General features: G+C 38.4%; 1 long non-coding RNA gene across 1 annotated transcript; it reads left to right on the forward strand.

Annotated features, from left to right (window-relative positions):
* The first annotated feature begins 33,712 nt into the window (after window positions 1–33,712).
* Window positions 33,713–102,339, forward strand: LOC109025683 (uncharacterized). Its single transcript, XR_008677117.2, has 5 exons — window positions 33,713–33,871; window positions 35,083–35,201; window positions 90,855–90,918; window positions 100,055–100,177; window positions 102,262–102,339. It is a non-coding gene; the product is annotated as an uncharacterized lncRNA (long non-coding RNA).
* The last annotated feature ends 41,840 nt before the right edge of the window (window positions 102,340–144,179 follow it).

Genomic DNA, 144,179 nt, shown 5'->3' on the forward strand with positions numbered 1-144,179 from the left:
AGTTTTCACTCCTCTCATTTAGACCTCAGGAAGAAAAGAGAAAGGTGTTAAAATATATAGTGGATGACTTCAAGGAGAATAAAAGAAATCTGTATTCATTGGCTGTGGTGGCTGAATTGTTTTCTGTTCTCTAACATGTATTAACCTTCTGCCCCCTTCTGTGGCCTCATAACAGATTCATTATTACTTTTTTAATGATAAAAGTGTTTGGACAAAGTGTTTCATTAAAAGGACAAGCCTGAACAGGTCCTAAGCACGAAGCTCTATAAAGTAGAAAGTTAATATTCACAGAACTCTTACGTCCTTTGTATCCAACAGAAAGACAATAACACGTTAGTCATTTTTCAGCTCATTGGGGTATGGGGTGTACAGGAAATAGGAAGAAAATAAGAGAAGTGAGGACTGCCCTTTCAAGGCAATCTGTGGGGATCTTGGACCAAGTATTACATTCAGTCTAGCATTAATCAGTCTTCTCAAACACCTTACAATTAATTCTGCATAATAATAAAGGTGTCCAAAAAATCAAGGACTGGAAACACATTTGAATCAGAAACCGGAGCTCACAAAGAACTCAAGCTGTCTTCAGTAACTTAAGACCTACCTTCCCAACTGCCTCTTGGTCGTCCAAAAGGCTGTTACATTTATCATGACACAAAGGAAATTTATCATCTTCTCTCCAGATGCAATCCTCCTCATTTCTACCTCATTTCACCCAAGGGGAACAAATTAATCATCTCGTCCTCTGAACTGCTTCTATACTTTGTTTATTGCACTTATAATTTTTTGAATGCTTATCTTGTTACATGTAAGAAAGGCATAGTACAGATTACACTCTAGCCTCTCCCATGACAATGAGTAGACTGAGCCCTCTGAGAGAAGGATCTTTCATTTTACATCGACTATATCTTGCACAGCACTGACCTTTAGATAATATTTAAAAATATTCTGTTATCAATGGCATTTGCTAAGATATAGCAAAAATTATGTGTCAGACACCATTCCAAGCAAGTTATATGTACTACCTTGTGTTTGCATATATAACGGCCCTAGGGAACATATATAACTATTGTCTCAGACTCATAGGTGAAAAGACAAGAAAAGCACAGAAAGTTTAATTAACTTTCTTAAGACCACATACCCAGTAGCAGAAAGAGCCGAATTCAAATCCAAGTGCTCTTCCTGGCCTCTCCATTATCTTCTTAATATTCTGCATAATATTTTATTGTATCATGTAATGGTTTCCCTTTTTATTAAAAACTCTCATTCACTGCCCTCCCCAACCCTATATAGGGCAATACTAGATTCAATACCTCCAGGAATTACCACTGATTGGCTCACCACCAATTGGTCATGTTAGCAGACAGTCTCAGCTCTATTTCCAACTGAGTGCCGGCCTCATAAGTGATCATAAGATCATCTTTTACCTAAATTTTGGCAGATTATCCTGTCTGACAGCATCTGATTTCACTACCAATACTAGAGCCTTGCCATGCACCCTAATTCATTGTGTAAATAGTAACAATTAAAACAATAGAAACAGCTGTATAAATTCAAAACCAGGATGAGAAAACAAAAAACAACAATAAAATCTCAATCAAGCACTCCCAATAAAAAACAAAAATAGAAAAATTAAAAGCATAATAGTCAAATGGAAACCTAAGTCAAAAAAGATAAAAAATAATTCCAAATACATGAGAAATCACATTAAATATAAATGAGTAAATCCTCGATAAACAATAGTCATTGCCATTTTTAAAAAAAATCTCTAGTTACATGCTATACTGTTATACTATACTAATACAAAGAGATAAATGCTTACCACGGGAAACTTCAGGTGAAACAGATACCTTGACAGCAATAAGCATTATTAGGAAAAGAGAGGATAATTACAGATAAGAGGTAACTGTGGACTAAACTGTGTCCCTACAAAATTTCTATGTTGAAGTCCTTGGGCACAATGTGATAGTGTTGGGAGATGCTGCCTTTGGGAGGTAATTAGGTTAAGCTGAGGTACCGAGGGCAAGGCCCTCATGATGGGAATAGTAGCCCTATAAGAAGGGACACAGGAGAGCATTTTCTCCCACTTACCATGTGAAGACACAAGGAAATCATAGCCATTTGCAAGCCAGGAAGACAGCCCTTACCATAACCACGTAATCAGCCTATTCTGGCATCCTGATTCTGAACTTCCAGCTTCTCAAACTCTGAAAATGAATTTCTGTTGTTTAAGCTACTCAGCCTATGGTATTTTGTGATGGCAGCCCAAACGGACTAATACAGATGTCCAATATCTCTAGAAGATGTGAGTTCTTTGGAGCAAAATCTCAAAATAGATAAAATGTATAAAATATCACAGAAAATCTGAGGAAAATTTTAAAAAACTCACTACCTTTATGGAAGAGCTTTCAATTAGGCAAAAATGTCAGTGAGGATATAGAAGATGTGAAAAGAACAGTTAGCAACTAATAAACTCAAACAATTAGTGAAGACACATCTGATCATGCACAGAAGAAGCATTGTGATAACTGTGCACTAGCCATAAGGCAATCTCCACACACCAAAAAACCACAGCTCCTTCTCTTATCCAAAGTCACTGTTCTGTACTGTAGGTCATAATCGTCACAAAAAAATTTAAGAAGACAAAAAATCCAAAATGTATAAGGATTGGGAAAGAACAAACAAAACTATCATTATTCACAGATCTTGTTTTCTGTTAAAATAGCCGAGAGAACTTATAGGGGAAAAAAATAAATAATAAGGGAATTTGGAAACTTTGCTAGATACTTGATATATATATATATATATATATATATATATATCTCAAGATACTTGATACATATATATATATCTCAAGATACTTGATATATATATATATCTCAAGATACTTGATATATATATATATCTCAAGATACTTGATATATATATATCTCAAGATACTTGATATATATATATCTCAAGATACTTGATATATATCTCAAGATACTTGATATATATCTCAAGATACTTGATATATATATATATCTCAAGATACTTGACATATATATATATCTCAAGATACTTGATATATATATATATCTCAAGATACTTGATATATATATATATCTCAAGATACTTGATATATATATATATCTCAAGATACTTGATATATATATATATCTCAAGATACTTGATATATATATATATCTCAAGATACTTGATATATATATATCTCAAGATACTTGATATATATATATATCTCAAGATACTTGATATATATATATATCTCAAGATACTTGATATATATATATATCTCAAGATACTTGATATATATATATATCTCAAGATACTTGATATATATATATCTCAAGATACTTGATATATATATATCTCAAGATACTTGATATATATCAAGATACTTGATATATATATATTACATTTTATTCTGTTATCAATGGTATTTCTATACCTAACAACAAAATAAAATGTAATTTTTCTAGAAGATACCATTTATAATAGCAAAAAAGTATGTGTAAAAAAGAAGTATTTAAAAGAAGTGTATCACCTAGATAAATAAAATTTCAAGGCTTTATTCAAATATATTAAAGTGGCCAGGCGTGGTGGCTCATGCCTGCAATACCAGCACTTTGGGGGGCCAAGGTGGGTGGATCACCTGAGGTCAGGAGTTCAAGACCAGCCTGGCCAACATGGTGAAACCCTGGCTGTACTAAAAATACAAAAATTAGTAGGGCATGGTGGTGAGCACCTGTAATCCCAGCTACTTGGGAGGCTGAGGCAGGGAGAATTGCTTGAACCTGGGAGGTGGAGGTTGCAGTGAGCCAAGATCATGCCACTACTCCAGCCTGGGCAACAGAGTGAGATTCTGTCTCAAATTAAAAAAAAAAAAAATATATATATATATATATATATATGCCTAAATAATTGGAACTTGGTGCCATTTCCAGAGATAAAAAAGATGTCCTACAGTTATCAATTCTCCTTAAATTAGTGTGAAAAATCAATCAATCTAAATTCAATCAAAATTCCAACAGAGTTTTTCTTGAATTTTGTAAAACTGGACATATTCATTCTAAAATATATGTGGAAGAGTATACATTTTACTAAGAATAGCTAATAAAATTGTAAGGAAAAGCAATATGGTTAGAAGATGACCGTACAGATGGAGACTCTAACATGAAGCAACAGTAGGAAGACAAGAAAGTAGAGCTGAAAGGAATGGTGGGACACAGGAGCACAATGGAGAGACCAGAAACACACTAGACCTTTATAACACACGTCATATGCAGAGCAGGCACTACCTGTCAGACAGAAGATGGATCATTCAGTTAAAGGAATTCATTTGTTTGCCCATATGGCCAATCTGGGAATTGGATCCCTCATATACGAAACAAACTAAAAGGAATTTTATGTGAAGAGTCAAACTTCTAAACTTAAAAAGAAAATAAATGATCACACCGTTGTAATCTCAGGATCTGGTTTTGTAAACAAGTTATGAAACCATAGATTGATAAATCTGATCATTCACAAATGAAACCTCCTGTTTACCAAAAGCAGCATCAAGCGTGTGTGTGGTTGTGTGTGAGTGTGTGTGTGTGTGTGTGTGACAGAGGCAGATGGACAGACACAGAGATAGAAAGACAGAGACAGAAACAGAGAAGATAAAAAGACAGAAGCTATAGACTGCAGTACTTGGGTATCACATCTAATTGGCCAAGAATCAATATCTGGTATACGTAAGTTAAATCTACAAAAATTAGAGGAATACAAGTAATTCAATAGGAAACTGGTAAAATTAGCCAAAGAGGTAAAGTGAAATATCTTTTTGAAATTTTAAAAAGTGTCAGTCTCTCAACTTACCAGAGAAGTGAAACTAAAATCCAGGAAAGTATAATTTTACACTATCAGATGGGTAAAAATTAAGTTATATGATAATAACAACAGTTCGGAAAGCTGTGAAAGCATAGGAACTCTTACACACAGGTAGTGGCGGTAGAATTAGGCACAAAAATTTTGCAAGGGTGTTTGGTCTAAAAATATTAAAGTCAATAATAGTGTTGGAATGTACCAAAACTTCATTCATAAGTTTACAGAAAGATGTAGAGGAATTATAAAAGGAGCATTATATGCACTTTTAAAACAATGAAACATCCTAAATATAAATAAGAGGTAAACGTATAAATAGATTCTGAGATTTTTATAGAGACATCATATAGCATTGATAAAGGAGGCACAGATGTACACCTATCACTACGGAGAAATCGCACAAATAAATTGTGAAGGGAATAATGCAAGTTTAAAAACACAAACTATAAAGACATATGCACATGTATTTTTATTGTGGCACTGTTCACAATAGCAAAGACTTGGAACCAACCCAAATGCCCATCAGTGATAGACTGGATAAAGAAAATGTGGCACATATACACCATGGAATACTATGCAGCCATGAAAAAGGATGAGTTCATGTCCTTTACAGGGACATGGATGAAGCTGGAAAACATCATTCTCAGCAAACTAACACAAGAACAGAAAACAAACACCAAATGTTCTCACTCATAAGTGGGAGTCGAAGAATGAGAACACAAGGACACAGGGAGGGGAACATCACACACCAGGGCCTGTCAGGGGGTGGGGGGCTAGGGGAGGCATTAGGAGATGGGGCATTAAGAGAAATACCATGCAGACGATGGGGTGATGCGTGCAGCAAACCACCATGGCACATGTATATCTATGTAACAAACCTGCATGTTCTGCACATGTATCCCAGGACTTAAAGTATAATAATAAAAAAAACCCACAAAGTTTTAAAATACACAGAAGGTAAAGTGTATCTATGAAAACATATAGGTAACATTTAAATATTGAAGCTTTTCCCTTACAGTTAGGACAGGACAAGAATGATTACTTTTACTATTTGTATTTAAAATGTGCGGTAAGTTCTAATCAGCACAATTGGGAGAGAGAGAGAGAGGTGGAGTGGAGGAGAAATTAATCAACAAAAGGAAAGAGAGAAAAAGAAAGGGAGAGAAGGAGAGTGAAGAAGGAAGGGAGAAGAGAGAGAGAGAGAGAAGTATGTAGATAGATGAGAAGTCTGGAAAGTAAAATGTAAGGCATTCTTTATTTGCAGATTACATGATGGTGTTATAGAAAATCCGAAGGAAGAAGGAAGGTACAAACACTGGAACTAATAGGTAAATTTAGTAAGGTCACAGGCTAAAGGATCAGTATACAAGAGATTAATTGTATTTCTAGTAGCCATAAATGATTGAAAAATAAGGCTTTAAAAGTCAGAATTGTTATTAGCATTAAAAAGAAGCCCTAGCAATACAGTTAACAAAAGATGTGTAAGACTTAGAAAATAGTGCTGAAATAAAATTTTAAAAAGCCAAATAAATGGAAGTATGAACCATATTTTTATATTGAAAAACTCAATATTGTTGACTTTAAACCTCTTCCAAATTGATCTATAATGCAACTCCAATCAAAATTACATCAGTCTTTCGTAAAAATAGCATTTGGCAAGCTAATTGCAAAATGTATATGGAAATGCAAATGACCTAAAATAGCAAGGCAATCATGAAGAAGATAAACACAATTAGAGGACTTAACACTCCCTGATTTCAAGGCTTACTCTAAAGCCGCAGTAATAAAGATAGTGTGCTATTTGCAAAATTATATACAGATTGATTGGTGGAAATGAGAAGTCTAGAAATAGACCCACACATATGTCATAGGTTATTCTAAAAAAAAAAGGTGTTGAAGCAATTCAATGAGAACAAGAAAGTCTTCTCAATAAACAGTGCTGAAAAAACAAGATATCCATTAGGTACTATTTTTAAATTCTATTTATTAACTCATTTGAATCCTTGCACAACCATATAAAGAAAATACTGATGGTATTTTTATTTTTATAGAAAACAAACTGAGGCACAGAGGGGTTAAATAGCTTGCCTAATGTCACACAGCACACAAGTAGCAGAGCCAGAATTAGAACTGATGCAACAGAGAGGTCAACACAAGCTAGAATGAATAGAGGACAGCTGGCCAGAAGAAGCTGTTTTGATGTGAGAAAGATAAAAAGCATTTATTTGGGACAATTTTCTTTCATGGTTTTCTCTGGTTTCTTTTTCTGCTTTTTATTTTTCTGACTCAAGAAGTCCTTGCCCCAGTTATCCTCCACTCAAGAGGTCACTCTCCTGGCCTGGCTTTTCTGCCTCTTATATGGGAGGTTACCAAAGAGAGAACCACTTTGAGCCAGGAGAAGATAAGCCACTACTCACCCATTATGAAGTAGATAATGTGAATAGCTCTCTATTAAGGAAACTGGGTTTGTAATTTATGCCCAGAAAAGAAATCTCCAGGCCCAAATGGTTTCACTGGAGAAGGCTACCAAGAATTTAAAAAATTAACATGAAATTTGTATGATCTCTTCCAGAAAACAGAAGAGCACTCTGGTTTAACACATGCTGGAGGTCCTAGCCAGGGCACTAAAACAAGAAGAGAAAATAAAGGCATACAGATCAGAAATAAGTAAATAAAACTGTCTCTATTTGATGATGATATGATTGTCTTCACAGAAAATTTCAAAGAATTCTAAAAAAACTCTCAGAATTAATAAATGAGTACAGAAAGTTTACAGTGTACAAGATAAATATTTTAAAGTCAATTGTAATTATTTATAATATTATCTAGTTTATGTGATGCATTATATATTAATTATGTATGATAAAAGTTTTTAAAATATAATTTATAATCACTCAAAATAAATAAAATACATGTAAATCTAACAAACGTACATAAATTGTATGTATGCTGAAAACTATAAACCTTGATGAAAGAAATCAAAGAATAACAGTAAAGTATTTCAAGTATTGAAAAATTCAACATAGTAAAGAAGTCAATTCTCCCCAAATTGACATATAATTCTCATGAAAATCTCAAAAAGATTTTTATAGACATATAAAAGATTAGTCTAAATTGTACATGGAAAAGCAAAGAAACTAAAATAGTTAATATAATTTCAAAAAAAGAATAAAATAGAAGAGTTAAATATATTGGGCTTTTAATTTTTTTTTTTTAAGACATAATCTTGCTCTGTTGCCCAGGGTGGAGTGCAGTGGCATGATCTTGGCTCACTGCAACCTCAACCTCCCGGGTTCAAGTGACGTTCCTGACTCAGCTTCCTGAGTAGCTGGGATTACAGACGCCTACCACCATGCCCAGCTAATTTTTACTAGAGGCGGAGTTTCTCCATGTTGGCCAAGCTGGTCTCAAATTCCTGACCTCAAATGATCCACCCACCTCGGCCTCCTAAAGTGCTGAGATTACAGACATGAACCACTGTGCGTTACTGTATGGCTACAATGAACAAAATTCTGTGGAATTGTCAGAGGTACAGACACAGAGATCAATGAAACAGTACAGAGTATCCAGAAATAGACCCACAGAAATTTACTCAAAAGATTCTTGAAAAAAGAAAGGTGCAAAAGCAACTTAAAAAGGAATATAGACTATTCGACAGTTCAACAAATGGTGCTGGAGCAATTGGACATCTATTGGCACAAAAGGGATCAAAAAAGGACCCCGATCTAAGATGCAAACTTCATTCAATTAATCTGAAATGAAAACATGGATCATGGACTTAATGTGAAATAGACATTATAAAACTTTTAGAAGACAACATAGGAAAAAACATTCTATCTCAGGAAAGGTGAAATATTGTTAGACTTGACATCAAAAGTACCATCAATCAAATGAAAATTTGATAAAAATGGACCTTATCAAAATTAAAAATTATGCTCTGTGAAAACTACACTGAAGATAAAGATAAAAGCTACAGAGTGGAAGAAAATATTTGCAAACCACATATCCAACAAAGAAATAGAATTTATAATATATTTTTTAAAAACTCACAAAACCTAACAGTCAAGAAAAAAAACAATTAATTTGGGACACAAACAACAGACATGAAGAAACACTTCACTGAAAAGGCTATATGGATGATACATAAGCCCATGAAATGTTTAACATCACTCGCCACTAGACAAATGTAATGAGCTAACACTAAACATCAATCAGAATGGCTACTTTAAAAAAAAAAAAGAACACCAAATGCTCATGAGGACGTGAAGTAACTGGATTGCTCATATTTGCTGATGGGAATATAAAATGGTAGATTGAAAAACCATTTGGCAGTTTCTTCAAAAACCAAACATGCAACCATCATGTGACCTGGCAACTGCACTTTTAAGCATTTACACCAAAGAAACAAAGGCTTAATTAAGTTAACACAAAAGCTGCACATGAATAGTTATAGCAGCTTTATTCATAATAGTCAAACACTGGGCACAACTCTGACTCCCTCCTGTGGGTGAATGGTCAAACGGTTCATGGTAAGCACACTTACCATAGAATACTGCTCAGCAACAAACATACAGAAACTGTTGATGCATGCAAGAATCTGAATTAATCTCCAGAGCATTATTCTGAGTGAAACGCCAGCCTAACAAGGTTGCCCAGTGTATTATGATTCTACTCATATAACATTCTTGAAATAGCAAAATATTGAAAACAGAATAGTGGTTGCCAGGGATTAACGAAAGAAAGGAACTGAAGAAAAGTTGGTGTGTCGATAAAAAGGGTGATATGAGGGGATCCTTGTGGGGATGGAGATGTTCTCTGTGTCGACTATATCAATGGCAGAATCCTGGTTGTGGTATTTTACTACAGTTTTGAAGGGTGCTACCATTGGGGAAAACTACATAAAGGGTACTCACAATCTCCCTGTTTCTTATAATTGAATATGAACCTATAGTTATTCCAAAATAAAAAAGGAAAGGGCTCAACAATCTCTTTTTTTTTTTTTTTTTTTTTTGAGATGGAGTTTCGCTCTTGTTGCCCAGGCTGGAGTGCGATGGCGTGATCTCGGCTCACCGCAACCTCCGCCTCCCAGGTTCAAGCAATTCTCCTGCCTCAGCCTCCCGAGTTGCTGGGATTACAGGCATGCACCACCACACCTGGCTAGTTTTGTACTTTTTTTTATTTTTATTTTTATTTTTATTTTTATTTTTATTTTTATTTTGTTTTGTACTTTTTTTAGTAGAGAAAAGGTTTCTCCATGTTGAGGCTGGTCTTGAACTCCTGACCTCAGGTGATCCGCCCACCTTGGCCTCCCAAAGTGCTGGGATTACAGGCGTGAGCCACAACAATCTCTTTCCATAGACCAAAGTTCCATGAAGGACTGTCCCCCTTTATATTATCATACTAGCATAGTTCTGGGAATAGTAGTTGCTAAGTAAGAATTTTCCAAATGAATGAATAGCTTATATGACCATTATTTTGTTTGCTTAAAAACATCAGAGAAAAAAGTTAAGGGGCACAAGTACCAAAATCCTGAGCAAAAAAAGCACACACATGCACACATACACACACACAGAGATATACAAAAATGGCTTTAAGCGTGTGGAAAATATTCAAAATTATTCACAATGAGATAAATACAAATTAATAAAACCCAGTGACACCTTGAAATGATGATTGAAGAAAATGACAAATTATGACAACACATCCTGTTCATGTGGCTTTGAAGAATTAGTCACTTCCACACATTGCTGGCAGAAATGCAAACAATCATTGTGTAGAGGAATTTGGCAGTATCTAACAAAACTGTAAATGAACTTACATTTTAACCTGGCAATGACCTGTAGGAATCCACACTAGATATACACCTTGGACAATATGAAAATACACATATACAAAGTTATTCATCGTAGCATTGTTCTGACTTCCAGAGTATTTGCAACAGACTAAACCTTCACATATAGAAGAATGGTTACATAACCTATGGTAAATCCACAAAATGCAACAAATGGGAGAACATCTCTATGTACTGATAGAGTGATTGTAAAAGATATTTTTAAATGAGAAAAGTTCTCCACCTTTCATGTTAGAAAGAAAGGGATATACAAAAATATAACTGTGTTGCTATTTTGTACAAAATAATTACAAGAAGGGTAAAATGGATACATCACACTAGTGAGATTGATTACATGGAGAAGGTGAGTAGCAATGGGGTAGAAACAAGAAGAAAATAGAATGTGGTCACAGGAATGAGGTGGTAGTGACATCTCACCATAGATAGATGATAGATAGATAGATAGATAGATAGATAGATAGATAGATAGATAGATAGATAGATAGATATAGAGATTATATATACATAATATACATTTACAGAACAGAAATGGAGATATGTGATATATATTTGCTAGAAAATATACTTATATTTCCTAGTTCTGTCTGTTGGCAAGATCTACAAGCAATGAGACTCCTCCAATAGGAAGGAATATACCTAGTACTCAAATCTTAGTCTCTAAATATGTTCTCTAATCAAAGAAACAGCTGCTTGGAGAAATATCTAGCTCTACTGCCAGGATAAGGAAAACACAAGATGAACCCAAACATTGTATGGTAAGTAAGTAAATGCTCAAAATTACTGGAAGTAAGTAAATGCTCAAAAAATAACAATAGCATGTTACAAACAACAACAATAACAACATAAAAACCAACTGGAATGAGCTCTGGATTGCCAAAGCTAAAACAATCTGAGCAACATACTAGTGAGATTATTGAATTGCAACTCGTAGATAGAATAAATATCTAAAACTGTATACTGAATAAATTACTGAATAAAGACTCGGAGAAGGACAATGACTCCTCAAAGTAGAATACAACTTAACACATCCCTTCATTGAAGAGATAAAGAAAATGAGAAAACCATCCTGAGGCTGATACCACAGTGATAATTATTGCAGACAAAAGTTATCAATGAATACTAAAATTTATGGGTGTAAGTGTGATGAGAAACACAGTATTTCCTGGGTTTTATAATATCTCTTCCAAAATATTAATTCATCACCAACAAGAGGAATTTTACAGTGGAGAAACCCTGAAGATATTACCTTAAGAAAATGTTCAAGATAAACATCATTAGTAATAAAATATATCTGCACCACATATACCTTGGTATGGTGCATTGGGAAGAGAATATCATTTCTGTAGTATCATTGCCAAATAAATTTGTAATCTGAATCTTATCATGAGAATATATCAGACATATCCAGACTGAGTAACATTCTACGAAAGAGCTGACCAGTACTCTTTAAAAGTAGAAGTCATAAAAGACAAAGCTTGAGGAATGGTCACCAATTGGTGCAGACTAAGGAAACAAAAAAATACACACATTATCACAACCTGGACTGGATTCTGGCCCAGAAAAAGGACAATAGTTGAACAACTAATGAACTTCATATAAGGTTCTACAGATCAGTTAAGAATACCAATGCTAATTCGTGGTTTCCAAGTTTGTATTATGGTTACATAGTATGTTAATATTGAGGGAATCTAAGTGAAGGTTATGTGTAAATTTCCCACTATTTTCACAACTTTTCTTTAAGTTTAAAATTATTTTAAAGGGTTTATTAAAAAACAAATACTTCCAGTGAAAATGGCTCAGTAAACCATCGCAACTGGATAAAGCAATCCAGGACAAGTATTAGATTAGGCCTGTAGCCTTCCCATTGAAGTTCATAGTCTTAAGAGAGTCTTCACAAAGAATTTAAAGTTAGGGATGTGAGAGCAGAAAAATAATTTTTAAAAATGTATCTATAAGGAAATTTGGATCTGGTTATTGGCATACAGAAATGCCTTGAAGCAAATATCACATATCTTCTAACTTTTGTAGAGAAATGGATTACGAGGTAGTATGGACTGAATGTTTGTGCCCTCCCTAAAATTCATATGTGAAACCCTAACCCTCAATGTGGTGATAGCAGGAGGTGAGGCCTTTGTCGGGTGATTAGGTCCAGAAGAGGTCATAAGGGGATTAGTGGCCTTATTTTTATTGTATTTTATTTTATTATTATTATTATTATTATTTGAGATAGTCTTGCTCTGTCACCCAGGCTGGAGTGCAATGGCACGATCTTGGCTCACTGCAACTTCCACCTCCTGGGTTCAAACGATTCTCATGCCTCAGCCCCTGGAGTAGCTGGGACTACAGGCACAAGCCATCACGCCTGGCTAATTTTTGTATTTTTAGTAGAGATGGGGTTTCACCATGTTGGCTAGGCTGGTCTTGAACTCCTGACCTCAGGTGATTAGCCCACTTTGTCCTCCCAAAGTGCTGGGATTACAGGCATGAGCCACCGTGCCCAGCTGGATTAGTGCTCTTATAAGAAAAAGGAAGAGACACCAGAGCTCCCCCTCTCCACAGGAGCACAAACAAGTGTCATATGAGCATGTACAGAGATGGTGGCTGCCTACAAGCCAAAAGAAGAGGCCTCAGGATGAAACCTGCCATAGATGGGATGACTTAAACAGTGAAAGTTTATTTCTCACTGTTCTGGAGGTTGGCAACTTCAAGACCAAGGCTGCAGCACTTTCGGTGTCTGGCAAAGGTCTGGTTTTTTTGTTCCTAGATGGTATCTTCTCTCTGTGTCCTCACATGGTTGAAGACACAAGGCAGGTCTCTGGCATCCCCCATCTATGGTGTTTTGGATGGCAGCTCAAGTAAAGTAGGTCCAGGGAAACTGAGTCTGGATTCAGAGCCTAAGATTACTGAAAACTCTGCTCCCAATTTTTCACTAGAAGGAGGGCTGCTAATACTATGGTGGGCCTAGGGAAGGCATGAACACACTTCCGATGTAGCCATGGAGGATAATAGAAAACAAAAGGAAGAGCAGATCCAGGAACCATGAGAAACATGACCAGATGTAGCTTCTCCCAGAGGAAGAGTCAGGGCTCCTCTCTCCTCAGTTTTCCTGCTCTTCCCCTCCAGATTGTTCACTGATGCCCAAGACATCATGGTGGCTGCTAGACAAGTGACTCATGAACAGCTTTATTGTACACACACTGTGTATGGTGAGAGAAGCTACAATCACAAAGCATCAGTGGCTGAACTCAGTGAAGGTGTGTTTCTTGTCCGTATCATAGAACAGTGTGTGTTATTGGAGGGCCCCTACTTCACCCATTCATTGTCTCCACCATACCCTGGAACCTCCACTGGGTCCATTGCCGCTGCCCAGGAGGACAGTGAGCAGCATGTGTGGACAATCCTGGAGAGGTTTGAATGGGTCAGGCCTGTAAATGACACTGACCACTTGTCTCTCCAACAGGTCACTGACCAGAGCTCGGTCATGTGGACTCACCCAACAGGAGTGTTATCCAAGTGCCCTGTTTGCTGAGCATCTACCTGTTTCTCTCCCACACACACATCCTGGGAGAAGGATGGGGATCCTGACATACTCACTTAAAAGTTCGAAAGCAACTTTTTAAATTAAAAAATATATTTTTGAAATATATTTATAGTAATACACATAAATCTGGTTCATTTACTTACACTTCTCTAAAATATCTCAGGGTATGAATAAAAAACAGTTTAATTCTTTATAGGTGAGAAAATTGGTTATTTTTCAATTTCTAGCTATTGTAAGCAAGGCTGCAATAAACATCCTTTATATATCCTTGTGGCCATATGGGAGCATTTTGTTTCTATAAATGAATTTGCACACAAAAAATACTGCAATACTGTGTCACATGGATGATAGCATACATATAGACTAAAGATATTCTACAATGCATAATAATCTCACATACTGATTTCTTAATAGCACTCCAAGTAGAAAAGTAGGAACAAAGGAAGAGGTGGTGAAAAACTAAGCTAGAATTTTAACATTGTATTTTTAAATTTAAAAATAACGAAATATGACAAATGGTTAACATATGTTTAAGCTGAGTGATGGATATCTGAGTCTCAGTTATTTCCGGCATGTTTAAAGCATTCAGTAATTAGAAAAATGTACTGCCAGCTGAATTTTAGCCATTTTAACAATTGACCCTGTGTGGTCTCATCAGATGAGTTCTCAGCCCTACACACCAAATCTCTCTTCACCAAACTTTAGGACCCATTTTTCACATTTCATTTGCAAATTCTCATTGCAGCCCCTTGCTTGACCTTCAAAACCACCATGACAGGCTTAGGCATCCAGGGACCTATTAACTAACCATGTCTTTAATTTCTGTGCCAGGAAACAAGCTTACAGGAGACATTTCTTAGCCCTAATGTTCGATTTCTAATGCACACAGCTGGAACACACAAATTGAAATGTGCCAGGATTTGGCTAATTGGGGGCACAACAGGTATAATTCAATTGTGTGCTCAGTTTTATAGCCTCTATTTTTGGAAGGCAATGAATAAATAAATAAATAAATAAAGGCATAAATGCAGTGTAAAAACCCTGTGATAATTTTATCCCGTCATTTAATTATGAACCTTTCAATACAGCTTCCTCTCTGTGAGCCTTGAAACCCTGAATTTCATTACGGCATCAACAAGAGTTTTCCCTTTTCTATTTAATTAAGTTTACTTTTCGATTTAGAGCCGATCACACGGACAAATGCTGTAATTCACTTGGAGGTCCACATTTCACTTTGCATTTGTCCCCTTCTTGCTTTTGGGAATTTGTTGTAAGAAAATTGTCCAAGGGTGGATAGGCCATGCAAAAAACTGCTTAGGGGAATATCAATGAGTCAAACTTGACTGGGAAATATTTCCCTGCAGACACCAGCCTCCATTTCCCCATAGGGCACCAGTGGATTATTCTGAGAAGCTAACTCAGCACGGTCACTTTCCTCTAGTCCCATATATTATATTAGAATGTCTATGTACATTATGCAAAATCCTTATAACAATCCTGCCTAACAGATATCAGTATCCTCATTTTATAGACAAGAACATTGAGGCTAACAGAGGTAGCAGACATAGAAAGGAAACACAGGTTTGTTTGACTCCAAAGCTGCTGAGCCTACCCCTACCCCACACACCATCTAGCTCGTTTTAGGGGATGTAGAAACAAATTTATTGTGGAACCAAAGCAAGGCAACCAAGAAATACACCATTAAATTTCTTTTAATATAATAGATGTTGAATTTCCGCTAAATTAACATGTAATTAACTTTAGGCTAGGAGAATACAAGATACCAGTTAAAAAGTGTTTTTTTAAAGGGTCTGATGGTAGGATAAAAGACATTTTACCAGTTCAACCACCCCACACAAGGCCAATGTCCTACACTGTCAAACTTGCACAGTAGAATTTCAGGGGCCCAAGGCAAATCACTCACATCTTTCAAGATCCCCTTTATTCCAGTAAAGAACAAAGTCCTTCATTCTACTGAGGAAGACAAACTCAAATGCAAATAATTTGGAGAGCAACAATACATATTCTGTAATAGTTTACCCCTTAACCAAGCTTTAATGTAGACAGTTAGAAGAGCAAAAGAATACTCTTCTCTCTTTTGGGGGAAAGGAGAGGAAACATGACATCCTCATGTTCTCATCCTGCCACTGCCTAGAAGGATTTTTGGATTCTTCTTTTACATTGAAGTAGACGTCTCTGAGATTAGCACAAATTTATCCTTAAATGTTTCCAAATGTCACAGCAAAAGTCCATCCAAAGAGTTAAAAAAAGCTTTGGCATCTGATGAAAGTACAAGAGGGGTGTGTGTGTGTGTGTGTGTGTGTGTGTGTACATGCACAGACTCTTTATTACACTTTTGAAATCAGGAGATAGTAATAGTTTCACCCTCTGTCAGTGGGTGAGGAAAGGGCTGAAGACCCCAGGTGTCTCTCTTTGCTGGCTGATGACGCCAGCCACTGGTGCTGAAAGAATATAAGAATATACAGGGGCAGAGTGGAGGCTCTAAATTACAGAGAAGACACCAGGACATCCTCTTTCCGAAGAAACAGATAATGAGATACTTACACCTGGTTCAGTCTGATTCTATTATCAAAACATTAAAAAAACCCGCAGTGTATAAAAATGCAAGTACAGAGAATCTTCCCACGATATATCCCACGTAACTTTTGCACTCCATCAGACAGCACCTTAGTCTGCTGTTTTACCCCAGCCATTGCTCTGCCAAAAAGCTATACTGGTGCACCCCGATAGCACCTCCACTTGGGCGTACTAAGTCTACCACCTTTCACTCAGGGATTTCTATGCCTCTACATGAGATTTCTTCACGAACTCACTTGGCCATTATGAAAAAAAAAAAAAAAACTCAAAGTAGAAGGACAAGGGTATTATCAATCCATGGGCTGACTTTTCACCAAAGGAAAATGAAAGCTAGTATATAAGTGTTCACCTTTTCTACCTCTGGTTGGACAATTACAGACTTATTAATCACAGCTTTCCAGAAAGACCCCAAAAGAATCAAATCCTAGTTGTTGACAGACAGTGGTGATCAGCTCTGTCATGTCTTCTTGGACTGGCTTTCCTTCTTCCCCTATCTTACTTGTCCCAGTCCTCCATTCCTGTGTTTTGGGACCAATTCCCAAAATAAACCAAAGGCATGTATATATGCTCTGCTTTTCCCAGAACACCAGGCTAAGGCACATGACATGTCAAACATACCATAGCTTCTCATTGCACATTGAATTTTGTTTTTAAAATTGGTGGTGTTTTTCTTACAGTGTGGAGCAATTTTCATATCTAGCCAAACTCCACTCAGCTGGAAAGTTGATAGTTGCAATTATTTGAAATATCTTGCCTCCCATCCTGAAGGTAAGCATAAACATTGAACAATTCCCAGTAGAGCTTTGCCATATGTCTAATGTCAGAAGAAAGCTTTCCCAAGTGAATTCCTCCTGTAAATGTGCCCACACTTGCAACTCTAATACTGTATCACCAGGGCTTTCTCTCCATTATAATTTTTAAAATGATGTAGCTATATGCCCATTCAGCCTTCTGAATACACAGCTTCAAGTTGAAAACTTGGCCTGGCTCTGTATTTTCTTTTTTTTGTGTCAGGCCATCAGCAAGCCCATCCCCCTGGTAGCACTAGAAGGGTGATTAATATATGTTATTTCTACAATTAGGACTTAATGTTCCGTGATTTGCTCTGTTAGTTCTGGATGGGTTACTTTTGTTTTTATACTTTCTCACGACTGATTTGTATTTTTACCAGTCTTCTTTAAGACAGTGTAAAACAGAGCTGGCAGGAAGAAAATTACTGCAAGATAATATTCAAATTACATCCTGATGTGTATACTTTAATTTACAAACGGGAGGACAATATTCATGAGGTGCTTTTCATGTTAACGGCAGAAAGGTCCCTGCATATTTGCAAAGCCAAAATCTTTTACTTGCCCAGAGAGCCCTCAAATAGAAGGGGCTTTGACACCCAACTATGCATGCCCTCTGAGATTCTCTGGGAACCTCTAAATTTTTAAGTGGTTTATCATGGTGTTCCTGCAGGAGGCATTATTTCTAATAATGAAATTGATGCATTATCACCTGGTTCCATAATGCCTCACCACTAAGTTGAAAAACTTGATTGAGAGGCTCAATATGGTCTTCTTTGTTCTTGGAGCCATCATTTCTTCTCTTTTTCTTTTTCTTTTTTTTTCTTTTCTTTTTTTTTTTTTTTTTTTTTTTTGAGATGGAGTCTCCCTCTGTCGCCCATACTGGAGTGCAGTGGCATGATCTCAGCTCACTGCAAGCTCCACCTCCCGGGTTCAGGCCATTCTCCTTCCTCAGCCTCCCGAGTAGCTGGGACTACAGGCACCTGCCACCACGCCTGGCTAATTTTCTGTATTTTTAGTAGAGACCGGGTTTTACCATGTTAGCCAGGATGGTCTCAATCTCCTGACCTCATGATCCGCCCGCCTTGGCCTCCCAAAGTGCTGGGATTACAGGCGTGAGCCACCGTGCCCTGCCCGGAGCCATCATATCTAACATAAAAATTTGCACTTGCATCAGTGTACTTTTTAAAAATGAAAGAAGTAAACTTTAAAATAAATATACTATCTGTAACAGGTAGGTAGAAATTTTTATTTGCCAACCTGGAAATGTGCCACTTTCTGTGTTTGCAGAATGATTTAACAAGTCATATTAGTCAGGCTTCTCCAGAGAAACAGATCCAATGGGACATGGAGATAGATAGAGATAGAGATAGAGATAGTTGGAGATAGAGCTAGAGGTAGAGACAGACAGTGACAGAAACAGAGACAGAGATAGAGGTAGAGACAGACAGACAGAAAGAGAGATAGAGATAGAGATAAAAATAGAGACAAAGATGGAAATAGAGACAGATAGAGATTTATGATAAGGAATTAGCTTACATGGTTGTGGAGGAGGCTGGCAAGTCCAAAATCTGCAGAGCTCATGCCCCACTTCGAGTAGTAGTTCACCAACTACCACAGAACTGGGAAGATCTAAGGTTCCCACTTGGAGGCCCTCAGCAGGAAGATCTCACTTACTTGGAGTGGGGGAGGGTTTGCATTTTGTTCTATTCAAGGCTTCAACTGATTGAATGGAGCCCACCAACATTATGAGAGCAATCTGCTGTATTCACTCTACCAATTTAAACATTAGTGTCCTCCAAAAACACCCATGTAGAAACACCCAGGGTAATGTTTGTGAAAATATTTGGGCACTCTGTGGCCCAGCCAAGTTGGCAGATAAAATTAACCGTCATGCAAGTCAACCTCTGCTCTGCAGTGGAGGATCATACCAATTCTCTGCTTCTCAAATTTCATAAGATGAAAAACAACTGGAGAAAAGTATGCCAATCTCAAATTCATGATAATATGACTCAAAAATTATCACAGCTTTTCTTATTGTCTAGCACTAAGTGTTCTCGATTATACATGGCAGGGAAACTAAGGTGTGTTATCATAAAAGACATATCCAAGATGAACTATGTTAAAAGGCTGTGCTATTTATATGAAACTTCATTAATGGTTGTGGTATGAAGATGGAACTTCTGGTCACTAATCTCTGGGCTTTACCTCAAGGCAAGCTCAACCTTACTACAAGATCGGAGAGGGGTGAGAAGTATGAATTAGGTTGGGTCCTACCCAGGATGTGGTTTTAACAGTAGGGCTTGATTTCTAGCCAAAAGCCCATATCACACTGCACAAAGCAGATGAGGTGAACTAGGACTCTTAATCTGAGCCAGCATTTGTAACCAGAGGATTAATATCTGACGTGTTAGGAGATTGTAGAAAGAATTAATACAAACTGCCATCTTCAATGTCAGTGTTGTGGTCCAGGCCAGTGGTTCCCATATGAAATAAGAGGAAAGAGTAAAGCTGATGGAATAATTGGAGATGCAAAAGCCAAGAACAACGTCTAGATCCTAGACAAGTAAATTGAGTCAACCCCAGAGGTAAATAAGAGATTAATCATAAAACCAGAAAAGAAGCCAAGTAACACAAAGCAGGGCCACTGGAAGGCTGCAGTATATTTGGCATAAACACACCAGAATGTCACAGATTGTAAGTGTAGAGTAACCCAACTAAGTTCAGAGCCCACACATGCATAGGTCCAAGTCTGCTAAAACACTTCCAGACTTGGCAAATTCTGTGTGAAGACAAGTTTAAGTCTGAGTTTGCTTGGAAAACATTTCCACAGGACCCTAGAAGTAGCCTTACAAAGTCAATGAAGTGCAAGCTTCAGGGCTGCTCAGTCGCATGGGCTACTTCCAAGGCCCTGTACCTATTTTCAAATGTATTATGCTATATTTTTTCTTTACACAAAGGATCCCAAACTTAACAAACTCTGGATCTCACAAAACTTGGATTCACTCCTGCTGAGACCCTATCAAAGCTCTTGAGTATAATCTGCAGTTTTCAGCTTTATCAGACCATGCACAACCCTTCCTGGGATCTGTTTGTGTATGGATCCTTCATAGGGAAGGTTTAACTTTTTGCAGCATAAAGGGAATCCCAAAGCCTCATGGAAGAAGATCTCATTCATAGCTCTCATATTCACAGCTTTAGACATTTATCTCAACTGAAAAATCCAACAGAAATAAGTTGTAAAATTTTACAAGTATTTTCCAAAATAAGGCAACTTTAAAAAAGGAGCCAATGCAATTCTATTTGTAGATAAGTATTGAAACAAGTCAGTAGAAACATAGAAAGAAACCAACTACTGTAGTTGACAAACACTAAAAATTCCTGAGCATCTCATCAAGTAAATGGTCCTGGGACTGGACACATATACCTACAGTGTAAGTCAAGGGTAGCAGCCTACTAAATACTAACAGGCAAATAATATGATGAGGTAACCCTGAAGTGCAAATTATTTCCTAATATCTAATGTCATAAACATTAATAAGAGGGCAAAAGCTGAGTGTGCATCTATAGTACCAGTTACTCCAGAGGCTGAGGTGGTAGGATAACTTGAGCCCAGGAGTTCAAGTCCAGCCTGGGCAACATAGCAGGATCCAATTTATTACTAATAATAGTAATAAGAGGGAAAAAGTAACGCAGTAAAAGTGCCAGCAAAAACATACTCATTAGTGACAACAGGCAAGAAAATTAGATATAATGTTATCACTTTTAAAAGTTAGAGCCACAGAAACAAACATAAAATTATTGCATGATTGCACAGCCTAGAAATTCCTCCACACTCCTCTGTCACCTTCTCCCAGAATAAGAATGAGGAAAGAAGCTGATATAACAAAATCCTGAGAAATTGTGCTAATATTTCTCAAACCAGAGAGAATTGGACTAACGTGGAAAACTAGGCTTATAGGTAAATAGTTTTGATGTTAATTAATACAAAATATATAAGGAGGTGATGAAGAGGAGATGCAAAAAAAATGGATCCAAGAGGTATAGAAAAAATAAATACAGAAAATAATTGTCTGCAAAGTAACAGTGCTGGAAAACATTGGAAAATTGTAACATTCTGAGGAAAAGACAATGTAAATTTGGAGATAAGAATCACGGTTCTAGGCCGGTGGTTTTCAAAGTGTGGTCCCTACATTTTCTGGGGGATCCCCAAGACCATTTCCATGTGTCCTTAAGGCCTAACCCCTTTTCATCTTAGTACTTAAACATAATTTTCCTTTTTAACTGAGTTAACATTTGAATTGATGGTACAAAAGCAATAGTGGTCAACTGTAGGTGACCCCAGCCATATCAAGACAGTCACATAAAACTGTGCTAGTACTTATTGTACTCCTTATCACATGTTCACAGGAAACAAAATTAGAAAAGTCTGGTTTCAGGCCAGGTGCACTGGCTATCCGTGTAATCCCAGCACTCTGGGAGGCTGAGGTGGAAAGATTTCTTGAACCCAGGAGTTAAGAGACCAGCATGGGCAAGATAAGGAGACCTCACTTCTACAAATATCAGAATAAAATAAAAAGGTTTGGCATGGTGGTGCATGCCTGTAGTCCCAGCTGAGGTGGAGACTGAGGTGGGACGATCCTTAGAGCCCAGGAGTTGGAGCCTGCAGTGAGCTATGATCACACCACTGCACTCTAGCCTGGGTGACTAAGGACTCTGTCTTTATTTAAATAAAATAAGTCCAGTTTTATTCATATCTTGAGTGAGGCAATAAATATTAATTATATTAAGTTTCAGCCTTTACATAGAATTTTGTCATTATTCTGTCTGATGAAGTGGGAGGTATGAAAGTAGGAAGAGTATCCTGAGAAAACAATCAAAAAGCTGTGATTGTTTGAATTGCAAGCTGAACTAGCTGAATTTTTCATGAAACACCACTTTCACTTGAAAAATTATGAACACAGAAACTGGTTTTTCAAACTTGGGTATTTGGCCAACACTTTCTTACAAATAACCAAAGTAAAACCGTTGCTTTAAAGAAAATAGCTGGCAATCTTTGTTGCAAGTGATATAATGCAAACTTTTATGTGAAAATTAAAATTTAGGAAAATTTGCGTTTGCCACCATGAGCTTGTCACATTTTCAATATTAAAAGACTTTTCTGTTTAAATCAGTGGTGATAATAACAAATATGATTTGATGGCTGTTATGGTTTGGCTGGGTCCCCACCCAAATCTTATTCGGAATTGTAGCTCTCATAATTCCCACGTGTTGTGGGAGGGACACGGTGGGAGGTAATTGAGTCACGGGGGCACGTCTTTCTCATGCTGTTCTTGTAATAGTGAGTAAGTCTCACAAGGTCTGATGGTTTTATAAAGGGGAGTTCCCCTGCATATGCTCTTTCTCTTGCCTACCGCCAGGTAAGAGGTGCCTTTGCTCCTGCTTCGCCTTCCACCATGATTGTGAGGCCTCCCCAGCCATGTAGAACTGTGAGTCAATTACATCTCTCTTCTTTATAAATTACCCTGTCTTGGATATGTCTTTATTAGCAGCATGATAACAGACTAATACAATGACATTATATAGTGAAATGTGTCGACATTGAGAAGATGCGATATAATTCAGTGAACAATCTTTCCAAATAAGCCCTGCTTGATAACACAAAATAAAGCATGAGAAAAGATCCATTCAAAGTGCAAGATAGACCTACTTTTAATGTCACAGGAGAAAAAGTTCATTGTTTTTAGATTCCACACTGCAACCTCCTTTAAGAAATTCCCACTTGTCACACTTTTGTATGGTATCAAAGAGGAATGCTAATTATCTGAAAAGGTATTATAATACAGCTCTTTTGCAAGTACATATCTGGGGAAAGATGGATTTTCTTCCTATACTTCCACCAGAACAACACATTGAAACAGACTGAATTCAGAGATGAGAGAATCCAGCTCCATTTTATTGAGGCAGCATTAAAGAGATTTGAAAAAATGTAAAGCAATGCCATTCTTTAAATTAATTTTCTTTTTGTTTTGAAAAATATAGGTTTAAAAAATAAAATATTTACGCTAACATGTTATAGGCTTTACTGTCATTAGTCCATGTATATATAAATATATAAATATAAATATAAATACATAAATATAAATATATATAAATATAAATATATCTAAATATATAAATATATATGTAAATATATGTAAATATATAAATATATGTAAATATAATGTAAATATATAAATATATGTAAATATATGTAAATATATAAATATATGTAAATATATGTAAATATATGTAAATATATAAAAATATATAAACATATATAAATATAAATATATAAATATATAAAAATATAAATATATATAAATATATAAATATAAATATATAAATATATAAATGTATATGTATAAATATATATAAATGTATATGTATAAATATATATTATATATAACATATATAATATATAATATATAAAAATATATATAATATATAAATATATATAAAAATATATATATATAAAGTGTTCTGTGTAAGCTTCTGATATGGTAAATATAGTCAGATATAAGCAGTATAAACAAAAGCTCTCTCTCGTTCTCAATAATTTTCAAGAGTGTAAAGGGGTGCAAAGACCAAAAAGTTTGAGAAACGCTATTCTAGGTCGTAGATTAAAAACATGAGCAAGACATAACTTACATTAGTTGAGGGTGTCAGACAAATGTGAAATATGGTTTTATAATATCTTTTCATTAAACTATATTGCACCTTAGATTGCTTAAAAATAAATACCCTTTTTGAAAAATAAGTATTTATCTGAAGTTTAGTGTTGTTTGTAATGCCCTGTCAATTTATTTTTCTTCTATAAATATCAAGCACTATTTTTTCTGCCAGTTTCAAGTAAAATTAAATGCAACAGATTTTTACTAAAAGAAATATATATAGTCCAATAAAATTTAATTATTTTCTATTTATTTATCTATCAAGCTAGCTATGCTTCCACTTTTAAATATGCACAGATGCACAGATAGGTGATGTAGACATGTGTTTATGCAATACCACCAGTGACTATTCTGAGTTGTGGGACTTGAGATGATTTTCTCTTTTTGCTCTCTTCTTGGTACTTTTTCTGAATAACTTAGGTTCCAAAAAATGAACGTCAACATTTCAGTAACAACTAATTTAAACGCACACACATACACACTATAAAGACTGGCAAAATAAGATTCCCAGCAACAGGCGTCTCTTTGAAATACCTTCCATATCCAACACCTTCCTCTTCTTCCTAAGAGGAAGTTCTTGGCTAAACTTGACCTCGTCCAAACTTATAATAATTAATCATTGAGCATTTCCAAGTAAGCACCTAATATGGAACCACATTCCCAATCAAATCCCCATTTTTTTCTTAGGGTTCCTTAGTGCATCTATGACTGCTGTCTTGGTTCTCTGATTATGATCATATTCTAGTTGGGAGGCAAGTGGAAATACTTGTGTGATATTACTCAATTCTACACTATTTCCATGGCCTAGACTCCCAACTGAAAAACCCTAGAATTAAAAATCCTATTGTCCTTTCCTTGGGTTTCACATCAATTAGTACTGTAGGTACTCACTCTGCTAATTCTAGATATATCTATTATGCAGAGAAACCAATGACTGCATGTGTTTCTGAGGCCATTTCATTTCTGTTATGTTTTTCTTTCACAAGGCCAAATATTCATTTATTTTAAAAAAGAAAAAACTGTTCATATGTTAAAGAGGTCAAAATGCAATTTAAGAGCATAATTCTCCCCAAAGAGAAGGGATACTAATAAATGCTAGGACATTTTCTACTGCTAAGTACCTTGTTGCTTTTGGTTAAGTAAACACAACAAATGGAGAAGAGCTTGGAGCCTCATGGGTGATCAGGGAAGGAATGTGAAAGGAAGATCAACAGATCAGCGTCTACCTGAACCACGGCTATTAAGAAGGAGCGATACAAGAGAGCACGGAAGACAATTTTGTTAAAGAAAAATAGTCATTTATCTATGTTTCCATACATCAGGGAATATATATTTTAGCTTTGTTTCTCAGCAGAAATGTATTATTTCTACCTTAAATGATTAGAATGTTCTTCCCATTCTCCCACTGCTCAGAAATACTGACCTCACAAAGAGAACATCACTGCACTTCTGGTTAAAAGATTGCTCTAAATAGTTATTTCTCAAAAGAAGACATACAAATCGCTAATAGGTATATAAAAAGACGCTCAACATCACTATCATCAGAGAAATGCAAATTAAAACTAAAATGTGATGTCACCTCATACTTGCTGGAAAGGCTATCACCAAAAAGACAAAGGGTAACAAGTGTTAGGGTGTGGAAAAAGGGAAACTTTTATACACTGTTGGTGAGAATGTAAATTTGCACAGCCATTATGGAAAACAGTATGCAGGTTCCTCCAAAAACTAAAAATAGAATTACCTTATGAACACAAATCCCACTGCTGGGTATACATCCAAAGGAAATGAAATCAGAATCTTGAAGAGACACCTGCGCTCCTGTGTCCAGAATTGGTGGGTTCTTGGTCTCACTGACTTCAAGAACGAAGCCGCGGACCCTCGCGGTGAGTGTTACAGCTCTTAAGGTGGCGCGTCTGGAGTTTGTTCCTTCTGATGTTCGGATGTGTTTGGAGTTTCTTCCTTCTGGTGGGTTCCCGCTCTCGCTGGCTCAGGCAGGAGTGAAGCTGCAGACCTTCATGGTGAGTGTTACAGCTCATAAAGGCAATGTGGACCCAAAGAGTGAGCAGCAGCAGGATTTATTGCAAAGAGCGAAAGAACAAAGCTTCCACAGTGTGGAAAGGGACTCCAGCGGGTTCCCACTGCTGGCTAGGGCAGCCTGCTTTTAGTCTCTTATCTGGCCCTACCCACATCCTGCTGATTGGTAGAGCCCAGTGGTCTGTTTTGACAGGGCGCTGATTGGTGCGTTTACAATCCCTGAGCTAGATACAAAGGTTCTACACTTCCCCACCAGATTAGCTAGATACAGAGTGTCCACACAAAGGTTCTCCAAGGCCCCACCAGAGTAGCTAGATACAGAGTGTCGATTGGTGCATTCACAAACCCTGAGCTAGACACAGGGGGCTGATTGGTGTGTTTACAAACCTTGAGCTAGATACAGAGTGCTGACTGATGTATCTACAATCCCTGAGCTAGACATAAAGGTTCTCCACGTCTCCACCAGACTCAGGAACCCAGCTGACTTCACCCAGTGGATCCCGCACCGGGGCTGTAGGTGGAGCTGCCTGCCAGCCCCGCCCCGTGCGCCCGCACTCCTCAGCCCTTAGGTGGTCGATGGGACTGGGCCCTGGAGCAGGGGGCGGCGCTCGTCGGGGAAGCTCCGGAGGCACCAGAGCCCACGGAGGGGGTGGGAGGCTCAGGCATGGCGGGCTGCAGGTCCTGAGCCCTGCCAGGCGGGAAGGCAGCTAAGGCCCGGCGAGAAATCGAGCGCAGCGCCAGTGGGCCGGCACTGCTGGGGGACCCAGTACACCCTCTGCAGCCGCTGGCCCGGGTGCTAAGCCCCTCATTGCCCGGGGCCGGCAGGGCCGGCCGGCTGCTCCGAGTGCGGGCCCTCCAAGCCCACGCCCACCCGGAACTCCAGCTGGCCCGCAAGCGCCGCGCGCAGCCCGGGTTCCCGCTCGCGCGTCTCCCTCCACACCTCCCTGAAAGCTGAGGGAACCGGCTCAGGCCTTGGCCAGCCCAGAAAGGGGCTCCCAGTGCAGCAGTGGGCTGAAGAGCTCCTCAAGTGCCGCCAAACTGGGAGCCCAGGCAGAGGAGGCACTGAGAGCGAGCAAGGGCTGTGAGGACAGCCAGCACGCTGTCACCTCTCACTCTCATGCTCACTGTAGCACTATTCACAATAGCCAAGACAGGGAATCAACCGGTGTCCATCAAGGATGAGTGGATAAAGGTATATCCATTCACACACATACACACACACACACACACACACACACACACACACCATGCCCACCACAAATGATTCCTTTTTAAAATAATGAAACTGAACATTTCCATCATCAAATCTACAGCCTTGATGTCATAATCCTTAGTACTCACATGTATTTTGGAGCTCTCCCTTCTGTAATTAAGCTCGTCAAGCTCATCAATTAAATTCTATCACTCCATGGAAAAACTGAGTTTTTTTGTTGTTGTTTTTTTTGTTGTTGTTATCGTTGTTTTTTGAGACGGAGTCTTGCTCTGTAGCCCAGGCTGGAATGCAGTGGCGTGATCTCGGCTCTCTGCAAGCTCCGCCTCCCGGGTTACGGCATTCTCCTGCGTCAGCCTCCGGAGTAGCTGGGACCACAGGCGCCAGCCACCATGCCCGGCTGATTTTTTTTGTATTTTGTATTTTTAGTAGAGACAGGGTTTCACCCTGTTTGCCAGGTTGGTCCCAATCTCCTGACCTCGTGATCCGCCTGCGTTGGCCTCCCAAAGTGCTAGGATTACAGGCATGAGCCACCGCGCCCAGCCCTGGGTTCTTACATTTAATGGCAAAATAAAAACTTTCCTGGAATTCAAGGGAGCAATGTGAAATGCTCATATTTGAGATTGTTTGTCTCTTCAAATTGCCCACTGGAAATATTGATGTAGAAGAACTCCCTGATCTTCTTCAGATAATCAAATTAAATTGTATGGATTTTCACTGATTTGTGTATTGTGTTGTTTGTAGACGAGGTATCCAACATTTCATTCAAGCCACCCAAACGTCAACAGTGCCTATCCACAAATAGAGTGCCTTGATTTATTTTTAAAGTGCTAGTATTTTATTTTTTATTTTTTAATTTTTGAGATGGAGTCTCACTCTGCCGCCCAGTCTGGAGAGCAGTGGCGTGATCTCAGCTCACTGCAACTCCACCTCCTGGGTTCAGGTTATTCTCCTGCCTCAGCCTCCCAAGTAGTATTACAGGCACCCAACACCATGCCCAGCTAATTTTTGTATTTTTAGTAGCGACTGTGTTTCACCATGTTGGCCAGACTGGTCTCCAACTCCTGACCTCAAGTGATTCGCCCACCTTGGCCTCCCAAAGTGCTGGGATTACAGACATGAGCCACTGTACCCCATCCAAAAATGCTATTATTCTAGAAAGTAGTTATCATGTAATTCTGCCCATAATGATTCATGATGGAATTCCTTCCATAAGTTTCCTGGGTACTAAAAATGTTGGTGGGTTAAAATAAATTTCCTAATTGAAAAGCATATAAAAAATTGTACCACATGCTGACTTAATTGGCATATTCTGCCATCATTTCTATCAAGATAAATAATCAGAAAACCTAGCCAAGACACCATATTCATTTTCTTAGGATTCTTTCAGAGGAGGAACATCTCTACCTTTGATAGACTCTTCCACAAAGAGTTACTCAGTCCACCAGTGGCGGCAATTGAAATAAAAGCCTCACCATTATCCCTTATTTCCAGTAGTGGGACTTTATTTACTTTAGCTCATTTTAAGGAACCTGTAGCTAAATCCCATTGCCATCCTGCCCTATCACCGTCAAGCAAATAGCCAAAATGGAAGGATGGTGCAGAATTCTCAGAACTGCCTTAAGCACATTGTCAGAAGAGATGGACCAGTCAGCTTTTATAGGTTCCTCATTACTCAAGATGTCACTAAACCTTTGTCAACAAGATAGTTCTACTGACTTATTAAGGGAGTGATTTCTAAAGACTTGCCTTTAAACCTCTAAACCAACTAAACTCTATAGGAAAATAGAAACATATTCTTATAGTTTGTCTGCATCTACTCACTCACCTTTTAAACATAAGATTCAGCACTTTCTAAAATTGGCTTATCACTCATTTGCCTGCAAATGTTTAGATTGACAGTGCACTAGAGTGGTCCTGTGGTGGTTGTTTACAGAGTTATTTCTCCCCCAGGGGAACCCAAACAGAAGTAATTCACAGACTCTCCCAGCCATCAGCATAAAGTAGCTCTCTAAACTTCCTGAGGAATCGTCAAAGCTACAAAATAAGAGAAGCAACGACCTTTTGGTATGGAGACCACATCGTTTAAGATAAGTGTATTTGTCAGGGCCCTAGCAAGATACAGATAACATACTCTAGGGTAATTTGAGGTAGGTTTAGTAAGGCACTGTTTACAATAGTGTGAGCAGGAAGAAGGTATACTTCAAGAGATAGTGCAGTAGCTTGAAACTAGTGTTGGTGGAAATGTAACCACTCTTAGTCTCAAGGGGCTGAGAGAAGGGAGCAGTTATTGGAAAGGTTATGAAGAGAGTTTATAAAGAGGACCATGTTGAGAAGAGCAATCACCTTCATCAAAGGGCTCATCAGCCCAAGGCAACTCTTCAGGGATGGACCTAAGGAAATATTGATCCTAGCCTCACTCATTTTCTTCCCTCTGACCTTCTCCCCTTAGTTAGTCTTCTACTAACTTCCCATAGGTTGGACCACCTAGAAACCAGAAGGCAAGGGATCTCAATGATGCAGTCTGTCCAGTGAGCCTTCCTGAATAAACAGAGGGTTGGAAGGGTAGACGGTGGATGCAGAGAGAATAAAAGAAGTGACTTCACTAGTACAACCCAGGGAGAGCCTTGCAAATGAACCGTTTGTAAGGATTGAGCAGGAGGCAAGAAAAATGTGTGGGAATAATACCAGGGCTTAGTCCTTTGGAATTCCTGCCATCGTCTGTCTTTTGGATGGAATTACCCTCAGATAGTAGCATAACAGGTAAGTGTCTTGACAAAAGCCTGTTCTATGTCTCTCTTTATTATTCACTAAGATCTCATAAAGAAAATCCAGGTAGGCGTTTGGAAGTTAAAATTTATTGCCATCTTCAGCCATTATCGAAACACTGGGATCAGAACCTGAAGAATGATGCTCTGAGTATAGGGGGTGGAGAGGAGAGTAAAAAAATTCAGGCCCAGGACTAGGTCAATAGAAGCTCACAAAGAAGATGGCAATAATCATAAGTTTGTGTTTACCTTTCTATGTGTTTATAATACATCCACAGCTAGATACCTTAAATATTATGTTTCCCTTTAATCTCTCTTTATGATATAAACAGAATAGCTCATTTTCTTTAAGAAAAATATTATTACCACTCACATACATTCATTTACATAGGTTGTGTATGCAGGTGCACGTGTGTGTGTGTGTGTGTGTGTGCATGCCTTTTTGCTCTTTGGCTCTCAAATTGGTATAACAAACATTGTTGTGGTGGTTCTTTATATTCCAATCTCCTGAAAGACAGGAACTGTTGCAAACCTCTCCTATCTCCATCTCCAGTACAGAGTTGTGCACTTATTGCACTGGCCACCCTTTTCATGGCTACACAATACATTTCTACAGACTGACTTGTTTACCAGAATTCTCAGTACATGTTTCAGATATCCTGTCTGTTCTGGTTCCCAAATCCATCACTTACTTGATCTGTGACTTCTGTTTGAGATGGGTGAGACAAAATGTGGCAACCTGTTTACTTTTTACTCTAAATACAGTTCATAGGAAATGAAAAGATCAAAGTATGTGCTCTGAATACAAAAAAAAAAAAAACCTACCAGAGGTTTGCTATCCACATTTTTGTCTTGTTGTTTGCACTTTTAAAGGAATAAATGCAGGTATAATAAAACTCTAAAATAAGTGAAAAAATGTTCTATATCAGAGAATTGTCTTTATCCTGGTCTGGGACATAGAAAGACTAGGTTCTAGCACTAGGTTTTCCAATAATTTGCTGTTTTATCTTGGGAAAGTCATTTAACTAGTCTGATGCTGGGTTTCTCTGATGATAACTGAAGAGGGTAAATGGGCAGATTTGCATATGAGATTTAATGCTATTTTCAGCTCCAAAGTTTTGCTTGTAACATAAACTAAATAGCAGTAGGAGAAATGCATGCACAAAGAAAAAATAAAAAAGCATTAAGAAATAGCAACAAATTATTGATAATCAGATGTTGATAATTATACGATGCCATCCAAAGTCCTAGAAGAATGAGGCCATAATGGCGAAAGCTTAGGAAATAACTGCCTAGAAAAGTGAATGAATAAGGTCCCTCCTGACAGATGTCAAAAATCGAGAAGCAAAGAAAGCATTGAGTGATGGATGAGACTGAAATTAAACCTAAGGTGATGCTGGAAGAGATGACTAATGATGTGAATTTCTTCAGCTTTTGTCAGCTAAATGTCATGGCATTCCTGCTAAATCGGTACTGCAAGCTTGGCATTTAAAGCCCATGAACTACCCTGGAATAGAGCAGATCCACTGCACCATCATATGCTTCATTTGGAAAGGGTTATGATAAGGACATGTAAGTTGCTACAGCCACAACAAATATAGAATCTTTTCTTTGAGGACTTCTGGATAGAGAGTTGATGAGGGAGGGGCTTTGAGGAACCTAATTTTATTCAGAAAAATCTTTGCTTCTATAGAGGGAGAAAGATGTCATTATCCCAAACGAAACCCTTATATATTCAGAACCCATGTAATATAAGCATGGTTCAAAAAAGAAACAAATCAACAACATAAATAAGCGAAAACTCGTGTGGTTTTCTAAAAATTCATGTAGAGTGTCTAGCTTCAGAGTCTACAAAAAGCCTTAAAAACATTCCTTTCTTTGCCCACTCACTCCTACCATACCCTGTACTGTTTCAAAGTATTTTGCTTCACAAGTCAAACTGCAAACCAGCAATTTTCTTCCCTCCCTAACTTATTCCCTTTCTCTCTCCTCTTTCATCACATAGCTAGGAGTAACTTTGCTTAAGCATGAAAGAATATCTTCCTTTTAGGAGTTAGGGAAGAAGGAACATTGTTGTGGGAATTCCAAAGTTCTCTTTGCTGGGCTACTTGAGGATGGAGACTGAATAGTATCCCTTGATCCATGAGATCATCTGTGCCTAGCGGTACATAGAATTCATCCTAGAGGGCTAAAATGAAAAGAAGCTAATGAAACCTCTAGTTATAGAAGTGTGTGTAGGTTCAGGAAGAAACAAAGGATGTTGAGGAACCGGAGGCCAGCAATTAATGTCCGTTGGGCTGAAGCACTGGGAGGTGAGGACAGTGCCCCTGGAGCCCAGTGGGAACTGGAGCTCAGAGTAAGTTCTGCCCAGCAGCGGCTGTAGTCAAGGAAGGCCCAGCTCCAGGAAGAGACAGAATCAATGCAGAGGACTTGCGGGGAAGGCGCCCCCTGCTTCTCATGCCCACTTTTCTCCTGCCCCCTGATCCCCAGTCACCAATTAGCAGGAGAGCCTGGGTGACAGGGTAGAGCGGGCTCAGCCTCACAGGGCACAGAGCAGGGAGAACAGAGTCAAGAACAGAAAGGCAGGAAAACAAACAGAACAACCAGTACAGCTACCTCCTACTTACATAAACATCACTGCTTAGCCAGCAGTCCGGGTTACTTCCTAATCACTAATTTTATTCTGTCGAGTAGAATCCCTTATTCTTTTCCTTACTTCTTAGACTATATGCAAGCCAGGATCTCAGTCTGAGCTGGAAGAAAAATACTCTAGGAACTCCTGTGAAGGAAAATGCGGAATGCACTTCATACCCACCCCAGGCTGAGAACAGTCTGATAGCCGTGGTGTGTCCAGAATTGGTTCCTTCCAGTGGGTTCTTGGTCTTGCTGACTTCAAGAATGAAGCCGCAGACCCTAGCAGTGAGTGTTACAGTTCTTAAAGATGGTGTGTCCAGAGTTTGTTCCTTCAGATGTTCAGACGTGTCCAGAGTTTCTTCCTTCCAGTGGGTTCGTGATCTCTCTTATTTTAGGAGCAAAACCACAGACCATCGTGGTAAATGTTCCAGCTCATAAAGGTAGTGCAGACCCAAGGAGCGAGCAGCAGCAAGATTTACTGTGAAGAGTGAAAGAAGAAAGCTTCCACAGCATGGAAACGGACCCAAGGGGTTGCCGCTGCTGGCTCAGATGGCAAACTTTTATTCCCTTATTTGGCCCCACCCACATCTGGCTGATTGGTCCATTTTACAGAGCACTGATTGGTCCTTTTTACAGAGTGCTGATTGGTACGTTTTTACAGAGTGCTGATTGGTGCGTTTACAATCCTTTAGCTAAACACAGAGTGCTGATTGGTGCGTTTACAATCCTTTAGCTAGACAGAAAAGTTATCCAAGTCCCCACTCGAACCAGAAAGTCCAGCTGGCTTCACCTCTCAATAGCCTGCCCATCAGCTGTTCTGTTGCCCTGTAGCCTGCTCCAGATTATCAGTGAAATCACCGCAGTCAGAGACCCTGTGAGTTCCCACATATTTGATACATTTATTACAAGATTTTCTCTCAGAACTTGACATTTTGCAGTGGGTGTTTTGCATGGTTCTGAATCAACTCCTTTATCCTCTAAGGTCTAGAGGTGGACTGAGCCTAGAGCTTATAGAGTTTCTGTCAAGGATCAGAGAGATTTAAGTTTAGGGCTCAGTGCTCACAGGAACCCAGCCATGAGCTAACACCAATGTTGTTTCATCTTATAATATCTATTCTGAGATTTGGGATGCCAGTTTGGGTACCCTAACCATCATCATAGTAATATGTTCACAGATTAAAAAAACACAAATTCCTTGTTTAAAACAAATTACATATATATGTCATTTTTGGATTACCTTTAGCTAGATATAAAGTTGGCTGTTGCACATTCCAAAAATTTATAGAGTGAAAAATTTAACCTGGGACAGTTAGGGAATAAATAAGGAAAAACATTTAGGGGTACTGAATCTGTTTCATTTTACAAATTCCACTTTTATAAACACACTGAAAGTGAGCTCAGATTCACTAAATATTGATTGCCAGCATAGCAAGAATTTTACTTAAAAATTTCTCTTCTTGTGTTGATGAATCTGTATCAAGCGTTCTGATATTTGGCAGCTAAAAGGAGCAGAGTGCTCTGTAGCCCTTTGAGGCTGTTGCTCACATCCAGGCAGTAGTGATTGGGCATTGGTTCTTCCCAAAAGTGGAGATGGTCTCACTAGCTTTAGCTATTAGGAAGGGTACTGTGTTACCTCTCCTAGGAATGTACACTGCTCCATTTTCCCTGTCTGGAATTCTTTAAAAGTTTTTCTGTTTTTTTCCTTTGTTTTGTTTTTAAACCTTGATAATCTCACCCTTCATTAAAATCTCACCTTCCTCTTGTCTTTTCCTCTTGTCTCCAACATCTACTTCTTGTCTCCTTTGCTGGGCTCTCTTTTGTATTCTGCTGATCCCTAATGTGGACAGCATGTAAAGCTTTTTCTTTTTTTCTTCTCTCCTCTCTTTATTCCTGCAGGCCACTTGCCACAGCTCTCTCCAACTCCACACCTTCCACTGTTTCTTTAACCTCAGCTTCTCTTCTCGGCTCCAGCTCCACATTTCCAGCATTCTGGGGATGTTTTATAGTGTTCATTTCCTAGGACTCCTGAAAAAATTACCAGTAATTTGGTAGCTTAAAAAAAATTGCAAATGTATTCTGTTGCAGTTCTAGAGTCCAGAAGCCTGGTCTGCTTCTCTGGGCCAAGCCTCCTTCTGAAGACACCGGAGGAAAATCCCTAGCTTTGGCTTTTCCAGCGTCAAGAGCAGCCTTGCATTCCTGTTCCGGTGAGCAGTGGCCGCCTGTATTTTGGTCTCATGGCCCCTTCTTCCATCTTCTTGGCCAGCAGTAAAGGATCTTTAAATGGCTCTCTGTCTGCTGAGGGGGTCTCCCCCACTCCTCTCTTCTGTTTGTGTGCCATCTGCCTCTGCCTCTGTCTTATAAGGATACATAAGGGCCCATGCCGATCATCCAGGATAAGCTTCTGGATCAAAATTTTTAACTTAATCACATTCGCAAACATTTTCTTTTCTTTTTTTCTTTTCTTTTTCTTTTTTTTTTTTTTTCCACATAAGCTAACACCCACGTTCACATTAAGATGTGAATATCTTTTGGGAGGGGGGCATTTTTTTAACCTAATAGCCTTCCCTCTGGGTAGTTTTGAGCATCCTAATTTCAATACATAGTGGACCTTCTGTTTCCATGGGTTCTGTGTTCGTGAATTCAACCAACTATGGATCGAAATTTTTTTTAAAATGGATGGTTGTGTTTGTACTGAGCCTGTTCAGACTTTTTTTTCCTGTTATCATTTCCTAAACAATGTAGCACAACAACTATTTACTTAGCATGAATGCTGTACTAGGTTTTATAAGTAATCTAAAGATAAAGTATACGAAAGGACATGTGTACATCATATACAAATACCATACCATTTCATATCAGGCACTTGAGCGTCCTTGGATTTTGGTATTAGCAGGGGGCTCCTGAAACCAATGCCCTAGGGATACCGAGGGATGACTATACATGACTGATTTGAAGACTTTTGTATTTCTAGTATTGGTGTTTCAATCTCCTGGCTTGAAACCTCAGCCACCTCTCTCTCAGTGCTTGCATTTACACACAGTCACATTTTCCTCGCACAGTCCTTCTCACCTGCGCTTGTTTCCTCTCTTCCTATTGTTACCAACTTAGTCCGGGTCCCTATTTATTTATTCTTAGTCCACTGAAGTAAACTCCTAACAATCTTGCTGCCAGTAGTCTTCTTCATTATAAATGCCACTACTAGGTACAATTTTCCTAAGTCAATCTTTGATTGTGGCATAAAACAAGCCTCCCAAAGCCACCTACCTGCCTGGAGTCACAGTCTCACTTAGCCACATGAGGCTCAAATCTCCTAGCCTGGTATTCAAACATCCCACTCTATCTTTTAATTTGCTTATAAGCCTGTTCTTCTAGGTACACCCATTACTCAAAGAGAAACTTCCATTTTCCAATTTTTGCCCCCCCTTTTTTATTATTTGTTTTTTATGGAAAGGAGCCAAGGTTTTCTTTAAAAGAATAAAATATGTTCTATGCCATAAATTCGATACATGTCAAACAGTTATGAAAAGCATTTTATTCAAGATTGGTGGCTGGGCCTGGTGGCTCGTTTCTGTAATCCCACCACTTTTTCGGAGGCAAAGGCAGGCAGATCCTTCAAGCCCAGGAGTCTGAGACCAGGCTTGGCAATATGGCAAAACCCTGTCTCTACCAAAAAAAAAAGTTGGGTGTAGTGCACACCTGTGATCCCAGCTACTCAGGAAGCTAAGGTGGGAGAATCACCCGAGCCTGGGAAGGTTGAGGCTACAGTGAGCCATGATCAGGCCACTGAACTCCATCCTGGGTGACAGTGAGAGCCTGTCTCAAAAAAAAAAAAAAAAAATAACAACAAAAGAGTGTTAAGACTTCCTGAAAATTAGAATAGTTGAAACCTCTCCTCCAACTCTTCCTCACGTTCAATTTCCCATATCGTTCTTCCTCCTCTTCACTTCTGCTGTTCTTAAACAACCCATTTCACATGGCCCCTCCTTTTTGAAGTCCCCTCTGGTTATGACGTCACGCAGTGATCTTTTCTTCCTCTGAACAACCTAGTTCTTATTGACACGGTTCTTGTAGTGCTTTGCACTGTAGTTATTTGTGTCAATTCTTTTTAACCTTATGAGATTTTAGGTTCCATGAACAATGTTACTACACCATATTTTCTAACTTCCATTTTCCCTTTGTGGAATGCTGGCTTACATATAGTAAATACCTATCAAAACACCTGGTAAGTGAACCAGTGAATTAGGAAATGGCTGGTTTCCCTTTGGTTCTTTCCGGTTAAGTCCTAGCACCATGTTTACTACCTTTGTCCCCTTAGTTCCAAATCATGAATAAAGCTAAAAAAAAATCCTATACTTAGGTATCCTTTGGCTATGGCCTTGAACTCTTTAAGAAAGCTCAGAAACAATGAGGACACTGTCAGCTACCTCATTTCAATTATCAAGGCCTGGGGGAAAGTTCTTTTTATTGATAGTTTCTGCACTGTCCTAATGTTGCATCATTCTCCAGAAACAGTTCTTTGCTAAAAGTGGACATGCAAAGATTACTTTTCTATTTGATGAACTTCAACACCCCCATCAACAGTTACTAGAGTCACTTATGTGTGATGGTACAGATATTGCATAGCTGTTTTTTGTAACTGAAAGCATATGATCAGAAAAAGAGGCCATTACCAAGAATTATTCTCTAGGCTGCATGTTAAATCTAAAATCAAATTACAGTTTAATCGACTATTTCATAGTAATTGCAGCATTTTTAAAAAGGAGTGACACAATTATTTAGGCAAGTGATGTAGAGGATTAAGTCCAATATGTAATTTAGAGAAGAAAGAAAAGGAGAGAAATGTGTCTCTCTTTCCTTATAACTCAGAAGTGATAAAAACAACAGTAATATTTGAATATAGTCCCTTATCGTCCCTCATGATAGGACAAACAATTAGTAATATTCTGTGAAATTTGGAACCACATTTATATCTTATTTTGCCTAAATGACAGGTGGGGTACACTGGTGCAGAGTAAGGGACAATGGGATTTTCCACTGGAATAGCCCACACCTAACCATTGGCCAATACAGGAGCCAACAGCCACATGTAGCTATTGAGCATATGAAATGAGGCTCCTCCAAATTAAGATCTGCTGTAAATAAAAATAAGCACTGTATTTTGTGGAGATCTTATAAAAAATGATGTAAATTATCTCTTCAATACCATCTTATATTATTAGCTTTGAATTGATAATATTTTGGAGACATTGGGTTAAGTAAGCTATATTGTTATAACTAATTTCAGCAGTTTCTTTTCACTTTTTAAATGTAGCTCTCATTATATTTCTGTTGTACAGTGTTGGCCTAGACCATGACTCTATTTATTTAAACAATTGCCCAATATACATTTATTGAATTATAAATCCATAAAGTGCCTCAAAAACCTATTGGAATGACCCAACATGAACATCATGAAATGAGAATTAGATACCAATGTTCAAGTAAGGTGAAACAGGTAGTTTTCCTGAACTTAACTGCATTCATTAAGAGCACTTCTCAGGTTACTTAGCATATCTTTTCAATTTGCTCCATAGAATCATACTAGTCATACATTTACATCTTCAATGTTCAGATGAGAACACATCTGGGGCACAGTAAGGAGGACCGATTGAGGGTCACACGGTCAGTATTGGCAAAACTGGGCCCGAAACACAAATCTTTGTCTCCAGATCTTTTATCTTGAGTTCATTGGCATTAGGACTAAAGTTTAATCATGTGTTGCATTAGTCAAGGGCCTACAGAAAAATAGAACCAAAGGGATCAAAGAAAGTGCATGGGGTCCTTTAAGGACACTGAGGATCTCCTTCCAAGTGTAGCTGTTACAGCCCTGGGAAAGGGTGTGCCCTGCCGCCTCTCCTAGGGTGGGTGAGCAGGTCTCACACAATAAATCCTCTCTCTAACATTCCAGTCTCCCTAAGCCTTTGGGTACCTTCCTCTATGGTATACCAAGGCCTCTCTGGCATTCAGCTTTATTTAATGCAGGCCACCTTTTCGTTTGTGTTTCAGCCAACTAATCAAACAGTTGGAACCTTTTCTAACCCCATGAGCAACAAGGTTGAATCTAAAATTTCTGCTTGGTAGGCCCATGTCAATGCATTAGGCCTGATCTAATTTATGTTTCTTCCATTATACCACACCCTTATATCCATGCTTACATATATTCTATGGATTTTTGTTTGTATAAACTGAACGATCATGTAGTTCTTTTGGAGTGTTGCATATCTATTCATAGTTCATACTTTCTACTTGAGTCTAGTTATGGGTCTAGAAGTAAAGAAGGGAAGCAGAAGTAGGGTTGTGAAAAGAATCGGTAGTATTTTGAAAGGCAAATACCTCAGGGGAAACCATTACAGTTTTCTTGGGTAAAGCAGGGTGAGCATCTCCAGACAGGGTGGAAGGGCTGCTTCTACCAGGAAAAAACTTTCACTCGAATTTTAGGGGTTCAGTGTCCTCACCTTAATCAGAATCTTCTCATATGTCTCTATTCCAAATTTCAGGGTCTTGTTCCTTCCCAATTAATGCCTTCACTTTAAAGCAGACACCCGACATGGTTGGGAAATTCATTTAGTGTTGTAAGTCAACTACTTGGAGGAAAAGACTCTGGTTTGGTTTTCAGCAGCAATTTCAGCTCTGCTGCTACAGAACATAAAAGTTTTTTTAAGGGCAAACATGGAGACTTTCAAATCTTTTATGCAGCTCTTGATCTGAGAATTTATGTCCCTGAGCTTATCCTTTTGTTTCTCCACTTTGTCCATTGACATTAGGGCAACCAGCCAATCTCACTCATCACGCTTATTAGTTTGACAAAAATGTTCTGAGATATCAAATACATGATCACCAATCACTAAGACCTCGGTTTTTTGTTTTTTTGGTTTTTGGTTTTTTTGTGTGTTTTTTTTTGAGACAGAGTCTCACTCTGTCATCCAGGCTGGAGTGCAGTGGTGTGATCTTGGCTCACTGCAAGCTCCATCTCCTGAGTTCATGCCATTCTTCTGCCTCAGCCTTCCAAGTAGCTGGGACTACAGATGCCTGCAACCACGCCTGGCTAATTTTTTGTATTTTTAGTAGAGACACGGTTTCACTGTGTTAGCCAGGATGGTCTCGATTTCCTGACCTCGTGATCTGCCTGCCTCGGCCTCCCAAAGTGCTGGGATTACAGGTGTGAGCCACCACACCAGGCCAGACCTGGGTTCTTATAAGTGTTTAATTAGGAGCATCCAATGGTGATATTTTGTGTATATTTGCTGCCACGTCATGCTATGGATTATCAATGCTTTTTTTACTACTAATTCCTAAAACCCTGAAAGTAATTTAGAGAAATCGCCTTTAAGTTTCCATTCTCCCAGAATAACTTTCAGTACCAAAATCTGATTAGTCAGCATTCTCCAGAAAACTAGACCCAATACAATGAATATACGTATATACACACACACATGTATTCCTATATCTGCATATATATAATATAACATATATGAGCATTTGCATATTGGTTCATGTGTGGCTTATGTGATTTGAGGGCCTTGTAAATGCTAAATCTATAGGGCAAACTGGCAGGCTGGAAATTTAGATGAGAGTTTATGTTGCAGTGTTGATTCTGAAATTCACATGGAAAGCCAGACAGACTGGAGACTCAGACAGGGTTACAATCATTAGGCAGAGTGGTTTCTTCTTTGAGAAACCTTAGTCATTGATCTTAAGGCCTTCAAGTGATTGGATGAAATTCATCCATATTATGGAGAGTAATCTGCTTTACTGAAAGTCTGCTGATTTAAAAAGAATCACATTCAACACATTCCTTCATAGAACATCCAGACTGGTATATGACCAAACAACTCGGCACCACAGTCCAGCCAAGTTGATACATAAAATTAACTGTATCACATGCCTTTAATGATAGAGGTTAAAAAGCTTATAACTGAGTATTTGTGTATTGGCTTCAGCAAATTACTTCATAGAACATCCAGACTGGTCTGTGACCAAACAACTCGGCACCCAGCCAAGTTAACACATAAAATTAGCTATCACATGCCTTTAATGATACAGGTTAAAAGGCTTATAACTGAGTATTTGTGTACTGACTTCAGTCATTAGAAACAGAGGATACCGTAAGTAGTAGTCGCAATATGATTGTCAATTTTTACCGAAAAACCCACCTCCCTGGATTATGGTGATGAGAATTTAGAAGTCTCAGAATAGTCAGAAAACAACAGCTAATATTGAGTGTTTACTAGGTATCAGGGGTTATATTAAATATCGTGTATTCGTTAATTGATTTTAATTCCCACAAAAGCCCTATAATAGTTGCTGCTATCTTATTTTTAAAAAGATGCACAAAATGGCTGAAGAAATTATCCAAAGTTTTGAAGCTAGGAACTGGTAGAGCAGGAATCAAACCCAAGCAGTTTGATTCCTGAGTTGATGATCTCAGGGAAACAAAGAAGAAAGCGTGTCAGCCCCCAAAATACTTGTGAGTCTAGTGGAAAAGGAAATTATCAGTATTTGCAGATTAACCTTGATAAAACATAAGATTCAGGTGCTCTCAATTATAAAGCCAAATCATAATTTCAGCTTTGCAAAGCACTTAAGGAAAAATGAACATACTATTTATGAGCTACAGGCTGAAATATAGACATGTCTTATTAAAATTAGAGATGTAATACTTACATACTATATATAGCATATATGCATATACTATGTGTAGATGTTTAACAGTAAATGGTTAAGATGATGGTTAAGGGTGTGAACTATATCTCCAGAATGGAAAAACATAAACTTTAAAGAGTAAAAACAAAAAGAAAACAAAACAAAAGCCCCAATGCAAAAAAGCTAGGAGGTCTAATATTCCCTTTGATAAAAAGAAGTGCTTTTAGAAAATAAAGGTCAACAGTGCTCATTCTTGGATTTTGTTTGAGCAACTAGAGAGGAAAGATGAAAAGAGAGAGAAAAAAAAACCTCTAGTTTTGAAGAAAATCCGTTTATATAAGTTGTATTGAGTTGTTTTCTGCGATACAGCCTAACCTAGCTGTTACACCAGCAGACTTCCAGAAACCATCGCTCAACTGTGTTGTTATTTGGCTTGCGGAAAATAGGTTGGAGTCTAAAGCAGGGCCTTTAATGTCATTCTATTGGATTTTGGAATTCTGCTCTCCAGTTATTGTTCTTTGTTGCCAGTCCAGAGGTATAAAGTGACTGGGCGTCTGTAGCTCTACCTAGTGGCAACTTCATTCTGCTGAGAAGTGACATTCTTTCAGCATCCAGTTGGAGGGAGACATGTTTAGAAGCTGCTGAGAGAGAATATTCAGAAGTGCTAAAATGAGGCCTCGCTAGTGTCACAGAGGCTTTTTTTCTGGGAGTCTGACTAGGGATCACATGTGTTTTAGAGCCTAGGTTGTTAAGCAGCTCGTTATATATGATATTTTGAAATCCCTTCACTAATTATCAAGAGATAATTTTAAGCATCTACTACAAGCAGAGCGTGCTACTCTACTGAGAGCTGTAGGAATTCAAACGTCTTTTTCTCTTTTATTTCTCTGCCTGGCAAGACTTTTCATCCATCTGAATACTACTCAAATGTCACCTCCTTTGTAAAGTCAATCAACCCAGAAAAGCAATGTTCTCCCCCCAGTCCTATCCACCTACAGTCCTTTGCACATACATTAAATATAGGACCATCATTTTGTGGCATGGTTATCAGACAATGTCAAGCTCCCCATTTAGGACTATGTATCACTTAGAGAAAAAACATGTATTCTTCATGTAGGCATTCCCAGAGCCCAGAGATACTGGATTTTGCCTTCTCAATATTTAGATACAGTAGAGTTCTCTGTTTTGTCTTTTATTTCATTTTAATTGGGGAATAAATAAAGTAAAAAGAGGCAGGTGTAGTGGCTTACACCTGTAATCCCAGCATTTTGGGAGGCTGAGGCAGGATTGCTTGAGGCCAGAAGTTGGAGCTAGTCTGGGAAAGACAGTGAGACACCCATATCTACCAAAAAAAAAAAAAAAAAGAAAGAAAGAAAAGAAAAAGCCAGTCATGATAGCATGTGCCTGTAGTCGCCTGTAGTCTCAGCTATTTGGGAGGCTGAAGCAGGAAGATCATAGGAGCCAAGAATTTTGAGGCTGCCATGAGCCATGATCATACCCCTGCACTCCAGCCTGGGTGACAGACTAAGATCCCATCTTTAAAATAATAATAAAGTAAAAAGAGAGAAGGATCAGAATATGTGAAGAAAAATTTGGAAAACTGCAGCATCTAGAAAATATGTGATTTTTAAAAGTATATTAATGCCTAACAGAGAAATAGAGGAAGAAGCTGTCCATTTTTGAGAAACTACAATCAGTAACAACAATAATGGGAAATTAATAGCTGCAATTTGTTGAATAGCTGCCAGTTCAGTATGTGACTTCTGTAACAGCAATTCCTTACAAGAACCCCATGAGGTTGGTGTCATTATCCCAATTTAACAGATAATAAACAAGGGCACATTAGTTCACACAACTGAATATCTGAATCATTTTGGAAGATTTTAAAAATAAATTATGGTTGGGCCTTATACCAGAGCAACTGTGATCAAGCCTGCTCTGCTAGTTGTGCAAAAAGTTCCCTCCTGCTCTATTTCCAGAGTCGTTATAGTGGAGATATGGATGAACAGCCAGGAAAAATATTTCCCAGCCTCCTTTGCAACTTGGTGAGCCAAGCGAGTTAGTGGAACCTGAGCAGAAGTGATGTGTGTCAGCTCTCAAACTGCACATGCCCGATGACTCCACGAAGCAATCTACCTCTTACCTTATTAGAACCTAGACATGGCAATCGAGCCTTGACCATGCTGGTGATTTAAAGGCCTTAGATCCATGCTGTCCAAAACAGTAACTACTGGCCACATGTGGCTGTGTAAATTTAAGTGAATTAAATTTAAATCAAAGGACAAATTTGGTTCCTCAATCACACTAGCCATTCTTCAATCACTCAAGTGTCATCTGTGATGAGTGGCTATTGTATTGGACAGCATGGATATAGACTTTCCATAACTGCAGAAAGTTCTCTTGGGCAGCACTGCCCCAGAGGGTGAAGTAGCCCCCAGGATGATACAGGAAAGAGCCTGCATCTGCTTGAATCTCCATGTGTAGAGATCCACCTTCTGATCTAGACCCTTGGACTGTTATATGACTAAGAAAGATTTTCCTTTAATAAATCATAAAATTTAGGGGCCCTATTTGTTGTAACACTTAAGACCACCTTAACTTTCAAACCAACAGAATCTAATTTTCTGAAGATGGTATCTATACCTCAGTATGTAAAAAAAATATAACCCAGGGACAGGAGTGAAAGGAATGGCATCAGCAAATTGTCAGACAGGCAGCTCCAAGCTCCTGTCCACCCACGGAAACATCAAACATCAAATAGCAAACAGAACTGGTCAGGAAAAGCTTTCAAAGAACTCTAGAAAACATACAAAGGCTTATAGCAACCAAGGGGATGCTGAGCCAACAAAAAGACCACTTAAAAATGGTAGGAAAGCTCTATGACATTTTTACTTGTCCTTGTTCCACTCCCTTTCTTGACTTGGCAGCATTCAGGAAAACAGAAGCCCAGGTTCCCAGTGAGGGCCATTGGTGCCTGATTCTAGAAAGAGTAGAGCAGAGCAGAGTTTATTAGCAAATTATTGTGTATGCCTGTTCTAACTTGCCCAGGAGCTACCTGAAGGACAGATGCAAGGTGCTCCTCTGTGTGTCACATAATCTGGAATTTACTGAGGCCTGAAAAGCTGTAGGCATTGCTCAAAAAACACTAGCAACCCACAGATGCATGGAGCAAAAGATTAGGCGGAGACATGCAATAGGCCATGTAAGGTCCTGAAGGAACAGTGAGGTAGACTTTCTTTGAAAAATTTGTGCATTCAAAAGCAGGTTGTATAAGAGAAACTTTAGAAAGCCATGCACATGCTCAGAGATGCCCTGAGAAGAACCTCAGCTTTCAGATCACACTCATCCCTCAGCTCAATGCACAACTCCTAAGTGTTGAAAGAATTCTCTAGCACAGGGATGATCTGCAAAGATTGAGAGTGATGTTTGTTTGTTTGTTTCTTGTGTGTGTGTTCTGTTTTGTGCTTTCTCCGTCTCTCTCTCTCTCTCTCTCTATTTCTCTCTCTGTCTCTCTCCTGTTGAAGGAAATCTGCTAAAACTACCTGAACAGCAGTTAGGGAACAGAGATTACAGTGACCACACATGATAAAGAACACAATCTTTCAAAAATAATTTTTAAAAGTTACTAAACGTGTGACCTACTACTGTTGTCGACAATCAGAAAAAAAATAGCAAAACCAAAGGAAGGGAGAGTATATGATTTACAAGGTTACTACATTATAATATTCAAAAGTCCAGCTTTCAACAAAATATCAGGAAACATACAAAGAAACAAAGCCATAGTTCCTTCAAAGGAACACAATAAATTGTTATTTATTATTCCAATAAATTACAGAAACCATCCCTGAGGAAGCCCAGACATGAGACTTACTAAATATCATTAAAGAACTAATTGAAAACATGGACAAATAAGAAAAGATCAGGAAATTATATATGAAAAATGACATTGTTAGTAAAAAGATAGAAATTTTCATGTAATGTATACAGAGATTTTGTTGGAGATGATGAAAAAGTTTTGGGAATAGTGGTAATGGATGTACAACATTATAAATGTCATTAATGCTCCTGAATTTTCCACTTAAAATGGCTAAAATGACAAATTGTACATGAATTTTACCATCATATATCATTAAATACCAAAATGCATTTGAAGGTTCACAAAGGTTCCTTTGGAAATTTATTTTACACACATGCGAAGTTGTTCCCTGTTACTAAGCAGTGATAGGATTTAAATGATTATATCAAGGAGTGCCTAATAGAGTTCTTAGCATATACATAGTCTGTTCTCAATAAATAATTCTTAAATTGTGTATAAATGCAAAAATTTTAACTAAACCACAGACATACACATCTGGAGTCTCTAAGGAATGGCCAACATTGGCCAAATTAGATCACACTGACATTAGTTTCCACTCTGTCACACACTTGCACAGATACACACACACATGCACACATTTTATTTCTTGCCTAATTCTTCCAATTCCATTTCAAGCATGACAGCAGTAGAAGTATAGGAACAATTAGAAGAGGATAATTGGACATGGAATCAAGTTGTAAAGCAACAAAGTTGTCAAAAAAGGAGTGTTTTAGAAGTTCCAAACAGAAGATGATTAATGGTCAAAGACCAAAGTTCACATGCAGGTAAAAATGAGAGAAAATGATATTTTGAATGTGGCCGGAAAACAAAAGAGAATGGGGAATATCTGTAATAGCAACAACTGCACATGTAGAAAGAAAAACTTAGAAGATTTAGAAAGCTGTAAAGCTTAGAGTTAAGGGTGAAGTGTATACCACTATATTTTAGTATATAACCTATAAAATTGTAGGCGCTTTTAATATGCAAAAATAACAAATAGCACCAGGAGGTAGAAAAGTAAATAGAATAGGGAAGACAAAATATTGTTATGCACTTGTAACATTCTAGCAAAGTACTGAGCTCAAAAATAAAATTTAATAAATATTTGACCACTGAATGATATATTAGTTCATGAATTCTTAACAAGTGATAAAACTATTCATTTAGGGCTAAAGCAGTGGAAAATAAAAATATCTCCAAGAGAAGCCATGATTTATGTCATCACTGGCTTCAGTAATACATGGCATGGAAATGGCAATGGAACACTGGAGGCCAGGAAAGAGGGGAACAGAGAACCACCACAGGATACCCAGGAGCATGAAATTGGGATGAGATGGAAGTGACAGTGGCTTCCTGGAGAAAAAGGATAGAAGTTGATGATTAGAAAACATATTGAATAAGGATAAAGCTGGACTTTTTTGAAACAAAAGAAGCATAGTTAAAATTATAGTATGCATGAGGCCAGGCACGGTGGCTCACGCCTGTAATGCTAGCACTTTGGGAGGCCGAGGTGGGCGGACCACCTGAGGTCAGGGGTTCAAGAACAGCCTGGCCAACATGGTGAAACCCTGCCTCTACTAAAAATACAAAAATTAGCTGGGCATTGTGGCGCACGCCTGTAATTCCAGCTACTTGGTAGGCTGAGGTGGGAGAGTAGCTTGAACCCAGGAGACAGAGGTTGCACTGAGCCAAGATCACACCATTGCACTACAGACTGGGTGACAGAGTGAGACTCTGTCTCATTAAAAAATATATATATATAATACACATGATCTTAATTACCAGTAATTTTTCGAATTTTAGGATTGTAAGCTGATGCACACTGGTAAATGATAGTATCATATCTTCCACTTCGTTTCCGGAGACTTGGAAATATATGAATTGATATTCCTCAAAGGGAAGAAGATAAGGATTGAGAATAAATCAGGAATGACTTTTAGTTGTTTTGTTAAATAAATAATTCATCTATGCAATTACATCTTTCCATCCACAGAGTCAGAGACAGTGCTGAATATAGATTATAACAAATTGGTGTGGGGAACACAGACATATCAGCGTAATTAATAGTAGTAACAAAAACATGGCATGAGAGACTTTTTCAGAAAATATACAACACAGGTTATTAATATAGGAATTCCAAGGGTTTCTATTTCTTCCCCCACCCCACCTATTTTAGAATATTATACCTTAAGACAGCATGCCTGGTTTAAAACTGAAAGAATGTGAAACCCTTGGGAATAGCGATACACTTCAATGACAGGACTCAGGCTGATGCTGGGCAGAACCAAAATGTCTTTGAAATATCCAAATAATAATATTTCTGGTAAAAATATATTTTATATGCCTTACTGTCAAAAGCTATAAATACAGAGTTATTCTACAGTTATTAATGCCATCATGAATATATTTTTGCTTTTTTCCAGTTCCTTAAGAAAGTGTTGTCAACAGCAATTAAAGAGCCTTGTGCTTATTTCACTTGGGAGAGCAAATGCACAAAACCTGAGCTAATCTCAAGTCTGGATTTAACAGTAAGATTAATTTACTTGCTCCTGAGCCACATGGAAGGTTTTATTATGAAGCAAGCTCTGAAAGAATTTCAGCTCAGTATGTCATGCAAAATGTTTAGACTTTTGTTTATATACGCTTTCATAATTTACATAACAAACAGGAATATAATAAACTAGTCCAAAATTCCAAGGAATCAAAAATCCAGCTCTGTGGCTATTGGAGGATAATCCATGAATTTATACAACACTGGAAATGTTCAGTAAATATTATTTTGGAGGAACATGATAATTAAATATCAATAAAATTTCTGACAGCAAAATGGAGGGTGACATGGAGATTTATTACAGGTCATTTTTTCAGTAGTGTTCTGCATTTGCACAAACTCCAATCTTTCTTAAATAAGGGTGTTAAAAGGCTGTAAGGCACCTAAGGGAATGGGAGCAATCTCACTGAACCTAGAATATTCTTTTATGAAGTCTTTTGTGTCTTGTTACATGATTTGTTTTCTTTAGGGGAACTAGTCAAACTCATATCATATCTCCATGTCTTCTGCTCAGAATTTCTGTGTACAGCTTCTTATCTTAAAACACTTGAAATTGCATCTCTATTTTGTGAGAAAGGAAAATCATATGTTCGTGAGGGTTTAAGGTTCTGTATTTTCTGAAGAGATGAGACAGTACAGTTTGAGCATCCCTAATCAGAAAACCCAAAATTCCAAATGCTCCCGAATCCAAACATTTTGAGTGCTGTCATGATAACGCAAGTAGAAAATTTTACACTTTTCCTCAGGTGATGGGTCACAGTCAGCACACAGACACACAACATACCATTTATCCGGCATCCTCATGAGGAAGGTGCCTCCTCATCCCTAGAAGACCCATTTCCTGGGTCCCTCCACCACTTCCAATGTTTCTTCTTACTTAAAAAAATTCAGTGTACAGTAACCTTTTAATCAAAACACAGCACCATAGGTGGAGACTGAAAGCTGCCATGGTTTGCTGTTGCTGTTGCTTAAGAGCTGATACAGGTGTCCGATGAGGCTACTGTGCTTCCTAGTTACCTTGGACACGTTAGTTTTTACTGTTTTATTTTCTGGCATATTATTTACTGTTAAGTACTTACATGTGAATAAGTATAAGAACATGATTGCTTATTGGTAGCATGTAAATCCAGAGCCAAGAAGGATGGTGGTGATAAACAACCACAGATGGTCCACATGCATGGCTGAGACAGTGACACCTTTGCTTTCTGATGGCTCAGTGTACAAGAACTTGGCTTTATGCACAAAATTATTTTGAAAATTATATAAAATTACCTTCAGGCTATGCATATAAAGTGTATTTAAAACACAAACAAATTTCATGTTTAGACTTGGGTCCCATCCCCAAAATATCTCATGATTTACATGCAAATATTCTCAAATCCCCCCAAAAAAAAACTTCCCAAATTGGAAACACTTCTGGTCCAAAGCATTTTGGATGAGAGATACGCAACTTGAGGTAACTCAAGGTGAGGCCTTGAAATTTCTGCTACTCCCTCCCACAGGCCTAGAGAATATCTCTCTTGAAGGTTCCATAATATGCCACCCAAATTCATCAAGAAAAAGTTCTATTTTCCAACTTACAATACAGGAGCTCAAGTGGCATTTTTCACCAGTCCCACGCAAATTTTCATTTTTCATGTTATAGCTGTTGAATTTACTCATAAAATAGCAGGATATGTCAAAGAACTGACTCTGCATATCTCATACCATCAAAATAAGCCATTCATTAAAGGCCTTCTCTATGAATGCAGAATGTAGCCAAAGAATCAAAAAGGGCATCAATGCAAAGAAGGCTGCTGGAGGTTAAATGACACAGCCAGGACTTGAAAACATCCTTGCCTAGCATTGTTGTAAAAATCAAGGCTGATCACAGAACAGAGAGATAGGTTAGCAGAAAGAGTCCAAAATATTAACAGAGACTCAGTCCGAGGTGATTTGGAAAAATATTTTCTTTGAAAAAATCCTTTGCTGTCAGAATTGAAATTCATTTCTTCATGTTGATAAGATCATCAGGTTTTTAGTCCAGCTGTAGCACCCAATGGGGCTTTTTGAGTTTAACAAACCCTTGGGACTCCCAAGACTATTATTGGCAACAATTGTCCCCTCTCCACTCTGAGGGATACAGGACAGGAACCTGAGCTCATTCATGAGGACATCAGTCCTGAGGCCCCCTCTTCTGTGGGAGTTGTCATCATGAGAGTCTTCTCAGCCATCTGGACCCTGTTTTCTCTGGCTCGCCAGGCGAGGGCTCACATGTGAAGGAAAAGACTCACATGGACAAAGTGCAAAGACTTCCCAAGCTTAGAAGATTCATGAGCCACAAGAACCGAAACCTTTGGTAACAATTCTATGGGCCTAACTAACAGCGTCTCTGCAAGAGACATGCCCAGTGGAAGCAGTCACCAGCGGCAGGGAAGCGCAAAGCTGTGATTTCCCATGAGGTGTTCATTGTTCAACTGCAATTTGCCAACCAGGGGTCATTTTTACCACAAGAAATATTGCATGTAGCATAGTGGAAGATCCACCTTTTCTCAGGATGCTGGGAGAAGAGTCAGAAAGTTAATTAATTGTTACATTTTCCTAGAGAAGGGGTAACACTTCTCAACCCTTTCACTTGAGTTGGCATTTCCTCACTTGAGTTCTGTGAAATAATATAATGGATGCAGTGCCAAAAAGAAAAATGGAAAAAGAAAAAAAAATGTGGGAGGAAAACAGGAAGGCAGGGAGGGAGGGATGGAGGGAGGAAGCAAGGGAAGGGAAAAAAAGAGACAACGTTTGTTGCAAACACCTGCTAAGCTCCATATATTAATGTGAACTTTGAAACTCCTAGAGGAAAATACGGCACATATGATTTCCCCTACACATCATATAGCACACTGTGTGCCACTAATCTCCAAGATGCCTCACGTTCTTACGAACAAAAAGAGTCCTTCCCTTCCCAAGCTGTTTTACCAAAACTGTTGTATAATGCTATTGCAAAAAAAGCTAGAGTTACATTGCATTGTTAAATAGAAGAGGGTTTCCTTAATTCTTTTTCATTAGTACAGGTCTTATCACTGATCCTTACTCACCTTTGGAATTTTCTTGGATTCAAGGCTCTACTCTGATTTAAATTCCAAATAGCAAAATGGGAATTCAAATGAGCTAATCAGGAGAGCAACATAACCAAACTAAATTATTTTAGTTTGCATTTCGGCAAACTGGGATTGTGCTGAAACAGAATTTAATACACATTAAATTAGAGTGACTGGCAAGGACCTGGAATAATTTAAAATTCTACAAAATCAAAAATCTAAATTACAGTAAGTGAACAATTCTGCATGTATCAGAATATAAGATGGTGACAATAAATGCAACCCTGCTCGGCCCAGTTACTTCTGTCCTCTATAATACAGCATTTAGTTTTTCTTAATAATTTTCTACCTATGGCTATATAGAGAAATTTTAAATTTTTGGTTGTTTGATTTTTAAATCTGTAAGCTCATAAGGATATGTGCATAAGAAAACGAGTTTATGAAGAAAATAAATTTTCATGCATTAACGATGATACGAAATTTAAAAGTGTTCAATTTCTTTATAAATGCCTGTTACATTTTTAACTAGAAATACAATTAACAAATAAACTATACAGAAAAGTCTTCTTGTAGCATATTAAATTGAATGACTGATTCCAGGGAGGTTAATGCTGGTACTGCTTTTAGACATGATCACCGTTAGCTATGAATATGAACATCACAAAGAGCGGTGCTGGGAAAAACATGATACGTTCCTCCTCATATTGTGGACCAATACAAAAATAGGGTTTATGGCCACATATTTCAAACCTTGATCAGTAAGAAAGCCTGAGTCCTGGCACAAATGCAAACACGGGCCATAAATTAGCCATAAAAAGGGCACTACACTGTTCAGGATGCGAGGCCCTGTCTAAATTTACAAGCTGTTTGCAGAGCCTCTGAGACTAATGGATGAATAAAATATTCCAGCCAACTAGTAAAGTAAGTACTATGCATGATTGAAAAGTACTGTAGCTGACTGCTCTGATTAATGAGGGGTAAATTACCATTAATGTTTGTAATAAATGTGACAGACTATATTTCACTGACAAGAAGCCAGGGCGCTATACCGGCTCTACTGGTTTAAGAGCTGTGGATGAAATGATGACTAATTAATCACTGGGATGTTTTAGAATTCTGTAACACTTTCTGTCTAAAAGCAGAACAGCCCTTATGTGCTGCCTAAGTGGGGAGCTGTTCTGCCCTTACCTAACCTCTTCTGGACCAGGGGTGGAGTTTTACTGACTTTTCAGATCTGATTTTATTTTGAGGCCACATATAATATCACGTTTAAAGAAATCCAAGTCTCTGAGAAAAGGATGAATTTGAGCTATAGTTGTCCTCATCCATTACAAGTTTACAAGTCATCCTTGACACCCACTGCCTAGGGAGGTGGAATAAATCTACCCTGATGAAGCCTAAGTCCAGGACTCAGCTATGAGTGGGACCTCCGTGCAGGTGGGCTCGGGATACATAAAGGAGGCATGTGCAGAAGGCCAAGTAATCCAATTCAAGGAGCCAGGTGGAGCTTTGCTCAGGTAAAGAGTGGTGGGCAAGAGCTCATTGCTAATTCTTCATCAAGAGAGCCTGGCTGACTTAGGAAAGCTCAGAGCTGGACGGGCAGGCAGAGGCCTGTCCAACAAGCCAAAATCAGGGCCAGGATCAGGGGAAGTCAGAGGCTGCATCAACACTGACAGACAAATGCATTTACTGAACTGTGTTATTAATATCCAGGTTACACAGATCCTGACAATCCCAAATTGGGGTCCAGGCATATCAAAGCCTGTCCTCAAAGAGCCTATGGTGACTGGAGGAAAAACGAACATGCTCAAATTCCTATGGAGCTATCCCTGTGTGAATCATTTCTGGCACCAGGGTTCTAGGCCTGTGTGCCTGCTAAGCCTCAACAGTATCACCAGAACGCACCTGGAAAACGGATTTGAATTTGTGACTGAGATCAGCTGTGTGGTGATGCTGCATAATCACCATCATCATCATCCTCCCTTGTTTTTGAGAACTATTTCATTTTCCAAAGTATTTTCATACATATTTAGTTTCTCACTTAATTTTCACAATCAACTTGTAAGATAAATAGATGGTAGTTTCCTCACTTTAAAGTATCTGATGCTCAGAGAGGTTAAGGATTTGACCAAGATCATACACTTAGTGTAAGAGTTTCAAATATAACTCAGATATGTTGATCTCTAGTTCAAGGCTGTCCATCCCCACAAACACGTAAATAATGCATGAATTAATATATAATTCAAATATCCATATATTCATTCATTTACCAATGCACCTTTATACCTATTTATCTACTCATTTACCCATTCATCACCTCCTTCCCTCCGTCCATCCACCTGTCAATCCATATTTCAGGGTTTTTATTCCACCAAGTACTGCGTGATTTGGCTCCCATATTCCTCTCCAGTGTTATTATGAATACAACATTGCCAATGTGCAAGCCCACGTGTATCTAATTCTACAGCTCTTCCGTTTTCTGAACTACCGTTTTTCTCTATCGATCAATCGATCAATCGATCTATCAAGTATCTCTAGCTCTGTGTCTCTCCTGTCTCCATTTTAGTGAGGTTCTGGTTAAGTGGAATCTTCCTCACAATGAATTTCCAGACACACATAGGCCAAAGTGGCTCATTTCTGTGCCCCACTGGCATCTGGCACACCTCCAAAGAATCCCGATACACTTTGCAGAATCAGTCATCTGACTACTTTGTTTTCCTCTATGGTTTCCAGGAAAGGGCAAAGACTCTGTCTTCTGTGTCCATTTATTCCCTATTTCTAAGCGCAGTGTTTTATTCATGGTAGAAATTCAAGAGTTGCATTAAATGAGTAATTAATTTATTAGTAATAGTAAGTAGATACTTAAAATAATTTATTCTCTAAAATATGCTAAACATATAATGATAATGGTTAAAAGCGTGGACATTAGATCCAGGTAGCTTCCACTTCCATTGGCCACTGTCTTACTCTGTGACATTCAGGAAAAAGAAATAACTACTCAAAATTTCTGTTTCTTTAGATGCAAAGTGGGTATATATTATCTGCCTTATTAGAGTGCTGGTGGATTGAAACAATGAGTGTAAAACACTTAGTATGGTTTTTGGAACATAGTAAACACTAAAAAAAAATCAGATGTTATGATTAACCTTGATTTTTTTCTCATGAATTTTTGGCGTTAAACTTTTTCTTTTTTTTTTCTTTTTTTTTTCTTTTTTTTTCCCCCCAGAAAAATGCTGTACTAAGAACAATGGCCCAGACACAAGCACTGTGGAGTCTGTTACTTTAGTGGAAAGTATCCCTGCCAGGCTAACACAGAGGGCTAGGCTGGTGGGAACCTGCTAGACAAGAATCCTAGACCGTGGCTGGGTCAGGATGCATTCTGGATTTCATACTAGAATCCCCTATAACTGGTGGAAAATTACCAAAGGCTTTGGGAGTGCAACTAGATGACCAGTCAGAAAGTCAGTGAGTCTGTACTCACTGCCTACTATGGGCCGGATAACCTTGGCCTGGAGGTGTATTGTCGATCAGGACAAAATCAACAGCGTCAGAGATTTCTCTTCCAGTGACAGATAGTGAGGGAAAATAAAATAAATAAATGTGATGATTCCAGACAAGGATCAATGCTAACAATCAAATAAAACTGGGAATTGTGATAGAAAGCAACAGGGGCTGCATTTGCTAGGTTGCCAAGACAGTCCCACTGAGAAAATGACCTTTGAGTTGGGACCTGAAAGATGAGAAGGGCCCGGGGAAAGTGTAAGCAGCAAGGACATGGTGGGTTGGGATTTCCAGCTGAAGAAATAACAACTGCAAAGGCCATTGTCAGTGAGCTCATGGGAAACCAATGTGATGGTAAGCCAAAGGACAAACAGGAATTGGAGGCGAAAGAGAGGCTGCTGCACATCTCAGGGTCCGTTTGCAATGCTTCAAGGGAGCGGCAGCAATGAGCAGTTAGACCCACAGTGGAAGATGAGACAACAGGGGAGAAGATTTCATTTTCCTTCCTCTCATCTTCTCAAGACCCCAAATAAGAGGCATGAGGAGTGGAGGAAAAAGAATAGCAGGCAAAAAAAAAAAAAGGGATATTCAGTATCTTTTGATTCTGGTCAAGACTTCAGTGGCAAATTAAACAGTATGTTAATTTCTATATCATTTTTCCCATAAATAATTTTTAAAACTTTCAGTAATGTGATATAATTTGAGATTAGATCATGCCACTGAGTTAAATAGCACATGCCCAGCAGAGAAACGGTATGATGACTTTAGTTTTGGAATGCTGTTTGCTTCCTCCTCTCTCTCCCTCCTATCTCTTTAGAGACACACACATATTCAGCAACCTGCACTGGCAGCTTCTGCCAAGTAATCCAGCCAGTACATATCCATAGTCCCTAGAAACATATTCTTGTTTACTCATCAGGTGAATTTCCTATTTCTTGAAATTTATCCTGGACACCTTCCAAGTTGATGACATAAAATTACCATTCATGCCAAGGCGGAAATGGAAATAGAACTAGTGTTGTTAGAAAGCAAGTCCTATGGACTTATGCTTTGCCTTGGAGAGAGGCTATTCTTTCCAATATTTATATTATTTGTTTCCATTCAACTAGTAAACCTAATAAATATACACTCGTTCAGTTCTCCGTAATTACACTTATTAAGCCCAATCTTCCCCTTGCCATACTTGAGAGCCCTAGCTGATCACTCTGGCTTGTAGACATTTGTAAGGCGAGAGCATCAGTAGCCAAACACAGAGGACCATATAAAAGAATATCTGGAATGGATCTGAGATGTTAATCTCAATTCATCCTCTAATTTTACAAAAATGAAACATGGAATCCAAAGAAGCAAGTGATTTTCTGAATGTTTTACCGTGAGGTTGTGGCAGGACAAAGTCTAAGCCATCACAGACTCCAAATGCAATGATATTTCCTCCTCAGCAGAAATGAAGGACAGCTTGTTATCAAATAGACAGTCTGAGCAGGCTGGTAGTGTGGGAGACAAAAGGACTAAATGACAAGGTAGCAGTCTGCTCACACACTGAGAACAGGGCTTTGCTTTGAGTTCCTTTGGCCAGACAGCAGACATTGGAGAGGCCAGGAGGTAGATGTAAATGTAAGGAGTAATTTCTTGCACTTTGTAAAACATATTGTTCTGTATACTAGTCTGCTATTCACACTCTTTTCTGTTTATTATCTAGGGTATGCACACTTCTGTACTACTCAGCTATGTGCTGGCAGCAAAGGGCTGCCAAACATGAAACTACACGAGAAATCTGACTTATTATGAAAGTCAAAATTTTATTTAGTGGCAAGTATTTTAAATAATTACTACTATGAGAAACATGGAGTATGGGAAAACACTATTATATTCAACTCAATTTTTAAGGTGAAAAATGAGATTTCAAAATAATTTCTTATTTTAAAAAAAAGTCTTTTTGAGTTACTCCCTTTATACTCCCAAAGGGTATGAATTCTTTTAGCCTAAAGAATTCCTAAGGGTTTGAAGGCAGAAGAATATTCAGGAGAATTTTAAATTAAAAATTTAATCAGTCTATTAGTTATTTAATTTTTAGAAACAACATTGGTATGAAATATTCTGACCAAATAATATTCTAAATAATATTTCATAATGAACCATTTTAATCTCGAAATTGCAAAACAGTATACATTCAAGAACTCATGAATTTTTAAAACTGTATGGCTGAAAAATAGCTTTCTGCATTTGCTTCAAAATTTTCTCTGCAGATGTGTCAATTCTGACATTTTATAACAGCCTAGAGGGAGACCTTCCAACCTCAAGTCTGACAGCAAATCTGTCAGCCCACCATCAGCTCTGTGACCAAGAAATGTCACATGTGTGCAGAAGAAGGTCCTTGAGGAGTCACGAGAAGGAGAAATATGACTCTTTTTAGTTATGGGTCCTCTTTTTTCTATTTTAAAGACATATTTATCCCTGCAGAGAATAAGCAGCTGTATTTTGAGAGAGAGTTTTTCATTGAAGCTAAGCGATTGCATCTTCATATGTATGGTTCTAAAATACTATTACATCCCTACTGTGTCCCAGACGCTGGGTTAGGAAGCTGCATTGCTTTATTTTTTGCCTGAGGCTTTTAAGTCTTTTAACTGCACAGAGTGTTCCTTATGCAAGTTTTTGAGTTCATGTAACAATTCTGCCTATTAGAATGTTCCTTATCATAATGAACATGCTCTCTCGAACAGAAGACTAAAATACTTTGACCATGGATAGTAAGAGAAGAATAAGAAAGCATATTCTCATAAGACAATTGTCATTAAGAAAAGATGACAAAATCACCTATGCTAGGGTTTCCTGAAAGAATGATAGGTTAACAACATATAGTAGAGAAATGCATAGAGACATACCATAAAGAGCAAAACACAGTTTGGCGTCCTCCAATAGGATGATATGTTATGGATTGTTTCAATGGATGTATATTTCAGGTATTTCCCTGCATATAAAGCTTTTAAAGGAAAATAATGAAAGTAAAAAGGAAACAGGCATGAAATGTCTTACTTCTTCAAAGGGGTGGTTCAGAGAGGCAGGCATCATAAATGTGATGAGCTATGGTAATCGGTATGGATGAGCAAATCCAGGCAGGGCTCTCATGACTCAGGTCCAGGTGACAGTAATCAAAAGATCTTCCACTGATCATGGAAAGGCCAGGAGTGAAGTCTATATTCCTTTAATTAAAGCCCTGACTTCTGGTAACGCTAAGAAAGCAGGAAGAATATCCAATTCTGTAACCCATTCCCACCCAAGATTTAGTAGATTTACTCAATATCATCATAGAGAATGATGTAAATGGATGATGCCAAATACCCTTATATTTATAAACACACACGAGACTTATCTGGCAATACAGTAATTTATTCTAAGTCACAATTCAATACATTTTGTTTATGCGTGAGAACTTGACTCCCTCATCAAAACAGGCACAGCCTAACTCAGCCAAAAGATCAAATTTGTTATCCTAACCCATGCGGCACTCATTTGTTCATGACTTACTAATTTTTCAACATTTATTAGCATCTACTGTGTGTCTGGACATTATACTAGGTGCTGAAGCTACAGAAATAAATAATCAGACCCAGTCTCTACCCACAAGGAGCTCACAAACTTCTGGGGGATAAAAACATATGAAGAATAAATTGTACACTGAGACATGCTGTAATTAATAAACAAGAGGGCATGAAAAGGTACTGCAATGGGCTGAATATGTCCCTCACACCCCCAGGTTCACATATTAAAAATCTTCATACTCAAGGTGATAGTATTAGAAGGTGGGGCCTTTGGAAGGTGATTAGATTGCAAGCCCTCATGAATCGGGTTAGTGCTGTTATAAAACAGGTGTCAGAGAGCTGCCTCATTCCTTCCAGCATGTGAGCACTCAGTGAGAAGACAGCTGTCTATGAACTAGGAAGCAGGCCCTCATCAGACACTGAATCTGCTGTGGCCTTGATCTTAAACTTCCTGGTGAGAATGAAAATTAACTTTGGTTGCTTATAAGCTACCCAGCTTATGGAATTTTGTCGTGGTAGCCTAAATGGACTGAGAGGGACACGTACCTCTAAATGAGGGAAAACAGTCAATAGTCAGTGAAAACGTCACTAAAGGGATAACCTTAGACCTGAGACTTCAGGTCAAACTTGAAATTCTCCAGAAAAAGAAGAAGTACTGTGCAAAAATAGATAAATGTGAAGGCATGGACTTTATTTCCGGGACCAGCAATTGATTTTACCCAACTAAAATATAGTGACTTTATAGAGGTCAGTGACAAAAAAAAAAATAGTAATCAAGTCTGATGATGAAGAGCGGGAGCCTAAATAGCGAGAAGCTTTGTATAGAATGCACAGGCACTTTCTTGCGGCAAGGTGGAAACCATGATGCCTTTTAGGCAGCTGAGTACATGATCAAATTTATATTTTTATAAGGCTCACCATGGATGGTGATGCATGGGTGATGAATTGGAGAAGACAAAACTGGACAATTGGAGGCCGGGTGGGCTTTATGAGACCAGTGAGATACTGCAGGGAAAAAGATGCTGCAAGCAGGAAGGAAAGCAATGGCCTTGAGGGGGTAGTGAGGAGGAAGCTATGAGAGGTCTGTGGGAGATGGAACCAGCCAGGCTTGCTCTTCAATTGACTTGTGCAGTGAAGAGGAGAAAGTGTAATGGGAGATGAGGAGGAAACAAACCTCAGTACAGACTTTTTAGACCTGAAAGATAATCACATCACAATGCATAAAAAATTGCTATATAGCCGAGTGACACTTAAAGAAAAAGATAGAATCTTCAGTGGATTCATTAGGAAACAGGTCAGGTTGATGAATTTAACAAAAGTTTAAATTTAACAATTTAGTAGGAAAAAATACTATAATTTAAAAAGAAAAAAAGATTAATTTTAGCTGGGTGCTATGGTGTGCACCTGTAGTCCTAGCTGCTCCGCTGGGGGCAGGGGGCCAGGGTAGGTGAGAGGCCCCTGAGCCTAGGAGTTCCAGTCCAGCCTGGGCAACATAACAAGGTCCCTGTCTCTAAAAATAAATTAATTAAACACAATTAAAATAATTTAAAAAGAGAAAATCAGGCAGTTAAATAGAAATTTTTCCCCAAAGTAGAAATAGTTATTCAAAGCAAAATGTGACCATTTTTAATGTTTATGGGCACATAATAGTTGTTCATACTTATGGGTTTGAAATACACAATAAAATATTGTTAACCATAATCACCATATTGTGCTACCACTCACTAGATCTTATTTCTCCTACTGAACTTTGTTTTTTACCCATTAATCATGTCCTCTTTATCCCCTTGCCCTCCCCATTACCCTTCCCAGCCTCTGCTAACCATCATTCCACTCTACTTCTGTGAGATCAATTTTCTTAGCTCCCACATATGAGTGAGAACATGCAGCATTTGTCTTTCTGTGTCTGGCTTATTTCATTTAACTGAATGTCCTCCAGTTCCATCTACGTTGTTGCAAAATGTGATTCCTTAAAACAGTAACCATTGTTACCATTTATATAGGGCTTACTATTTTCCCAGGTACTGTTCCAAGCATTATATATTAATCTTTTAATTGTTCTACAAAATATGCACAAAACGGATACATTATTATACCGATTTTTAAATGAGAAAACTGTGGCATGTAGAATTTAAGTGAGTCTCCCAAGATCATATGGCTAGTAAAAAGATTAATATATTCGAAATGCTTTGGCAAGTGTGATCAGAAAATAAAACATATATAGAATCTATAAATGAAGAAAAAAAATCAGGAAGTTGGGCAACAGCTACCGATATAATAGAGACTTAAGAATTGATTAGAAATGTCTATGTTCAACTTAATACCAATAAATTTAAAATATTAAATTAAACTGTAAAATGTTAGGTAGTGAGAAAACTAAATAGATCAATAACATAGGGGAAATTAAAATGCTAATCAAAGACTTACCATTACCATCCTAAAGGAACTATTCCAAAGAATTCTAAGAGATATTTCTACAAAATTTTCAAATAATTGATTGTTCTCACCTTATAAAAATTGTTTTAGAAGAAGGCAAGGCACATCTTCTCATTTAAAAGGTAGGTATAGCCAGATACAGCCTGATAAAAAACCAATGCAGCACAAGAAAAGAAAAAACAAAACGTACTGGCTAATATAAGAACATAGAAAGGAAGAAATGCAGGGAGAGAAGGGGGGAGGAAAGGAGGGAAGAAAAACAATATCAAAACAAATCAAGCTGTGCTTTAAAATGATAGAACACTATGACTGTATCCGTCAGTTTTTATAGCAAATGAGAGACTTAAGCCAATTAATTAAGGCTGAAAAGAAATTTAATAAAGAATGCTTGGCCAGGCATGGTGCCTCAAGACTGTAATCCCAGCACTTTGGGAGGGCAAGGCGGGCCGATCACAAGGTCAAGAGATCGAGACCTTCCTGGCCAACATGGTAAAACCCCGTCTCTAGTAAAAATACAAAAATTAGCTGGGCGTGGTGGCGGGCGCCTGTAATCCCAGCTACTCAGGAGGCTGAGGCAGGAGAATCACTTGAACCCGGGAGGCAGAGGTTGCAGTAAGCCGAGATCACACCACTGTACTCCAGCCTGGTGACAGAGCGAGACTCTGTCTGAAAAAAAAAAAAAAATGCTCAGTAGCCCCCACAATCAAATTTGGTGTCCATACCATCAGGAACAGTTTTTAAGTTAACAGCCTGGAATGTTCCCCCGGAATTCTTCCACCACTCCTGAACATGCAAACTGCCACCAACACCAACAACCCAGGGAATAAGTCTCTGCTCTAGGAAGGCCCCTACTGTCCCTAAAAGCTGGCTGTTTCTGCTTTGCCATGTGCTGCAGAGTGGACTCTCCCATAGCCCTTCCTGTTACCACTCTCTTGTGACTGTGTCTTCCTTGGGTCCCGTGATCAGCTGAGTGTAGCTCATAGGCCTGTGTCCTAGCTGCCACAAGGTGAAGAAGGTGAGTTTCTGGATTCAACTTAAAATAGGCACAGGCCACAGAGTGAAACGTGACCCAGACAGGAATAGTGATAAAAGGTTTTGGAAAGCCAGAAAGTTTATCCTAGTGATGGAAGAATATTTCAACTTTTAAAATCTATTATGTTAATTTACTTATTATAGGATTAAAGGACATAAATCACAAATCTAAATAGATGATAAACTAAAAGATGATACAGATTGATAGAACATACTTGTATAATATATAACAAAGGAGTAATATCAACAATATAAAACAACTTTACAAATTCACAAAGAAAGACAAAAATCCCAGTAGAGAAGTGAGCAAGGCAGGAATGTGTAAGTCACAAAAGAGAATATTAAAATGCTTTTTTCTAAGCATATGAAAGATATTAAACCTCATTATAATCAAGAAAAATATTAAGAACAATAGGACAATGCTGTTGACTGGTTACACTGGTAAAATTTAAAATTGTGGTATTCTCAGGAGTGGTGAGGATATACACAAACAGATTGCCTTATAAACTATGGTGGTTGTAAGTTTGTTGCAGCCACACCACATGGCAATTCAGCTTCTGAATCTCTTGAAGTACATACACTATGACTCAGAAGTTTCTCTACTTGTTACCTCTCCCAAAGAAACAGTCTCATGTATGTAAAAATAAGTATGTTCCGGATGTTCATGGCAGAATTGCAGAATAAATTAGTGATTCAAATACCTATCATTGGTGAAATAACTAAACAAATGGTGGTCTATTCCAACTATTAAATCTCACGCTATGGTTAAAATGAAACAAATATACCTATATGTGCAAAGATAGAAAGTGATAGGATATGATATTGTTCATGTAAAATGTAGATTCATACACACAGGCATGCACATAAAGCATCATATTTATTCCGTGGGTCCCTGCATATGAGAAGCGATAACTCAGAGAAAGAGGTCTGGAGTAGCCCACACAGAACTAATCACGCCACCCAGCTTTGTGGGAGCTGTAGTGGGAATAAACTTGCAGACTTGGGGGTTGTAGTCAAAGAACAGTAGTATTAACATTGATTTTATAATGTTGATAAGAAGACCAGTAGAAAAGGAGAATGTAAAGACACGGGAAAGTGGAGGGATTGGTAGTTTGAGGTTCTTCAGAGTCCAGGAAGTGATGGGAGCTGGAAGACAACTCGATGAGTCAGGTTTACACAGGTAAAGTGAGAGCTCTTTTGTCACCCAGAAGGGAAAAAATAGATGAGTTCAGCAATGGTTCATCCATAGGTTGGTAGCTGAGTTTCCATTTAGTGCTTCAGTTTTCTCAGGAAGCAGTAAAGTTAAAGAAAGTCTAGAAAAAATAAAAAATGAGCTATGGAGAAGGGGAAATGTGTAAGCAGCACCAGCCTCCAATGGGATTGGTGGAAACTGTGGGTCATTAATAGCCTCGACTGGGCAATTCTGTGATGTCCTCTAGCAGCTCTCAGCCTTCCAAGCACAGGCAGAGTGATTCCAAGCAGCAGGACTCATCTAGACAGGGATGTTCAAGACCAGTAAGATGAAAGCACTACCAGGCAAGGGAATTAAAAATATTGATGCAAGAGAGTGGGAGTGAAGGGCCATAAAATGCTACAGAGTCAGAGAAGGAGGTAAAGATCAAATTGAGCTGCTGTGAATGGAGAGACAATGGGAGACAGGTCACAGGGCCCAGAGGCTCTAGAGGAGTAAAGGAGTTGAAAAATAAACACATGCAACTGTAGGGTGGCGTCAGAGACTAAGATTCCTAGATGAGGTATTCCAGAAGTGGGGCAGTTCCAGGCAAAGTCAAGGTCCAATCTGCGGATAACCAAGGAAGGGTAGAGGTGTAGGCCACTTGGGACAGAAAGCAGAGGAAATGGGGAGGCTGGATTCTCAGATGGGGCATTCACAAGGGTGGTGTGACACAGGGTTAGGAGACACTCACTCAATGCCAGCAAACAACTAAGGAAGGGGTGGCGAGGACGAGCACAGCCTCAGGAGTCAGGTAGATGAGGGTTCAAATGCCTTTTTTCTCCAAAAAGAGATACCAGTCAGGCACCTTTCCAAGCACCAATCTCGGTTTGCAAAAGAAAGTAAATAGTACTTTGTTGACGTTAAGAGAAATAATGTATATAAAGCGACTACTTCAGTGCTGGCAAATGGTAAGTATGCAATCAGTGGAAAGGATTGTATTTTTAAGTCAAGACCTGATAGCTATCAATCCCCTCTTCTGTGGCATTCTAGTCTTCTTCAGCATGAGTCTTCTATCTTCCCTTTTCTACATTATGTTTCACCCTCAGTGATACATCCTCTCACAGTTACTGCATTGCCAGAATCAACATTATCTCACAAATTAACACCTTGCAAATTTTCCCAATATGCATGATTATCTATCTATCTATCTATCTATCTATCTATCTATCTATCATCTATCTATCTATTTGAGTCTTTAGGTGACATCACTAATAATCTTCTTTAGGAAAAGAAGATAATTCCACCAGTTGGGATTAGCAGACATCTGTACTCCACACAGCTATCGAGAATCGAGAAAGATGTTTGGCCAGTGCTGATCACAGATCTCCAGCTATTATTATTGCTAGTTACCTACAAAAACTATCCACAATTCATTCAAATTGGTCCTGATTGTAAAATTGCTTTAAATTAAGGGTTGGACATCTTTCTCATAAGCCTGTATTAAGAACTATTCTGATTAGAATGATATTTCCTCTCTGAGGACATCTTACATCCTCAGATAAGGACCTATGCTAATACAATGTTACATACACAGTGCATGATGTAAAAAATTTGGGGGAAATATATTAGTGAGGTTGATGACAAATGTCCTTCATTGAAAAGCAAAGAATTAACGGTCCACTGAAAAGTTAATATACAAAACCAAGGGCATATAGCAGTGCTTGTGCAGTGAATCCTCTGTCCTTCCCATACCCTTCATAAAAGCTTTGTCTGAACTCTAGCACAAAGTAGACGATAAACTGGAAGGAAGTTCACAAAGCTTAACTAGCTGCACAACCTTGACCAAGTCAGCAAGTCAGTTTACCTCCTTTGATCTCAGTCCCCTAAACAGAGAGAAAAAACAACACTGTCAAAATGATAATCTATAAGCTTCCTTCATCCTTAATATGGTTCTTATTTCAAAGTGATTCTATTTCAGATAGCATTTATTTTAAGTTTTTAAAAATTGTGAAGAGCTTGTACCACTTGGAGGGGCAATATTTCAGTGCCTTTAAGTCAACGTTGACACCATTGCTATGAGGATTAACGTTAAATTAATACATAAGAAAGCATTTTCAAATGTGTAAAGTTTGTACAAATACTAAGGAATTTTTGCCCAAATTTTGCCTGTTTCTAATTAGATAAATTTCTTAAAGAATCATAAAGTAGAGAAAAGTCCAAGAAATGTACATTCTGGAGTATGTTTTTCATCTAATTCATAGATATTTTATGTTATAGATCTGAATGCAATATGACCCAAGATGTAAGTACAGTGTCAAAAATTTCTCAGTCACACACCTCACAATATTACAATTAAATAAATATACCAGTTACTCATTAAATTCATCTCAAGTAACAGATTAAATATATATTGCAGAAAATCATAAAAATACCACAATTTTCAACTTTGACATTTTCTGCTTACTATTGCTTTGACACAGATGAAACCAAGAGAAGTCGAAAAAATGGACAAGGAAGGTCAAAAGTACTATGAGGATGGACTCTAAATATAAAGTGTTGACAGTGGGATAGTTTAGACAAGGAAAGACAATGATATCTACTACTTAAGCTTTTTGAAGTTTGGTTTTGTAGAGGGAATTTTAAACTCTATCCTCTCTTCCCAGGGTATACTGCCTAGTCAACTTCCTTTGCCCTTTCATTGCTGTGGAATAACATGGAGGCACCATTTATTGCCGCTTACTTGCCAGAGCACAGGAACTATTATCTTCCATGTATGCAATTTCCGTTGGAAGATGAGTCAGTAGAAGTTGGTATTAGAGAATTTCCGTGATGCCTTGAATTTCTCACCACAGGCTCAGGAAATCACAGTCTTAAAGTTAACTGTAAAACTTATGTTAGAGGCAACACTATAGCTGTCTATAGGAAAGTGTTTCACCTTTAAAAGAATAATTTCCTCATTCTTGATTTACTTGTATAATACATAATAAAAGCCCAAGCTTACTTATTATAATTCATTTTGCTTTGAGTATCCTATAATCATTACCTAGAAGCATCTCCACAGTATCGCAGAAAAAGTTCTGGAAGTTACAGGTCTTGGAAAATAAGCACAAAACTTAAAATATTTATGGAACCAAGTGGGAAGGAACCTTTGAGCATCATTATATTCTATATTTCTTAATATATACCTGTGCCTTTGCTAAAATAAATTAGAAGTATTCTGAGGCACAGTAGTCTTTCCTCATTTATTTACAAACCCCTTTTGCTGATTTATAGTGAGAAAGCATCTAACATGTACTCTTTCATATGGTGTACAAGGAGATACAGAGGAGTTGGGGCCACATGTCAAATGAGTATCTAATGCCTAAATTTCCTTCAAATATTGACGCATTTGATTCGTCTCAATACAGAGGCATAGTTACTTTGCAAGGAATTATAAAGTATCTCAAAGCTTCAAGATTTGTAATCTAATTAAAAATACAAGAGATTGTTTCCAATGTCAGGCAAGAGAGTGCTTTCTTGTCTTTTGTGAAAAGACAATTGGAGACAGAAAATTGATGCAAATATCCTCCAAGACATAATCCCTGCATATAGGATCTTTTATGGACTCGACCCTCATACAAGTTCCTTGATGAAAGTGAGGGTGAAAGTTACTTGGTAAGATATATGTTTTAAGGAGGCCATTTCTAGCTGCTTCACGGAGAATGGATTCAGAACTGGGCATGGAGTGGAGGTAAGAAAATCTACTAGGAGGAAATCATACTTGACTGATAAGGGTCCATCCATGATGACTTTGATTAGGGTAGTGGCAATAGAGATGAAGAAAATTGTTAGAATTAAGAGATATTTTAGAGGTAGAAATAGTAGAACTTGTGTATGTAATATACAAAATGATAAAAGGGGAAGGATTCTCAGATTTAGGGTTTGAGAAACTTGGAAGATGATGATCTATTTTATTGTCTGAGTAGTAGTACTAGGAGATGATGGGTGAGTTTATGGAGACAAGGCATGAGCTTGAGAGGCTTGCTATAACATCCAGATCTCAGAAGGGAAGCCTGAGATGAAGACACACATCAGGGAATGGCCAGCATACGTGGGCACACTTTGAGCCTAGGAATAAATACAGAGTACATGTAGAGATGAGAACAAGGAAAGCAGCAAACCATGGGAACTCCTGCATGTAGGTGCTGGGTACAGGAAAAGGATCTGGCAAAGGAGGCTTCAAAGGAGAATCTTGCGAGTTAGAAAGAAAACCAGGAATGTGATGAAAGGAGAAGTGAGTAGTCAACCATATTCAAGGTATTACTCAGTGAGGAAAGTCTGGGTGATAAATACCTATAACCGATGTACCTTGCCAGTAAAGGGTTGCATCACATACTTCCATAGACAAGAAAGAATGAATAGAAGCAAAATGACATCTGTCCTGCCATGAACACATGACTTTAGGGGTCATTTCTGTAGGGTCACTTTGGAAGTGGGAAGAAATGAAATTAATTTACTAGCAGCTTTTATGAACCTAACCTATTTTTCAGTGTGTTAGCATTTCTAAATTGCATAGTACTTTCATATGTTAAAAGTTACCTTATTAGTATTTTTAAGAGCAGAATTTTCTAATTTCTTGGGCACTTTTAAAATGTTTATTTTCTCATCAAACCATAGCTTAGACTTCAAGTTCTACCAAGATGGAGTAACCCTATTTCTTTTAGGTCCTTCCTCTACTAAAAATTGTGGACATATGGCCAGTGCAGTGACTCATGCCTATAATTCCAGCACTTTGGGAGGCCAAGGAGGGCAGATCACTTGAGGACAGAAGTTCAAGACCAGCCTGGCAAACATGGCAAAACCCTGTTTTCTACTAAAACCAAAAAAAAATTAGCTGGGCATGGTGGTACATGCCTGTAATCCCAACTACTTGTGAGGCTGAGACACAAGAATCTCTTGAACCCGGGAGGCGGAGGTTGCAGTGTGCTGAGATCGTGTCACTGCACTCCAGCCTGGGCAACAGAGTGAGACATTGTCTCCAAAAAAAAAAAAAATTGTGGACATATGCAACAAATAAGCATAGAAGGACTGAAAAATGGGGGGTAAAAAAAAAGGATAGACATCCTAGGGACCTGAGAACTTCAGGAGTAACACAAAGATGAGTTCCCCGAGACAAAGCTCTGCAGAACCACCAACACAAAATGCCAGTTGTATTTTCTGAACAGAACAAAAGGCTCCAAGAAAAAAAGACTGGAAAAGGGTGGCCTAACAACAGAAACCCCTTTTGGCAATATCTGCCCTACTGCAGCCGAAAACCCAAAGAAAAACCATACCCTTCCCCCCTGGTTTTAGCAGGACTCAGCAGGAAGTAATCTTCCTCCCTATCCACTGGACAAAGTAGGGCACTGAATCCCAGTGCCCAGTGGTCGTGTGGGTCTGTGTGTGGAGCTGCTCTATCCTGGTTTTAAGAAAGAATAGTGCACTGATTCCCCCAGAAAAGATAGTATCAGCAGAGTATAGTAATGAGCTGAATATCTGCTTCCACCCAGTAGCAGGATTTAATCAGGTGAATTACCACTGGTTTCACTCCCCATCCTCCGCTGTCAGCCAGCTTCAGTGGGAGTTGAGCTTCTGCCCCAAACCTACACCAGCAAAGTGGTGTGGGTAATGATAGCTTCCCGATTCTTGGTAGAAGCAAGACCCAGGGAGAGTTGTTCTTATATCTCCTTTTGGAGCAAACAGTGTAGCTATTTAGTAGCCTGCATTTACCAGGAAGATGTCAGCAAAGATGAGTAAGGAGCTGAATGCCCACCCTGTCCATCTAAAGGAAGGCAGTGGAAATCAGTTCTCCAATGGTGCTGGAGTGGTGCTGGCAAGGCAGGGTGGGAAGCTGAGCATACACACCTGCTGACCACCACACCACACTTCAACAGGGGAGTGCCTGACGAAAAAAGAGTATTAAGTAAGGTCTGGATTCATATAATATAATATTAAATATCTACAGTGTCCAAATCACTTATATATGATAAAGACTAGTATTTAGATTATATAAAAATCTCTCAAACCTCAACAGTAAAAAAATACTATTATCTTGGGAATTCACTCATACTAAGAATCATAAAAATTAAAATATGAATGAGATAAGACAATCAGCTGAATCAGATGTTGGGATTATGACAAGGATGTTAATGCAGCCATGATAAAAAAGCTTCAGTAAGAACCAAAGCCCTGTGTGCTACTGAAGTACTCCTCCCATCCACGAGAACAGAGTGCACATTCTTCTCCAGTACACATGGAACATTCTCTAATAGAGATCATAAAACCAGTCTCAAAAAATGTTAAAAGATTGCAGCCATAAAAAAATCTCCAAAGATAATGGAATAAAGATAGAAATAATAACAGTGAGAAAATTGGGAAATTCACAAAAATATGGGAAATATACAACAGAATATTAAACAACCAATACATCACAGAAGAAATCACAAGGGAAATTATAAAATACTTTGAGATGAGTGAAAGAAAGAGAATATACTGAAATTAATAAGACGCAGGGAAAGCATTGCTCAGAAGGTAATTTATAAATGTAAATGGTTGCATTTAAAAAGATGATACAACTGATTTTACAGAAATAGAAAGACTATAAGGAATACTATAAGCAAGTATATGCCAGCAAATTTGATAATCTTCGTGAAATGGGTACATTCCCAGAAACATACAACCTACCAAGACTGAAATAGAAAATATGAACAGACTTATAAATAAAGTAAGGAGATTGAATCACTCATCAAAACCTCCCAACAAAGAAAAGCCCAGGACCAGATGGCTTCACTGGTGAATTCTACCAAACACTTAAAAAAGAACTAACAACAATCATCTTCAAACTCTTTCAAAAAATTTATCAAAGAGAGAGCACTGCCAAACCTATTCTATGAGGACATCATTACTGCAATACTAAAGCCAGACAAAAACATTACAAGAAAAGAAAACTATAGATCAATCTCCCTGATAAATATTGAAGCAAATATTCTCAACAAAATACTCACAAATAGAATTCAACAGCACATTGAAAGGATACACCATAAACAAGTGTGATTCATTCCTGAAATGCAATATTTCAACATATAAATATCAATCAATACAGCACACCAAATTAACAGAATTGGGAGAAAAAAACCACATGATTATCTGAATAGATGCAGGAAGGTCATTAGATAATAATCAACATACGTTCATGATAAAATCACTCAACAAACTAGGAATATCAGGAAACTACCTAAATATAACAAAGGTCATATGTAAATGGCCCTATATTAGTCTGTTCTCACATTGGTATGAAGACATACCTGAGACTGGGTAATTTATAAAGAAAAGAGATTTGATTGACTCACAGTTCCACATGGCTGGTGAGGCCTCTGGAAACTGACAATTATGGCGGAAGGCAAGGGGGAAGCAAAGTATATCTTACGGGGTGGCAGGTGAGAGAAAAAGTGTGAAGGGGGAACTGCCAAACACATAAAACCATCAGATCTCGTGAGAACTCACCATCAGGAGAACAGCATGGGGAAAACCACCCCCAGGATAAAATCACTTCCCACCAGGTCCCTTCCTTGACATGTGAAGATTACAATTCAAGATGAGATTTGGGTGAGGAACAGAGCCAAACCATATCAAGCTCACAACTAACATTATACTAAGTGGTATAAGACTAAAATTATCTAAGATCAGGAAAAAGACAAGGATGCCTGTTTTTACTAGTTCTCATGTGGAGGTTTTACTTAGAGTATTTAGACAAGAAAAAAGACATCCCAATTGGAAAGGGATGAGTAAAATTATCTCTGTTTGCAGATGACATTACCTTATATGTACAAAACCATAAAGAATTCACACACACACACACACACACACACACACACACACACCTATTAGAACTAATAAACACATTCAGCAAAGTTTTGGGGTAGAAAATCAACATGCAAAAATCAGTTGTGTTTTCCATACAATCAATAGCCAACCAAAAAAGGAAATTAAGAAATTTTAACTTACTTCAATTTAAAATAACATCAGCATAAATGAAATACCCAGGAATAAACTTAACCAAGGAGATAAAAGACTTGTAAACAGAAAACAACAAAGTGTTGCTGAAAGAACTTAAAGATGCTACAAACAAATGAAAATACACGCCCTGTTATAGGCTAGAAGACTTAATATTATTGAAATGTCAATATTATCCAAAGCAATCTACAGATGTAATGCAATCTCTATCAATATTCCAACAGCAGTTTTTGCAAAAATAGAAAAATCTGCCCTAAGATTTGTATGGAATCCCAAGGGACCCTAAATAGCCAAAACTATCTTTAAAAATGAAAGGAACTAAGTTGGAGGTTTCACATTTCCTGATTTCAAAACTTATTATGAAGGTATGGTCGTCAAAACAGTATGGTGCTGGCAGAGGCACATAATTATACACATAAAGAAATACACCTTCACATATATAGCCAAATGATTTGCAACAGGTGTGCCAAGACCATCCTGCTGAGAAAGGACAGTGCCTTTAAGAAATGGGGTTGGGAAGACTGGATATCCACAAAAGAATGAAGGTGAATTCCTCCTACCTTATACCACACTATATCATATACACAAATTAACTCAAAATGGATCAAAGGCCTAAATTAAAGACCCAAAACTGTAAAACTCCTAAAAGAAAACATAGGGGAAAAGCTTTATGACATTGTACATTACAATAATTTATTGTATATGACACCAAAAGAACAGAGAACAAAAGTAAAAATAGAAAAGTTGGACTACATCAAAATTAATAACCTCAGTGCAGCAAAGGAAATAATCAACAGAGTGAAGAGGCAACCTACAAAATGGGAGAAAATATTTGCAAATATATATTTGACAAGGGATTAATATCCAGAATATATTAATAACTACTACAATTCAACAACAACAAAACAAATAATCTTATTTTAAAATGAGCAAAAAACTTGAATAGATATTACTACAAAGAGAATATACTATGGCCAATAAGCATGTAAAAAGATGCTTAATATCACTGATCATTAGGAAACTGCAAATAGCAACCAGAATGAGAAACAAGCTCACACTAATTAGAATGGCCACTACCAAAAAGTGACAATGAAGAGAAAATAACAAATGTTGACTAAAATGTGGGGAAATAGAAAAACGTGTACACTGTTAGTGGACATATAAAATGGTGCCACCACATCACTCTAGAAAATAGGATGGTAGTTACTAAAAAAATTAAAAATAGAATAACTATAAGATCCATCAACCCTACTTCTGGGTATATTCCAAAATAATTTAAAGCAGGCTCTGGAAAAAACATTTGCACAGCCATGTTCACTGCAGCGTTATTCAAAATAGCCAAAGGTGAATGTCCATCAATGGATGAATGGGTAAGTAAAATATAGTATATACACACAATGGAATATTCTGCAGTCTTAAAAAAGAAAGAATGAAATTCTGACACATGCTATGGCATCAGTGAACTCCAAGGTCATTATGCTAAGTGAAATAAACCAGTCACAGAAAGACAAATACTGTGTAATTCCACTTATATAGGGTACCTAGAGGAGTTAAATTTATAGAAACAGAAAGTAGAATGGAGGTGGCCAGACACTGAGGGGAGAAAATAGAGTTGTTTAATGGATATGGAGTTTCAGTTTTTCAAGATGAACATACTCTGGGGATTGGTCACACAACAGTGTGAATAAACTTGAAACTACTGAACTATACACTTAGAATAATTAGCATGGGCCAGGCGCGGTGGCTTATGTCTGTAATCCCAGCATTTTGGGAGGCTGAGGCAGGTGGATCACCTGAGGTCAGGAGTTCGAGACTAGCCTGGTCAACAAGGAGAAACCCCATCTCTGTTAAAAACACAAAAATTAGCCGGGCATGGTGGCACCCGCCTGTAGTCCCAGCTACTCAAGAGGCTGAGGCAGGAGAATCGGATGAACCCGGGAGGCGGAGGTTGCAGTGAGCCAAGATCGCGACATTGCACTCCAGCCTGGGTGAGAAGAGCAAAACTCTGTCTCAAAAAAAAAAAAAAAAAGAAAGAAAGAAAGAAAGAAAGAAAGTAAAAAGAAATATTTAGCATGGTAAATTTGTTATATGTTTTATTTTTATCACAATTAAAAATGAAATTAAACTGCTTGGGGAAAAGACAACATATTTCAAATTATAACCAAGCTTTAAACCTTAAGAAACTAGATTGTACTTAATGGCAAATTTTGTGTTGCATGTTTCCACCATAATAATAAAATAAACCAAATGTAAATTTTAAAACTAAAACGTGTAATTTGAAAAACTGAAAAGGCAATAGCTCACTGGATGGGCTCAATAGTAGAGCAGAGATGAGAAAGAACGGAGTCAGTAAACTTGAGGAGAGATCAATAGAATTTACTCAGTCTGAACAACAGAGAGAAATACAGTGAAAATCACGAACCTATGACAATAGCAGGAGAGCTAACTTCCATATCATTGGAGATCTAGGAGAAGAAATAGAGCAAGACACAACAGAGAGTGAAAAACAGTTCTTAAAAAATTACGTAGAAAGGCACAGGCTTTAGAATAGCCAGAACAATCTTAAAAGTAAGAGTAAAATGGAAGGAATCACTCTCCTCAATACTAATGTCTATTATGTAGTTATCATAAACAAAACAATGTGATATTAGCGGACACGTAGACACATAAATCAATGGAACAGAGTAGAAAGCTAAGAAGTACACCCACAAAAATATGCCCAGCTCTTTTTTTTGACAAAAGTACTAAAACAGTCCCAAGGGTAAGGAGCTAGAATAATTGGACATCCATAAGCAGGAAAAAATAATGAAACTCAACCAAAACTTTATACAAATAAACTTTACATCTTATAAAAATAAAAATTTTCATATATATATGAAAATCCTTGGGAGCTAGGGCAAGACAAAGAGTTGATAAACTTGGCACTAAAAGCACAGTCCTTAATAGAAAATATTAATAAATTGAACCTTATCAAAAGTTAAAACTTTGCTCTGCAAAGACTGTGGGGAAGATGAAAAGACAAGCTACAGATGTAGGGGAAATATTTATAGACCACATATTTGAGAAAGACTTGTATGGAGATTATCTAACAAACACAAACTCAGCAACAATAAACAAACAATATGATTAGAAAATGGGCAAAAGACATGGGTACGCATTTCACCAAAGAAGATATGCAGAGGGTACATAAGTACATGAAAAAATGTTCAACATCACTGGCCACTAAGTAAATAAAATGACATATCACTACACACTGCTATCAGAATGGCTAAAATAAAAAATAATAATAAAACAGTGAAAACACCAAAGTCTGGTGAGAATGTGGAAAAGTTGAATCATTTACACAATCACTGGTGGGATTACAAAATGGTAGAGCCACTCTGAAAAATGTTTATCAGTTTCTTATAAAACTAAACATCCAATTACCACATGTCCCAGAAATTACAATTTTGGGCAGATATCCTAGAGAAATGAAAATTTATATTTACACAAAATCATTATATGCATGTTCATTATAGCTTTAGTTTTAACAGCAAAAGAAGGTAAACAACCCAGATGTTCTTCAATAGGTAAAAGGTTAAAAAACCTATGGGACATCCATACCATGAAATGCTACTCAGCAATAACAGGAAACACAATGGTGTTGCCAATGGTGGGATAGTGGGATGAGGAGGGAGTGGGTTTAGCTATAAAATAATAACATCAGAGGAGATTGGGCATGTTCAGGGTGGTATGTCCTGTAGTCCCAGCACTCTGGGAGGCCAAAGCAGGTGGATCATCTGAGATCAGGAGCTTGAGACTAGCCTGGCCAATGTGATTTAACTCTGTCTCTACTAAAAATAGAAAAATCATCCGGGTGTGGTGTCATGGGCCTGTAATCTCCGCAGTAATCCCAGCTACTCGGGAAGCTGAGGCAGAAAAATCACTTGAACCTGGGAGGTTGCAGTGAGTCAAGATTATGGAAAAAAAAAAAAGAATAACGTGAGTGATCCTTGCCATAATAGAATGTTCTGGTTGTGATGTTTTACTATAATTGTGCAATATATTTGCATAAGAAATAAAGGGGGCAGAGGTTCTCTTATTTCTTCCAACTTTATGTGAATCTATAATCTCAAAGGAAAGTTTTAAATAAAAAAGGAAAGCTTACATTAATGGGTCCCACATTTTTAAAATTATGGTAAAAGATACATAATATAAAGTGTATCATTTTCCCGTTTTTAAGTGTATGACTCAGTGGCATTAAGTACATTCACGTTGCTGTGCGACAATCACACCCTCCATCTCCAGAACTCTTTCATCATCCCAAACTAAAACTGTCCTCATTAAACAACACTCTCAATTTCCCCCACCTCCCAGCCCCTGGAACCAACACTTCACTTTCTATTTCTATGAATCTGACTACTCTAGGCACCTCATGTAAGTGGAATATACAATATTTGTCCTTTTGTGACGGGCTTACTCCTCTTAGCACAATGTATACAAGGTCCATCCATGTTGTAGCATGTGTCAGCATTTCCTTCCTTTTTTACTTTGGAATATTATTCTATTGTATGTTTATCCATAATAGGTCCTATGTGTTTGAGTGTTTAAGTCTTCATCCCAAAAAACAGCTTTAAAAACTGATTCATAAACAGTGCAATTTACCCTGGTAGGAAGAGATGAAATACTGTCAGACACCAGAGAGGGGCAATAACTCACTGGCTTTAGTTTATTTGCTTTCTGGTAGATCCCCAGAAACTGCCTGAAAAGCATGAAAGCCAGTGCCTAACATGCCAGCAGGTGCTTGGAAGCCTAAAAGAAATAGGCAGTAAGTAGAAAACCCAGGAGCCATGAGAGTCAAATAAAACAGGGGCTCAGGGTTCCAAACGGAAGCTCAAGTTTAGTAGCCAAATAGTATCAGATATCTGGCAGTGACATAAATACTGCAAACTTAGTCTTATGGCCGGGCGCGGTGGCTCACACCTGTAATTCCAGCACTTTGGGAGGCCGAGGTGGGCAGATCACGAGGTCAGGAGTTCAAGACCAGCCTGGCCAACATGGTGAAACCCTGTCTCTACTAAAAATACAAAAATTAGCTGGGCATGGTGGCACGTTCCTGTAATCCCCAGCTACTCAGGAGGTTGAGGCAGGAGAATTGCTTGAACCGGGATCTGGGAAGCGGTGGTTGCAATGAGCCAAGATCGCGCCACTGCACTCCAGCCTGGGCTACAGAGTGAGACTCCGTCTCAAAAAAAGTAAAAAATAAAAATAAATAAATAAATAAAACACCAGCAAGAAAAATTAAAATGATGCATAAAATATAGAACTAAATACAAAAATTCCATATTAATTCTAGCTCTTCACAAGCAGAAGGGAAGATTGCAGAAAAATGGTCTGTGATATAAAGATTAACATGATGTTCAGGAAGAGAAACTTCAATACCTGCTGATGACTTTTTATGTAGCAACCAGGGGTACTGTGAAGCTTCCTCAGGCCTGGAGTAAGCATTGTTTAATAAGCAAAAGTTGGCCAAGCCCAGCGGCTCCACCTGTAATCCCAGCACTTTAGGAGGCTGAGGCAGGTGGATCACTTGAGGTCAGGAGTTTCAGACCAGCCTGGCCAACATGGGGAAACCCCATTTCTATTGAAAATACAAAAATTAGCTTGGCATGGTGGTGCTTGCCTGTAATCTCAGCTACTTGGGAGGCTGAGGCATGAGAATCGCTTGAACCCAGGAGACGGTGAGCTGAGATTGCACCACGGCACTCCAGCCTGAGCAACAGAACAGACTCTGTCTCAGAAAAAACTACAAAACTAAAAGTGGCTTCCTGTGGCTGACTCTTCACACATTAGACCTCATTTGATCCTTTTTTTTTTTTATTTTTTATTTTTTTTTTTATCTTTTTTTTTTTTTAATTATACTTTAAATGGATCCTTTTTTAAAACACAATTATGTCAATTTTCTTCCCATTTTAAAAATGGGACATTCAGACATAGAAAATTGAATAACTTGTTAAGAGTTATCTGACATTTTCTTAGCGTTAAAATGTAACCATGATTAGGAGATCCAAGAATATAAAATCCTAGTTTAGCCCACAATTCCACCTCATGGTGAGTTCCTGAGGGAGATGTATGTGTCCAAAAAGGATAACAGGCAGGAAGCAAAGGCATCAGAGGGCCCTGGCCCTGTCCCTCAGTGCAGGGGATCCTCCAGCCCATGAGGGAGGCAGGACATCAGGGCCACTCTTCACAAGCCTTAAACAGCACCCACACAACTGGGCCCTACCCTGAATATAGGAATCTAATAAATGTCCTGAGCAGGCAGAAGTCGAATTACGGGAGAGTTCAGGGATGTGTGCAAATAAGGAAAAAAAATGGCCTCCTTCCAGTGAGGAAAATAATCTGGGTCAGCTTTGGCCTTGACCTCCTGGGTGGCAGAAGACAAAGGATGAGCATGGACAATGTGGTGGAATCCTCAACAAATGGGGACTGTACCCATGGTTAAGTGAAGCCCAAACAGTGTCCTAGCATCATTGCAAGCATCAGGCTTCCCAGGTGATGAGGCGAGTGAGAGAGATGGGGAGGATGAAGGAAGCTGGTAGGCAGTGTTCCCTCCCTGGACCTTGAAGACATGGATGCATGATGAAGACATGACAGGCGCTGGCGGGCTGGCCTCAGCTGGGGGACAGCAAAGCCCACACACCAAGCATCTCTGTCAGTTTCAGTCTTTTTGAGTTAACTCCCTCAGGCCCTGGACAGTGGCCAGGAGCAAGATCTCAGGAGTTACAGATGGAAACCCTCCTTGGCTTTATGCAAGACAGAGAGGGAGTAATGTATCTCCTTGGCCCAGGAGCCTACTTTCTATGGATCATTAAAGGGATCTGTTTGGGCTAAGGGCAAGTCTCACCCTTCATACACCTGACCTGCTCAGCCTGCAGGTGGGCTTGTGAGATGGACCAAGATCTGACCATGCACAGGGAATGGGAGTGGGCTGCCAGGGAAGGAGGCAGCACAGAGGCCTTCTCCCTCCTGGAGTAAAACAGTCTAAACCCTAGTAACGTCATCCATGGCTCAGGGGGAGGGCATGGCCCCTAGGTCCAGAACACTTGCAACATGTTATGGCTTTCATGGAAAGGTAGTAGAATGAGCTGTGATTCTCAATGCACCTCTACTGTGAATAGTGTTTGGTGGTCATGAATTATAAGAAGCAATCCATAGGGCTTCATTGAAGAAAAGATGCTCTGATGATATTTTCCATCTAAAACCCCCATGCCCCAGACCTGAAAGTAGCTATACATGAGTGGCTCTTCACACATTTTATCTTCTTACTTTTTATAAAAACCCAGTGAAAATAGCATTATCTCATCTTTAAAATGAGGAAATCAGGGTTACAGTGTGAGGCTGACGTTAGTTGGCCCACTCAGAAAGGCAGGCTGGACCATTTGCTCCCAGCTGGCAGACCAGAAGCAGAGCTCACACTCCCTTCTCCTCGGTGGAAGGAGTTTGTGATCAGTTGCTACGGGAGAAGGAAAGAAAAGATGCTGCCATGGCTTTGCTTGTCTAGAACCCTGAGGTTCCCAAGGGAAGTATTATGCACCATTTCACTTTATCCTCACAAGAGGATAGCCTCACCTGTAAGATAACTGAGTATATGTTGTTTCTAGTTTAACAGCTAATTACCTTGGGGCATAGGGAACTTCAGTAACTTCCTGAAGGCTGGTTTCCTGTGGAGCATGTAGAAGTAGAATCTCCAGCTGGGCATGACCACCATGGTAGTACCTCAAGCTGCAGGGGCAGAAGGAGGCACAGGCTATGAAAACTCATCACCATTAAAGAGAGCACAGGGCCACTGAGTTAACAAAGCAACATTCTAAGAACAAAGCTAGATAAGTGGGAAAGGACTTTGTTAAATCTGCTAGAGTAGTTTGTTATGCAGACCACCAAGTGTCTTCATTCAGCAGGTTGAGATCAGCCAGCTTGAGGACCACTGGCACCCACCCTCATTGCAACTTTCCTCAAAGGCAAAGACCGAGACTTCTTTTCTGTACTCACAGAATTGATATTACTGATTACTGTTTAAGAGTTTGATGTTCAATAAATATTGAACAATATCAATAATTATAAACCTAATTCACACAGGTGTAGAAGTATGAATACTAGCACAAGAATCTTTGTTGTTATTGAAACTTGGTGTCTTGTCTGAGTAATGGTAAGATATGCTGAAGGCTGCATAAAATTCAAAGTTAAGAAGTATAACTGGGTTTATTAGCCAGGCTTGGTGGCAGGTGCCTATAGTCCCAGCTACTCAGAAGGCTGAGGCAGGAGAATGACGTGAACCTGGGAGGTGGAGGTTGCAGTGAGCCGAGATCATGCCACTGCTGCCACTGCACTTCAGCCTGGGCAATAGAGCGAGACTCTGTCTCAAAAAAAAAAAAAAAAGTATGACTGGGTTTAAAGAGTTATGCAACATCTTAAAAAAATAGCAACACTCTCCCAAGCAGTTTCCAATGACATCTATACAAACAAAGAATAAGAAAAAAATTTTCTCACCTTATCCTCTGTGTTCTTTCATAATACACTTTTATTTTGAGCTTAGCTAATGCAAATCAGAAATTCACTGTTGAAAATCCCACAACGAATACCCTTTATAAAATACCACATTCATCGCCAAGTCAATCCTAAGCCAAAAGAACAAAGCTGGAGGCATCACACTACCTGACTTCAAACTATACTACAAGGCTACAGTAACAAAAACAGCATGGTACTGGTACCAAAACAGAGACATAGATCAATGGAACAGAACAGAGCCCTCAGAAATAATGCCGCATATCTACAACTATCTGATCTTTGACAAACCTGAGAAAAACAAGCAATGGGGAAAGGATTCCCTATTTAATAAATGGTGCTGGGAAAACTGGCTAGCCATATGTAGAAAGCTGAAACTGGATCCCTTCCTTACACCTTATACAAAAATCAATTCAAGATGGATTAAAGACTTAAACATTAGACCTAAAACCATAAAAACCCTAGAAGAAAACCTAGGCATTACCATTCAGGACACAGGCATGGGCAAGGACTTCATGTCTAAAACACCAAAAGCAATGGCAACAAAAGCCAAAATTGACAAATGGGGTCTAATTAAACTAAAGAGCTTCTGCACAGCAAAAGAAACTACCATCAGAGTGAACAGGCAACCTACAAAATGGGAGAAAATTTCACAACCTACTCATCTGACAAAGGGCTAATATCCAGAATCTACAATGAACTCAAACAAATTTACAATAAAAAAACAAACAACCCCATCAAAAAGTGAGCAAAGGACATGAACAGACACTTCTCAAAAGAAGACATTTATGCAGCCAAAAAACACATGAAAAAATGCTCACCATCACTGGCCATCAGAGAAATGCAAATCAAAACCACAATGAGATACCATCTCACACCAGTTAGAATGGCAATCATTAAAAAGTCAGGAAACAACAGGTGCTGGAGAGGATGTGGAGAAATAGGAACACTTTTACACTGTTGGTGGGACTGTAAACTAGTTCAACCATTGTGGAAGTCAGTGTGGCGATTCCTCAGGGATCTAGAACTAGAAATACCATTTGACCCAGCCATCCCATTACTGGGTATATACCCAAAGGACTATAAATCATGCTGCTATAAAGACACATGCACACGTATGTTTATTGTGGCATTATTCACAATAGCAAAGACTTGGAACCAACCCAAATGTCCATCAATGATAGACTGGATTAAGAAAATGTGGCACATATACACCATGGAATACTATGCAGCCATAAAAAATGATGAGTTCATGTCCTTTGTAGGGACATGGATGAAACTGGAAACCATCATTCTCAGTAAACTATCGCAAGAACAAAAAACCAAACACCTCATATTCTCACTCATAGATGGGAATTGAACAATGAGATCACATGGACACAGGAAGGGGAACATCACACTCTGGGGACTGTTGTCCCCAGACAGAGGGGGGAGGGATAGCATTGGGAGATATACCTAATGCTAGATGACGAGTTAGTGGGTGCAGCACACCAGCATGGCACATGTATACGTATGTAACTAACCTGCACAATGTGCACAGGTACCCTAAAACTTAAAGTATAATAATAAAAAAAATAAATAAATAAAAATTTAAAAAATATATAAAATACCACATTGACTTAGGTAGAATCCTCTTGGCCCCATCTCCTCTCATCAGACTGAGGCTATTAAAAGTTGTTCAGACTGACCTCTTACAAAGACAGCAATTGCTAGGGAAGTAACTCCCTGTGACAATTCATGTCTTTGCACATTTCTGGGAGGTGTCATTTTCTCAGGCAAGAAAAAGGTATTCTGTCATCTAACATGAGCTTCCTATCTGAGAAGTGATTTAACAGCCTTTCTTTCAAATCTACTAATAGCAGCTGCTCCCCATGCACATTTTATTATAAATACTTTAATTACAGACAGATAGTGAAAGGACATGATTTTCTTGTTTCTTTTTACCAGAATGATTAGTACAGTAAAAGGTCTGGAATTAAGTGGACGTCTACAGGGTTACTGCAGGTTAATTTCTACCCCTATGAAAATTGCTTGGATTTGCTTTGGTTTCAGCACTTCCTTTAGAGAGAAATTCCTGGATGTAAGCATCTGCGGACATAGCATGGTCTACATATCTGCAAGTGTCATAATTTTGTCTGCTTGTGAACTGTGCCTATCACTTATACCTGCCCCCACTTTGACTCTCACCTGCACTGAAGTTAATGGTTAATGATAAAGAGAGTTCAATTCCTTAATTGTGTTAATTTTTAATTATATATGTATAACAAACAACTCTAACCTATACAAATGAAATCTGCATTCTGAAAGTGGAAATATTTGTGTAACAAAGGATAATGAACAAGTAAGCGAAGTGTGAGCTTGCTGGCCTTGGCCCGTGGTTGTTATCACCCCAGCTAGGATTCCCAGTAACCCATCAAACTGCAAGCTGGTGTTGATCAAAGGGATGAATCAGACAGTTGTCTCCATCTTCACCTGGCTTCCGCTGCTGCCAGCCCCACAGCTGCCTTCTTTGTCAATTCTTTCTGTGAGAGAGGCAGGTACCAAACACAGTGGTATCATTGGCCTTGTCAGAGTATTAAGAATGTGATATGATAGTTTCTGCCTGGAGACAGGAAAACCAAGAGGGTAAAGATCAGATCTTAGGATCAGTCTGTTTATACAGAAACAGATTAAATAACTTAGCTAAAGACACCGCTATTACTAAATCTCAGAGGAATCCCAAAAACCAAGCTGTCTTCCTCTTTACAATTTTATCCTCAATTATGCCTAGGCTTGGATAGTATCTGATTCATTTCTCATAATGTTATTTATTTTTATTTCTTGTTATTTTGAAATATACTTGTTTTATATTTGATGTTCATATTATTTTTATCATCGAAAGCCCCTGGGGTGACCTGTTGTTTGTTGTTTGTGTTCATTCTTGCTCATTGTGGCCTGTATCCTCATCTGTTTTATAATTTTGGATTGTAAGCATATGTTCAGTAGGGTTGTAAAATGGGAATATATACCACCTGGCTCCAAATACATTGTGCATTTGCTTGTGTAAACATCTCAGTGGGGTTTTCAGCCTTTTATGTTACTTTTACATTTGGAGGGTTTGGGATCATTAAAACAATGTAAATTCAAACTTTTAATCCATCTCTGTGGAAGATTTGTGAATCCAAATTTTCTGGGAGGTTATTGATTTTTTTTTTCCCCACCAAGCTTACCATGATAGGTAAGCTTCCACATTCTCTCCCTTTATCAATGCACAGTTTCTTTTTATTTAAGGCTTCCTTTGAGGGTTATCCCTTCCCTCACTTCTGGTTCTAATCTTTCATCTTGATTGGGTACGTGATTTACCTTTTTATGTTCCTTAAATGTGTGCATCTTGGCTATTGAGCTTGGAAGAATTCCCAGAGCAGCTGTTGTTTGGTGCCCACTGACCACTGTTGTTTGTAATTTTCTCTTTGCTTTTGGCCCTTGGGAATTTCCCTTACTTTCTTACAAGCTTAAGTCTGGATTTAAAAATATATTTGTTACATTTTGCCTGACATTTCTAGGTGTCAGTAGCAAAAAGGTTTCAGATCACCTAATGGGCCAACTTGCTGTATACAATAGCCCTACCATCTCTGACCTCACTACCCTCACCCACCCCATCAACACACACACACACACACACACACACACTACCCCTACTGCCTCATTTTTACTCAGTGATTTCTGATGGTAAAGTATCCCAGACATAATTCTCATTTATTCAATGACCGACCAGACAGTTCCTTTTTCTGTATCCACTCCCATTTTATAGCTCATTTGTACCTCCCCTGGTGAAGAGCAGGGGAGAGAATTAGATAAGCATTGACAAGTTCCATTTTAACAGGACTAGTAAAAAGGTTTCACAGTAGCAAAACTCTAACAGGAGCTTTGTGAACTATCTGAAGATCAAGTCATCTGTTTTCCTATTTTTATCTGTGAATTATTTAGAACTCACTAAGTTTCAAGTTTAGATAAGCCTCTCAGTGTGTGTGTGTGTGTGTGTGTGTGTGCGTGTGTGTCTGTGTGTGTCTATATACATTTTGTTCACTGCACCTGTCCAAGGGGGAAAGAAATTCTCATTACCAGACCCATGAGAATAGCAGCAGATTATCTTTGCTTTTTTATGCATTGAAGAGAGGGAGAGCAATTTTTATCTCTGGATTGTACAGACATACCTGGCCTTTAGGAGACTTGTAGAAACAAGGGAATTTCTTTGTACTCTATTTCTAAAGCAACTCGGGGGAAAATGGCAGGCAGGGCACATGGCATGTGCTTGCACTGAGAACAGATCATTAAAAGATGAATATTACCCTCAAGAGTGGTGATCTGGGATCCTGATGGGCCTGCTCTGCACAGATATACTCAGAGGGTTATCGAGGTTTGTGCTGCAGAAGGACAGACAAAAGTCAACTTGTCTCAGCCACAAGAGCTGAAACTGTTTTGGTATGTAATTTGGTTCACAAAAGGCAGCCTGTGTCACCTCCAGAATGGCTGGTCCAGGCTTGATAGACTCTTTTTTTTTTTGAGACGGAGTCTGGCTCTGTTGCCCAGGCTGGAGTGCAGTGGCGCAATCTCGGCTCACTGCAAACTCCGCCTCCCAGGTTCACTCCATTCTCCTGCCTCAGCCTCCCTAGTAGCTGGGACTATAGGTGCCTGCAACCACACCCAGCTAATTTTTTGTATTTTTAGTAGAGACGGAGTTTCACCGTGTTAACCAGGATGGACTCGATCTCCCGACCTTGTGATCCGCCCGCCTCGGCCTCCCAGAATGCTGAGATTACAGTCGTGAGCCACCGCACCCGGCCGATAGACTCTTTAATGCGTTTCCATTCCACTTCATCCTAGTTCTCATGTCTCTCTTCTGAATCAATGTCAGAGGAGGAACCAAGGCCCAGAGAAGTTAAGCAGTCTGCCCAAGGTTACAGCGACAATAAATGGTGGGACAGTCATTGTTCAACATAATTCTTTCTAGTCTTGAAACACCTTTTGGAGTCTTATTTTTATGTTTTGTTTTGTTTTCTAATATCCTAATATCCTGTTATTTCTAAAACAATGGTTCTCAAACTTCAGCATGCATGCTCGAGGTTTTCATTCATGTAAACTGATAAATTGTTTTGTTTTGTTTTTTTGTTTTTAACCATAGGAAACCCAGGGGATTTTAACGCAGATGTATCCATGGAACAGTCTTTGAGATACACTACATTTGTACATGCAAAAAAATAATAAAATAAAAATAAATTTTCATTGACAAATATCAGTAAATTAGCCAGAGCACTTCTTGTCTTAATCATAAAATGTCACAAACAGTTCAATAAATGGTGATTAAAGTAGAAACAAATATGTTTCTTCATCTTGAACAGCCAGCTGAGTTTTGATGAGGAACAAATTTCAGTTTTCTTCTCAGTAGTAGCTTGAAGTCAGTACCCATGAGGGTATTTCTGCCATAATTGCTAATATCTAATGTAATTACACACTTAGTAATATATTATAGAGATCCCCTTGGCTTGGCAAGGAGTCAGGAATGGGACTGTTCTTCTCATGAAAATTCCAAGCAGCTTGATCATAAGTAACCTCTACTTGCTTTTCAGGAAAACAATTATATTTGCTATGTGCCTAAAATGAGTTGAAGTCGTAGATACTAAAACCAGTGATCATTAACGGATCATGCAATATGCACCAGGAAGTATATTATATATGCTATCCCATTTCATCTTCACCACAGGACAAGTAGCAGCATTCCTGTTTCATAGATGATGACAGCGAACACTTGCAAAGCCCTCATGTTCCAGGTCTTACTCAAAATGCTTTGTATGTACTAAGTCATTTATCCCTCACAAGACCCCCATGGCAGATGGGGAGAGAGGTATTCTATTAACATTACCATCTCCATCTTTGCAGAAGAGAAACCAAGGCCCCGGGCGGTTAAGCAACTTGTTCAAGATTACTGAGATAACGCGTGGTGACACAGTCATTCAAACACAGGCTGCCCAGCTCTGGATTCTCTCTCTAACTGGAGAGTTGTTCAGTTAGAGAGAGGAGTGTTGTTCTCAAACCAAAGAGTGCAGCTGGACCACCTGGAGGGTTTGTGAAAGCACAAAGTGCCAGGCCCAGGCCCACAGTTTCTGATGTAGGAACTCTGGCTGGCACTCAGATTTTGTTTCTAATCAGTTCCCAGGCAGCTTAGACGCCACTCCTCCAGCAATCCCACTTTGGGAACCGTTGCCTTAGAGTACAGGGCTTATCAGATTTTTTTGATGTTTTTTGAATTCTAGTCTGAAATGACTGCTAATACTGATAATACCTGGACTTGGGCCAGTTTTTTTTTTTTTTTTTTTTTTTTTTTTTTTTTTGAGACGGAGTCTCGCTCAGTCACCCAGGCTGGAGTGCAGTGGCACAATCTCTGCCCGCTGCAAGCTCCGCCTCCCGAGTTCACGCCATTCTCCTGCCTCAGCCTCCTGAGTGGCTGGGACTACAGGTGCCTGCCACCACGCCTGGCTAATTTTTTATATTTTCAGTACAGACGGGGTTTCACCGTGTTAGCCAGGATGTTCTCAATCTCTTCACCTCGTGATCTGCCCGCCTTGGCCTCCCAAAGTGCTGGGATTACAGCCACCGTGCCCTGCTAATTGGGCCAAATTTTACAGGTTGAGTTCAGAGTCTCCCACAAGGTCACCCTCACTTCATACACCTGCTGCAAGCTTGGGGGTTCCCAGGGCCACCTTTACTTCCTAACGAACTGGATACAAATGGTTCCTGCACCCTCTCTTGTTTAATTATTCACTAAACTGATACGTGGAACACAGGAAAGTGCCATACTATGTTTACAGTTTTATTATGGGAAAAAGGATGCAGATCAAGACACCCAAAAGAAGGGTCACATAAGGTGAGGTCTGGTGGATCCCAAATATGAGGCTTCTGGTGTTCTTTCCCCAAGTGGTCAGGATGCATCACCCTGCCAGCACATCGATGTGTAACAATACACACAGAGTACTGTGAATACTCACCTGGGAAGCTCACCCAGCCTCAGTGTCCTGTGTTTTTATTGGGATTTCAATATGTAGTCATGAATGGTTGAATCACTGGCCACATGAATGAACTCTGTCACTCTACAGCCTCCTTGCCTCCCCTGAGTTTAGGCCAATATCATTTGGCACAAAACCCTGATTCTCTAATTCCATGATTGATCTTTCCAGCAGGGGAAGCCATATCCTAAGTCATCTTCCATCTCCTTAGCATAAATTCTCAGGTCCCACATGAGTAACAAAGGCATTCTTCCCATTCATGAAATCTCAAGGGTTTAGAGGGTACCTAACTTGAATAGGAGACAAAGGCCAGCCAGATTCTTTATCACAGGGAATTAGCCAATGTGAAATCTTTAGCAGCAAGCTAATAAGTGTCAGATTAACTTGCCCAAAGTTAAAACATGGTACGGGGCAGGAGCAAGACTTGAACTTATGTCTTCCAGATGCAAAGGGTTGCACTCCTAATTGTTATATTTCCTACCTTCTATTATAGTTTTATCATAGTGAAAATCCAACATAAGGTATCGGTGAAGTAGATGATGGTGGAGGCCTGAGTGAGGAAGGGGAATGTGCAAATCTTGGGAATTGTAAATTGCTACTGCCAGGACTTACACTGAATATTCTTTTTAAAATATTTCTTTCCTATATGCCTCAAAGAATAAATCTTTCTCACTGTTTTTTTTTTCCTGTCTTAGCAGCGCTAACAACACTGCAACTAGTTAGCACATTACCTGCCATTTTAATTGCCATCATTATCACCAGCAGATATCCTTCCCGCCCTATTTCACAGCACTGCTATATATAAGTCAAGTGGAGCCCATCTGTGATCTGTGCAGAGTAGGGCCTCCAAATGTTGGTGTGATAGATTCAAGAGCTCATTATGAGTGGCCTATATCTCAAAGTGGCAGCACGCTTTCTCCAGCACAATTATTTTCCCATTAGGTGCCGTGATAAGACATAAATAAAATATAAGGAAGTAATAAAGGCCAACATTTATTGAGTACTTATTGTGTTCCAGGTACTGTGCTTTATATATCTTACCCCATTCAAAGATTATAACCACCACAGGAAGGAAATACTATTATTGTTGTCATTTTCCTAACAAGCAAACAGAAGCACAGAATGGGTAAGAAAAGGGTCAGATGCACCTCTTGTAAATAGTAGAACCAGTGCTTGAACCCATGTGGCGTTGCTCCAGGGCACACACCCTTAACCACTATTCCTATGGTCCCAACTAATATAAAAACCTTAATATTGCCATTACTACATACAAACTAATTATCTTCATATTTCTGTTGTTTGTTTCACTAATTATATTCTCTGTCATGTACAAGAGTTTATAATGGAAAAAATGGAAGATGAAAGCAAAAGAGGAACGTATCTACTGATATTTCTAACAGCTAATACAGTACAGTCTGTCTGTTACACATTTTTCAAAAGTGAGGATTCAAGATAAATTCCCTGGAATTATTCCTAAACAGTGAGGTCCATGGAGACAACAACTGAGCCATATCTGTCTTGCCTACTGCTATTTCCAAAGGGGCAAACACAGTGTCTGTGAAGGGAGACTTTGTTTTCATTAAAAACAGCATCACACACTATGATACTCTGCATGGAAACTTTTCCAAAAGTGGCACTTTTCCATGATCTTTGATAATTCCATATCCCCATGAGCTGTGTGTGCCAAGGATACAGTATGGCCAGCACCAAGGACATTAAATTTGGGGTGTTCACATCAGCTGTACTGACAGACTGTGCCACCAAAAGCTGTGGGCACTATCCCTGCCAGGAGCCTCATGTCTGCATGTTCCATCTGTGGCCTGTGGATGGTCAGATGGTCATTTAAATGGCCGGTGTTTAGTGCCTCTTCCTCAGGAAAGCTTTAATGTTTGCTATGGGAAGTTATTGGAGCATATTAGTGTGTCGATAGTGATTATTCTGAAACCTGTCAAGTGACTCCACTCTATGACATTTGATAAGGAGACTGACTGTAAAATGTGATGCCATGGAACTCTTTGGAGAAAACACTAATGTGTTTATACCTCATAAAGAAGTTGTACATAGCCACAGAGTAGAGGTTTTTTGTTTTTTGGTTTTTGTTTTTTGTTTTTTTTCAGATGGAGTCTTGCTCTTGTCGCCCAGGCTGGAGTCCAGTGGCACGATCTCAGCTCACTGCAACTTCCACATCTTGGGTTCAAGTGATTCTCCTGCCTCAGCCTCTCGAGTAGCTAGGATTACAGGCATCCACCACCACGCCTGGCTAATTTTTGTATTTTTAGTAGAGATGGGGTTTCACCATGTTGGCCAGGCTGGTCTCAAATTCCTGACCACAGGTGATCCACCCACCTTGGCCTCCCAAAGTGCTGGGATTACAGGCCTGAGCCACCACGCCTGGCCCAGAGTCAAGTTTTATTAGCAGCCGCTGCTGCCAGGTAATATTTTTAGCACAACCCTTTTGAGTCTGTGTTTACATTATGAGGTCATGATGTCTTTTCTAACAATGCTGCTTTATTAACTGTTTGTTTTAGTCCCCTTCTTATGAATTCATTCCTAGCCTGTCAGTCCATGCCAGTCCTGAGTTTGGCTTTTCAAAATGGAAGGATGTCAAAAAAAAAAAAATTGAAACGCTGGTTCTATGATAATTAAAGTAAAGCTCACATTGGAAAGCATTTGCTAATGTAGAAATTCAGCAAATACAGCATGTGTTGTCTTTAAATACAGCAATCTGACAGTCGAATGTTCTAGTCACTTGGTATTAACAGTCTCTAAGTGTGTAAGACAACGTAGCAGATTCCATGAGGCAGCAACTTGGCAATAAAATGGAATCGGATTCATTCATGCCCTCTGCCTTTCAGCAGAAAATCTGCATGAGCTTCACTGCTCAGCCCAGGGATCGGTTGCGTGGTCAATGTGCCTGGCAGATGAGCTGTGACCTCATGTACCCCTTGGCACTGTTTAATGCAGCCATACTCCATTAGGCTCGCTGCTGTCGTAACAGTCCAGCACTTACAACTAAAGTCAGACATTGCTGTGTGATGACTGGTGAATACTCACTATCTATTTGGCTAATTATAGGCCACTTGTTTTACACAGTGTCATTTACAACACACCATTCATTTTATTCAAAACACTGGGCTTATTGATCTTCTGATGCATGGTTCCTAGTTCAATATTTAGAGGGGTCCTTATGAAGAAACTGGGTCATAAGTTGGTTATGCCAGTCACTGCAAGGAAATTCCCCTGTTAATGTTAATTGTACCATTTTCCAGATATAGGTGGCCAAGTGGCCTCACTGATACATTTGAAAAAAGTAAGGCCAGCTCAGGGATGGGTATAATTCATCCTGAGCACCATAAAACTTCTCAAAAAAGATATGGACAAAGACATGGCTTGTTAGTGTGAATTACTTTAAATACAATTTTCAGGCTTGAAGCTTCTTGAAATAATGAAGCTTCGGTTTCCACATAATACATAAATAATTATGTTTTCACAAGAGTTCCTGGCATCTAGACTCCAATATGAAATGTAAATACTTGACACAGAAACATGGAGTGTGAGAAGGGCATTTTGCTTGCTTTCTGGAGAATACACCAGAGCCTTAGTTCAGGGAGAGATTTCTGTGGGCTCACAGCTGTCCTTGTGTGCAAAGAACCTGACCAAGACAGAATGGTACTGCAGAAACTCTGTTTAACGGTGTTAGCCTAGTTGAGAGCAGCTGCAGGTAGGAGGGCTGTCTCAAGGGCCCTGTGAGTGGCATTTGGAGGGCAGTGCCCAGTCTTGTTCATGGGCTCTGGGATGAGGCTGCACCTGGCCCCGGGCAGAATAGCATGCTTTGTGCAGCTCACCAGAGCTCAGGTAAACAGTCCTTAAGCTGCTCATACAAACTGGTATGCAGTAAAGTTTGGGTGGGCCAGGATATCAACTCAGTTGAATCCCTTGCCCACTGCCCCCGAAAATGTTGCCGTCACAGGTAGCCTCCAGATCTTAGGAAATGCTCCCTTGCTCTGTATAGTTTGTCAAAAAAGGAGGAGCCTTCAGAGCTATCCACAACTTGCACGTGGTCACTGACTCCAAGTTTTCTGTGCCACAAACAGAACCCTAGTATCTCTACCTGAATTTCTTTCACTATGATTCTTTCTCTGTGAGGATGCCATATTGTTTACTTCTGGAGAGGAGAACTACCTTCTACAGTGGAGCCTAACTTTTACAGGGTCTTCCTAGGGGAGGCTTTTAAAAGTAAACAATTTGTTTAAGTTTTCTACAGGTAATGTCACATCTAGGTTGCTCTGAATGTATCTGGCTCTAAATATAAATCTGAGAGAAAGCCGATAAAAAGCATGAGCCCCGAATGTCTGTTCTAGATAATCAGAAAATGTATTCTTCTCTTCTGTTTACAGGAGCAGAATTAGAACAATTTGATTCTGAATACATTTAAGAATTTAAAAAAAAAAACAAAATAATGTAAGTAATTATTAAATTTTTAAATAATTTGAACACTTCATTTAGTTTTTTACATAGCTAAGAGTGGACAGCTCCTTATTTAGCAGAGGCCTTATATATTCAGACATACAAAGTAGGCCCAGCAGCTACCCCTGGGAGTGGAGAAGGGAGAACAGTTTTGCATAAGAAGGTAGGGGGAGCATGAGTGTTGCAAGACACTGTCTGATGGAGAAATAGGAGAAGTGGGGAGGTGATCTAGTAACACAGAGGAAACCAGGGACAGAAGACGAAAAGAAGCCAGGAAGAAATGCTGGGTGAGGATGGGGGAAGAATGTCCAGAATGATAGTACCAGCTTTCCATTGTAAGTTCTTCCCTCTCTGCACTTTCCAAACTTTTGCAAATAGTTCACTATCACAATAGCCATGTAGTGACAGAGCTGTGGGAGAATGAAGAAAAGGCACATGTCCCGTCTTACTGGGAACTGCACAGAATAGCCAGTGTATGCCATGGCCACAGGCTGCAAACTGTGCTCCCTCCCGATCTCCTCCCTGCCTCTCTCTCCCTCCCCAGCTGCTCCAGTTCCTGGCCTTCCCTTGGCCTCTCAAACACAATGAGGTTTCCCGGCTCAGGGCTGTTGCCATTTCCTGGGCCCTTTTGTCACCCAGGTCTTCTCTTCTATGTCACCTTTCCCAAGAGCCTCCTTGAGCCACCCGATGTCAAAGAGCCCACACCATGTCATGCCCCCATGTCACTGTCTTCTGTTGTCACCACCTGTCATTACCTGGAATTTCTTTATGTATGTGCTGTTTTCTACATTGCTTACCTCTGTGTCAGCAGAGCTGCATTTCATGCTCATACATACTTGCCAAATGAGTAAATTCAAAAATAAACAGGACAGAGAAAAGCCAAAAGTAGAATAAGAGCATATTGGGATTGCAGGCAGACAATAGCAAGCAATAATCCAGCATGGCTTAATCTGCCATGACTCTCCAAATGTTGTGTATGTGATGCAGATGATATGGAATCTGTTTGCGTATTAAAGGGAAGGCTGACCTCAGATGCACAGAGGGCTTGGGAGCATGGATTACCTGTCTTGTTTTGTCCTGGACAAGGAGCCTTTTTATCCATTTGAGTCTCAGGCAATCTTAGCCAATTCTTAATAAAGAATGGCTGTTTGTTTTTATGTTTTGTGTATGTATAGTTTTCCATAGTCACATTTATTTAGCAACACTTAAGTAGCACATATTTTATATATCAGGCAGTGTTTAGAGAACTTAATAAATATTATCTTATGTATTCTTCATCATAACTCTATCAGGTAATGACTATTATTATCCACTCTTTACAGTTAAGGAAACAGATTTAAGTCATATCTCAGCCAAGAACACAGAGCTAGTAAGTGGCAGATCCAGGACCATGCCAGGAAGTGTGATTTCAGGATACAAGCTCTTAAGCATTACATTAGGCCGCCTCTCTTATGGAATCATCCAGTGTTCAATCTCAAAATACTTACTGGTGTTAAAACACATCCTTCCTTCCAATGCTACCTCTTTATCTTCACAGCCGCCTCTTTTATGGAATCATCCAGCGTCCAATCTCAAAATACATATAGGTGTTAAAATGCATCCTTCCTTCCAATGCGTCCTCTTTCTCTTCATGGCAAAATGCTGCATATGAACAAAACCCACACTCTCGAATGTTCCATTCTGAAAGGAGAGAGTATTTCAGGCAAGTGGGTGACACTAATAATAAATGGTGAACTTAGTGTCATTTCAGGTTTTTTCTGGTCAGATAAAAGCTATATATCACTTCTTGCTTTAATATATGATGGCAATATATTGAGTAAGCGTAATATAAGTGAACCTGGAAAGTGATCCTCAGAGCTTTTAGCAACATGATGTCTGGAGAAACTAACACCAAGGAAATCCCCCCAGGATGTCCCTAAAAGTAACACCTTTAAAGTCTGTAAAGAGAATACATTTATTAAGTTAATGACAGAGCTTTATTTAATGCTACCAAACTCTTTGAAAAGACTATCAAGCCTCTGATCAAACAGTATTTTATCCTGCCATTAAGTTGTTATAATTACTCAGTATTTAGCCAGATGGCAAATAATTCCCACAGTCAGACCAGGTGTTCAAGTAGCAGAGATAATCACAAACCTGATGACCGTGGTGAAACTAATTTAAAATGCTGTAACAGTGGCACAGTGGTGCTTCACATGAAAACTGACCAAAAAATTTTTTAAAAAAGAAAAAGAAAAAAGGTAAGAAAAAATTGTTATTTCATGAAAATGAGGCTCGATAAATGCAGGTGTGAGAAAGCAGTGTTTAATTCTACTGTTTTTAATGCCAAGTTTTATGTCAATCAACAACTGTTTTGACAGGTGTAAGACCTATCGGAGGCTTAAAAGGTGCACCAGCAATAAACACTGAGAAGGGCTCAAAATTAGCACCCGTGGCAGACGGTGTCAACTCAAATAAGTATCAAACTTGGACACAATCTAACTTTTCTCACATTCCTGCTTCATGCATAGAAGGCTGGATTTCACAGTCACAGCTAAAAGTCACAGAGTTCTTAATTCGTTTTCAAATGAAGTGTTTCCAATAGGCAGTCATCCCAGCTTCCTGTGCTCACCCCACTCAGATGACCTAAGCAACATTTAGGTTCAACCAAAAGAAAGCTGGATTTTTGAAGCCTTGTGAGTAATGATAGAGTCCCAGGAAATATATCTTGAGGCTCTGTTAGGTGTAACTATTGGCATATTATGAAGCACTTCCCATTTTTGATAAGGGATTATTTAGACGAGGCGAAGTTAGGATTGAAGTTAGCCTACCTAGGCCCTAATGCATCTCTAGTACTGACTGAGGATGCCATGAGTGGGCCAGATTTGTGGATGTGTGACCCGTGCTTAAGATCTACATTAGAAGGACCCTGGGCTTGGTCTAAGTCTCTGTTATTGCCAAGTTGAAATTCTTAATGTTTTGAAGAGAGGACCTCATTTTTCATTTTTCACTGAGCCCTGCAAATTATGTAGAAGGTCCTGACTGGGTGAGCTACTTAATCTCTCTGAGCATTAGCACTCATTCACAAATACTATTTGAAGAAACATATGGTAGGAAAGCACCTAGCATGTAGTGAGCACTCAGTAAAAGCTATAATTGTTGATGCTTTGCCACTGTTATTGTTATTGGTGTCATTGTTATTATTAGTATTATGACTTTTTTTTTTTTTTTGAGATGGAGTCTTGCTCTGTCACCCAGGCTGGAGTGCAGTGGCACAATCTCGGCTCACTGCAAGCTCCACCTCCCTGGTTCACACCATTCTCCTGCTTAGCCTCCTGAGTAGCTGGGACTACAGGCACCCACCACCACACCCCAGCTAATTTTTTTTTGTATTTTTTTAGTAGAGACGGGGTTTCCCCATGTTAGCCAGCATGGTCTCGATCTCCTGACCTCATGATCCACCCGCCTTGGTCTCACAGGTGTGAGCCACCACGCCCGGCCGTATTATGACAAGGCAGCTCACTTGCCTCTCAGCAGCAATTGACAGAGTTGTCCATGCTCTCCTCCTTGTAGACTTTGTCCACTTGCCTTTCAGGACATTTCGTCCTCCTGACTTTCTCCTGCATCTCTGAGCTCTCATTTTCAATGTTCTTTTCGGGTTTGCATCTCTCCAACCTCTAAGTATTCTAGGGCTTCAAAACTCATCCTTGCATGTTTGCTATTTTTATTTAAACCCATCCTACATGGTTTTATCCAGGGTCATATGTTAAATATCACATATGTTGATGTTATAGCCAAATTGTCCCATCCCCAAATAACCATATTTTAAATTCCTAACTCCTAGTCCCTCAGAATGTAATTACATTTAGAGATAGGGTTTTTAAAGAGGTTATTAAGTTAAAATGAGGTCATGAGTGTACCATGAGGTACATCATGAGGCATAGAGAGACCATGTGAAGACACAAGGAGAAGACAGCTGTCCACAAGCCAAGGAGAGAGGCCTCAGAAGAAATCCATCCTGTTGCCACCCTTATCTCTAACTTGTGACCTGCAGAATCGTGGGAAAATAAATTTCTGTTATTTGAGCCACCCAGTTTCTGGTACTTGGTTTTGGTAAGCTAATAGAGCACAGGGCTCTCAAATATTTATTCTCAACTCAGACATCGGCCCCAAATGCTAGGTGAATTCCTGTCCACTTGACACCTTCACTTGGATGTCTGTTAGGCACCTCACACTTGACATGAGTTCCTAAGATTTGCCATTTCAAACTTTCATTCTTTGCTCTCTTAGTTAATGCTACTTGCAGGCTTTCATTTGATCAAACCAAAAACCTTGGAATCATCCTCACCCTTCCCATTTGCTCAGGCTCTGCATTGGATTGGTCCATAAGTCCCACAGGCTCTGACTTCATACTGTATCGAGAGCCTGACCTTTCAGCACGGCATCCTCACTCTCACTGTGGTATTACTATCCTCAACCACCTCTCACCTGGGTTATTCCCTATGACCTTTCAGTCTATTCCCAACACAACAGCCACAGTGATCATGGGAAAAATTATAAGTCAGATCATGTAACTCCTATTTTCAGATTTCTTCAATGGCTTTCCACCTCATTTAGAGGAAAAACCAAAATCCTGACTATGGGTTGAAGTCTACCCCACTCCCACCATCTTTCTGATCTCAACCAGGCATCATCTTTGCTCCATGTGCTCCAGTCACTCTGCCCCAGGCTGTTATTCCAATGCTCCAAGCATGCTCACATCCGAGGCCTTGGCGTGCCATTTTCCCTTTAGTAGTCTCATAGCTTTAATTTAACCAGAACTTCCAAACATTTTCTATGCTCCTTTCCTATTGTTTTTCTCCTTATCACTTACCACTTTTCAACATACTCATTTTACTTATTATGTTACTCATTATCCTTTTTCCCCCACCAAGTCTAAACTCCTTCAAAACAGGCATTTTTCTTTTGTTTTGTTTACATTCATAGCACCCAGTACAGGATCTTGCACATAGTGGGTTATGAAAAGATACTTGCTGAATGAAAATGAACTGTGAATGAAAAATGGAAAAGTTACTGCTTTTTACTTTCTATACACTTATACCAAATTGGAAGTATAGTCAAGTGTGTATATTGACACCGTGCTACATGATACCGTCCATAACACACCATCTGTCTCCAAGGCAGGGAAAGTTTATTTTTAATAAAACTCTGTTGACTTTTAAAATATATCCTTTATTTTCTAGATAAAATTTCAGAAAACTATGTGTAATGGGAGATATTCTGACCTTGGAAGTTATGTATCTTTTATTTATAATGCAGAGACTTGATATATCTCAGCGTATCTATGTCTATGTACCAAACTACTTCACAGTTCAATTGCTGGCATCCATATCAAATAGAGGAGAAGTTGTTCTGCCACAATGTAAGTCACCTTCTTTTTCTAGCCTTCGAAAATAATTTAAAATGCCTGGATTTCCCCCCCAGGAGGTTTCTCGCTGGTTAGCTCAGACTTTTTCTCATGGTATCTACCTTCCAAGAGGTCAAAAGAGGAGGCTGTGGCCTCTTGAGTCTGAGCTTGGAAGGCCTGCAACATGTCTCTGCTGCATTCCACTGAGCCAAGCAAATCGCAAGGTCAGCTCAGATCCAAGGGGTAGAGAAACAGACTTCACTTCTAGGTGGGAAGAATGGTGACCTCACAAAAGGTAATAGCAATTTCAACTTCGCTTGATCATGGGAAGAACAGAAACATTACATCATAGGGATCAGAGGAACTTTGTGTCATATTTTGCAATCTACTATTATCTGCCATTTGTCCGAAATTATTCATGTTACTTCTCTTGGCAAACTGTTCCTGTCATCTCAGAGACCCCATAAGGCCAATCGCACTAGTTTAGCAGGTCTAATTGTCATAAACTTAAATCTTCCTATGTCAGTGTTTCACAGTGCATGGTCTCCAATCCAGCAGCATCACCTGAGAACTTTCTAGAAATGCAACTTTTGCACCCCATTAAGAAAACTACCAAATCAGAACCTCTCAGGAGAGGGAAAGGATCTTCTGTTTTAATAAGCCCTTCAGATAATTCTTATGGATGCTAAGGTTTGTGAGTCTCTGTTGTATATTTTGCCAAAGAGTCTGAGCTCTTGACTTGATCCTCAGCCAAAGGCCACTGCTTAAAATGGGAATCATTTGCAGAATAGAGAAACTAAGGATGAAAAATAATTTAATTTTCCATTCAGCCACTCTTAGAGATGCTAGGTTTTCTCTAAATTTTGTTCGTAAGCTGAAAAGTTTCTGCTTTAGTTTCTCTCTCTTGTGCAGTAATATATAATGAAGCTAGAAGAACTGAATTGACCTTTCCAATATTCTGCCTAGAAATCTCCTTAGCTAGATCCATATATTTTACTGGGGACCTTTTCTGTCATCCAAGTTATCTCAGAACACAATCATTTCACAACTAAATAGCATGGGTTGCCCGGTTTTAGCCTTCAATAACAATTTACTCATGATTTCTTTCAGCTTACACTAACATTTTGCCATTTTGTTTCATTTTTTATTGGTCAAAAATTTCCCCACTGCTTCTCCAGTTTTGGCTACCACTCATTCCCAAAGCAAAGGCCACATGTTTTCAATTTTTGACTCATTAACATTCTACTTCTAGGTACTAAATTTTGTAATCATTATTTTTTGCTGTGTATCGACCACCCCAGAACTTAGGATGTTTAAAACAACAACCATTTGTTTCCTCCAAAACTCTCAGATTTGCAGTTTGGGCCCAGCTGAGCCACGGTTGGGGTTCTCTTTCATGCACGTGGAGTCAGTTGGCAATCCTGCTGAGGGTTAGTTCTTAGAAGAGAGCCTCGCTTACATGTCTGACAGCTGGCTAGGCGGTGAACAGAAGTGCCTCTGTCCTCTTTTCCATGGCCTTTACAGCAGACTATGCTTTCTCACATGGCAGCTGGGTTCCAAGAGGGCAAAATGGAAACTTCAAGCCTTCCAACGTCACTTTTTTTGCATTCTTTTAGCAAGGTAAATCACAAACTTGGCCTAGGTTCCAGGGGGAGGAAAAAGAGACCCTCCTTTGTTAGGAGGTGCAAGAATGGCTCATTATAATACAATGTCTGGGGAAATATCTGGCCATATTTTACAGTATACCAGATTATGCTTGGGAATATTTGCAATCTAAGCTCAAATCAAGGTTGAGTTAGTAGCCCCCAACTCCATATAACCTAGAACCTTTACCAAAATAAGATACTATATAAGTCTCTGAACCAAGAGATTTATGAATAGATTTTATCAAAGGCGTCATATGAAATGCATAGTTATAAGTCAGTGTGTTATGCACCAAAGGTGGCAAGAGCTGAACAATAATGACAGCCACAGTGCTATGGGTCAAGTTCATCCCCTCTGAAACTCATGTTGAAATGTGATTCCCAATGTGGCAGTGTTGGGAAGTGGGGCCTTGTGGGAGGTGTTTGGGTCATTAGAGTGGATCCTTCATGAATAGATTAGTGCCCTTCCAGGGGAGTGAGTAAGTTTTCCCTCTCATGGGACTGGATTAGTTATTGCAAGAGCAGTTTGTTCCTTCTCATGTTTGGTCTTTTAGGACACCCTTCCTTCCTTCCTTCCTTCCTTCCTTCCTTCCTTCCTTCCTTCCCTCCTTCCTTCTCCTTTCTTCTCCTTTCTTCCATGAGTTGAAACAGTATGAGGCCCTCAGCAGATGCAGCTGCCCAATTTGGGCTTTTCAACCACCAGAAACACAAGCCAAATAAACCTTTTGTCTTCATAAATTATCCAGCCTCAGATATTCTGTTATAGCAACACAAAATGGACTAAGATAAACTGTGACTTCTGAAATGTCAACTCCCAGAACTTCTTAAGGCTTTTTATTTTATTTTATTATTATTATACTTTAAGTTTTAGGGTACATGTGCACAACGTGCAGGTTTGTTACATATGTATACATGTGCCATGTTGGTGTGCTGCACCCATTAACTCATCATTTAGCATTGGGTATATCTCCTAATGCTATCCCTCCCCCCTCCCCCCACCCCACAACAGTCCCTGGAGTGTGATGTTCCCCTTCCGGTGTCCATGTGTTCTCATTGTTCAATTCCCACCTATGAGTGAGAACATGCAGTGTTTGGTGTTTCGTCCTTGTGATAGTTTGCTGAGAATGATGGTTTCCAGTTTCATCCATGTCCCTACAAAGGACATGAACTCATCATTTTTTATGTCTGCATAGTATTCCATGGTGTATATGTGCCACATTTTCTTAATCCAGTCTATCATTGATGGACATTTGGATTGGTTCCAAGTCTTTGCTACTGTGAATAGTGCTGCAATAAACATACGTGTGCATGTGTCTTTATAGCAGCATGATTCATAATCCTTTGGGTATATACCCAGTAATGGGATGGCTGGGTCAAATGGTATTTCTAGTTCTAGATCCCTGAGGAATCGCCACACTGACTTCCACAATGGTTGAACCAGGTTACAGTCCCACCAACAGTGTAAAAGTGTTCCTATTTCTCCACATTCTCTCCAGCACCTGTTGTTTCCTGACTTTTTAATGATTGCCATTCTAACTGGTGTGAGATGGTATCTCATTGTGGTTTTGATTTGCATTTCTCCGATGGCCAGTGATGGTGAGCATTTTTTCATGTGTTTTTTGGCTGCATAAATGTCTTCTTTTGAGAAGTGTCTGTTCATATGCTTTCAATACTTACTTATTTTCTCCCATTTTGTAGGTTGCCTGTTCACTCTGATGGTAATTTTTTTTGCTGTGCAGAAACTCTTTAGTTTAATTAGATCCCATTTGTCAATTTTGGCTTTTGTTGCCATTGCTTTTGGTGTTTTAGACATGAAGTCCTTGCCCATGCCTATGTCCTGAATGGTATTGCCTAGGTTTTCTTCTAGGGTTTTTATGGTTTTAGGTCTAACGTTTAAGTCTTTAATCCATCTTGAATTAATTTTTGTATAAGGTGTAAGGAAGGGATCCAGTTTCAGCTTTCTACATGTGGCTAGCCAGTTTTCCCAGCACCATTTATTAAATAGGGAAGAATCCTTTCCCCATTGCTTGTTTTTGTCAGATTTGGTCAAAGATCAGATAGTTGTAGATATGCTTGTTTTATCGTCAATATTCTCTTTCAGGTCAGGGACATTTTCTCTTTGTTTCAGTACTGAGTCCCAAGTCTAGGTCATGCAGACACAGAGAAGACACTATTTTTAAATGAGGTATTAAATGAAATGAGTGTGCAAGCACTTGGCAATCTGGTGAGTTTGAATATTTCCTTAATTGTTAAATTCAAGAAATTATAATTCATTCTACTGAGTTAAATTCATAGCTATTCTTTCATGTGAATCCTAGAATAATTTATGCTTTATTATGAGACTGAGAGTTTAAAAAGTCCTCTTACCTAGTGTTTTCTAAATTCATAAAATATATTAATCTGAGAGATATTTCTCTTCAGGATTTGGGAATAAGCCATCAGAATTCCCTGGAATGTTCAGGAGCTCCTAAAATCATTTTGCACTGTATTTTTCATAAGACTATTTCCATCTTTTACAGTAATAATTGTTTACAATATTAATAAACAACAAATATTTTTAAAACTAAAATGTTGGTGGCTTTTCTATTATAAAGACGTGATCAAAATAAATAGTTTATCATTATTATGAACCATTATATTATGACGAGTATTTATTTTGATAACATGTAAAAATAACTTCAATTTTACATAGACATTTGAAAATAGAAAGCATTAAAAGAAAAAATATTAACGCAAAACAAATATCAATAAAAATCATTTAAAATTGAAAGATAGTAGAAAAACATTCATTGTTTAAAGGTAATTCTTAAAATAAAGTTTTAAAATAAAACCTGAATTGTTCTATCTAATAATTTTGACCTTGCTTTGTGATAAATATTCTAGAACAAAAAGAGGTTTGTTTTCTATTTTGTTTTATTCGTTTATTTTTCAAAGATGAAAAAATTTTTGTTTTCTTGCCCTAGTTTTGGTTCTGTCATTGAGAATGATATTGCTCTGTCCAATTCAGATTTTAGATAAGCTTCTGATTTTAAATAGCAGTATTCCACAGTAGTCTTTCGGCATGTATTTCCTCTGTTAGATAACTAGTGCTCATGAGGAATGCTCAAACACTGCAAAACACCAGCAAACAGAGCCACATAAAACCCAAGTTGACAAGCACTACTCAGAATCAGAACCGGCAACTTAAGCACGTACTTTGCTTTCAATACTTACTTATTGTAATACGACTCGTAGGATAAAGTCTACAGTGCATATCAACTTATTAATACTTGTTTTAAGAATGTCCAATCTTGAGAGTGGATCAAGCGCTATGAACAAGACAATCGGAGCTGGGTCATTTTCCTCTGTCCCCTTCCTAAAATGTTGTCCTTAACTCTGTGTCCACTTCCAACTCAGTGTCAATGGATCCCTTAACCAACTGATATCTCTATGTTGGTTGCCAAGCATTATTTCTCATAGGATATAATGCTGGTCTTTCCTGTTTTTCGAATTTCTTGTTGTTTTTCAGAATAAGCGACTCTTAAAAACATAAATTTCCCGAGACATACTGGGAATAAATTTCCACCTAGAAAAATTACGCCCACCTCACCATATGTCACTTCATAAAAACCTTGGTATTGTACTTTGAAACAATTACCAGGATGGGGGAGTTCTTTCTATGTAATGAATATTCGTAAGAGGTTATTTTGAAATAAAGTGAAGATGTATGTTCTGTTGAATGAAATTAAATATCTGTTTCATATCTGGTATTTTATTTTCTCTCCAAGCTGCACTTTGGTTTCTAAAGAGATGAGTCAATTTTATGCCTCAATCTTAAATTACTCAGATGTTTGCAAAGACTCAAACATTTCCATATTTTATGTTCACATTTTGTAAGCTCTTACATTGTGAAAATAGGTATTTGCTAGCTATTAAAATATAGGTAAAATAGGTAAACATATCTCCAGCGTCAAACATTGGTAAAGGAAAGGGCTGAATAACAAATTTATCTTATTAATACTTAAACAAAAGATACTCATTTCTCATTCCATTTAATACAAAAGATAGAACATGACTTTTATAGCTGCTCAAAGAGAGAATATTGTACTTTTATTTCTGGCTTAAAATAAGCCTTTGCTATTCCTTTTAGGTTTGTTTTCTTTTACTCCCTTTTGTTAGTGAATATCTTACCAAAATATCTTTAGGAATTCTTAGATTTTGGGTCATCAGGAATTCTCCCAAATCTGATCATTGCTTTGTTTTTTTGTTTTTTTGTTTTTTTGGTTTTTTTTTTCTACTTTATACAACATGGCACTTGGAACTATGCAGATACCTGCTTACCCAGAAGCTTGTTCTGACAGCCTTCTCATTTGAAATCCCAGGAAATATAGATAATTGACTCTGATTGCCAAAGAATAGCCAAAGCCAGCAGCAGTGTCTCTTTTATGACATCACGTTCTTAGAGAAAGCATGAAGGAGAGACCTTGCTGGATAAACTAAGGTCAAAGCTGAAATTATTGTTAGAACTCTGTTCAAGAAAAGCCTCTGTAAGTCTTGGTGCAAGTGATTATTAAATCTTCCTGTATCCGGGGATGTTGGAAATGGTGGAGAATGGGAGTGGAGGATTCTTATAGATTCAGAATAGATTCAGAGTAGCTGGCTCTACCAAGAAGCACAAGTTTTACAATACTATAGACTCTTCTGAATATCCATTATTGCGGAACTCCACAAAGCTACCTCCAGCCCCACTGACCTGTATTTGTTCTGTAGTTGTCTATGTTGGACTCTGAACCACCCAGGCTCTTTCTGCACTTCGGGCTGAGTATTCAGACTTGCCATTATAGTGCCTGGAGCTAGTTACAGTTCTACCCCAGGAAGAGAAGGGCCAAGCCCTGCCTTCCACACCCAGTCTATTCTGACAGCCTAATATTTCATCCTGTATGCTTTACCTGGGCCAGCCTCTGAAGAAGCCATTGGGTTGCTTCTTTAGTTTTCTTATCTTCCTGGTTATTGATACTCGTTTTGCCCTGAAGTGGCATCCATTGGATCATTCTCAGCTTCAAACTCAGAAATCCTGTCACCCAAGTAGAACGTCAGTTGTCCCCTTGACCAGAAGGAGATTTCAGACAGCAGGAGCTACTCATCAAGGAATTTGAAGGCTCTATAACCACCTGTTGCCAACTCCCACTCCACCCCCCTCCATCTCTAAGATAGAGAGGTTAGATTAGGCAAAATCTAATCCACATCATACAACTCTGTATGATGCAATTAATCAGTGATTCTATGATCTCCCTATTAACAAATTTATGCAAATGGGATTCAAAGTAAAAGACTCACCAAAACAATCACAAATGTAGTTTATGAAAATAACATAGGACAAGTACTCTTATATGGAGTCTAGGTGCTTTTTAAAAACAAGTTCGTTAAATTTTCATTTTACATTTTCTCCAAACTGTTGTTCAAAGACTAAACTGTAAATGTAAATGTAAACATTTTACATTTTCTCCAAACTGTTGTTCAATATCGGCACCACCATTTTCTGGAAGTCAGGAAGGTGCTAGCCACTACTCATGGTCTATATTCTTCTATAACTTTATGTAAATTTGGAGTTTACCCTGAATTTCCCTGCTATCTCATTCCCTGCTTTGGGCCTAGAAAATATAGGTTACCAAAAAGCCTATGGTCTATCCCTCATGACTGTCGGGAAGGCAATGTCAATATTTCCATTGCATATGCTACTCATATCCAATAGCATCTGCTTCACTTCGGATGCTAGGTTGTAGTTATGAAGACTTTAAAATAATAATAAAAGCCTTAACCTGTCCAAAGGGCTTACAGATTAAGGGCATTTAGTTGAAAGGAGCACACAAGATATGGAACTTGAAAACCAGCTTATTTTGTTTCTCTCCTCGATGGTAAAATGACATGTCTCATTTGTGAAAATATGTTTTTATCATCTGCCATATTTTGTGTTCTGTTTAGTTGGTGCTTATACAGTCAGAATCATATTTTTTCCCTTATGGGGGAGAAAGGGTATAAAAACTGAAGTGATGAGTTTTAAATAAATAGTGGTTTGGGAATTTAAGCATGATGCTGGCCCACATTTACAAAAGTACATTGTCTGCATAAGTCAGTAAATGGGATGAATATTTTTAAATGCATCATTAAAAGCCAATATGCAAATAATCTTAGCAATTATAATCGCATCTGTGCCTGGGCCAATGGAAGAAAATAGACACATTTCACCTTATTAAGCATCAGCATAAAGAACTATCTTCACCAGCATCAATATAAAACACACACAGAGAGGCATGTACAGACAGGTGAGTCAGTGGTATTCTTCATATGGAGTCTTGCCTCTTCCCTTTTCATCAACAATTTCATTCCTTTGTTTGTGGCTTATTTTCAGGTGACCCAGAGAAGGGAGGATCTGCAAACTGCATGTTAAATCTCATTGTCCTAATGGATACATTGAAATAGACAGAGGAAATTTGTTGCAGAATTTGAACTAAAACCAGATTTTTTTTAAAGGCTAATGTAACTATGCTTAAATCTAACCTTGCTTAAAATCTTTCAACGGTTCCTTGTTAATCTGATAAAATGCCAAATTCAAAGCCCACCTCTCCAGCCTCATTTTGTTCAGCACTTCTCTGTCTTCTTTATTCTCTAGCCACACAGAATGTTTTCTGTGCTTCACATGTGCTCTTGCATTATCAACAACCTTTCACATGTTGTGTTCTTGGCCTAGAAAGCTGTCTTTTATTTTTGATTGGGTGATACTCATCTCATAAGTCTCTGTTTAAACATTATTTCCTTAATAATGTCTTTACTAACCCTGGAGTGAATTACATTCCCTTGCAATATGCTCTTCTTCTTTGTTAAGACTCATCACGTTTGTCATTAGTTATCATTATTTTTCCCATGTGCATCCTCCCTGCTGGACCATAAGCAACTGGAAAGCTGGAATGACGTCTGTAGTATTATAATTATATATTCCACTTTATAGGCAGTGCCTCAGATCTATTATATATTAAATTAAAATTGAATAATTGATGGTTAATTGCTTGGTCATGGTATCTTGCTTTCAATGATTATTTCTGTATTGTATCATACTTCCCCAATATAAAATACATTTTACAAATATATCGCTCTATGAATGTTTACAGTTTGTTGTGACTAAAGATGATTTGAGATGGTCCTTTCAGTAATTAAAATTACTGCATCTTCCAAGTAATGCGTGGTGGAGGAAGTTACCGATTTGAAAGGGAAGCATTACTGCAGGGCCAAGCAGTTATTTTAAGAGTTCTTCCTTTACAGTCATCATTTTGTGGTAGGGATTAGGGCAAATACTGATGATGTCATATTGTAGTATCGCTCCTACTCAGTTCCAAATTAAATCCTACACATAAGAAAAATTTGTCTAGCAATATTTTAATATCACTATTCAGCAAAGCAATGTTGAGTCTCCTAAGTTCATCAGCTCTCAGTTAAAGCTAAATTTTCATTTGTTTCTCTTATTTTTATAGTCTTTTACTTCTCAGATTAGCTGCCTACATTCTTCCTGATGATGAATCTACCTGCTTTTTACTTTAGTAGCTAAGCTCAGAAGAAAGCAAATTCTAACCTGTTCTTCTTGTACAACCAACCCACCTCATACTCTTTTTCCGACAACATTACCTATGACTGCTAAGTTATGGGCGTGTCTGGATATCTAATTGAAGTGCAAAAGGTGCCAGTGTCTAGAAAAAAATAGATCATGTCTAATCTCATTAGCATTTTTCTGGCCTTTAAAAATTTAAGCCTCCTATTCAAATGATATGATGTTCTGACAAGTTCAAATTGTTTATCTCTTACACCAGCTGGGGAAAAAATGAATTCTCAAGTACCTTATATTTTTAAAAAGCCTTAAATAGTTGACATCATCCAAAAAGTTTGGTTGATCTACTTACGGTCATTGTGCATACAAAATGGTCTGACTGAGGCACACAGGATGACTCCAGTATAAATAAAAGGTAATGAAGGGAGTGACTTGGGATGTGATGAGTGACTTGAAAATTTTAAATGTGAGACTTCATCATTGCTGTTATCATCATGACTGTTATCATCACTGTCATGACATTCAGGACGCAAAGCGGCTGCTGCCAGCCCCATGCTAGGTATCGTGTATACAACCAGTTGTGCTTACATTGTCAAAAGTGCCTAAAATTCCATACGGTCAGTGACATTTTTAATTTTTTTAAAACATTACAAAATATTACACATATTTTCTGAGTTATTATACGTATATACACATACACACACATATATATGTTGGTTACAAGTGATTGTGCCTGATTTTTCTGGGGACTGAGCCAAGTTTGGCTTAACTTTTATTTATTTGTATGTATCATGTCCTAGGTTGTTTTTTTTTTTGAGATGAAGTCTTGCTAATTAGCATTATCATATATGGTACCATTAAAACTGAACAGAAAGAAAGAAAAATATAGTTCCATCAGTAAGAGTGATGATGTGGCATGAGGTAAAAATCAAGTGAAGGACAAACACATCTGGAACCAGCTAAAAGCTGGCCCTCACTTTCACATTGCACCAAGGAGCCAACCTTCAAGCTATATTGTTCAGGCATGAAAAGAAAGACCATTAGGTTCTAAAGGACCAACTTCTTTTTAAAAGCAGGTTCAGATTCTAGCTCAGCCCAGTCAAGGAAGACTCAGTAGGCCTAATTCCTATTCTACCCCTCTGTACTCTCATTTACCATGCTGATGTACAAAATGCTCATTCACTTTGAAAGATCTGAGCTGCCCTAGGAAACGGCACAGGGAATCTAGATACTGGGTCACATGACCTTTACTAACTAACCTTGGAGAATCCTGATAATATTAAGCAAGTAAAGTTTCCAGGGGATCAAAACCTCTTTCATTAAAATCATAAAAAGCAAAACCCACAATGATGGGGCATCAGGAAATCACCCTCTGGAATTGTCAGAAATAGATAAATAGCAGAGCTAACTGATATCTACTTTTTTGAACTGGTTCCTCCTGCCTTTCTCTCATTAATTAACCTCATGCAACTATACCAGGCCGATGGCCTCAGAATTCATGCTAAAAGAGATCATTTATTGGTACCAGTGTCGTAGCTGACTGTACCTTGGCTAAGCTTGATGTAATTGTCAGACTCGCACTGACTTAACCAGGGGTCCTGTCCTCTGTCCATGTGAATGTAGAAAAGAATGGAAGGACAAATGTCCTATATTGTGGCCTAAGGAAGCAAAAGTCTTCATCATTGTTTCCTGACAAAAACTACTGAAAGTCAATGTTCTTATTTAAAAAACAAACGAACAAACAAAATGAGGTCTTGCTCTATCACCCAGGCTGGAGTGCAGTGGTGCAATCATAGCTCACTGCAGCCTTGAACTCTCTGGCTTAAGTGATCCTCCTGCCTGAGTCTACCAAAAAGCTAGGACTACAGGTGAGCCTGGTTAAGGTTATTTATTTATTTATTTATTTTCATGTAGCGATGGGGTCTTGCTGTGTTGCTTATGATGGTAAGGAACTCCTGGCCTTAAGCAATCCTCCTGCCTAGGCTGAAAGTCAATTTTTGATGTAGTAGTTCTAGAGATTTCCCTGGTTTATTTTGTCATTTTTTGTCATAAAGCCTAAAGGAAAAAAAACTCGTGTTCAAAAATGGCTTTAACCATTTATTCTGCCTGAATTAATTGAAAAATTACATCATTCTTCTACTGCTTTGAGAGTGAAGACCTGGGACTAAATGAGAGAGAAAAAAAAAAGCTTTTGTGGTGCATTTGTTTTCTCAGTTAATATATATTTTGGGGGTACTACAGAGACATAATGAATCATCACAAGTTTAAGGATTTTATAAGAAGAAGAATGAAGGAGTATCTTGATTTTTATGCAAATTAAAGGAGGAAATTGTTCTAATATAATAAATCATTATCCAAAATGAATTTTTACCATTCTTTTCAGAGATTCATGACAAAAGACCATGAATGTCATGACTACTGTCAAATGCATAAATAAAGTGAAATCATAACTTGTAAAAACTATCGTGATCATTTTGGTTGTGAATGACTGAAAACCCTGCCCCAACTAGCTTAAGCATGAAGGGTATGTTTTAGCTCAAGTAACTGTAAGGTCCAGAGTAGCACAGTCTTTGGGCAAGTCTCATGTTCTGCTTTCTCTGTGGGTTGGCTCCACAGTCTCATGGTTTCTCCTTCTGCAGTTGCGGGTTCTGAACAGCAGTTCTAGAACTAACATCTTCCTAAGTTCATATCTGATAGCAAAAAAGTGTGTTCTTCAAAAATCTATAACTCTTTGGCAGTGGTCGTCTCATTACCTCTCTCAGGCTTAATCTTTATGGCTAGGGAAATGTAATGTCCTATGTCACATGCTCCACCCTTAGATTCTTGGCTTAGACACTTCACTAAAGCCACACGGTCTGAAAATGGCAAGCAGGGTAGCTCTCCACAGGAAAATAAAGGCATGGTTACCAGAAAGTGAGCAAATGAATTGTTGGTGGTACGAAAAAGAAACAGATGCTCATACATTATTTTTCCTTCTATGAAAAATTTAGAATGCAAATAAGAAAGAAACATAATAGTATCTACTCCCCCAATTCCCAGAGGTATATTCCATTAGTATTTTAATGTATTTTTTTTCTTTTTTTTTTCTTTTTTATTATACTTTAAGTTTTAGGGTACATGTGCACATTGTGCAGGTTAGTTACATATGTATACATGTGCCATGCTGGTGCGCTGCACCCACTAACTCGTCATCTAGCATTAGGTATATCTCCCAATGCTATTCCTCCCCCCTCCCCCCACCCCACAACAGTCCCCAGAGTGTGATATTCCCCTTCCTGTGTCCATGTGATCTCATTGCTCAATTCCCACCTATGAGTGAGAATATGCGGTGTTTGGTTTTTTGTTCTTGCGATAGTTTACTGAGAATGATGGTTTCCAATTTCATCCATGTCCCTACAAAGGACATGAACTCATCATTTTTTATGGCTGCATAGTATTCCATGGTGTATATGTGCCACATTTTCTTAATCCAGTCTATCATTGTTGGACATTTGGGTTGGTTCCAAGTCTTTGCTATTGTGAATAATGCCGCAATAAACATATGTGTGCATGTGTCTTTATAGCAGCATGATTTATAGTCCTTTGGGTATATACCCAGTAATGGGATGGCTGGGTCAAATGGTATTTCTAGTTCTAGATCCCTGAGGAATCGCCACACTGACTTCCACAATGGTTGAACTAGTTTACAGTCCCACCAACAGTGTAAAAGTGTTCCTATTTCTCCACATCCTCTCCAGCACCTGTTGTTTCCTGACTTTTTAATGATTGCCATTCTAACTGGTGTGAGATGGTATCTCATAGTGGTTTTGATTTGCATTTCTCTGATGGCCAGTGATGATGAGCATTTTTTCATGTGTTTTTTGGCTGCATAAATGTCTTCTTTTGAGAAGTGTCTGTTCATATCCTTCGCCCACTTTTTGATGGGGTTGTTTGTTTTTTTCTTGTAAATTTGTTTGAGTTCATTGTAGATTCTGGATATTAGCCCTTTGTCAGATGAGTAGGTTGCGAAAATTTTCTCCCATGTTGTAGGTTGCCTGTTCACTCTGATGGTAGTTTCTTTTGCTGTGCAGAAGCTCTTTAGTTTAATTAGATCCCATTTGTCAATTTTGTCTTTTGTTGCCATTGCTTTTGGTGTTTTGGACATGAAGTCCTTGCCCACGCCTATGTCCTGAATGGTAATGCCTAGGTTTTCTTCTAGGGTTTTTATGGTTTTAGGTCTAACGTTTAAATCTTTAATCTATCTTGAATTGATTTTTGTATAAGGTGTAAGGAAGGGATGCAGTTTCAGCTTTCTACATATGGCTAGCCAGTTTTCCCAGCACCATTTATTAAATAGGGAATCCTTTCCCCATTGCTTGTTTTTCTCAGGTTTGTCAAAGATCAGATAGTTGTAGGTATGCGGCGTTATTTCTGAGGGCTCTGTTCTGTTCCATTGATCTATATCTCTGTTTTGGTACCAGTACCATGCTGTTTTTGTTACTGTAGCCTTGTAGTATAGTTTGAAGTCAGGTAGTGTGATGCCTCCAGCTTTGTTCTTTTGGCTTAGGATTGACTTGGCAATGTGGGCCATACTGCCCAAGGTCATTTACAGATTCAATGCCATCCCCATCAAGCTACCAATGACTTTCTTCACAGAATTGGAAAAAACTACTTTAAAGTTCATATGGAACCAAAAAAGAGCCCGCATTGCCAAGTCAATGTATTTTTTTTACAGATAAATGTATTTTTCCCTACATGATCTAATTTGCTTTGTTTAAACAATGGACTTTTTTTTTTCCACATAGTTACCAGAATCCACATATTCTTGGATAATTTAATTTTTCTTTATTTAACACTGTTCTGTAAAGCCTTTTAGGAGTATCAACATAGTTCCCATGCTAATTCTTCCTAAAGCAAAATTCATATGCAGGAATCTGATACTTAAACTTATTCTGCTCTTAGGGAAAAGTGTAGTTGGGTTGAAGACGATGTAGAAATGTCTGCCTGACAATCATATATACTTAAGATAAATGGGAGGATACTCTTGATATAGACTCCCCCTTAGGCAACATTATATTGTGATCATTCTTTGTATCTATCTCTGGATGATATTTGATGACACGGATTTTAATGGCAGCTTGTATTCCTTTGTCTAATGTTTCATAATTTATTTGGCTAATCTCTACCATGACACCTTAAGTATTACAATTTCAACTACTATAAATGCATAAAATAACGTCAATAAATATTCTTGAATATAAATCTTGTTTTGTGTCTCTAATTATTTCCTTAGGATATATAATTCAAAGCAGAATTACCGGGTAAGATGGTCTAAAATGTTTTAGGTCTTTTCATACATATTGCCAAAATGCCCTCTAGGATGATGGTTCCATTTATATTTATAATCCCACCCTTGCTAATACTTAGTATTAGAATTATTTTATTTTAAATTTAGAAATAATATATGCATATGATTAAGAAATTTAGAGTCCCATTATTTGATTTAGAGTCCCATTATTTTGATAAATTCTGCTTTCAGTGCATCTACTGATTAACACTGTAAATCTATGTAACATGTTTTTAACTCCATTTCCTGATTTATCAAATTTCAATTTCAATTATCTTTATTAATGTCTGTGCTATAAAATAAGTAAAGTAGCTGAATTAGTCACGGTTGAATTCTCCAGAGATACAGAACCAATAAGATATATAGATAAGGGAGATAGATACATAAATAGGTGGATAGATGATAGATAGATAGATAGATAGATAGATAGATAGATAGATAGATAGATAGAGGAGAGACAATTTATTAGAGAAATGGCTTACCTGATTGTCAGACTGAGAAGTTGCACAACAGGCTGTCTGCAAGCTGGAAAATCAGGGAAGCTCATAGTGTGGCTCAGGACAGTTCTGAAGGCCTCAGAACCAGGGAAGCCAATAGTGTAACTCTCAGTCCAAGGTTGAAGGCCCAAGAAACTGAGAAGCCCACTGGAGCAAATTCCAGAGTCCAAAGGCCAGTTTTGATATTTAAGGGCAGGAAAAGAAGGGTATTCCAGGTATAGAAAAGACAGAGAGCAAATTTGCCATTATTCTATCTTTCTGTTCTATTCAGGCCTCAGCTGATCGGATGTGAGGGTGGGTCTTCTTTACTTAGTCCACTGATTCATATGCCAGTCACTTCTAGAAGCCCCCTTGCAGACACACCCGGAACTAATGCTTTACCAGCTGTCTGCATATCTCTTCATCAGTCAAGATGGTACCTAAAATTAACTATGTGGTAGTTTGGCATACCTATATTACCTCCTCCCCCCAACTTTTTCTCATTTTTTAAAATGTTATTATATCATTATAATTTGATCTTCTAAAATGAAAAGTTTTTACTTTTATTTTTTGAGTTTTATCAAATTTAGGCAGAATCCTTGATCTTTGAGTAAGTTTGTTCACAATCACTTCTCCAACTCTTCCCTACCATAAGTCCTTTTACTTTTCTCTCTTTCTTCTGTCAACTACAGCATCGCTTCTACTCCAGAGAGGCCATGAAAGTGAATAGAATCTATCAGACCAATATGGCAGATGCTGCAGCTTGGATATAGTGAAAAATCACAAGAACAAGGCATGAAAAGCATAATGTAACATTACTAAAATAATATTGAAAGTCTTATTTTATTGGTAGGAGGGTTTCTCCACCTCAATACTATTGGCATTTTGGACCATATAATTATTTGTTGTCAGGGACTGCGTTGTGCATTGTAGGATATTTTGCAGTGTCCCTAGCCCCTGCTCAGGGACCCTCCCAGCTGTGACAACCAAGCATATCTCCAGGCACTGCCCAGTGTCCCTGTGCATATTGCCCCAGTGGAGAGCCGCTGTTCCATAGGTGTTCCCCAGTAGAACTTCGTCTGCACTGCCGTTTTAATTTCAGTGGGAAGAGTGGTCTGACCTGAAAGCACAATGGGAGCATATTCTCATTTGCAGGGCAAGTACAGATGATACGGTTACACAGTGGGTGATCTAGCAGGGATCTTCTTGTAGTGATGAGATTGTGAGCTTTAATCTTAAGGTGCAGGTTTGTGTTTTTCCTTTTGAGGCAGAACAGATTGTTTTTGTTGTTTGTTTGTGTGTGTGTGTTTTTCTTTCCCCATGCATGTTGTGGATACTTAAGTTCTCCATTTCTCTAAGGAATATTCCAACCCAAAGCCCTAAGCACCGGTTCTCGCATATTTAAGTTCCCTTTCAGTTTATCTGCAATATTTACTTCTTAATGCTTTGGTCTTTCCTTATAGAGTCCAGCGCCACTTTCAGCATTTTGAATAATTCAAGCACATTTCTTTAAAATTGCTTTTAGATCGCTATGAAGTTAGAGCTCATTGGTTAGGAATTCAGATGGTGTTGCATTTTTGCTTTTAATTTTTGACTCTGAGCTTATCTTCCATGTGAATCATTTTTTTGCAGAGTCTTGCTAGGGTCTGGTGATGAAGATATTTGAGTAGGGAAGTTTTTGCCTCTCACTGGGCACTGTGAGTTGAATCAGTTTTAATAATCAAGCATTTAAGGTTAATTTCTCAGCTTATGGTGTTCTCACCCTGTACAAAATTAAAGACTAAATCCTAAACTCATGCAGAACACAAATTTGAGTGTCTGGGTTTTGTTGCCGTTGGCACTCTTTCCAAACCTGTGGTCCAAGGCTGGCAGCATGCTACATATGGCACCTCTGGACTGGTGAAAACAGTTTTGTTTTAGTCCTCCTTTCATGGGCACGACTCCTCTTTCCAGCTGCCTCTTACTCAGGGGCCTCAGTTACATTTAATTTAGAATCCGGGGAATACAGCCTTAACTCTTCTACAGAGTGAATATGAAAACTCCACCTCAAGACATAGGTCAAATTCCAGTGTCTTTTTTAGGGAATGGGTAATTTCTGGCACCTGGGGATTTTCTTTTCTTATCTTCCAGCTCAGCTATGCTTCTTATTTTGCTTTTATTTTGCTTATTACTTTTTGCTGTCATAAATTATGCAGCTCGTCTCTATGTTTAGAATGGAGGTGGGAGGCCAGTGTTGCACAAGAATCGAGTCTGGCATGTTGACTCAGAGACTCTGGCCAGCACCACTTTGCCTGGTGGGGAAGGGTGCCCTCAGTGCAGATTGAGACCAGGTGCACGAACAGTGAGACAGGCAGAGCAGGGACAGTGAGAGGGAAAATAAGCAGGTGTGAAGGTCTTCACATGGCAACAAAAAACTCATGCCTTTGTTTCTTTGTAGGACCAGAGGTCAATGGAAATTTTTAAGTATTAGCAGTGCATGGCCAGAATTATTTTTGAAGATATTCTGGCAGTCTGTAAGATAATTGATGATAAGGAGTGTAAAACATCTAGTGAGAAAAACAAATTAGAAGGCAGATGGTAGGTTAAGCTGAGATTATATGATAAGGAAGATCATTAATGCAGTAGTAGTTATAATGGATAGCAGGCTAAATTTAGGAAAAGTTCCTGAGGTAGACTTGCAGTATTTGGTCACTAATGAAGAATGAGGAAAAATAGAGCTTGGGAGGATACTGAAGTTGCCATTTAGCAGGTGTCTTAGTCCATGCAGACTGCTATCAAAGAATATCATACAATGGGTGGCTTATAAACAACATATATTTATTTCTCAAGTTGTGGAGGCTGAGAAGTCCAGGATCAAGGCATGAACAGGTTATATATCTGGGGAGGGCCTTCCTCCTGGTCACAGGAAGCCATCTTCTCCCCATAGCCTCACAAGGCGGAGAAAGTAAGCAAACTATCTGGGCCTCCTTTATAAGGCACTGATCCTATTCTGAAGGCTCTGACCCCATAATTTAATTACCTCCCAAAGGCCCAACCTCCTAATACCATCAACTTGGAGATTAGATTTCGCCATTTGTGTAAATCTGGGGGTACACAAATATTTGGTCCACAGAAAAGGTGCAATACATGAAGTCATGAAAAACTAGCAGGTCAGATTTAGATGAGGCTGTGCCATACCCAGAAATCTGTCTAGTGGTCACATGAAAATGGTGCTCAAATAAAATAGTCAAAGCTAGAAACATACATTGAGGAAATGTGAGGCACACAGAAATAAAGTGGGACAGGTGGACCACATCTCTAGATTATGGTAAAGCAACAAGACATCAGAGCCAAGATAAAACATGTGAGGATCCCAACTGTTAAGGAGCAAGTGAGGAAGGAAAAACAAACAAACACAAATGAAAAGTAACAGGTAGAAAGTACAGAAAGATAATACAGGAGACATGGCAGCGTTGAGGAGAAGCTGCATGTTCTAAAGAGAGAATCGATCATCAGCGCACACTGCAGAAAGTGTAATAGGAAAGATACTGAAAGTAAGGAACACATGGTCAGCATTTAGATGTACTGAACCATTTTATTCCTTAAGCGGGGGAGTACTGAAGAAAATATGATAAAATATTCACACAAGTTATACTCTAGATGGTTCACTTGTGGATATATTATGTTGTATGCTTCCTGTACTTCCTATGTGTCTAGAAATATGCAATGTGTCATTATTAAAATTTAGTAGAAATTTAAAGTGAGAAAATTCAGCTCCTGATTAAGTTGGGCAATTAAAAGAGCTTAGCTACCTTATTAAACGTCTCTCTACAGTAGTAGTAGGCACACATCTCAGGTCACATTGGATGGAAGGAACACGCTGGGGAGGAGGTGAGGACCAAGAAGGCAGTCTATTCCTCTAGAAAGTCTGGAAGTGCAGGAATGACTGCAATTAGAGTAGTTGCCTGAGGTGGCAACAGGATTGAAGGAAGAGTTTTTAAAATGTTTAGCATGGGTCACTGGTTTGTGGACTCATAACAGAAAAAGAGAGATTTAAGATTTAGGAAGAGGCACAGGAACAGTCACTGATGAGTCCTGGAAAACATAAGCCTTATTCAGGTTAATAATTATAAGCCACTTGGGAAATTTTTAAGTGCAGTATTCAAATTATCAGTTACTACTGAGCAACGGTTCAAACCTAAACACCAGTTTTCCTGGACACAGAATGTGTCTTAAATAGAGATTTCCTATCCAAGCTTTACAAGGGCAAACTCCACAAAACTCACTCTCAGAAAATGCCCAACTTGCCCTAGGGGTGGACTGGTGAGAGCACCTCATTGTTTCCCAAATCTCAAAGAGCCAGGGAGATAGCAGGCAGCAGGCTGATGCTATGTGCAATAGTGATTGATTGCTGTTTAGTAAACCCTTCTGTAAATATAGACATCCAAATTTCTAATAATCTCAGAAAACAGATAAGCAAAATGGATCTTTAAGACCTCTTTCAACTGTAATTTCATCAACATGTAAATTTTTATTAAATCCAAGATACAGTAAAAAAGAGTCTAGTTTTAATAATTAGTTTAATTGGTTTCAAATTGTTTGTATGTTTGGCATAAAATTTTCAACTCAACAAATGGAAGAAAGCTAGATATAGCTTAGCATCCAGAGAACATTAGCTTTATCTTAGCTTTTTCTGCATTATTAATGACAAACATTTTTGAACATCAACTATACATATATGAAGCACTGATCTAGGCATAGCAAGGATTAAGATAATAATACATCTGCATTCTAGGAATTCACATGCCAGCAGAGGAGACAAGCAGATGCAAAGCCATCTCAATAAGAGCAGAATGTGGGCTGAGTGTGGAACTAGTTTGGTAAAATTTTAAAATGGAAATTTTGTACTCATTTTACATTTTGCCCCAATAACAAATAGGTAATTTTAGACATAGAAGTAAGGAAAAAGTAAGAATACATGGGCTACCTGTAAATCTGCATATCATCCTTGAGATGAGAAAGCTTCAAAAGGCAATGGCATTTGCAGGGGCCGAAGTGCACCAGACTCAAAACCTGGACCTGAATTTGTGATTCGTGTCCCACTCTGCCACTTTCTACCCTGTGTAAGCTTAGCAAGGAAATTTAATCTCTCCAAGTCCCTGCTTCCTCATCTGTAAAATGTGGCTAGTGATTCCTACCTCAAAGCTATTCTAAAGATGAAATGAGATAATGCATTTCGAAACTGTCTTACAAATGTAAAGCTTTATATAAATGTTAGTTACACATACACATGAAGGGAGTCATAAAAAGAAGAATGTTGTTAAATATTGAATAACCTAAATACATCTGCAGAGAATATGTATCCTACGTGTAATGTAAATACTCTCAGGAATAAAATATTCATTAGTTTAATAAAAGCAAGGAAATCTATGCCCTAGTATTCCTCCTCATCAGTAACCCCAGAAATGATACATGACTTTTGATTTGGTATGATTCCATATAGAAGATAGTATGTTTAATCATCTACATTTTAAATTTCAGTTTTAGATTATTAGGATGGGGGAAAGGGTTTTTTTTCAAATATGTTTTACATTTTTATAAACCTAGACACGGCCAATAAAACTACAAAGCTTCTAGCAAAGAAAACACATTTTCTGCTATGAGATCATAAAAATAAAATATTGATTACACTGGGTAGTATTTTAAATTAACTCACAGTGCTAGATTTAATCACATTTTATGATTATATGAATTACTGTTTCTCTTTGCTTGCTTTTTTTTTCTCACTAAAGACTACATGTTTTAAAGTTTCTATCTATCATTTCTGCACAGAAGCCACAATTAGTTTACTTGTATTTTGAGTGAACTCCACCTCCTGTGCCTAAGAAAGATAACAGTATATCAAACCAATAAGCCACAGTGGTAGAGTCAACAGAAAATTCAAACCAGAATGGGTCAAACATGAAGGGATACATGGAGGACAGTTGTGTGGATCTGGCTATGGGTTCTGATTTATAATAATAGCTTACTCATTTCTGCAATGTACTAAATAGGCTTATGGCTTTTCATGGTTGAAATGAAAGGATTTGTTACATGTTACTTGGAAAATGCAAAACATCTAGAAAGAGTATTAGGAATGCATACATTTGCTTTCTAGATCATAAAACCAACATAAATAACTTAGGCCAGACTGGAAAACTGTAACTCACTGTTCCCCAGCAAGGCCCATTGCTTATCCATATTTGATGGAACGTACATATTTAATGAAAGAGGAATAGTATTCCGTTGCACACTGAAATGAAATGCTGGTTGTTCTGTAATTAAGGGAAAGGAGAAAACACCAGGTTTGCTTCTCACAATTCAGCTTCCAGGTGGTGACTCTTGCCTGAGGCAGAGGCCTGCCATTTTCTTCTGCCTCAGTTCTTTCCATTTCCTCTTAAAACTGAGAGGCAGAGGGCAGGAACTGTGTTCGCTTGCTCACAGTCTTTCTTTAAACAGACCTCTCTGCAGATATTTAAAGCCCATTCCAGATGTGTTTGCCTCCCTACCCCAGGGAGATTAGAGAAAAGGCCCAGAGGACTTTTTAATCTATGGGCCAGTTTTGTATACTTTCGTAGAAGACTTTGGCCTATATCTGAGACAGAACTGGGCAAGGCTTTGCAATGCCGGGATGTGAGAAGAAAGAAGAGCACATTTCATCCAGACTACTCATTTCTGTATTCTCATAGAGAGAGACACACTGAGATCATGCACTTTGCCTGAGTTTGAACACAGAGAGAAGAGATGCACAGGGAGAAGCCTGAGAAACAAAGCAAAGAACAAGGAACATTGCTTTGTGGCTTGCTCATGCTCAGAATTTAACTGTCCAACATGTAGCCCTCTGGGTAAAAATGCCTATGTAGCCAGAAAGATCCCACAAACCTACAAAACCCCTAAAAAGTCATATGTCAAGGCTTGATGAATCATTTATACCTTGACATGTATTAATATAAGGTTGCTTGCTGTGTTTTAGGAGAAATGAGCTACAGAACAGATGAGTCTTTCTGGGAAAACTTACACAGATCCAGGGCAAGGAATAATACTCCAAAAAGAACAATCAGTGATCACAGTATATATTGGCTGGTATCCCAGTACTTACAGATCCGTACTGGGGACACAGGCCCTAGGAATGTGGGGAGGAAGGAGCTCTGATTGAAGGGGTCACAGAGTAAAACTTTAGAACCAACTCAATATATGTTTATTTCATACATAATGGCCTTCCTGTTACAATGCAGCCTATCAAATAAATATGTCTAAATGATTCAAGAGTAATGCAGACTGGAATATTGGATTGCAGAGGGCAAACCTACAGCTATTAGGATGAGAGAGAGAGAGAGAGAGAGTGAGAGATATTTCTCTCTGTGGGTACCTAGGAGAGGAAAAGAAAGGAGATACATTGAAGAGAAATATCACCTTCTCAGAATCTTGCCTAAAGTCAACCATGTCACTACATTCAGAGTAAGTACAGTCATTGCTATTTATTTGTTTATTTTTTAAGAAACAGAGCCACCCTACCATTTTCAGATTCCTCTTCAGAGAGACAGAGGTGTAGGGACTGTTGAATGGGCAGGCTCAGCGAAATAACAGAAGGGAACTCAAATCTCAGGCACAACTCTGTGGCCAGAAGCATTAAGATCTCTTTCTTTTTAAAATATAAAGATTGAGTCATCCACTCCCTAAAAGGGATAAGGGGGAGGATTTGGCTATGTAATTGGCACATTGCCACATTAGCTCATATGGTAGATGAACAGAACTATATGCTTTGATTCCTAGCAATGTTCATGGCTTAATGCCAACTTCAAAACTTTAAAAATGCTATTCTACAGTCCATAAGAGGAAATTTGGGAGACCAGTAAGGAATTGATTTTCTCGGGATACTTCCAGTGAAAACTCAGTTGAAGGGAGACGAGAAGAAACAAAATAATTATTTGTGAATGTCTTTAATTGACACAAAAACAGAAGACATCAAATTCAATCAGCAATCAACTCCTAGCCAATGAATGCATTTACTAAATTATCCATAATACATTTATCCTCAAGATGAGGGCCTAGAAAAACAAGCATTCTAATTTGCTTCACCATTAGATTTGATATTTGGGCTCAAGTTGTCTTTTAAAAGGTACAGAATACTAACCTACACAGATATTGAGTTTTCTGTGTAATTTCTGTCTTAGTTTCTTTGAAACCTTTTCCTCTGCCTCCCTCTACTGATTCAAATGCAGCAAAGCAGAAGAAACCCAAGTAACTGGTTTGGCTAAAAGTTTAAATTGGAAGAAGAAAAAAAAAACAGGGAACTCCAGGCTCCTCACGCTAAATGGCAAGGTAACTTGCTCGTCAATCCTATATTTCTCTTAGTTTGGGCATTATCTTTATCTTCTGTTTTGTGCATTTTTTTTTAGAATACCAATAATGAGATCTTTAGAAGCAGTGTAGAATAAATTGGTAATATCCAGTCAAGATACTACAGGAGAGCAACTATGATCAGCACTGGTCAAGCTTTTTGGAGACAGAGCTGGCTCTTCAGAACTGGGTGGTTTTTCCTAGGAATCCAGGAAAGGTGATGCCTATGCCCTTCTAAAAGATCAAGGGAACGCAGAGAAGAGACGATACAATGTCAGGAAATCGTGGCCCCTGCTTTCTGCCAAGCTCCTCAAGATAAGGACAAATCTTACAGGAACAGAAGAAGCTGAACTACATGCCAATCACATTCAACAAGTTCCTATCAAATGTCTGAGCTACAAGTTGACAGAAAGGAAAAATGGAACACAAAAGCACTTGCATTATGCACTCATATTACATGTGAAGTGTGTGAGTGAGAGGACAGGTGAAAATGTCCACTTTAAATGACACTAGGAAGGCTTCACTAAAGACATGTTTACAAGCTCTCAATTATAAGCACCTTAAAAGGATGGGTTTCCCAGCACAGAATCAGAGATTACAGTGGCATCATGGAGATAAGGATGGAGGTCTACAGCAAAACGAGATGGAAAAGCTTGCTAGGGGTAGAGATGCTGGTAGCAGCAAATAATATTTCAGTGTTATTTAATTACAGTTATCTTGTGCCATGGCTTTACACATTAACTTTGTTTATAAACTGTGATAGTCTTCAAATTATTCAAGGGCATTCCATGTTATACGTCCTGCCATACTGTCATTGAGAAACACCGTGATTCTGATTTTTAATACACTTTCACATTTACTTACGCACCATTTATCTGTCATATATATTGTACAGAGGCTTTCCTAAGCCTTCAGAAACAAATTAGAAGTGACCTTTACTACCAAGACATTCAGTCTAGCAGAGAAGTCACAAATATAATTCATTAATAGCAATACTATGTAATAAGATAGAAGATAAAAAGTAAACACAGTGGATATGAAAACACACAGAAGAGAAAACACAGGTGGAGAGGGAACAGTGGGGAAAAACACAGGGAGTTCACCTAGATGAGGGACACATGAGCTACCCATCTGCCATAAGGTGCCCAGGAAAGACCTGAAGACATGAGTGAGACTTTATAGACTAGTCTCCAAGTCAACCTCCAAGAATGGCAATAATTATAAGTTCAATAGTTCTGAATCTCACAGGATGCTAAGATCAGTATCTTCCATTGTTTCTGCATTCCTTTATCAAGTAAAATCTCATTGAGTGCTTACATGGAGCACTTTTTTTTTTTTTTCTCTCTTTTAGGTCTCTTGAACACAGCAGGAAAACTGGAGAGTCAAGGTTATTACCCTCCAGGAGCTTCCAGCTGGGAGACAGGGAACAAATTAGTGGCTTACTGACCAGGGAGTTTGGCTTACAATAAACCCTAGAAAATATGGCGACATGTTAAAAGGCAAAAGGGACAGGGTGAGGGGAGCATGCAGAAGCTGGTCACAGACAGCTTCTTTGAGGCACTGATACATGAGTTCAGAACCGAACATGAAGAAGGAGCAGGCAAGTAAAAAGTTGAGGTGGGACGGGAGGCATCCCCTGCAAAAGGTATAGCCAGGACAAGTACTGAGCCTGAAGGAGAGAAGGAAGGTCAGTGGGTGGAATGCATGGATTGTGGGGAGGTGCATCAGGAGAGATTGGAAAAGTAAGCAGGGCCAGAGGGGGATAAGGAGTTTGGGGTGTATTTTAAGTGCAGTGGAAGTGATTGAAGGAAGTTAATAAGTAGGAGACGACAAAGCCTGATTTACCTCTGAAGACAGCCACACTGGCTGGTGATAAGTGGAGAATGGACAGTCGGAGGAGAGGGCAAGAGTGAAAGCAGAGACCGGATCTGAGGCCGCTCAGGAGCTCCGGCTAAAGACAATGGTGGCTTAGACTAGAGAGATGACAGAGATGGAGAAAGTGAGGTCACAGAAGAGCAATATGGTGCAGATATGAGAGACAGAATAATTTTCAGTTGATTCCTGGGTATTTGGGGGATAACCTGGAGGGATAGTGGTGTCTTTTACTGACCTTTGGTATTTTTTTTGAAAATTGATTCAAAAGGGATGATTAGAGAGTTAAAGTTGACAGGAGGAAGGTGGGCAGCTTCTTATAGGCCAATGTGGTAACACAAGGAAATGTGTCTGTACAGGACCGGGGAGAGACCAGCAAATTCACAAAATTCTATGGGACCCACCCTCTGACAGCACTGTTTGTTCCCAGAGCATGGGATGGGCCTCCTTCTGCTCTCCCTGAGTCTGAGCTTGCGGTCTTCTTGGTGGCTTATGAAGGGAACACGCTGCTCCACCTGTTTCCAAGTGGGGCTGAGCAAAGGGGAAACAGTTCTTTAAAAGAGAGGGCTGGCCGGGCGCGGTGTGTCATGCTTGTAATCCCAGCACTTTGGGAGGCCAAGGCGGGCTGATCACGAGGTCCAGGAGATCGAGACCATCCTGGCTAACATGGTGAAATCCCATCTCTACTAAAAGAAAAAAAAAAAAAAGAAAATTAGCTGAGCGTGGTGGTGCGTGCCTGTCATCCCAGCTACTCGGGAGGCTGAGGCAGGAGAATCTCTTGAACCCGAGATGCAGAGGTTGCGGTGAGTTGAGATCGCACCACTGCACTCCAGCCTGGTGACAGAGCGAGACTCCGTCCAAAAAAAAAAAGAAGTTGGGGGGGGAGCTTACGCTTTTCATTAAATGTATACTTAAAATTTTAAAAATAGAAAACGATGGGCCAGGTGCGGTGGCTCATGCCTGTAATCCCAGCACTTTTGGAGGCCGAGGCGGGAGGATCATGAGGTCAGGAGATCCAGACCACGGTGAAACCCCGTTTCTACTAAAAATACAAAAAATTAGCCGGGCATGGTGGCGAGCGCCTGTAGTCCCAGCTACTCGGGAGGCTGAGGCAGGAGAATGGTGTGAACCCGGGAGGCGGAGCTTGCGGTGAGCCGAGATCACGCCACTGCACTCCAGCCTGGGCGACAGAGCGAGACTCCGTCTCAAAAATAAAATAAAATAAAATAAAATAAAATAAAATAAAATAAAAAACTATGGATTTACAATCTTTTAAAACCTAGAGATCTGCTAGGCCTTCTAACTCATTTTTTATAAATGAGAAAATACAGACCAAGAGACAATAAGTGATTTGCTAAAATCATACTGTGTTGCTGTTACTAAGAGAGCTTGTGGCCTTATCTGACAGTTGATGCTGAAGTATTTTCTTCATACCTCTGAGTCTCTCAAGTCAATTTTAAGTAGTGCTCAAGACTTTGCTAATCTACAAAGCCAGATCACATGATTTGAGACAGAATGGGAAAAACCTTCTTTTCCTTTATACACCCAACGATGCCAACCTGGGGTAGTTGTTTGTGATGGCCTTGCTTTCATTAAAAATAGACTATACAAAAGCTAAGCAATAAAATTTAAAATGAATATAATAAAATTATGTCAAGATTTAAACTTATCTTCACATAATTAAGTGGAACCACCCAGGACCTTTGATTTAGTAAACAGTAGTAAAATATTTTATCTTTCCCAAATCTTAACCTGTTTTCATTAATTATGTGGGTTCACCAGCAGAGGGCGCCGTGATACCTTTTTCTTTTTTGCCCCCCCTCCCCCAACAAACAATTTAAAACAAGTGGCTAGAAAATCAGAATCCCCTTGATTACATCCTATTGATAATTCACTATTCATAGGAGCAATTAGGGATTCTCTTAATGTCAGCAGAGTATACTTGTTCATTCTTTGGGGTAAGGATATGAGACTGGGTGATCTGGAGGACTTGCTGAGAGCTCGTAGGAATTTGAAGCTGTTTCCATGAATGTTTCTGCTGTGTGAGTTAACGAACTCGAGCTAGCATGGCAAGGTCATGTTATTTAATGTGAAAATTCTTACAAATAATGTTGCACAATTCACATTAAAAAGCTTGTTTTTGAAAAGGATCTGATTTTTTTTTTCACAGACTAAAACTGGGAGTTTCATCTTCAATCAAGCTGGAAGACCCAAGACTATTATTTTGTTTGATATTTGGTCAAAGAAAATTAGTTAAATAAATTTTATCTGCTTCTAGCCTACGTTTAATTGGTAAATTTGAACTTTTTGAATGCAGTGTGTATTCGTATTGTCTCTTTGAAGAGTAAACTATTGTAAATCTGTAAATGATCTTACTTCCTGAACTCTATTTTGTTTCTCAAGGCATTTAATGGTGATTAACAACTTCATATGTCTAATTTATTTTATTTAGGGAAACGTTGTGGTCTTCAAATTTTAATTAAAGTTTTATGTTCTATATGATGTTGTGTTGATGGATATTTGACATTATGCCTTCGCTAAAACCCATAAAACTGTACAACAAAAAGAGCAAACCCTAAGGTGACTTGTAGACTTTAGTTAATAATGTATCAATATCAGTTTATTAATTCAGACAAATGTACCACACTAAGGCAAGTTAATAACAGGGGAAAATGGGAATGCTCTCTACAATCTGCTTAATTTTTCTGTAAACCCAGTACTGCTCTAGAGAGAAAGGAGGAACTAGAATGAGATTCCTATATCCTCCTTCTCCCTCCAAGGGAGGGAGAGACTGGTAATGCCTGCCCACTCTTCCTGGGCAGAGCCTTTGCAGCATGGAGGCTTCGAGAATTTGCAGTCTGCTGCTGATTGTGTTTTAGTCAGTATTTCTGATTTAGGAGGTTGGTGGGGAGGCGCTAGAATTTGCATTCCTAACAAGTTCTGAGGTGATGTTTCAAATATGTCCAGGCAAAAAAGCCCCCTCACAGAGATTTCTACAATATGGCATGTGAGTGAAGCCACACATATCCCAAACTTCAAGCCTAAAAACAAAAGACAGAAACCCAAACACCAGAGTGAACAAAGAACGTCTCAGAATGTCTGTGGGGACCAGTGATGCAAGGGATTGACATCTCCCTCTTCTCTTCATCATGGCACTTCAGAAATCTCCCCAGCTTCGACACAGCCCTGGGGACGGGGCAGGGCCTCTCATTGTTAAGCTATTGTCACTGCAGGCAAATGGGGACTTCAAATAGAACTAAGGTACAATTCCAGAAAAAAAAAAAATCTATTTGTGGCCGGGTGCAGTGGGTCACGCCTATAATCCCAGCACTTTGGGAGGCCGAGGTGGGTGGATCATCTGAGGTCAGGAGTTCAAGACCACCCTGGCCAACATGGTGAAACCCTGTCTCCACTAAAATACAAAAATTAGCTGGGCATGATGGCAGGTGCCTGTAATCCCAGCAACTCAAGAGGCTGAGAAGGGAGAATCTATTGAACCCAGGAGATGGTGGTTGCCGTAGCCAAGATGGTGCCACTGCACCCAAGCCTGGGCGGCTGAGTGAGACTCCGTCTCAAAAAAAAAAAAAAAATCTATTTGTTACACACACATAAATTAAAGTTTTTTTTAAACTCTTTGTTCACCAAAATTAAGATGCAAAAAAAGTCATGACAGACCAAAACAGAAATTCAGTCTTCGTAGGTTTGTGATATATTGGGCTTTTCATGTTTAAATAAATTCATTTGTGTTCAAGCATAAAGATGGGTACAATAATTGTCTACAAAGTGATATTTATCAATTTCAATACCAAAATTGGTCAGGGACAATGACAAGAACTTCATGATATAAACAAAAAGGCCCTGGATAGTTTTTGCTAGTCCCTTTATTTATAGGTTGTTCTTATGCAGAGGGTTTTTATTGATCACATCCTTATAAATAGTTGTATGCTATTCCTCAAGACAAGAGTCCACTTACTTCCATTCTGACAACGCTAGCTAACATAATTCATTAGCCAGAACTGTTCAATTTTATCACTATAGCAGAGAAAAAAATTGTTATATTAATAATTTTAAGCCGGCATTTCTAAACGTATAAGGATGTTTCCGGTGCATGCCTTATATGCAAAACTCATAATCCTCACAAAACTTTACAGGTGAGACACAGTAAAAACTAAAGCTTGAAGTTCTATTTAAACATTTGCAGATGGATTTTATGTTGCTCTATTCAAATTGACGTGAATACATTTTTTCTACTGTCTATTTATTTCCTGGTGGGGCTAGACATGTTTCTCTGTCAAATGTAAATTGTCTTCTCTAGCTTCAGATTTCTTATATCAGGAGTATTCTATGAATGTAGTGACAAATTTTACAGAGAAAGTGACAAAAGAGATTCGTAAGAACCTGCCCATCATTATTCAGGATCTCCATTGTCCTTTCAGATTCAGCCATCAGAGAAAGTTGAATGAACAAACGATACCCCCAGACAACCTTACCAAGTCATCTGTAGACTTGCAGTCAAGTTTTAGTGCAGTTCACCCTAATTCACAACCAACAGGTATGGGCAGCTTTTCCCATGAATAAACTATAAGAACCCCTGTACAAACTTCAGCCCAGAGACCTGGGAGCAGCATCAGTGTATGATGCTCTTGAACCTCATGCTCTTGAACCATCAAATATCTTGTCAGGTACTGTTAAAGACAAGAAGAAAAAAAATTGCAGTTAAAGCTCCACGGAATTAACCACTGGGTTCATATTTCTCAGTTAAAAGCATATGACACAGCCATTTCCCGGGTTCCCAGGCCTCTGGGATATATATATACTCTCTGAGTATTTTTAAGAAGCAGATGACAGCATGAAAGAGAAAAATTCCCAAGACTTTCCCATACTCTAGATATGAGTGAGCTTTTGCTACGACATTTGGATCAGGGTGTAGAGTGCAGGAGCCAGTGGCATTCTCTGTTGTGGCATTCTCCTCCTTCTTTTCCAGCTGTCTTGTACCCTCACTGCTAGTGTCATATTCTAACTGTTCATTATCAGGGATGGAAACTTTAATATACCTTTTTTTAATTCTGATGTTTGGTTTCTAAGGCTAATTCCCAATATTTCGACACTTGACTCACAGGAAGAAAACACGAGTAAGCTTGGAGATCCAGAGAATGTGCCACACTGTGGGTTGCTTGGGAACTCACATGGAGGCTATGATGAGGGAAAAATAAGACAGAGGCTGAGGGGTGTATTTTGTGGCACCTTGATTCTTGTCTTTATCTGCATTAAGATGGTCACATACACCCCTATTCTTCACCATTTTTATTGCATCTGGAAAATTGAAAACAAAAACAACATATCAATTTTTTCTGACGCTATTCCCAAACTTCACTGAAATCAGACCTCTTCTCAGAGAGATTTCTGACCTGTGCCCAGAAATTTAAAAAAAAATCCATTAAATGTTATTTTTTGCACTTTTAATGTGTCTCCAATCAAGCTCTTTACTCCATTGAGCATTTTGATTGTGTGATGTTTTTGACTTCCAAATATAAGCTTTCCTTTAATAAAAAATACTGGGTTGCAAGAAAACAGCTTTAAAAAGATGTGTACGGAGGTCTCTAAAGCTTTGTGGTTTCTATAATAACAAACATAATTCATTCAGTTCCCACTGCATAGCAACCTCTGTACTAAGGACTATATGTTTACTATCTAATTCAATCTTCAAAACATTATTTTGAAGTAAGATGATGAAACTGGGGCTGAAAGAGACTAAATAATGTACCCTAGGTTAAGGCATTGGTCAGTGGGAATAGGACCTATCTACGAGATACTAAATATCATTGATGCTAGAGACATATCTAAGATTTGTCTTTTTGTTAAGAAGACACATACCTACAGTCTAAGCATCATTTTATCTATTGTAAAATTAGATTGTGAATGCAGACATTATTGCTTCAGCTCAGAAGTCAGCAAAAACCTCTGTTGTAGGTATGAACACTATCTTCTGTGAAGTAGCTTACTTTCTGTGAAATTGGGTAGACTACGCAATATTGCCATAGTCTGACGGAAACATTAATAGCCCTCCCTGAGCAGTCTTTATGGGCCACTATTAATTATGTGAGTTGCTGGGTACAGCTATACTCAAGAGCAATTGCCTTACTATTGCAATGCACAAGTAAATAAGTTCCATTTCTTAAACTGACATCCTCTGTAATCTTGCCCCTTCTTTCCTCAAGCCTCATGTATCTCTTCTAAAGCTAAGTTGTACTTTACCGTTTGGCAAATTTTTTAGGTTGAGAATCAGATAGCAAATATCTTAGACTTGGTGGGCCATAGATCTCTGTTGCAATTTTTCACCTTTGCAGTTGTAACATCAAAGCAGCTATGGGTAATACATAAACAAATGAGCATCACTGTTTTCAGTAAAACTGTATTTGCAAACATATGCAGGGGGCTGGATTTGATCTGTACACTAGTAGTTTGCCAACTCCAGTTCTAAATATACATTAAATGACCTTAGATTAATTAAAACTTATAAAACACAGAGAAGAGCCAGATACACAGTAGTTCTATATAAGTTAACAAAATAAAATAAACATAAAACAAAAACAGATATATGCAATTCTCTAAATATATCATGCTCTCTTCTGTTCCCTTGTTTTTGCCCATGTAACTCCTTTTTCCTATAATTTTCTCTCCTCTTGTACCTGAACACCTTTATGACCCTCAAGATTCTACTTGATGTTGACCTACAACTTCAAGACACCCCTCTGTTCTATATTCCTAGTTTGGGTTGATATGCCTGCCCATCCACTCTCACAGTACCTTGTACCTGCCCAAAAGATAGTCCTCCCAATTTGGTATGGGAATTCTTGCCCTGATGTGATATTTGGCTCTCTATCAGACAGCAAGCTCAGTGAAGGCAAGGAGTTTGCCCTTCCACTCAAGTTCCTCAATTTTTTTTAACAGGCAATGCTTACTAATTGTTTTTTTTTAAAATCACTGAATGAATAAAATTTTTCAAATGAATAAACTCATTTTTTTTCACAGGCAAAAGTCACTAAATATATTATCTAAATGAAAAGTTATAAGTCTTTTCTTCCAATTTATTGTCCTTTATTGCTGAGACCAGCTCGGTCATGGAGACCCTAACCCAGCGACGCTAGAGGAATTAAAGACACATACGCACAGAAATATAGAGTGTGGAGTGGAAAGTCAGGAGGCTGACAGCCTTCAGAGCTGAGAGCCACAAATGGAGTTTTACCCACATATTTATTGACAGCAAGCCAGTGGTAAGCATTGTTTCTATATATTATAGATTAACTAAAAGCATTCCTTACGGGAAACAAAAGGATGGGCTGAAACAAAGGGATGGGCCCTAGCTAGTTATCTGCAGCAGGAACATGTCCTTAAGGCACAGATCACTCATGCTATTGTTTGCGGTTTAAGAACGCCTTAATGGAGCTTGTAGTGAGCTGAGATCATGCTACTGCACTCCAGCCTGGGCGACAGAGTGAGACTCCTTCTCAAAAAAAAAAAGAAAGAAAGAAAAAGAACACCTTAAGCAGTTTTCCACCCTGGGTAGGCCAGGTGTTCCTTGCCCTCATTCCAGTAAACCCATAACCTTCAGTGTGGGCATCATGGCCATCATGAACATGTCACAGTGCTGTAAAGATTTTGTTTATGGCCAGTTTTGGGGGCCTGTTCCCAACATGTTCCCCCTTTTGGTTTTTGCAAGATGATAAAAGCAAAGGCGGTTTTATCATGGTGAGCTACTGCTCACGGAGTTGGGATCCGCATCTGCAGACTATACAAAGACTAACAACAGAGATTAAAAGCACAATCACCATTGAAGTCACAGAGCTTCCAAGTGTTTTTATCTATTTTAGTGGGTTAATAGCTGCTAATCTGTCTGCAGCTCCTTCAAGCACTCTAGTCCCTGACATTAAGGTCAGGTGTGCTTGGGATGCTTTAAATATTTGTTATTTTAATTTTGCAATATCCAAAGACAAGTTTGTAGAGTGTCCTTCTAGATTTTTTTTATTCTTTCCCAAATTTTGATCTTATTAAGAGCTATTAATAGTTTCCACAAATCCTTATGCTTAGCTCCTAGAGCGGGCCATATCATTTGAGGTTGAGGTGCCACTATACCGCCATGTTTCCAGATAATAGGAACTCTTGCCATATTTCTTACCATTTCTACCATCTAACCATTTTGTTTAGACCAGCTGAACATAGCATGGTCGTGGCATGCAGACTGAGAGGTGTAATTCAAGTTAAATATCCCCTTTGGGCACCTATCAATAATGATTCCATGGGAATCATTGTGCAGCACCTCTGCCTGTTCTGCAATACAATCTTCCCAAACAAGTATGTTCAGTTTTTCTGGCCAGGTCCAATTCTGTTTACAAATAGGTTTTTGAGGGCGGTATGCCTCAATTATAGGAGCAGATTTATTATGGTAAATACTGAGATCAGAAAGCATGTGCAACCGTGTCATAGAATGATTACATCCAGGCATTATTGCCAGCCAAATTTGATAAATATACCCAATAAGTTTACTTGTTCTCTGTGTCAGCCCTTATTGAAGGAATACTCACGGCAGTGGTGATCACCGCTATCATAGCTATCATTAACTTACTCATTGTGACTGGCAGTCCTTCTTTCCTCAGGTTTTCTTCCGCCATCTGCAACAGCTTCTTGATTTGACCCCAGGTAGGTGGGTGTGTTTGACAGGTGTTGCTTGTGACAGTTGGGGTCCTCCTCAACATCAGTCTCAACATGGCTGCAACTGGTGGGTCTTTGGGATCCTCCCAAAACCTCTTCCTGGGTATCTGGCTCATAGTAAGGTTTCGGGTGTCTTGATGGTATCCAAATTGGCTGCTGGTTCAGTCCTGGAGAAAACACAAGCATAACCTCTACCCCAAGTTATTATTTTATCTATTTCCCAAATTTTTGTTATCGGATCTCTCCACCAAACCAGTTGTTGTGCTTCTGTCTTTGAAGCTGGTTTCTGTAGATGCTGTTCAGCTGCTGAAAACATCTGGCCTTTAGGCAGGCTCAAAAAATTTAAAGTCAATAATGCTAGATTCAATTGCGTATGGGGTGTCCCGAAGTCCCTGTTTCCCCCTTTTTGCTTTTGCAACTGCTGTTTCAGGGAGAGATTCATTCTTTCCACTGTGGCTTGTCCTTGAGAATTATATGGGATACCAGTAATGTGTTTAATATTCCCTATAGAGAAAAATGTAGCTAGCACTTGGCTAGTATAGCCTGGGGCATTGTCCGTTTTAATAGAAGCTGGAATGCCCCTCACCACAAAACACTGCAAAAGGTGACGTTTAACACAGGCAGAAGACTCTCCTGATTGGCATGTACCCCAAAGTGAGAAAAGGTGTCCACCCATACATATACATAAGCTAGTCTCCCAAACGAGAGAACGTGTGTGACATCCATTTGCCAAAGAGAATTAGGTTCCAATCCTTGAGGATTAACCTCTCTTGTAAAAGATGAGGAATGCACCATTTGGCAAGTAGGCCATCGCTAGATAATAGCTTTAGCTGCTTTCCAGGTAATGCTGTATCTGTGTTTGAGACCAGAGGCATTAATATGGGTTCAATTGTGAAAGTGTCTAGCATTAGATATTGCAGTAGCAACTAGGTAATCAGCCATTAGATTACCTTCAGTTAAAGGTCTGGAAGAGGTGTATGAGCCCTAATGTGAGTGATGTAAGAAGGGTGCATTCTACTCCTAACTGCTGTTTGCAATTTGGGTAAATAAAGTCATCAGTTGCTCATCTGTATGGAATCATAACTGAGCATTTTCAATTAAATGTGTAGAATGAACCACATATGAAGAATCAGAAATCACATTAATAGTCATATTAAAAGCAGTCAATACCTCAATTACAGCTACAAGCTCCCTTTTTTGAGCTGAAGTATAGGGTGTCTCAAAAACTTTACCTTTCGAGCCAGAAAAAGAAGTTTTACCATTACTAGACCCATCTGTGAAGACATTCTCAGTACCTTCAATTGGTTTAAATTTAGTTATTTTAGGGAGAATCCAATTAGTTAATTTCAAAATTGAAACAGTTTTGTTTAAGGAAAATGATTATCAAGAATACCCACAAAGTCAGCTAAATGGGTTTGCCAAGTAAGACTATTTATAAAAGCTTGCTATATTTGTGCCTTTGTGAGAGGGACAATAATTTTTCTGGGATCATATCCATGTAATTTAACAATCTGAGTTCTCCTATTTCCTATCATAGTAGCGATTTGATCCAAATAAGGAGTTAGAGTCCATGAATTAGTATGTGGAAGAAAAAACCATCTACTAAGTCATGCTCTTGGACAATAACACCAGTAGGTGAATGATGAGTTGAAAAAATTAGCAAATCTAGAGTCTTCTCTGGATCTGTTCTATTTATTTGAGCTTTATGGACTTGCTTTTTGATTAGCTGCAGCTCTGCCTCAGTTTCTTTTGTTAATTGCCAAGGGGCAGTCAGACTAGGATCTCCTCTAAGGATAGCAAATAGATTACTCATGGCATAGGTAGGAATGCCTAAAGCAGGTCATATCCAATTAATGTCCCCTAGTAATTTTTGAAAGTCATTTAATGTTTTCAGTTGATCCCTACGTAGAGGTTACTTTCTGTGGCACAATTGTAGTGTCATTTACTAAGGTCCCCAAGTAGGAGTGAGGAGTAGTAGTCTGAATTTTGTCAGGAGCTATAATTAAATCAGTGTGAGAAATTGAATTTTACAAGTGATCATAACATTGGAGTAATTTTTCTCGAGTGGGGGCGGCACAAAGTATATCGTCCACATAATGAATAATGTAATACTGTGAAAACTTTTTATGAGTAGGTTCAATTGCTTGCCCTACATAAGTCTGGCAAATTGTTGGGCAGTTTAGCACGCCTTGTGGCAACTCTTCACAATGAAAACGCTTAGCAGGCTGCAGGTTGTTTACTGCAGGAATTGTAAATGCAAACCATTCACAGTCTTGCTCAGCTAAGGGGATAGTAAAGAAATAGTCTTTTAAATCTATGACTATTAAAGGCCAATTTTTCAGAATCATAGCAGGGTAAGTCAATCCTGGCTGTAATGTCCCCACAGGTTGTATCACTGAATTAATGGCTCTAAGATCTGTCAACATTCTCCATTTACTTGATTTTTTTCTTAATCACTAAGACTGGAGAATTCCAGGGGGAAAATGTTGGAGCTATGTGTCCTTTTTCTAATTGTTCAGTAACTAAGTCCTCAAAAGCCTCCAGTTTCTCTTTACTCAGTGGCCATTGTTCTATCTAAATTGGCTTATCTGTTAACCATTTAAAGGTATAGGTTCTGGAGGCTTAACAATGGTCACCATCAAAAATGATATCCTGAACCTTGGTGGGAATTTTGTCTTTCTGCTTGAAGCGGTTCCTTCAAACCTTGCAATTTTTTTCCTAGGCCCATACCAGGGACATACCCCATTTCATGCATCATATGTTGACTTTGAGGGCCATATAATTCTTCTGGAATTAGAACTTGTGCTCCCCACTGTTGTAATAAATCTCTTCCCCATAAATTTATAGGTTCAGAAGTTATAATTGGTTGAATAGTCCCAGGTTGTCCATCAGGCCCTTCACAAGACAAAATATAACTATTTTTAGGGGCTTTACCACCTCTAATTATGTTAAATTGAGCTGGTTGAATTGGCCACATGGACAGCCAGTGCTATAGAGAAATAATTGACATGTCCACCCTTGTATCTACCAAACCTTTAAATTTCTTTCCCTGGATAGTTATTTCACAGGTAGGACATTTATCAGTAATTTGATTCACCGAATAAGCTGCTTTGCCTTGTTTACTTGTGCTTCCAAATCCTCCTGTTTGTTTAATTTCACTTTTTCCCATTTCCACATATGGTACAATTAGGAGCTGCACTATACACTCTCCTGGGCTCTGCTTTCCAGGGAACAGAAGTAGATATAACCATTTGAATTTCCCCATTGTAATCTGAATCAATGACTCCCATATGTACTTGCACTCCTTTTCAATTTAAACTAGACCTGCCTAGAAGTAATCCTATCGTCCCCACTGGCAAGGGTCCACAGACCCCTGTTGGGACATTTTGTGGGTGTTCCCCAGGCAGAAGGCTCACAGGTCAGCTTTTGTGCAGCATAAATCTACTGCAGCACTACTGGCTGTGGCAGGGGACAGACATTGTACAAGGGTGAAGGAGTGGCCTGAGCCAGAAATGCCCCAGTTTGGAATGGGGCCCAGGACAGGCCCCTCATGGTGTTTCCCGAAATTGGGTTCCCATCTTCATCAAACTTAGAGTGACAGCGATTAGCCCAATGTTTTCCTTTTTCACACTTTAGGCATAGACCTGGTTCATACTGATTGATAGCCTGTTTAAACTCTTTAAGTATTTTATAAGGAAAAGGCTCAAACGAAGCTATAACATTCCCCTGTTGATCTGTGGGGTGTATTCTAACAGAGAACTGCCAAGCCTCTAAATCACCCTCTCTTCTAGCTTGCTGGATTCCTGCCTGAATAGAACTGACAGAGGTCACTTAAGGTGCACTCGAACAGTCACTGGGGCAACTACTTTTCGTCCAGTGTCCTCCAGAAAAGAAAGATCTGGAGGGTCAGACCACTCTTTTTCTTCAAATAATGAGGGGATGCAGAAGGTAGGGATGAACCTCTTCCTCCTTTGCTGCTTTAGCTTTAGCTAGCAAACAAACCTGCTCTGTCACCTCTTCTGTTACTTCATTATACTTTCCTTCTTATCATCAGTGTGAAAATGTTCCAAGGTGGAACGAACCAGAGCCCACACTTGTCCCATTGTTATCCTGATGCTTCCGAGCTCCCCTTCTTACTCACCACAAGTATTGCTTAAGAGTACTTGGTGTCCTCCAGCTTAGTTCCACGTTCCCCAACTGTCACTCTGGCAACCCTTTGCCCAAGGTTTGAGCCCCACGTGTGGGCACCACTTGCTGAGACCAGCTCAGTTCTGGAGACCATAACCCAGTGGCACTAGAGGAATTAAAGACACACACACAGAAATATGGAGTGTGGAACAGGAAATCAGGAGGCTGACAGCCTTCAGAGCTGAGAGTCACGAACAGAGTTTACCCATGTATTTAATGACAGCAAGCCAGTGATAAGCATTGTTTCTATATATTATAGATTAACTAAAAGCATTCCTTATGGGAAACAAAGGGATGGGCCAAAACAAAGGGATGGGTTCTGGCTAGTTATCTGCAGCAGGAACATGTTCTTAAGGCACAGAACACTCATGCTATTGTTTGTGGTTTAAGAACACCTTAAGTGGTTTTCCGCTCTGGGTGGGCCAGATGTTCCTTCCACTCATTCCGGTAAACTGACAACCTTCCAGCGTGGGCGTCATGGCCATCACGCACATGTCACTGTACTGCAGAAATTTTGTTTATGGCCAGTTTTGGGGCCAGTTTATAGCCAGATTTGGGGGCCTGATCCCAACAACTCATCACAGCCTATGGGAGAATGAAGATAAAATATTTATACTGGGGAAGATCTCTGCTCCTTTTTAACCTCAAGTAAGTCCTAAAGAAGAAAAGTGTTTTGTGAACAGAAAAAAATGCACACTAGGAACTGAGAGCTATAAACATAAAGATGAAGAATCAAAAAATGAAAATATTTTAAGAAATGAGTAATATGAATATAAATGAAGGTGTGTCTTAGTCCATTCAGGCTGTTACAACAACATACCATACACTGGGTCGCTTATAAGCAACAGAAGTTTATTTCTCACAGATGTGGTGGCTGGGAAGTCCAAGACCAAGGCAACAGCAGGTTTTGTGTCTGGTGAGAGCTCATTTCCTGTTTCATAGTTGATGCCTTCTCTCTGTGTCCTCATGTGATGGAAAGAGCCAAGCCACTCTATAGCACTTCTTTTATAAAGGCGATTATCCCATTAAGGAGGGCTTCCCTCTCCTGACCTAATCACTTTCCAAATACTCTGCTTCCTAATACCTTCATAATAGGGGATTAGGTTTCAACATATGAATTTGGGGGTGACACAAACATTCATATCATAGCATGGTGGGAAATTCATCTAACTTTGTACTTCACATGTTATTCGAAATATTTGTTTAGGACAGATATTCTTTCAGTTTTTCTCTGTCTTCTAGGAAAAAGTCACATGTATATATCTTTGTATTCATTAAGCAACTGTGTGTGTGTGTGTGTGTGTGTGTGTGTGTGTGTGTGTGTGTGTGAGATGTGCTTAGTCTGGTAAGGATCTAAAAATAAATAAAACAGGAGGTAAAACATCAATGTATCTATAATATGAGTCAAAAGTCATTGAGTACTGGAAGTGTAGTGACTATCTTTTGTTTGTTTGTAATTCAGCATTCCTTCCCTATCATAGTCAATTTGTTCTGTTATAACAAAATATCTTAGAAATTTATTTCTCAAAGATCTGGAGGCTGGCAAGTCTAAAATCAAGGTACTGTCAGATTCTGTGGCTGGTGAGGGCTGCTCTCTGCTTTATAGACAATGCATCTTGCCACAGCCTCACACCGTGTAAGAGGCGAAGGCTATGTGCTCACATGGTGAAGAACAACACAGCTCCCTTCAACTTCTTTTATAAAGGCACTAATTTCATTTCTAAGCTTGGAGGCCTCATGATCCAATCATCTCTTAAAGGCCCTATCTGTTAGTATTATCACTTTAGTAATTAAGTTTCAACATATGAAGGAAAGGGAAGACACATTCATATATTCAGGCTATAACATTCCCCTTTCTTTTGTTACTTGAATACCCTATTTTCCATGGAGAATGATCTCATTCTTCTTTGGTATAACTCCCATCCATTATGGTATCCTGCCTTTTTCTACCCAGGTATGGGTGCTTGAGCCCAGCAAGATCAATTAGAACCTCTATTCAGAGGTTTTACAATTTTAATGAACCGGCACAAGGATGAAAAATGATTGGCCTTGAGTCTTTTCAACGAGCATCCTGAAAAGGTTAACCTCTTATTCATATTACTTAGCTCCCCAGAACAGAGACTTTGGTAAGATATTCAGTAACAAAAGGGAGTAAAAGAAAACAAACAACAAAAGGAATAGCAAAGGCTTATTTTAAGCCAGAGATAAAAGTACAATATTCTCTCTTTGAGCAGCTATAAAAATCATGTTCTATCTTTTGTATTAAATGGAATGAGAATCTTTTGTTAAAGTATTAATAAGATAAATTTGTTATTATTCAGCACTTTCATTTACCAATGTTTGACGCTGGAGATATGTTTACCTATTTTACCTATATTTTAATAGCTAGCAAATACCTATTTTCAAAATGTAAGAGCTTACAAAATGTGAACATAAAATATGGAAATGTTTGAATCTTGGCAAACATCTGAGTAATTTAAGATTGAGGCATAAAATTGACTCATCTCTTTAGAAACCAAAGTGCAGCTTGGAGAGAAAATAAAATATCAGATACGAAACAGATATTAAATTTCATTCAACAGAACATACATCTTCACTTTATTTCAAAATAACCTCTTATGAAATTTTGGAAGATGATAAAGGACACTTTAAAAACAAAAAATAAGAGATATTTGTGAGGATACAGAGAAAAGGGAATGCTTATACACTATTGATGGGAATATAAAGTAGGACAATTTTTATGGAAGACAATACGAACACTGAAGAACTAAAAATAGAACTACTCTTTGATCTAGCAATCCCACTACTGGGTATTTACCAAAAGGAAAAGAAATAATTATATCAAGAAGATACTTGCACTCCCATGTTTATTGCTGCACTATACACAATAGCAAATATATGGAATCAACCTAATGTCCATCAATGGACAACTTGCTAAAGACAATGTGTTATCTATACACAATAGAATACTATTCCACCTTAAAAAATAATGTAATCCTGTGTTTTGCTGCAACATAGATAGAACCAAAGGCCATTATCTTAAGGAAAACAACTCAGAGACAGAAAGACAAGTGCTGCATGTTCTCACTTATAAGTGATAGTTAAATAATGTGTACACCTGGAGGTAGAATGTGGAATAATAGACCATGGAGACTCAGAAGGATGTGTGGATAACAGGGTCTTGATGATGAGAAATTACTTAATGGGTACAATGTATGCTATTCCAGTGATGGATACACTAAAATCTCTGACTTCAGAACTACGCAATATATCCATGTAACAAAATTACACTTATACCCCATAAATTTATACAAATAAAAATTAATTAATTAATAAATAGTGTGACAGATAAAGAAAGTATGTAAAAGGAAGAAATAACTAATAAATCTTAAAGATAGATTTATCACAATTGGTTAAAAACCAATTTGTGGCACATAAAGAACTTCTGCTCTACAATCTAGTAAGTGATACAAAGATAAATAGCAGGTATGTATTCCCCCCTCCAGTTTCAATACTCATTCTAACCTTAGATACCTGGAAAGAGAACATATTTCTTTCTAAGGGCCACTATATTATTAAAATATTGGTGTTTCCACTGAAATGGTATGGATAGGACTTTATAAATTGTAGCAACTTTTCTATATGTTAACAATGCCATAACATTGAATTAGAAGATAAAAAAGTTCTAATCACAAGTAAAACTTATAAGTACTAGTAATAGACCTGTGAGAATATATACATATATATAGTCTCTCTTTCTCTATATATATTTTTCTACTATATATATATATTTTATATATATATATAAAATAGGGAAGAGCAGAAATAGTAGAGATTTCAATATTTCTTTAATTTGGTTAGCAAAATCTTACACAAATTCACAATTTTAATTTTAAACTAAATTTTAATTCAAGATTTATCTGAAAGAATAAATAAAGAATAGTCAAGAAAAATTGGGTAGGGAGCAATAATGAAAAGGTGTTGGCTGTATTTGACGATAAAAAACAATAGACATAGAGGTGAAGAAAACACTGCATATGAGGCAGAAACAAACACCAGGTTGAAGGGTAGAGGGTAATGGGAGGAATATATATTCACAAATAGCACCAAAAATCAAATGACAAAGGAATGGATTACTCAATGTCAGTGAAAAAAATTGCCAGATATTTGGCAAATAAAGTTATTTTCTAATGTTTGCCTGATATTATATACCTTCATGACAGAGTAGGAGCATCGCCATCTTGGACAAGCACCACCATTCTACAGTTCCCCTTGATCAAAAACCGCCTAAATCCAAAGGGCATCAGCCTAACGGCTAACGTCAGCTTGATCATAAATCACAAATGACATCTCTGACCAGCAACATTCCAACCATCAGACAAACTCCTCCCTGACCAGAGATGTGCCAGCCCTGAGATAACCTTCCCTCCAGCCAGAGACATGTCAGCCCCAAGATAACCTCCTCTCCAACCAGAGACATTCCAACCCTGCCATAAACTTCTCCCTGACACAGAAACATTCCAAGCCTGTGATATGCTCTCTCACCCTGAAACCAATAAATACTCTTAATCAGTAAGAGAGAGTGCTCCTGACTGAAATTGGCCAGAAGCCCCTCTTGGGTTTATTCTCCAAAATAAACCTGTCTTTGATGGTTGAGCCACTTTTTGTGTTTCTTTCCACTTTCTTCAATGCTTAGACTTTACACATTCTGTTAGATTAAGTAGTTAAATAATAAAAAGAATAGTAAAAAACTAAAATCTTAACTAAAAAGTCATTTAATTTTTATCTAATCAGTTTCATGAAGAAGAGCTTTCTAATCATAAATACAATAGAAGAAATTAAAGTGAAAATATTATAATGCAACAAAAAACTGGAAAAAGTATTTTGACATAAATAAAACAAAAAATGGTTGATATTTTCATATACAGATAAATTTTTAAGCAAATCAGAAGGAAAATATAAGGTACCAATAATATGTTAACTAATGTTATAAAAAGACCAATCATAAAAGAATTTAAATTGAACAATACATTTATTTTAAAATCAACTTTAATACAAATCAAGGAAACAAAAACAAGACTATTGTCCTATTAAATTAACATATTCAACCAGATAATTGTTAATACATACAAATATATATATTATATATTTATGGGTCATATATATATGGGTCAAAGAGTACAAACTTTCAACTATAAAATGAATGAGTACTGAAAACCTAATGTGCAGTATGGTGTCTATAGTCAGTAATAATGCAGTATTAATAATAATGTAAAATTGCATACTTGAAATCTGTCAAAAGAGTAGATCTTAAATGCTCTCACCACACATACATAAACACACACACAGAGGTAACTGCGTGGGGTAATATCAATATATTAATTAGCTTCACTTTGGTAATTATTTCATAATGTACACATATATCAAAACATCACACAGTATAACCTAAATATGTGCAATTTTTGTCAATCATACCTCAATAAAACTAGGGACAAAAGACACACGAGTGCAATAACAGCCAAATCACAGAAGTAAACTTAAAGTTAAATAAAAAATAGTTAAATAAAATCTCTTCCCAGATAGCTCAACAACAACAACAAAAGAATTATTAAAGGTCAAGAGAGTGAGGATTTGGAAGAGAAAATCTGTTGAGAAGTATTTTGGAAAAAGCAATTGAGCACTTCAAATCACAACGTCTTCCAAAACGAGAAGTAGTTATTGCTTGTTCCCTTTCCTCCAATCATAAGAAAGGAATATGTCAGCAAGAAAACATACTTATGGTATACTTAAATAGAAAAATTGAAGAAGGTTTAATAAGAAGACTAGTTACAAATTTGTGAACAGGGATAAGGGAAACGAACAAAACTTGGTAAAGCACCCTCAGTACTAGCAAAAACAGGGAGCAGTTGCAATCTCTATGAGTTTGTTATTGGAAACCACTGAGACCAATAGCTATACAAGAGAGATCAACAGGGCCTAAGGAACAGGCATAAGGTAGGGGAAACTCAAACCCAAATACTTGTACACAAATGTTTATAGTAGCATTATTCATTACAGCCAAAATATGGAAACTCAAGTGTCCCTGAATGGATGAATGGGTAAACAAAATGTGCCATGTCCATACAATGTTATATTATTTGGCCATAAAAAGGGATGATGTACTGATATATACATATGCTACAACATGGATAAACCCTTACAACAACATGCTAAGTGAAAGAAGTCAGTCACAAAAGGCCAAGTGCTATATGATTCCATTCATATGAAAATTCAGAATAGGGAAATCTATGGAGACAGAAAGACTAGTGGTTACCTAGGGATGAGGAAGGGGGTTGGGGCTGGGGCTGTAGTGGTGGGGCAGGAGGGTAATAGCTAAAGGGTATAGGTTTTCTTTTGGGGGATTTTTGACGTGACAAAAATGCTCTAAATTTGACTGTGGTGATGGTTGTATAATTATGTCAGTCTTCTAAAAACTATTGAATAGTACACTGTAAGTTGTATGCTATATAAATTATATTTCATAAAGCTGTTAAAAATACAGATGCAGAACTACTGTTATGCCAGAGAAAGTAAATTTATTTCTACACCCAAATTGGCCCCCAAAACAACCTCTGGCAGTGCTCTGGAAATCAGCCAAAGTCATACAATAAAGTGAGCAGTCTTTAATTATGAACAGTTATAAAACTGGGTAAGAACAGAGGGAATCTTTGATATCTTGCCTGAGACTGCTCCCATTATTCCCTTCCATCCCCTAGAATAGTCAAAGTGTTAGCTCTAATGAGGAGATACAAGACACGGACACCAGAAGTTTTGCAGCCAAACAGGGCTCAATTGATTTGGCACAGAACACAAAAATGACCACATCCAACAATGTTGTTAGTAACAGCAGTAACCTCCATGTCCAACAAATAGGGATGGTCAGCATCTCAGTAAGCCTGAGGTCAGTGCAGAAACACACCAGCAAATAAGCCACACATTTAACAGGGTGATCCAGAGAATGAGATAGGCATGGAAGGCCTTTATAAGCTCTCCATTTATATCAGACTTTCTGGAAGATTGTGTGCACATGCAGGAGAGAACAGATGAGATGCAAGCTAACCACATACCTTTGGGAAACATGGAGCTGTGTTCACACAAAAAAGAGATGCAAGAAACTGCCTGAACTTTATGAGCCCTCCAAATCACACACAGTTCCACCTGCAGAAGGTAACATTTTTACTGACTTGAGATGTCTAATCGCTGACTGACCAATAAGCCATGCAGTTACAAGGGTAAACCCTGAGAAGCCAGGCTTAAAAATAAAAACAAGAATTTTAAGAAGTTACTCTGTAGAGACACTACAGAGGATGTGATTTAGGCAGGTTATTTTTTTAAAAATTAAAAAAGAAAAACAAAATTGAAGAAAAAGGGAGTCAAGAGTTGCTATAGTATATTATCTGAAATGTTCAACTTTCAATAAAACATTGCAGGATATGCAAAGAACAGGAAAATGTGGGCCATACTCTGGAAAACAAAAACAGTCACTTGATATAGTCTTTGAGTGGCTCAGATGTTGTACTTAACAGAAAAAAATACTGCAAAGCAGCTGTTTATACATATGTGTAAATACCAAAAGGAAAGTATGTTTAAAGAATTAAAGGAAAGTGTAACAATAATGTCTCAATAAATAAATTATCTCAATAAAGAAATAGAAATTATAAAAAGAATCAAATGGAAATTCTGGAGTTGAAACATATAATAACTATAATAAAAAACTTCACTAGAAGAACTCAATAGGAAATTAAGGATGGCAGAAAAATAGTCATTTAAAGATAGATTAATAGGAATACTCAAGTAAAGAATAGAGGGTAAAAGAAAAATTAAAGAAGTTTAGAGATTCATGGGACCATATCAAACATACCAATATATGTGTAATAAAAGTCCTTGGAGGAGACAAATAGAGATTGTGGAGAAAAATATTTTTGAATAAAGAATGTCCTAAAGTTTCCAAATAATTCATTAATTTTATTAAAACAATCTACACATCCAAAATTTTCAATAATCCTCTTGTTAGATAATTGCATAGAAAATCAAACCTAGATATATCATAGTGAAACGTTTAAAAATCAAACACTATGTGAAAATCTTGACAAAGGCAAGAGAAAAATGACTTATCAATAGAGATCCAGAAATAAAATTAAGAAAATAAATTCACTCTCAATAGCACCAAAAGAAATAAAATATTTAAAAACAAATTTAACAAGAGAGGTATACTTGCACACAAAACATTACTACAAAACATTACTGAGAGAAAACTACAAAACATTACTGAGAGAATTAAAAAGATGAACTAAATGGAGAGATGTTCTGTGTTTATGCATTAGAACACTTAAGGTATTCCAGATGTCAATTCTTTTTTATTTGAACTATCGATTAAATACAGTCTTTATCAATACTGAAGCTGGCATTTGAACTTTTTTTGGTAGTGCAAGCCCTGATTAGCAAAAGCAACTTTTAAGAGAAGAACAAAGTTCAAATACACATACTACACAACATTAAAACATAAAGGTACAATAATTTACACGGTGTGATACTGGCATAAGAGCAGGCATATAGATCAATGGAATCGGCCTGAGAGTCCAGAAACAAATCCTTACATTTCTGGTCACCTAATTTCCAACAAATCTCCCATTATAAGTCAATGGGGAAAGGATAGTCTTTTCAATTAATGGTTCTGAGTCAAATGAATTTTCACAAGCAAAATAATGAATGTAAGTTTCACCTCACACCACACGCAAAAATTAATGCAAATGAATCATAGACCTAAATGTAAAAATGAAAACTGTAAATCTTCTAGAAAAAAGATAGAAGACATTTTTGCATCCTCGGGTTAAGCGAAGATATGACACCAAAAGCACATTTCATAGCAGAAAGAAATGATACTTTGGACTTCATCAAAATTAAAAAGAGTGAGATAAAAAGTCCTCTCTTTTAAAAAAAAAGAAAAAAAGAAAAGACAAGGCATAGATTGAAAGAAAATATTTGCAAACCATATGTCTGATTAAAGACTTGTATCCAGAATATGCAAATAACTCTTGCAATTCAATAATAAGACAAAGAGCAGCTTAAAAAAAAACATGCAAAAGAGTTCTGCTCTTGACCAAAGAAGGTACACAAATGACAGATAGACACATGAAAAGATTCTCGGCATCATTAGTCATTAGAGAAATAAAAATTAAAACCACAGTAAGATACAACTATACACACTCTAGAATGGCTATAACCAAAAAGACAGACGTTACAAGTGTTGACAAAGACAATTGAGTAATTGGCTTTCTCAGAAGTTGGTGGTAATGGATTTTTTTATTTAAAACTTTTAGGACTAAATATACAATTAAAATATGCACTATTGGCTTCAACCTTGTAAATTAAATTCTATGAATATTTTCCATATTCCTTCAATTAGTCATTAGACAGAAGGAGCCTTCAAAACGTATGAGTATAATCCTGGAAAAATCTCAACAATATACTTAGAGGAAAGCCTTGCTGCAGGGTTTTGAAACTATCTTGTTTCAGTATTCGGGGTCATGGAGAGTGAGCCAAGGTGGGGTGGTAAGGTAGAGAACCAACTACTGGGACTTAGCAATGCCCTCTCTCTCCACACTCTTCCCCCTCACCTGAACCAGAACAGCACTATTATGGTATCTTCACCTTGATCATGTATGTATCCGGTTACATATAG

The sequence above is a fragment of the Gorilla gorilla genome, chromosome 12 (assembly GCF_029281585.2).
Source record: "Gorilla gorilla gorilla isolate KB3781 chromosome 12, NHGRI_mGorGor1-v2.1_pri, whole genome shotgun sequence".
NCBI classification, from domain to species: Eukaryota; Metazoa; Chordata; class Mammalia; order Primates; family Hominidae; genus Gorilla; species Gorilla gorilla.